We start from the raw sequence: 144,179 nt of genomic DNA, 5'->3' as shown, positions 1-144,179 counted from the left end.
TTTTTGCTGTTACTTTTTTGTTAAAAAAATCATAGCAATTGTAACGTTTTAATCAAACTTCAACTACAATCACAAAAACATAAAACAGTCACTGTTCTGAAATAGGTAATTTTAAGATAATCTGTTGGTATATCAAATTGGTACATAGTGCGATATCTACACAGCTCATCGTCTTAGGCATTCAGTCTTTTTGTGAAATAATAGTCTGTGCTACTTTGATCAGTTTTATTTAGTATTTATTGCTGTACTTTGTACCTAAGCCCGCTTAGTTAGATTTCAGCAGTGGTATCTCATGACTATACCTGCCTTATGAGTACTAACAACGACGAAGCCGGTCCAAGGTTGTCTTAGTTGCTGTAGTCGTGGTCATTTGGTGAAGTTCATTATTAATGTTATGTTAAGTTAATGTTAGGTTTTCCGTCACTCTAACAGCTTGTTAAAGTTTTATTAAAAATACTAACAAAACTTTAATCAATAAAAAGATATAAAAATAAGTTTATACATTTGAGTTCCCTTCAATTTAAAATAAAATTATTTAAAGGTTCTATTTTGAATGATCAAAAAGTATAATTAAGCCACAAGTAGTGGTAAAAATATCGGTAACTAAGTAAAACTATTTAATATATTTTGTTTAAGCTGTTTATTATTTTTCAAAATGTCAAGTTTGTGAGTATACTTACGTGACGTAACTCAGGGTATTTAAAATAGTTTTATATCTAAAATCTACAGAGTATGTATTTTCTCTATTCCGTGCGACTTAATTTAACTTAAAAACGAAAACTTTAACAAAAACCTAAGTCACTCTGATTGAAGACAACAATCGAACCTACTCTGTACGTTCAAAATATTTATTTATTCAATTTTTACTTATTGTTAGACTAATGTTTAAAGTAGAAGCATTTTTAATTTTTAGATAACTTTCAAATAAATAAAAAAGGCTAATACTAACACCATATTGTGACGACAATGCAGACAAAGAAACTTTTGAGAATTTTCAGATATAAACTAAATTGAATATCTTACTTTCCAAGCTAATCTTAGACAATTAGGTAAATCTAATTAAAAAACGTTAACATGTCATATTGAATTTTCTTTTGATATATTTAGTGACTACACCTAATAATGTTTCAATAATTGTTTATTGAAAGACAAAAACAATTTCTCAAACTTTTTTGACATCCTCAGTGAACAAAAAAATCTGTCGGTTATTGAGTAAAGTATGTCGGTTATCGTAAGTAGACCACGTAACATATTGTAATTTCTTATCAAGGGCTTTGTATATAATTAGTCTTATATTGGTTTTTTTAATGAAAAATTAATTCAAATCATAGAAAAAAGGATAAAAAATATGATTTCTTAGGCATTTTAGAAATTTCTGCTACAGAGTAGTGGATAGAGTAAAAGATTAAAAACTTTGGTGATTTGAAAATTTAAGACGGTAATGCTGAAGAAATTTTATATTTTACATACTGAAACTTTTAACGTATTCATAAGTGTTCAAAACTGCATTTTTAATTTTTATGAATTAATTTTTAATATTGTTAAAAAGTTATACAAGTAGAAGAATTAGTACTCACTAATTTCGCTATGAAAACTATCATTTAATAAATGATACAAAATAAGAATAAAATAGTTTAAAGTTTACCAAATCCTTTCTTTTCCTTTATATAAAAAATTTCATTTAAATGCGAGGCAGTACTACCTTACGTCAAAAGAAGTTTAAATAAGAATCTAAAAAAAATTAACAGTTATAACAAAAATTTTAGAATATTAAGTTAATATTCAAACTACTAGTAAAAATTTAAATAGCAAATAAAAGGAAAAACAGCTGTATCAGGTCCATGAAGAATTCAACTATGTTTAAAGAAATTATAAATATAGAATTTTTTTTATTACAACAACCTTCTATGAATAAGCAGTTAGCTAAAACGACATTAAAAACACTTTAAGAAGTTTTGTTATAAATATTAGTTAAAGTTATTTTTATATAGTTATCTGTTTTGTTATCAATGTGTTAAAAATGTATAATGTTTGAATACTAAGTTTTACTTAGTTCATACTTTGTTTATACTTTGTTTTATAACTATTTTAAATTTTTTTGTTAGTATATCGTTTGCTTTTTAATTGGTAAAAAACTAGAGTTTTTAGTTTCTGACATCATTTTACTTATTTACATCAGCCTTTAATTGAACTTATCGAAACAAACTATAAGTTTGTCTTTCATTTTAAAGGCTTTTTAATAGTTTGGTATACCAAAAAAAAAATAAGTCACAATTTTGTTGTAGTAATAATATTGTTAAAATGTAATCGACACATGAACGCATATTTATATATTATATATTAATAATTAACAAAATAATTTTTATGGGTCAAAACGTTATGACAAACTGATTTTTTTTAGATGTAGTTTGCTTTATATAAATTTAAGTGAAAACTATATTATGTGAAAAGTTTTTAAGAGTATTATGAAACACGGTTGCTTAAAAATAAAAAAATGTTATTTTGTGTCAAAATAAATAAATCAAGTTGATTAAAAAGTTATTTACATGATGTTACGAAGATACTTAACATATCTTATAAAATTTTATGTAGAGAATTTTAGAATTGAAATAAAAATACTTTTTTACTAGTAGACAAAAAAATAAAAACACAAACATAGTTTTTATAAGCACTATGTACTAAAAACATCAACAAAAGTAGAGCAAGTATTTTTTAAACAATAAAGTTTAGTCAAACTTGCTATAAAAATAATTTAATAATAATTTTTTTTTCTGTTATAAACTATCAACGATTATTGAAGTCACTTAGATTAACCCAGATATACCCTTTAGATCAAAATCAAAAACTTAAAAAGTTCTGTTTTTGTGTTGAACTCGAACTTTAACTACAAAAGAGTGGAAATAAAATATGTTATAATGAATATTTAACAGTTTAGTTTCGAAATTATTTAGTTTTATTCAAGCTTTTTATTAAAACTTTTAGTGTAACTAAATATACTACGTATAGTTTTAAACTGGAGGTATGTGTTTAACTAATTAATAAAAGAACTTATTTAAACTTAAATTTATTGAAGAATTTTTTAACATTACAGTTGTTTAATTTTTAGTTACTATGTTTTGATTATAAAGTTATGTGAAGAATTGTAAGTTGATTTTTTTGGTTTTGTTTACAAACATCATAAACAGCGTTGTTAATATATTGCCATATTTTTAGGCCTAAAACTCCTTAGTTTATCTTATTCAAAACCCTGCAATGCTTAATGAAAATATATATAAAAATAAATAATAAAATTGTTGTCAAAAACAAGCGATGTTATTAAGAAACTTTTAAACTTGCAGTTTAAGTTTTTGTTGAAGTAGCTTATTTGTAGCTAAGAAAAAAGTTTATTCAACTGATAAGTGAATAATAAAATACGAAGCTTGTTCCAATTTTACCTAAAGTAAATTTTTACACTACAAAAACTTATAATCTGTACATAATCTTATCATTATTTATCATTACCTTATCATTAACTTTTTTTAAAAAACTAAATAAATATAGTTTTTGTAAATTAAATTACGTTAGTTTCGCATATTCTACAAACCAGTTTATACAAAGTTGTTTTTGTTTGTTTGTGCATCTTAACCCTGAAAAAATGTTGAATGAAAATGTATAGAAATAAAAATGATATAAATAAAAGCTATCTTTTTTTATTTGTTTAAATACTTCTTTCAAAAGAACTTATTGTTCTTTACAATTAAAAGACAACGTTAATTTAATTTTACCACTAAAAAAAGTAAAGGATATTTAAATAAAGTTTAAATTTGTTATAGTTATAGACTATGTTTGCTTCCTAAACTATTCTTATATAGTAAAAGCCACAAAGCTTCAACAAACATTTGTTTTGTATATTATAAATATTTGATACTCCATGACTAATTTAATATTTAGAATAGTAGTGTTACTGCAATTTTAAGCGATGGAAATGTAAAAATTGAGCTATTTCATAAGTAACTTAAAATGACTAAAGATGTTTTAGTACTTTTATTAGATCTTTTTGGCTTGATTGAGAATAGTCTTCACAATTTTTTAAATTTTAATGAAAAATATTTCTAATGTTTAGGTAAGATAAACTAAGAAGATGTAAAGTTTTACTTTGTACGTGCATTACAAGAAAATATTCAACTTAATTAATAAGTTTTTACTAAATATTTAGAAAGATGACATGTTAGTACTATTTGTTTAAAAAAATAATTAGCATTCGGTTTCAATTCTTGAATCTTTTATCTATAAACTAGATTAATATTCTACAATATCATATTTATTAATAATAAGTAATGAGGTACCAACAAATCGTAATTTTTATAAAGTTTCATAGTTTTCAATGTTATAAGTTTTAGAAACTGATTTAAATATAAAAATTTGTTAACTTATAGTTCTTTCAAAAAGAATTAATAGTATCATAACTAAATATTGATTGTTATGCTGATGTATCAATGAATAACCTTATAAATAGTATAGAAGTTTGTCAGAAAAAAGTTATACTAGATGTTGTAAAAAAGAAATATAAAACAAAAAGCTGTTAAGTTAGTTGTTTTGAATTAACTTTACTTAACATAAGATGCCTATTAAAGAATAAAATTTAAGTTAAAACAGTTAGCACATAACTGTTTTTTAATTGTTTTGTACTTTTAGTATTACATTGACGTCATGTTAAATTTGCAGCAAAACTCTGTTTTTACTAAAGGTATATTTGTTCACGATATTTTATATATGCCGTGGATAATGTAAGGGAAAATTTAAAGCTACTAAAATGTGGCTTAAAAAATAAAATTTATGACAACACGACCATCAATACCAGTATCAGAGACTGGTTTCGTTTTTGTTAGGACAAGTAAGTCTAAATAAATAACAAACATTTAGGTATAAGCTAAGTAATGTCACTGAGGGACTACTTGAGAAACATGTTGTTTAACGTTTTTTTTACAAGAAATATTTGAAGTAACTTCTGCAAAGCTAAATGTAATTTTTTTAGCCATAAGTTACTTTAAACAACACATAAGTAAAAGTAAAAACTATTTCTTGTCAGCAGTTTTTTTTCTTACAATTGTGTGTCTATAGCTTAAATATCATTTTTGAATGAAACTATTTACAAAGGTATATACATTAAACAAGCAGACAAATACAAGTGACGTCAGTAAGAAACATGATTTAAAAATTGATTTATTTTAAAACTTTTAAACTTAGCTTAAACAAACAGAAATATTAGAAAAAAATTACATATACTGATCATTAAATAAAATTTGACTATTTAAAACATATTTATTTAAAAAAAGCTTTTCACAATGTTAAGCTTAAGTCAAGTTTTATTTAACTCGATAACCGAATGGTTCCTTTGAACACCACGTCTTTAGACCGAACTTTTTAAAAGCCTTTTTTATCGTTCAATAAAAAGAGTAAGTCTAGTTTATATTAATGTTATATATTATCACTTTAACTTTGTTCAATGTTAAAAAAATACTTAAAAAACATTTCGAACTTGCAAAAGGAGTAACTTAAATATTTTTAAAATAAGTACATATGAAAAAATAAATTAATAAATAATTTATAATAAGTTTCAGAATTAAAACTAAACCTTTTAACAACATTACCAACTATTTTTTGAAAAAAGTTTATATAATATGTTTGTTTTGTGAATTTTTTTGATACAGATAGCTATACAATTCACATTGAATAACAAACAATTTAAGTATAAACTGCATAAATGTGGCTCTAAATTTAAAAAAAAAATGAGCCATTTTTCATTTGTTTCAGTTTAGGTTTTGATTTTAGAGTACTTTTGACAATAATAATTACCATCTTAATTAATTTTTTTTATACTTTATTTTTATTTTTTGTTAATTAAGTTTACTGATAGTAAATAGAACTATTTAATTGTTATAATCGAAGATATTAATTTGAAATAAAAGTTATAAAACAAAAAGCATTAAAGTTAGTTGTTTTAAACCATTTTTTCTTACCATTAAAGAAATTAATAATAAAACTGTAGTAAAAAACAGTTAACACGTAACTTTGAACCACTTTTTTTTAAATATTTTTGTAATTTTAGTATTAATTTGACTTGATGTTAGATTTACAGCAAAACTATGTTTCCCTAAAAGCGTACTATTGCACAATAATTTTTTCAATCAGCCGCTAATACCATAGAAAGTTTCAAATCTAAATCGTGGCTAAAAAAATCAACGACAATAAGACCATTAGACGACAGTATTAGAGACAGCCTACGACCCGTTTCGTTCTTATTAGGACTATTAAGTCTTAACTTAAAATAAATATAAAGGTTAGGTTAGTAATATAACTATGGGTATAACTAAAAAAAAAATCATTTTTTTGTATTTCACAAGAAATATTTGAAGTATTTTTGTGAAGCTATGTAAAGCATATTTTAGCCGCAAGTTACTTTAAACAACACTCAAGTATTTGTTTTATTAGTTTTGATAAAAACAGCTTTGTACATTTATTGTTGTAGGTCTGTAATTTCATCATATAATTTGACTGAATATACTTACAAAAGTATAGAATAAATTGGTAGGTAAAGCTAAAAAACGTCAAATTTTTTTTTAATATTAATTAGCATTCTATTTAAGTTATCCTTATTCAATAAAACTTTGAAAAATTTAAAATTTAATTAAATTTTATACTTTACTAATGTTAGATTTTAGCATTTTTAATCTTTTCAGTGCTAAACGAAAATTTAAGTAACATTTTCGAACTTTTAAGTGAGTAACTGCATTATAAAAAATTAGTACATATTAGTATAATAATTTAAACAAACGTTTTCTTATGAAAATCAGTACCAAAACAAAACTAATTAACAAATTTATAAATGATAAAATTGTATAGTTATGTTTTGTGAGTGTTGTTGATATAAATAGCAATATAACTGACATTTAAAACCTGACAATTTTAATATAAACCACATTTATGTGGTAAAAAGACTTAAAAGTAAATGTGACCCTATAGCTTATTTATTTTATTTAATTTAAACATAAAGATTTGTACAAGTTTTTTACCTCAGACCATGATATTAAAGTATTGATAAAATTGTTATGGTGTTTATAAAACTTTGATTTCATGGACTAAACAAATAAAATCAGAAATGAAGTAAGTTACTCAATTAGATCGTGTACTAGTCTTAAAAACGTGTTTAAAAGAATCATTTAATATCAGGCAAGTTATCTTTGTGCTTTAAACTTAAGTATAACATATTTCATAATAATTATGACAAAAATTATATTGAGTTTATTAATTAACAATTGTTTCACGCTAAAGCGATGATCACAAGTTAACAAGCTAACAAGTTGCAATGAACAAACCTTTTTATACTGTTTTCGATGAGTAATTAGTTTATTAGGTAATTAGCCAATAAATTGAATACAATTAGTTTTCAGCAAAATAAATTACCATTGTAATTTAAAAAAAACCATAATTATTTCGTCTAAAATTGTCATTTGTGTCTTTATTTATACTTATAGTGTTCACTTTTAACAATTCATTTTTACAGTTGTTTTAAGATAAAGGACATTTTTTATCCACAAAAATGTGGATTAAATAATATTAGTAATAACATTTATATTATAAATTACAACTAGGTTATCCAACAATTGCATAATTATAACGCGTTACTTTTTAAACATTACAGCTAAATTACTTTTACTACAACATTGCTATTATTGGTTATGTAGTGTTTAAAAGAGAAACGTAAGTCAGATAAACTGGTATTAATAATCTCATTATTAAATCAACAATAATAAAATTTTACCACATTTAAGGGCTAAAAACTTAAAGCTGTACGTTTAAGTAAATTATTGTATTCCTAAATTTGCATACTTATTAAGGTAAATGAACTTGCAGATATAGCTAAATTACATTAATAGGAAAGTATTTAAGACATATTTTGCTTAATTTTTTTGAATATGACAATGAGTGTGTGAAGTAACTTTAATGTAGCTAAATGCGAAGTTCATTAATTAGATATGTAACTTTTAAAATACGAAATTTATTCTAATTTTATTTTCAAGCTCAAATTTTTACAATATAAACTCATAATAAATACTATAACTATAACAAAAAGAAATACTGTAAACTATCTTGCAGCTGTATGAGCAATATTAAGGTAATAATACAAAAACATAACAAGAAAACTCTAAATAAAACCAACAAAACCAAAGAACAAAACGTCACCACTAATACCCCATCCAGCAACTGCCGATCAAAAAACTCATGCCCCTTGGATAACAATTGTTTAAAAAAAAATGTAATTTACAAAAAATAATTACATCTCCAAAGGAAATAAAATATTACATTGGCTCGACTGGAAACAATTTTAAAAAAAGATGGTACAACCACAACAACAGTTTCAAAAATTATAAAGATAACGGGACCGAACTAGCAAAATACATTTGGCATTTGAAACATAAAAAAATCACCTACGACACAAAATGGAGCATCCTTAACCACATTGGGGAAATTAAAAGCATACATAGCATCTGCAAAAGCTGTAAATTAGAAAAAATAGAGATAGCCAATGCTAAGAAAAAAGTCAACTTAAATAAGAGGTACGAACTATTTGCAAACTGTCCACATTTCCAAAAGCTCTGCTTTAAAACTTAAACTAGCACCCGCTGATTAGTAAGTTAAATTATTTGTAATTGTAAAGAGTTTTTATCGCCCATGTAAAAATTGTTTTCTTTTTTATTTACACCAAAACACAATACCAAATCAAAACTTTTGATTACATAATCTTTATTCAATAAGGCAATTTAACAGAAATTTTCTAATTTTGTAGCTAAAGTATATTAATTCAAATTGTGCGCCAATTTAAACAACAAGATAGTTACGTCATAAATCTAACTTAGAAATTTTGATCTTTAAGTTTCAACAGTCAGTTTATAGCATTATCAATTGCAAATGTTGTGTTTAGTATTCTATTTGTTTTTTCTGGCAACTAACTTCAATGAGTCATGTTTTACTGTTTTAACGCACATTTAATTTTTTAATAGCACTATAGTTTTTTTTCTAGTCTATCTTACCAACAAAGTTCTTAAAACCGTAACATAAACTAAAAAAAAATTTACTTAAGTTTAGTATATTTAAGATTTATTTTTGCTTTTAAACCATTAGTTTTTATTTATTTTTGTTTTACTTCCATTTATTTTAGTTCAAAAATTTTTCAGACCTATTTACAACAACTGAAGATCTCCTATATGCAAGTATAGGAGTGAAACATTGTTTTGTTAGTAATAAACTGTTAAAATAATGTTGGATAAATACTACAGTCAATTTAAAAATGTCACTCAGCTTCTGCATAAAAACTAAAGCATTTGGTTCTTGTTAACCAAATAAGATTTTTATCTAAATACTATATACAAATCCAATAGAACAAAAAACATTTTTTTTTGCACTTTAACTCTAAACTTAGTGGCTTAAAAAATTGTCGAATAGAATTATATGTGAATATAAGTTGTCTACTCTTGTTTGTTTAGAATTTATTTAGCATTTAATATTTTTAACTTTTGAAAGACAGAGTTATATTCTCTGAATCACTAAAAAATAGTAAATTGAAGTTAATTAAATGAATTTAACCCATAAACTATAATTGTTTCTTTAAGTATTTTAATATACTGAAATTATAAAGAAACTCTAAAAAAGTACATTACTCAGTACTCAGTAGGTAAAGTTTTAAAATAATCTTTTTTTTCGTATTTGATTTCGATTATGTCACGTTCTACCTAGTTTTTAACATAATTTTATTATATTTAATAATTAAATTTGTTTGTTGTCTAAAGATTTAAAAAAAGTTTAAATTCTTATCATATAAACAATCTCATATAAAATGTTGTAATTTATTTTTATCAAATTAGCTTAAAAAGTTTATAAGTAGAATTACAAAACTTTTCTCTGTTTTAGATTTTTTTTTATCTAAACTTAGTGCTTCATGGATAACTACAATTAATTTTTTAGATTTGTTTTAAAACTTTAATTAAAAGTGACAGACGCGTAAAATTTGAGCTATAACCTAAGTTAATTAAAACGATTAAAGATGTCTTAAAAATTTTAATCAGTCTTTTTGTCTTGATTCACTAGAATCTAATAATTTTTGAATATTTTTTAATTTTTTTTTACTTATAGGTAAGATAAATGAAGATGTAAAGTTTTACACCGTATGTTTATTAAAATCAAATATTCAAACTAAGTTAATAAACTTTTTATAAAACTTTTAGATATATAAAAATATTACAAAGTCAAAAATACATATTCAATTTTTGTTTTTCATTCTTTAGTTATAAGTTAGATTAATTTACTAAATTTCTAACTTATAACTTAACTTATTAAGAGTTAACCACGTAAGAGTATGATGTTAGTTTGTTTTTTAATCTAGTTTTAACTTTGTTAAAACATTTGTTTTTGAATTTTTCTTTAAATAGAAAATTAAGTACATAATAATTAAAATACTTCTGACCTAAATAACATTATCATCACTTGTTTATTATTTTTGATTTATTATTTAATTGAACTTACTGATAATAAAAATAAAACTGAAGTGTTATGCTCGGAAATATCAAAATAAAGCAAATTTTTAAAACAAAAACATTTTGTTTTTATATTTAAATCAATGTTTCTCAAGATAAAATATATATTAAAAGAATAAAATCGCTGCTAAAAACAGTTAGCACATAACTTCATTTCGATGGTTTTGTAGTTTAAATATTACATTGACGTCATGATAAATATGTAGCGAAATCACATTTCTTTAAAAACATATTGCTGCACAAAAGTTTGTTTAATTTACACCTAACATCTTGGAAAGTTTAAAGCTGCAAACAAATTGTTAAAAAAGTAAAATTAACAACTAAATGTTGAATATAACTCTTGTTAAACTTTTGTGCTAGTTTTAAAAAGAATAAAAAATAAACACACTATAGCTATAAAAACTTGTTTTTAAATGCTTAGTTTATTAGCATCAATAACAAATAAAAAACTTTTTTACAGGACTAACAACGACAGTATCTGAGACAACCTACGATCGTTTTCATTCTTGTTAGGACTAATAAGTTTTAACTAAAAATAAATATGCAAGTAATGTCACTAAAAGACTATTTAAATAACATGTAGTATAACTATTTTTTTTATACATTTATAACATTTTTGAGTCATTTTAGTGGAGGTAAAAATATCTTTTTAAATCCACATGTTACTTTAAACAAAACAGTTGGTCTTGTTTAAAACTATATTTGTATTTATTAAATAAAAAGTTATTGTTTCCTCTTTGCTTTGTCTTTAGTTTCAACATATTATTTGATTTTACTAAGGTATTTTAGAACATAAATAATTTTTAATTGGTTTTGGTAAAAAATGCTTGGTTCTCTCGCATGTGGGATGTGGGTCTACAGTTTTAATAGTTTGTTTAAATAAATATATTTACAAAGGTAAACAATAATGTTGCAGGTAAAACTAAGTGACGTCAACAAGAAACAAAATTTTAATAAGCACTCTAATTAAGTTTTGTACTATATCTTACATAAACAAACATATGTACAAAAATAATACATTTACTTTAGATTTATTTAAATTCGGCTATTTACGACGTATCTATTATTAATTTAACTTTTGAAAATTTTATACTTAACTCAAGTTTACACTATAGTAATGTTAGATTTAACCATTTCAACTTTGTTCAATGCTAAACAAAAACACTAGATAAACATTCTAAATTTAATAAATTAGTAATTAAAGTTTAATAAAAATAAATCTATATATGTGTATTAATAAAAAAAGTGTCATTTAATAAAAATTAGTACAAAAATAATTTTTTAATAACTTTACAAATTGTATTCCAAAAATATTTGATATAGTAGAAGTTGTTTTATTTGTAAATACGCTTAATGAAAATAGTTATACTGTTCAGATTTAATAGAATACAAGTTAAAATAAACCACATTTTTGTTGTAAAAATAATTAATAAAAACATAACTTAATAATTTATTTTATTGGCGTTTAAAGTTTAAAAACTAGCTTGTGACATAAAACATATGATCTGAACTAAAATACTTGGTTTTGCGTTTTTACATATTATATTATTTTTTACTTATTTTGTTTTCTATAAACATGAAACTACTTTAGATAACTTCAGGTTGTATAAGATACAGTTTAATTTAACTTTGATTGTTTTCACTTACTATTAATATAAACCTAAAAATACATTTCATTTGCCAAGTTTAGCCTATAAAGATATTTTGAGTTCATAAATCGAATAAATAACTTAACATAACTGTTTCGAAACTCAGACTAAGAATAAGTATAATAAGTAACATAAATGTACTATACCATTTCCAAGACATTTACAAAGTATCTTTATTGAAGTGTCCTTACAAGTCTTTGACCTTTAGTAGTTTAAAATGTTTAAGTGCAGCAATACTTTTTAACAATTTATTCAATATTAATGAGTTTGATTCAATTGCAATTTCAGTGACTTTAAATATTTTAGCTAAAATAATTTGATAACTTTTCTTTGCTTTATATATATTTTGTATTAAAATTTTCATGACGTTATTTAGAAATTCATAATTTTTAAAAACTTAAATTTAACTACTTAATGTCAATTGTTAAAACAAAAAAGGCATAAATAATGTATTGCTTGAAACTTATTTTAGTTTCTTGTTTTGAAATACAATAAATTTTACATTAGTTAATGTTTTTCAGTATCTTTGTTTTGTTTATAGTAAAGGTTAACTAACTTGATTAGTGTTAAAAATGTTGCAACTCCTTGTTTAAAACTTCTGTTAAAATGTATTATTAGTTCATTATAAAAAAACGAAGTCAGTTTTAATGAAGTACTAAGCAAGATGTTGTTTTATACTTAACTGAGATTTTTTTGTGTCTAACTTATTTAACAAACACTAAGAGCAATAATAATTTTGATCATTTATATTGAGCTAATTTTGTAATGCAAGTATAGGCTTTACTGTATAAACTAGGTTGTACTTTATTAATCATTATTTGTAAAATAAAATTACCTTTAAACTACAGATTTCTCAGCTTTAGCTTGATTTTTTAAGTTTTTGCTTTTCAAACTTAAAACAAGATACGTTCTGGATCTCTACTCTACTTTTTATAAATTAATGCAACATTATTGAATTTTAAGTTTTATACTACTATCCATTACAATTTTAATAAATTTGTGATTAGAATTTTTTAAAATCTAATATCTTAAAAACTGTGCAAAAGAAACGTTATTGAACAAGCTAAATCTTTTAATTTGTAGTAATTTTGACTAGAATAAATGCTACCATAACTTATTAACTTTTTTCTTATTTTTTATTTATATTGAATAAACTCACAGATAGTAAATAAAATTAAAAAGAAAATTTATTCTGGTAATGATCAACAATAATAAAAACTAAAAAAAAAATGTTTTAAATGTTTTTTTCTTAACATTAAATTTCTAGCTTTAATAATACATTACCGTCACGTTAAATTCCAATCAAAACCATGTATTAACTCAGATAATTTGTATAATCTGCAGTTGATTATTTTAGGGAATTTTAGAGCTACTAAAATGTAGTGAAAAAAAATGAACTAACGACTAAAGTTGAGTTTAAGTAAAAACTAATATATTTTAATAAAAAATGGATAAAATTTATATACACACTAACTCTATAAATATTTTAAAATATTTTTTTTGCGCATTCAATTAAAAATAATAAACTTTACCACATGACCATCAACAACATCATGTGAGACAACCTACGACCGTTCTGATCAGGAATAATGAGTTTTAAATAATTGATAAGCATGCAAGAAGAAGAAATTAAGAAAAAAGACTTTCCAACAAAGTACGTTAATTTAAAGTTGAGCTTTTTATAATTATCTTTTATTTTCCTATTTACTTCTAAATATATCACAGTATGCTTAATTATTTAGATACTTATATTGCAATTACTACTTGTCTGATTTTTTTTTAGTTGTAAAGTAAATTTAATTTTTTCTTTGAAAAAGATTTAAAACACAAAAAATTGTTAAAAGCAACTGTTTTGAGTTATATCTATGATAATAGAACTTTTTTATTAGTGATTGAACTGATGATTTGTGATAAACAATGTGGTGGAAAAATATGCTATAAAGTTTTTAATAACTTACTCAAATAGTATTTAATGTTGAAGTCCAGGTTACCTTATATACCTTTATTACTTTTGACTACGTAGCCACTAGTTAAGATAACTAATAGGTTCTAGTTAAAATAAAACTGTTGTTAAGAATACTAATTCTTAAAGTTTTGAAAATGTCTTGGAAAAAACGTACCTGTGGTGTGAGAGTTGATAATTGAAAAGGTTCTTTTTTAACCAGATCCTAAGACCAAATACTTTGAGCGTCTTCATGTGGTTGTATAAACTATATCTGATATAAATAGACTCAAAACTTTTTAACTGTTTTAAAGAGTCTAAAATATTTACTTAGTTATTTTTTTTTTAATTTCATTATTTTAAAATGTTATAAAATAATCATATTGAATGTTAAGTATTTTTGACAAAAAACTATTTAAAATATTGAATTGTCAGGCAACTAATTGCATTTTTAAAATTCAAAACAACTTGTAATAAATTAACTAGGAAAAAAAAAAACAGAATCTCATCCAATTTAAATTTAAACAAACATCAAATTTAAACCTAATTCTACTTAAAAACACAATTAAATACTTAAAACTTTCCTCGATACATTTGATGTCATCTGGTTTATTTAACAAACCGCATGTTAAATTTTTAAAATAAAAATTATATATTTATAAATGTTGGTCTCAGTTCTTCCTTGAGTTATTTTCACCACCTAAATGTGGCCTATTTAAAATTAATCTCTATCTTGTACCATAAACGTATAAAAACTTACTTGTTCTAGTTTTATTTTTCGGTAAAGTCACGACAACTTTCATTACAAATTTATTATAAAACATTATTAAGTATGTTTGTATTATGGTCTTTAACATTATTGTTATTTGTATATACATTATGCTTGTACAGATGTGTTTTCATTAGTGATAGTTTTTAATTAAATTATGAAACAAGTCTACAAAAATATATATTCTATAAGAGAATTATTATCTTAATTTAATCTCAAACATTTATGACTCAGTTTACTGTAACATTTTGTTATTAGAATCATTTATGAATTCTTTGATAAAGTACACATTGTTAAAAAAGTTATCAAGCTTTGAAACTTTGTTTTTTTAAACTTTGTATTTTTAATGCAACTGGCTTCAGAGTTTACTTTAGAGAGATTACAAAGTTAAAAAAGTAAAGCTGATAGAGTTAAACAATAAACAATTCTATATTACTTTAAATTGGTAAAAGATTGTTTTAAGATAAATATCACTGTTTTAGCTTGGATAGCTTGACATATGTGCAACTTATACAATTGTGGGAGTCAGATTATAATTATGTTTTAAATATAAATTGTAGACATTTAACAGTTTCGTTTCATCATTTGCGCAAGTTTACATTCTACGCTGGATCCAGGCATTAAAACCTGGGTCACTTAACCTAAAAGACTCATGAGGTAATATCGAAAAAGAAAAGTAATATAAAGTAAATATTTCTGAAAATGAGAAAAGGCGATTTAATGAAAAAAACACACACTAACATAAAAAACCAAGTTAACAAACAAAGTTTTCTACTAATTAACTTATTTACGCTTTTAAGTGAATATCATACGATCCGACTATATAACTCATAACAAATATTAACAGTTTTATTTTTAATAAAAACATTTTGTAAGCTTTCTTAATTAGTTGAGTTCTAAGACATCGCAATCATTTTGTAAATTAATTTTAACTAAATTTTCATAGTTTTGTTACCAGTCTGAAACTTTTAAAGTCTAATTACTAACTTATAATATTTTTTTTTAAGCTTTAAGTTTCTTATTATCATCTTCAAGAAAAGTAGCGCAAATTATTTAAGTAGGAAAATGTTTGGATTTTTATGAAACTAAATCTGTTAAGTAGTATTTTTTTAGATTTAATTAGCAAAGGATTAGACCAAATTAAAAAAATACTACTTAACAGATTTAGTTTCATAAAAGTTCAGACATTATCTTTCTTAAATAAACATATAACATAAGTAAACTTAAATGTTTTTAATTATTACTAATTGCTTTTGTACTTTAATAATCACTTTACGATTATTTGATTACTTGGTTACATAATCAATTAGTAAAATCACATCTCTCATTATATTTGTACTCTACTGATGAGAATTGCTTAAAATAAATACTTTTTTTATTAAAAATGTAAATTTTTAATAACAACACTTTGGTCCGATCAGCCTAAGTACTAAAGATAACTAAGCGAAAGGAAAGTGTTTTTCTAATTTTTTTCAACTCGCCTTCAAGAAAGCAAGGAGAACAAATTCTGGTAAAACGCTTCACCATACCCGTTAAACCCCTAAACTGCTTGACTGGACCAAAAGATGCCGACGGAACATATAATGCTTCTGAATTTAATTTTTCCTTTCGCTTTGTTATCCAGGTAACTTAGTTTCGAAAGTTATAACAAGAGCTAGAAGTTCAACAGCTTTAAAAATGATTGGCCCTTAGAAGTGTCCAAAATACTTAAAACTTCCTTACCTTGGAAATATTTCTGAAAGGTTTTCTAGGAAAATTTCAGAGCAAATAACTCAAGTTTTCAGCTCTGTTCATTTAAGAACAGTTTTGTATACTGATCGACCTCTAAGTGGAATTTACAAAGATGTTTCTCCCACCCATGAAAAAAGTAATATCATCTATAAGTTTAGTTGTCACTGTGGTAGTGACTACGTAGGAAAAACATCTCAAAGGTTTTATGTAAGAATCGATCAACATGTTCCGAAAGTCTTGAAAAAGTGGTTTGATGGCCGTTCTGAGAATCCAACAAAAAAATACTTTTCGGCGACTGGGCAACATTTGTTGGACAATCCTGAGTGTGTTAAAAATTATATCTAGGACAATTTTTCAGTCTTAGTGAGAGCGGAGAACTCTTTTCAATTGCATATTCTGGAAGCCTTATGTATTAAATTTTTAAGGCCCAGTTTATGTAAGCAGAAAAAGTTCGTTTACCAAACTAGACTTTTTAAATCCTTATATTAGTAATTTTAAAGTAATTAGTTTCTTGTTAAATTTTATTTTTAAGTATAGTTTTAATTTAAAATTTATCGCTTCTTTATTTAGATTCTTTAAATCTAACAAGTTTTATTCGTATACCAAATTTGTTTAGCATTAGCACTTATTTAATTTTTAACTTTTGATTATTACGTCATTTTATATCTTAAAACTTTAAACTTCAGTATGATTTTATTTCAATTTGTGTTCAATTCAATTCAGTAAGAAACTATTTCTGATGAGCTTTACTATTAAATTACTTAAATAAATATAAAGAAAATGAAATTTATTCTGTTATACATTTTAAATAAGTTGTAAACCGAAAAAAAGCTGTTCTAATAAAAAATAATAAAGTATTTTTTTTAAAAACTTGCTGCTATGGTGCATAGTAAAATACAAAGCCAATTTAAAAAATTATATTACAACTTTTTGAAAAACTTTATAAATATTTATAACCTCTAAAAAGTTAAAATCATGGTTTTAGTAAATAACAAATCTGAATTAAAGAAGAATGAGAGAATTATTTATGTGAAATTTAACAACATTTAATTTTACAAAGCCATTATCCAGCAGATATACTGACCTGTTGTTACTTTTAGTTTTAGATACTTTTTAAAACTTTTGAGAAAATAAAATCTGCTTTCAACTAAGTTAGTGGTAGTTATTAGTGCTTTATCACTGCAAATTATGGCATATTTTGATTATGTTCTTTTCTTATATTAGTAAATAAAATCGATTAGAATAATTGCTGCTCGCAATCGACATTTTCTAATAAAAAAATATTAGATTTTGTCTTCTAAAAATTTCTTTGTATGGTTATCAAACTAAGTGATTAAATATACAGTTGCCTAAATCTCAGATAGAAGTATGATGATAAACTCCATGGTGATTTTAATCACTAAAGGTAAAACCAAATAGTTTTCCGGTTTTAAAGTTCAACATCATTGTACAAATTGTGTGAAAATTACTTTAATACTCAACTAAATTAGACGATTCAAAAGAAAATTTTCATCGCAATTTTCATCGCAAAACAGTACTGCAAAATAAAAGTTTGGTTTTTTATCAATTGATTTTTAATCACTCAGTGACGTCATTAAGCTTTCTCAGTTAACGCTAGATTTATAAAATTGTACTTTATTATTAAACATTTATCAATTATTGAGTACCAACTTATTAACATCTACAAAATGTCTTATTTTGAAGTCACAGTAATGTGGTTATAAAACCGTTAGATAAAACTAAAAACAAACAGTTTATTGAGCAACAGTTTACTTTTTAGTAATTCTAGTTAACAAAAACAAACGTTGAACTATTTTAAATTTTTTCTTGTGGTACATAATATTAAAAACACTAAAAAACTTGCTAATTAACACTTAAACTAATTATTGTTTTTACAATAAACATAAGTTTTGAAAAAATATTCAACTAATTTAATGAGGTTTTACTTACGTATTATTATCAAATTACATTTAAACTTTACGGTCATTTAATTATATATTATCATAATATGGATGCTAGTTAAATAAACTATTTACGTTTATAAATACAGCTGAGTTAACAACAACTTTATTTTGTTTTAAAACTACTGTATCCTTTTTTACTGTCCTTGTTATTTTGAAAACTGTAATAATTAAAAAAAATAATTTAACTTCAAGTAACTAAATTTTTTAGTTGTATAAATACGTATTTTAATAGTTTTGTACTATTTGTACATATAAATATTTTCAAAACATATTTAAAGTTTTTCTGATTGGTTTTACTTTCTATATATGTTATGCTAAAAATAATTTGTTAAATGCAAATCATCACTTCACAAAATGTTTAGTGAACGTTCATTTAACTTTATTATGAGTCGTGAAACAATAAAAAAAAATTATTAGCTTAATTCTATATCGTTTTGGTTAAGTACGAAAGTCGTATAGGTATTCCTCAGTAAAGGTTATAAAAATAACTTAGTTAGCTTAGGTGACTTTAATTTTTTTAATAGCTTAGTGTAAATTATAATACTTACTTGCGTAAAATGCTAGTACTAAATAAAACAAAAATAAATTGAAAACCTTACTCTTTTGTTAAATATTAAAGCACTAAAAATCAATAATACTTATTTAAAAAAAACTTAGTTAAAAAAACTCAGTTTCACATTAGTCTTTTGGAAATAACCGTGAAAACTTTAATCATTATCAAATTCTAAATTTCAAAATTTCAGACAACTTTCAAGTGATAATTTATTTTTACAAAAGCTTTCTAGAGGCGTCAGTGACTTTTTATAGTTAAAAGGGCAACTTATTTTTTTAATGCCTCTTGACGGCCGTACTGAGTGAAAAATGTTTTTGGAGGCTTATTTTAGAACAGTTACTTAAGTCAGTATTATTAAATAATCTAAAATACACAACCAAAAATACTCATAAAAAAAACATTCATTTTAACAATAACTATTTCTACTTATATAAGTTGTTCTTCAAATAAAAAACAATCAGGTCGCAGTTCAAAAATTTAATAGAAACGTGGGCACAATTGAACTGTCAGGTAAAAATATGCTGATTCAATTATACATATAAATAAGTGTATACATATGTATATAATCAAAGATATTAACACAATATACAAAATTTACAAAGACAACAGTAAATGAATATAAAATACTTTAAAATTTATTTTATTTTAATAAGAGCTTTTTTATATGTCGACAAGACGATATGAATTTGCTCCTCTTATTTTAACAACCTTTCTTTTTTAACGCATACATAAAGGCTGTTAAATCTTTTAAGCACAGTCTACAAACAGGGTTGTTACCATCTGCTATTAAATGTGACCGTTTTATCTTACCTAATTTAATTTAAAATCAATATTTTTGCGCTTAAGGCTGCAAACATACTTCGAAAGCTCAGTCTCATTTTCGTAAACTCCACCTTTAAAAGATTTTTTATAGTTAGCATACCGAAATCTGACCTGAGTGGAGCATAAGCAATTGTAGAACTTCTTTTCAAGGTCAGATTAACTGTTGCCATGTAAATAATGTTCTCTGAACGGCAATTGCCCCCTTTTCAAATCATAGTTACAGCCTCCAACGCAATTACACTGATTTCGATTGAATTACTTATGTTTAAAATCCTATGATTATGTGTCTTAGTTAATCTCTCCTAATTTGCTATACATGAATAACTGATTCGCATATTATGTTTGTTAAAGATTTTTGATAGTAGGTTATTTTGTTGAAATATAATTTGCTTTTTTAGTGTTGATTTTTCAGCATCATAAAAAACATTTTAAAATCAAAGTTTTGTAAACATCATAACAGTTTAAACAATACTTTTGCATCATAGTTCAAACTAACAAATTTGTATAGTTGAACATATAATTAGTCACTGTTAATGACTTATAAATACCTAAACTCTGACATATTTAAAAACAAACGCAAACTTGAGAATTAAAAAAAAAGGTTACATAAAGTATTTAAGCACAACTCTTAAAACTTATAATTACGTTTACTTATAGAAGTTTTAACATAAAATGTTATTTACTTTAAATTTATAAAAATTTTTTTTATATATTTATCAATGACATATGGCTAACAAAATTGCAAATTAAATTAGTTAAAGTCGCTATGATTATTGCAAGTTCATTGTAGTAATTGCTTAGTAATTTCTAAAATATGCTTAATTTTACAATTTAGCATCAATAAAATTAGTATATATATTATGGTTATTTGGTGGAAAAACATCACAAATAACTAGACACACCTAATTTATAGTTGTTTTTTATTATGACTTAAAAATAAAATAAACAACGGTTCCATGCTATTTAGTTATATTAAAAACTTATTATTTAGTAATTGGTAAAATCTGATTAAAAAAAATTAGTTTCCTTTTCAAAGTTACAATTTAGGTTTGTTGTAATATTTTTACCTTCTTTTACTGTAGTATGCTGCTAAGATAAAATTTCATGTAAATATTTAACATTTTGAATTGTTTTATTGTGAATCTAAAACGTGTTTTTTTTGTTTTTGAAACAGATAAATGTCTAAAAATTTTATACTTATTAAAGGCTTACTTAACTTAATAAAATCTCTTTCAGAAATACTTATCATACTTAAAATACTAAAAATGACATGTAATAAACACATTTTAATTTTTATGTTTTAGAATATAAGTGTACCGTTTTTTCCCTCACGTTAAAAATAAAGTTTCTTTATGTGTAAGTCTTATGCTTTTATAAGAAAATTAAACTAAGAAAATACCTTTTATTATAGTTACTATTTGAATAAACTGCAATAATAAAAATGCTAAATGATTTCCGGCAAAACATTCTTATTCAATTATTTCCTTGTCTTAAACATAAATTTTGTATTTTGTTTATTAAGTTCGTTGACTTTATATCTTGTTCTATATGCATTTTGTATACCTACTTTAGCAACTTCGATTTGGATTGTTAACGTGCCATACCAAAAGCCTACGCATACTGTAGCAAACAACTTCCAGCAACAACTTCCAGTTTGGATCAATTTGAACATTTAATCCCGCGCATAAGCCCATACATTCTATAGCATAAACTTATTACTTGTATCTTTCATTTCTTTATTTTAAAATTGCATCTTTTTATCTCGCGCACTCTTTATCCGATTTTAACGAGGAAGTATAAATCCCTACTTTCTGAACCAGTAAAATGTACAAGCAACCATTTGTTACATCACAACTAGAATTGTAAACTCCAAGAAGCCTTTTCAATTAATAAACCTTTCTGATTGTGTATTTTATTTTATTGTATAATAAAGCATATAGATACTTGTTAGTCTATATTTAAACTTATACTGTAAGTAAAATGTTGCAGACCGAGGTAGCAACTAATGATAAAGTTGGCCCCGAAACTACTGCTAATCTGGGTCTTGTCGAAACTGCCAAACCTGTTACAGAGACGATTTCACTTAAAGCTAGACACCCAGGTAGCACGGAGTACATCAAACTAATTATTCATATATACTTACTTGTAACATATCTAAGTTACTCCTTTTAACAGTTCAAAAATTTTTTTTTAATGTCATTTTAAAACTTAAAATAGTTAAAATAATAAAATATAAAATTCTTATAATTAAAACATTTTTGTTAAGCATGTCATTGCTGAAAATTTTATTTAAACTAAATATGATTTAAAGAATCAAAATTTATTAAATGTTCAGTACATACATGTTAGTTTTTTATAATCTTTTTGTTCGTAAAATTTGAAACAACTTTAAAAGAAAATAATATAATGTAAGATCATTTTTCTAGTTGACGTCACTTACATTTACCTACAACTTTTGTAAATAAATTCATTCAAAAATTATATCAAGCTATAGACGCAAGGTTACATACTTTTTTTATTGACAAAAACTAGTTTTTTAAACTTATGTTTTGTTTAAAGTAACTTGCGTCTGAAAAAAAATTCTTTTAGCCTAACAAAAGTTACTTCAATTATATTTTGTAAAAAAACAAAACGTTAAACAACATAATTCTTATGTTGACTTTAAGTGACATTACTAAGTTTTACTTGCATGTTTAATATTTATTCTAGAGATATTTGTCCTAATAAGGATGAAACCAGCCTTAGGTACTGGTGTTGATGGTCGTGTTGTCATTATTTTACTTTTTAAGCCACATTTAAGTGGCTTTAAATTTTCCATCTACCCTAACTGAAGATTGTAAAATTAAGTTTGCAAAATTAAGTTTTTAATAAAAATTGATTTAAGCTGCAAATTTTACATGACGTCAGTATAATACTGAAAGTGCAAAACAATTGAAAAAAAATTACAGCTTTTTGCAAAAATTTTATTCTTAAATAGGTATATTATCAAGTAAAAATAATCTAAAAGAACTAACTTAAATGCTTTAAGTTTTATACTTTTTTAAAAGTTAGCATTAAAAAAATTATTTTTGATAAAAAAACTGTTAATTAAGCATCTAAAACTCACAAAAAAAAATGTTAGTTTTTCTTTGTAAGTTTGAATTTTACTAAAAAATAAAACAAATAACGATGTATTTGTAATAAATAAGTATGTATAAGTATAATAATTAATATAATTTTTTAATGAAAATCATTATCAAAACAAAAAGTTTTAGTTTCATAACAAACTATATTCTAAAAATATTTTGTATAATAAAAGTGCTTTTTTTGTAAGTATTCTTAACAAAAGTAATTATACTGTTAAAGTTTGAAAGTATACAAATAAGAAACCACTTTTGTGGTAAAAATAGCTAATGAAAAACGTGACCAAATAAATCATTAATTATGAATATATTTTAAAATTTCTTTAGTTTTTTGGTTTTCTTTATATATTAAGCTATTTTTAATAGCTTCAGGTTATTTAAGATATAGTTTAGTTTAACTTAAATAACTTCTTTTTTGAACTACACATTGTTATTTATAAAAACTTAAAAATTATTTATGTGCATATTAAGTTTAGTTTATAAAGACATTTAAAATTCTTTAATGAAATAAAAACCATAAGATAACAACTTTAAAACACAGACATAAAAAGTTCAATAAAAACTTTATATTAACTCGCTCTTTTTCGTACGTTTTTTTTCCTAATGAACTTTAAGTCTTATTTTAAAATAGAAAGCAACGTTTATTTCAAGCATAATAAACTTTCTAATGACCTCTGTTTGATAAAGCAACAAATATCAATCACTTACAAAAAATATCATGCCAAAAACGAACAATTAGTAATCATAATTGTAAATTACTACAGACTTGTTAGCTTTTGTAAAAATTATTTCATAATAATAATATATTACACAAGGTTTACTTACTGACCGTTTGTAGACTGACGACTGCAAGTTTTATAGAATGCGACTGATTGACAAGTTTCAATAAGTCTATCAAAAGCATGTAGCTTGATGGATGAAGTTGTATAATGAGCTTTTATGTTAACTCGATCTTGTCTCGAGGCATAAAAAACTTCAAAAGTAGTCAATAAAAATTTAAAACATTTGTACTATCAACTTAATACTCTGTCGTAGGTTGTTGTTGGTAGTGAGGTGAACTTTTTTGTTATTAAAATAAAACTTGTTCTTAATACTCTGTTGATGATGGTTAAATTAAATACTGGGTGTAACTGATCAAAGGAGCGTAGATTACAATCTCGCAATATGTTGACATGTCTTCGATTTTAAGCTCTGAACATTTAGGCTGCGTAAATTTTTGGAATTAACTTTCAACGGTAGATCTAATGCAACTTTAGGCTGCTTAGTTATATCACAAAATCACTTTAATGTGACTATGCCTACTTGAGGAGTTTTAATAAGGACGAAGCAGGTCGTTGGTTGTTTCGGATATTGTTGTTGGTCATGTGGTGAAGTTCATTATTTATTATCAATTAACTTTTGAATAAGTGTTATTTAAAGATGAACTAAAAAAAAGACTCAAATAGTTATTAATGCAAAATTTTGAAAAAAAAAGGTTAAAAATTAACCTTAAAATATTTGTAGAGAGATTACATTTTCTTACAAAACGTGTAAACTTATAATGTAAATAATGATTTAACAATTTAACTATAATTGTAAATTTTTAATTAAGGTTAAAAATTTTAATCACCAAAAAAAAAGCTGTTAACAAAATAAATTGTTAAAAATCTGTTTTTGTGTTTAACATTATATAAAATACAAGTCAATAGTTTAATTATATGATCTTTTATATATGTTTCACACTTTAATAAATAACTTTTTTGTTATTAAAATAAAACTTGTTCTTAATACTCTGTTGATGATGGTTAAATTAAATACTGGGTGTAACTGATCAAAGGAGCGTAGATTACAATCTCGCAATATGTTGACATGTCTTCGATTTTAAGCTCTGAACATTTAGGCTGCGTAAATTTTTGGAATTAACTTTCAACGGTAGATCTAATGCAACTTTAGGCTGCTTAGTTATATCACAAAATCACTTTAATGTGACTATGCCTACTTGAGGAGTTTTAATAAGGACGAAGCAGGTCGTTGGTTGTTTCGGATATTGTTGTTGGTCATGTGGTGAAGTTCATTATTTATTATCAATTAACTTTTGAATAAGTGTTATTTAAAGATGAACTAAAAAAAAGACTCAAATAGTTATTAATGCAAAATTTTGAAAAAAAAAGGTTAAAAATTAACCTTAAAATATTTGTAGAGAGATTACATTTTCTTACAAAACGTGTAAACTTATAATGTAAATAATGATTTAACAATTTAACTATAATTGTAAATTTTTAATTAAGGTTAAAAATTTTAATCACCAAAAAAAAAGCTGTTAACAAAATAAATTGTTAAAAATCTGTTTTTGTATTTAACATTATATAAAATACAAGTCAATAGTTTAATTATATGATCTTTTATATATGTTTCACACTTTAATAAATAAGAATATTTAAAGATTTATAGATAGAAGATTGTATATAACAAACATGAAAAAAATTTAACATAAAATACTTTTTCACTGTAATTTTACAACAATTAAACAATCACTGATGCTATTGCATTTATCACACAAACTTTGACTTTAGTGAGAATAATATATTGTAATGAAATTTATTGAATTTTCTTCATCACGAGCTTCAGTATTTAAAGTCACATGTAGGTGAAAACTATATCTATTGCATTTCATAAAAAGAAATTTTAAATAGTTTTACTTTCGAACATAATTGATTATAACACAATTTTAGATTACAATGAGATATTTTTAAATTTAATATCAGTAACTAACATGTTATTTTCTAATCTATTACTTATAAGTAATTATTATTTAAACAAATATAGCAGCTTGGCTTATTTTTATCATTAAAAATAAGCATAGATTATTTTTCTTTTACAAATATTTTGTTTTCAGAAGCAATTATAACTCTTAAAATAAATAAATAAAAACTAATCATCAGACGTAAGTAAATAAGTATTAAGGATTTAAAAAAATCGCACCATTTACTACACTTCAAGCTAAATTGTCGCTTTATTAGATACAAGTTGTTAAACGTTTTAAGTATACTATTATTTTTTAAGCACAATTTTTTTTTTAATATTGAATTTTATAACAACAATTTTTGTTTATAAAATTGTACATAGAAAATAACTTTGTTAAAAGCTGATTACTATGTTTTTTAATATTTTAAAGTTTTATATTCGTTTTACTTTTTAAGCTTTCTTAAACAATATAGTTTAGATTTAAACGTTTGATAAATTTATAACTTGCTTTGATAAAAAAATGAAACTTAACTTACTCATCATAAAAAGCTTATTTTAAGTTATTTGAAGAAGCATCAAAACTTTAAAAATTCTTTTGACAATGACTACAACATAACTTTGTGCTAATATCAATATATTGGAAAAAACTTTCCTAGAAGTTTATTTACTATGACCTTTTAAGTCACAAACATGTGATAAAAGTAAAAGCTAAAGAAATAGATTTTTAGTTTTAAAATAAGATTAAATTTTTATTTAAAATGTCTGGCTTTAACTTATTTTCTAAAATGAACTTAATGTTCACTGTAAATGCATCATGCCATTATTAAGTAAAATTTTGAAATAACGTGTTTGATGAAAACTTTAATTTAAAAAGTTTTGAAAACGTGATAAAAAGCACAATATTTTTCTGATCAACTTTTGGTAAGTTTCTTAATTAAACTGCTTTAAAGTTTATAATTTTGTTAAAAATTGTATTTGTAACTGATTTATTTAATTATCTTTTTCTTGCAGTTGAAATAGAATACGTTTTCCAATTAATTAATAGTAAAGTATTAATATTTTTAATTTAAATTAATTGATATCCTAAGACTTTATCTATAGTTTATGAAATAATTCAGTATCCCAATATGGTTTGTTGTATAAAATAAAAAAAATGGTTTTATTGTTAAAGTAGATTATTTATTTACATAGTGAGAAATACAAATATTACTCAACAATATCTAACAATCATGGACTCATGGAGATATTTCTTTACTTGCTATAAACAAGCAAAGAAATATCTCCATGAGTCCATGATTGTTAGATATTTCTTTGTTTTGTTAGCATAAGTTGATAAGTTTGTTTTCACTTTTTAAACAAATTTTTTGTATATTTTAAATATATAAAATTTTTAGCAAATCTGCATTTTTTAAATTTGGTTCTTTATTAGCCTTACTTTTAGTCTTTAAACTAACCGACTTTTTCAAATTATAATATATAAGTTAAGCTGATTTATATTTGTAAGTTTACATTAAGCAAATGTGTTCAAACTAAAATAACGTATTATGTTACACTTAATTTTATAAATATCTAAGTATATGATGTTTATTACGTTATAAAGAAGGTATTAGATTTTGTTAATAAATTTGTGTGAATAAACTTAAAAAATCTAATAACTTTTTCTTTTTTGTAAATCTAAATTTAAATAAAAGTTTGATTAAATTTAAGTATAAAAATCTAAACATTAATAAAAACTTAATTTTTTTTTAAAGTAGAGTAAATGTTATTTATCACAGTTATTTGTGGCATTCTAAAAACTTTTGTGGCAAAAACATTTAACTTACATATAGTTGTTCTGTTCAAATTTACTTATGAGTGTACTTTGAGAAAATTAATATTTACATCAATTTAGACAATTCTTTTACTTTAAAATATTTAAAAACACTGTTATTATTAAAATTTTTTATTTTATAGGCGTCATATTGTTTAGTGCAACATTTCAATTGATATTTAAAATGTGAATCTTACAATAAATCAATTAAATCATTTGTTAAGTTACAAAATTCTGGATAATATTCAATAAAATTAATTCTAAAATATTTTAAACTTATAAAAGTTTATTCATCATAAAAATCGTCAAGTTGTTTTAGATTGCTTTATTGTTAGGATTTGTTATAAATATTTAAACACTTAAAACAAACTTAAAAAAAAAATAAAGATTTTACTTGTTAACTCAAGAGTAAATTAATGACTAGATTTTAAAAAGTCAGATCGTGTATTATATACCTAGCAATATAAATTGTTAAAGGTTCAAAAATGCACAACTTAGTTTAATTTTATATAAAACATAATAATTAGTCTGAATGATCAAAATATTTTTGCATACCGTTTAAAGTTTATTACAACAGTTTTGTTAACAAAACTAAACAAAAAAAAATAACTAAACAAAATAAATAGTTTGGTGTAAAACTGATAAGTATGTTGTTTTAATGTAAATAAAGTTTTTTTTTTTGTTTTTATATGCTTAGCAGACAAAATAATTTACTTTTAAATACAAACTGTGTTTATATTTAGTTTTAATTTTAATGTTAATTTTAGTAATTTTTTTAACCTATGTATATTTTACCTTACTTTTGATAAAAACATAATTTAAAGTCGTTAATGAAAAACTTTAAAACTTCATTTGACTGCGTCTCCAACATAATTTTGTGCTAATACTAAAGTTAATTGTGCAGAATATACAAGAAATCTTTTATATGATTGTTTGAAGCCACAAGAATGTGGTAAAAATATAGATGTAGTTCTTATAGAGTATGTCACGAGATCTAGTTTTTATTATCACTATATGTTTATAAAACGTTTACTGGTAATCTAGCGTGACATCATTAAGATAGACTTTAAAAATATTTCTGATTAAATTTTAAATTTAAAAAAAGTTTTTAGAAGCAAACATTTTTTTCATAAGCTTTTGGTATATATATATTAGTTAAACTACTTTTTAAGTTTATAATTAGTCCAAAAGTGTATTTATAAACTAAATAAGATTTTTTTTAACTTACAACCTATTTAAAGTCAAACTTAATGGCTTTATTATTCTTTACATTTATAAAACAAAGTTATTTTCTTTTTATCACTTAAGAATTCAGAAATATTTAATTTAAATTAAAACTAAAATTTGTTATATTTAAAGGCAAAAATTGCTCTCTCACGTAGATTTTGAGCAAAAAAAATTCTAACAAAGTTAATTACTCAGAAGGTAAACTCTTTTAAAATAATATTTTACTTTTGTGTTTGCTTTCTAGTGTTTTAAGTTATACTTAATTATATATTTACTTTATTTATCTTTACTACTTAATTTTAACTTTTTAAAGTTTTAAATTAAGTTCAAATGTTTCTATAAACAAACTTTAAAAACACAACATTGTAAACAGCTACTGTTTTTGGTATATTGTAATTTTTTTTTTAATTTAAACAAATTATAAAAGTTTATATAAAGAATTTAAAAACTTTTTGTTCGCTCGAGTGATATATTTTTGATGCTTTGTGCTACGAACTACGATTTAATTTTTAGATTTGTTATTAAATTGCAATATCATGCGATATAAATGTAAACAATTGAGCTATTTTATAAATAATTTTAAGTGGTTAAATATGTTTCAAAACGTTTATTAAGTCTTATTGCCGTGATTTACTATATTTTGAAGTATTTAAAAAAAAATTACAAAAAGTCATTTATTTTTAGAAAACATAAATGAAGATGCAAAATTTTACATTGTGTGAGTAATGAAAAAAATTTTAACCTAATTTTTTTCACAATACAAAACACATAGAAAAGTAATATATTTATTAGTAAAATGTTTAATAAGTATTCGGTTTCGATTCTTTAACGTGTTATTGATAAGTAAGTTTAACTTTATTTTTTAATATCACTTATTTTATTTTATTTATCATAAGTAAATAACTAGTTTCAGGCGAAATGTTAACTTGTATTTTAATTTAGTTTCATAATTTTTAACGTTTTTAGTTTTATAAGTTGATCTATTGGAAAAGTTGAAACGCTTAAGCATTTTTGACTGCAATTAGTATCATCGTAAGTGAATACATATTTTTATAGTAGATGTTTTAATGAAAAACCATATAGATAGTAAAGCAGTTTAACGAAATTAACATTTTTGAAATTATCAAACATAAAAGTTATGAATCGAAAATATCAGTTTTAGTTTTGAATCTGATTTTCCTAACATAAAATGTCTGCTAAAAGAAAAGTTTTGTAGTTAAAAAGAGATAGCACAAAACTTTGAGCCGTTTTTTACATTTTTAGAATTTTTGATACTACATTGACCAAAAATTCAAGTTAAATTTGCAGCAAAAATTTGTTTTTACTAAAAGAATTTTAGAGCAGAATTTATGTATATTCTAAATTTGATTTTAGATAAAAAATTTAAAGCTATAAAAAATTGGCTGCTAAAAATGTGAAACTTACGACTAAAAGTTAAATTTATTTGTAAAAACTGTTATGTTAGTTTCAAAAGGATAAACTATATACACCTATAAGTTATAAAAATACTTGTTTTTATCTATTATGTTTCGCGCAACTAATAACAAACAATGGACTTTACTTGACGACAGTCGACAAAAGTACCTGAGAGAACCTAGGACCGATTTCTTTTTTTAAGACTAACAAGTTTTAACTAAAATTATAGATCTTAAAGCTAAGTAAAGTCATTACAGGACTGTTTGAGAAACATTTTATTTAACTATTTATATTTTACAATAGTTTTTGAAGTTTTTTTATTGTTGCTAAAAGTAAATTTTTTCAGCGGCAAGTTATTATTAACAAAACAATATTTTTTGTTAAATGGTTTTCGTAAAAACTAGCTTGGTAGTAAAATTAAAAAAAAACATTTATTGTCTTTCTTTCAGCCGTAAGTCTGTAGTTTGAACATGGAAATTAAATTAATATATCTACAAAAGTATACTTTAACTTGCAGGTTAAGCTAAGTGACGACGACAACAATTATGATGTTATATTATATTATTTTGCAAAAAATTTAAAGTTTTTTAGCTTTAAGTTAACATTTACTAAAAAAAAATCATTTTTTAACTTTTAAGTAAACTTGACTTTTTACAAAGTATCTATTTTTATTAAAACATTAAAAAAAATTTTACTCAACAAAATTCAAAATATCAAAATTAATGTTAAATTTCAACACTTTAATTCTGTTCAATGTCAATCAAACATTTTGAATGAATTTTTTTAAACTTTTAAGAGAGTACTTTAAGTACAATAAAAACAAATATTTATAAAAATAATAACTAGAATATAACTTTCTGATAAAAAAAAAGAATAATACAAAACTTTTTAACTAAAAGCCAAATAATTTTCAAACAACAGTTTTTAAAGTTGAAATTATTTGTTTTGTGAGTATTCTTCATATAAATAGTTCTACAATGTCACTTATAACAAACAAGTTGAATAAAGACCACATTTTAGTGGTAAAAAGTATACAAATAAATACGACCTAATTAGTATCAATATGTTTTTTATTTATGCATAAAGACTAGAAACTTGTTTGTGACACAAATTTTATGAGGTCAAAAAATGTTAATTTACGTTTTACATTTAAACACCATTTCCTTGATTTTCTGTAAAAATTAAACTTTTCAAAATAGAAAAAAAAAAGTAGAAAATATAATTTTAAGATTATTGAAAATATATTTTTAGTACAATTTATTTTAAAAAATGCACTACACAATTTGTTGACTTAAAAGTACTACTAAATGATCAACCATATTTAAATATTTTTTATTAAAATCATAACAAAAAAAAAACAATTTAACATTTTCTTCAAAACGCTTTAAGTTTCTTTAGTAAAAAACTTTTTATTAATTTTAACACAAATTTTTGTAAAAACTTTTGTTAAATTTACTACTAAACTTTTTTTTTTTGTTTAAGTTTTAAATGACTTCTAATTATTTTCTTTTAAACAAGCTTCATAACACACAAAAGTGTAAACATCTGCTGTTTTTAGTTATGTCGTAATTTATTTTAATTAGATAATCTTACAAAAATTACACAAGACACACAATTTGAAAAACACTAAATATATTTTGGAAAATTTTTTTCAGTAGAGTACAAAGCTAACAAGTAATAAGATTTTACAAAATTATATAGTAACTAAGTAATCAAGTAATCATAAGAATAATTAAAGACAGAGTCGATTAGTAACAGTTAAAATCAATTAAGTTAACTTATGTTATAGCTAATTTACAGTAAAACTAAACATAATTATAATGAAAACAATCCTTGTAAAGTTTTACGAAAATAAAGAAACAGTATAATCAAAATATTTTTGCTTACATAAAACAGGTTTCCCTTAAAAAGATACAAATGTTTTCTATTTTAATCAAGTCGAAAACATTACTACATTTTTGATAATTTTAAATCTATTTATAATATAACTGTCTGTACAAGTTAAATTACTAACTAAATATTCTGCAAGAGATGAACGATTAGAGGCGTTTAAAATCTTGACCGGTATATCATCTTTCGTATCTGATAAGCAAAAGTCTCTACATTTTTTGATAAATGTTCTTAAATTCTTTTCCTTAGATGTCTTGTCGTTAATCTAATATAACTTGCTGTACAACAGAAGTTGTATTGGTAGATAACTATAATTTTATTTAAGTTTAATATTGGATCCTTACCACCTGGTGTTAATAGTTACTTATAGGTAAAAAAGTTCTAGGGTTTGCTTCATATCTTATTAATTTTTAATTTTCTTTTCTAACATCTCTAAGCTGTTATTATTGGTTGGAACTATTAAAATAATTACAAACTTTTCTGGTCCTACCGTCTTTATTCTATCCAAATTTTTCAGAAGTAAATGAAATGTTTTGTTAACCAACTCTTGTAGGTAGTTTAATTTGTTTAATAGTAACTTGATCTGTTTGACTTCACTTAAAAGTAACTCTGGGGAAAAAATGTTGTGTACACGATGAACAAAAGTTCTAAGTAGATTTACTTTCGTTTTTAAAATACATTTTGATTGAAAATTTAAATAACAACCTGTAAAAGTTTTCTTTCTGTACTCCCAAGTTAAAAATATATTTTCTTTTTGTTCAACTTGTACGTCAAAAAATGCAAGTTCATCATTGTTTTCGTTTTCTATTTTTAAGCTTATAAAATCATCAACGTTATTCAAAATACAAAAACGTTGATGCATAATTTTCTCGCTTTTAACCAAAACAAAACGGTCATCAACATACCTATAGTTATGTTAAAATTTTGATTTAGTTTTTTATTGCAAATTAAAAATTTAGGCTTTAGGTTTACTGAATTAGATTAGATACAAAATACTTTTCTTTATGTAGAGAGATTTTATTGACTATTAAAAAGGAGTAAAGATAATAAAATATTAGATTAATATGTTGATGAAATTAAATAGCTGTAATCAAAAATAAACAATTTATAGTAACAAACTATTTTGACCATAAACGAACTTACTTAATCACGATTTTATTTAAAAAAAGAGTTTTTTTCCTAGTTTTGAAATTTTAAGAAAAATTGGTTGCTTTACTAGTTGTTTTAAAAATTCATCTAAAGTTAGATTTATAATCTATATAGAAATGTTGACTGAAGATATAAAAACGAAAACAAAAATCTCCTAGTTACGTCAAAATACAAATAAATCTCCTAGTTACGTTAAATGGTACAAAAAATGCAACACAATAAAAATATTAAATTTCACTTCAATAACAAATACAACACATGTTTGACTACTTTAATAAGTTGAAAAAAAATATCTCTTAAATATAAAAAGCTGCTAAATCTATTTTTATTATTAAACTTGACTTATAAATTTCTTGTGAAGCGAAGGAATAAAATATAAATAAAGTTTTAATAATTTTATATAACTATATTGAGATATTTAATACTTAAAAGAATAATTCATTTTTATATCTTAAACTTTATGACTTAAAGTGTTTGAATGAAAGGTTATCCTAGTATATGTTATGTTGTTCTAAACGTGTATAAAATAATTAATTATATCAAAATAAAGTTTGTTTAAACAAAGGGAAAAAAATTCTATTACTTATACAAGGCATTTTCGAAGAAAAGTTATAGAATTTAATAAAAGTTTGTATTTAAAAGAAAACTGTTTTCCTACAGCCTTTAAAAGTATTTTATAATTTATTTAATAGATTTTTAAAGCTATAGTTGAACAATTTTAAAACTAGACAAATTTACCAAATTACTTACAGAAAAATTATTTATCAAAATTCAAAAACAGTCCTTTTAATGGTCGATGTTATTGTTAGATACTTACTTAGATAATAACTACAATTTCCAAAAAAAAAACATATAAAAAATTTACATAACTTTTTGTTTTACTTGATTAATTTTCATATCTGTTTCTGCACTGAAGTTTAGTAGTTGGTAAAATAAAAGAAACTAAAATACTGATGCCTAAAAAAAGTCGTATTGTTTTTTTAGTTTGAATTTCTTAATCTTCTAGGTTAGACTAAAACAAAAAAAATTTTAAATTTTTAGTTCATCCAAGGGTGACTTTTATATTTTGAGTTGCACATTAAAAAGCATTATTCATTTGAAATACTTAGTAAAGTAAATTTCATCTATCAAAATAAGGTATAGTTAAAAGTTATATAAAGTTTAGATTATTGTGTTTGCGGCCTTTCCTTAAAACAAAAGCAAATTAACATAAAAATATCATGTCATAAAAAATTGACGAAAATAATTAAAGCAAAGGAAAGTTATTAAGCTTAAACACCCAGAGTTAAAAAAAACATACAGTCTATTTTTAAGAAATTATATTATTTGAATTAAATATTTGGTTTAGAAATAACTACTTGTCTAAACTAGATTGTTACATATTTTTTTATATGTAATCTTAATGAACCTAGAAAAACAAAAAATTATAAAAACTGTGCTCGACTACGACTACAATTTAACATGGTGTTCATATTAATATTAAGTTAATAATAAGTATTAAGTAGTAATATTAAGTTATGAGTTTTTTTAAAAGTGTTTTTAGTATAAATGCTATGAGCCACAAAAATGTGGTTAAATTAGCGCTCTAGTAGTGTAAATGAAAATTCAAATGTTTAGCCTTAATTTATTTTTAAAAGTTAACGCAGTTTTTTATGGTAATACCAAATGACGTCATTGCGTTAAATTTTTAAATAATTTAATTATGATGAAAGTTTTTATTAAAATAAATTAAATAGTTAAATTGAAAAAATTACAAAAACCTCAAACGTTTTCTCACCAATTTTTGGCAGACCTTTTGACTTAGTCACTCCTTAAGTTATTAATCTTTTTCAAAAGTATACTTATAATTCCTTTAACTCATTTTAATTTTTCAGAAATCAAAATAGAATTTAATTTTTAATTAAATGATATTAAATTAATACTAATTATTTGGATTATAAAAAGGTTATGAAGTTAAACAAAACGTCATATGTAGTTTTAACAAGACGTGTAATAATTTTTTTAATGCTTTTTTTATTTGTAGAATTATATTTATTAATAAAGTTTCCAAATCAAAACGATAAATCATGTCATATCGTAAAAGTCACTTGTCATGCTCTTTAATATTATTTTTTGTAAATACAAAACAACAACCTTGTTGTGCATGTAATCTATGTTAAATTTTTTTTTGTATATGTTCGTTTAAGTGTGTGAACATGTTAGAAAATTCTTGTTTTTATTAAATATACTATTTTTCAGCCAAACTTTACGGCTTTAAACTATGCCCAGAAAATGTTCCTATCATCTCGCAGATTAGTATATTTGTATATGTAACTTTACATCAAACACTTGTGATAAAAGTATTCTAAAGGTGAATTACATTTTACTTTGTTTTGTAAAACATTTAGAAATCAAATAGTTTATGTTTTGTTATATATTTAATGTTTAAATCAATTAAAATTTAGTATTGTAAGTTCAATTCGAAAAACAAAAAAAATATAAAGACCTAATCTTATTAATACATTAAAAAGTTTGTTAATCACGTAGCATATAAATACAAATTAAATAGTGGCAGGAAAAAACTAAATTTAAATTTTAGCATTGTACATTTAATTTTGTTAAACTTTACTCAAAATTATATTACAAATACAGTATCCTTAAATGTATGGCATTTTAAACCTTTTTGCATTTTTTTATAATCTGTGAAAGTATAATAACAGACATATTACTAGTATTAAGGACGTCTTATTATTTTGTCCAACATTCTTTAAGTTAAGTTTATCCATAAATGTTTCCTTAAATCATTCAAGCTTTTCTTCAGAATTTTAAGTCATCATCTTGTGGCTAACACTACTTCCAATTACAATCTTAAAATTTTTCAACTTTTTTAAACGTTTGTTTATCATACAAGTCATCGACTTGTTTAAAATTGTTTTACCGTTTAAATAGTTTTGCTACAAATACATAAATACCTTTAACAAACTTTAAATAAATAAGTGTAAATTAGTAAATACTGCTTTTTATTCACTTAACAGTATATCAGATTAGTTTAAAACCAAAACTATTTATCAAATACATACTTATATAAATGTTAATTAATTCTAATTTGAGATATACCTATTTTTACCTTATAGCATTGACGTCAAAAATATTTCTTAATAGTTGCTAAAGACTGTCTATAAAAAAGTTAAGTAAAATTATTTAACAGTAGCGCGTTTTTAGCGTAAGTATTTTGAAATACAAAATTGTGCCTATATATCTATCTAAAACAGGTACTCAGAATACTTTGTTTTTATAAAATTGAAATTTGTTTAAAATTTAATTGACGTTACACTTGTACATTAAAATTTAATTAAGAGTGTTGTCTGTAAATAAATTTATTCTTTTCTTATCACATTATGTGACTTTAAATTTATTGAAGACAAGTCTGTTTAGTTCTAACAAAACTTTGATTCCTGTACTAATAAATAGATTTTAATTTTATATTGTGATAAATACTTTAAGGTACATTTTTAAACTAACAATAAACTGATTTCTTTAAGTTTCTACAACTAAATAACAAATAATGTTTTAATAAAAGTTTAAATTTTAATCTGTACTATAAAGTTATATTAATTTTCTATTAAAAAATGAAAAATAAAAGTTTACTATATTAAATAGTTTCATTATTTTAAACTCGATATTTTTCTTAATTGTCTTCTCTCAATAAAATTAAATTCCATTTAATTATTATTTTTGAAAAAATAATCAAAATAGGTAGGCATAAAACAAAAACTTTTGAAAAATAAGTTATTTTTTATGTAATATACCGGTATGTGTTATATTTACTTTGTCTAAATGTATATTATCAATAATATTGGAGTTTATTTTGCGAAGATGGACTCGGGAATTAAAACCTGAGCCGCTTAAACATTATAAACAAAAAAAAAACGAATTACATACAATAAAAATAAAATAAAACAAATATAACATAGAAAAAAATTGTAAACAAATAGTATGTATAATCAACTATAACTTAGTAAAAAAAACGTGACGTCACGTGCTTTTGACTAACAACTAAAAAGTTTTAGAATTATTTTATTTATTTCTAGTAAACAGCTTAATTAATTTATTTGTTTACTTTTATGACAAGAACTTAAAAGTTATTAACAAAATCATAGTAAAATGTTTTTTAGCGTATTATTTAATTTTCCATTGATCATACGATACAACACGTTAGTAAATTGAAATAATATTAAAAAGAAAACCATGTTCTACTCGAAAATTAAACTAAGTTTTGAAATAAATAAATTGAAAAGGTTTTTTTATTTGCCAATGTTTTTTTTAAGCAAATTTTATTCAAAATTATTTAAAATTAACAAATTTTAAACAAGTTGTTAATACTAATTTTGTTTTCACTTATAATACTTATAAAAAATACTTACTAAATTTCATCCTTATCTTGTTTTCATTTACTTTGCCACAATATCTTTATTAAAATTCTAAATATAAAAATTCTTTTATAATTCTTGTTCGTTGTTTTGATCTAAAAGTTTATATGCTTTTCAGCTGCTTATAGTCTTAATAAACAAATGATCCTAAAAGTTTTAATAATTTATTAATAATTTACATTAAAATTAAATAACTAATTTGAATACTAATCTTATTCGTAAATTGCAAGGTATCAGTTTTATCATTATTAAAAATGATTGCAGTGCTACACTTCTACGATTTTAAAAGATATTTTTTGACATGCTTAAGAGGTAAGTAAAATTTCAAACTAATTTATTTTTGAAAGACTGTTAAACAAAAACTGTATTAATACCAAAAACAAAATTATAAATTACAGGAGGGATATTTTAAACTTTAAAAACCATTTTATAAACCAATAACATAAAAGATGCTTATTCATCCTCCAGTTTCTTTTCTAAAACTTAAAAAGCTGTCGGTGTTTTTGTACTAACACAGTACAGAGTTAAATCATTGTAGCAGCCTTTAATTTTAGGCTAAAATTTAAAAGTAATGGTACATAAATGTACTCTTATTTATATTATTAAGGTTCGAAAGCCAATTATAATACAAATAATTTAATTACTGGTAAAAAATAAAATAACTGAAACTTCTAATGCATGAAAAAAGTTAACCCTTAAAAAAATAAAATTAAAAATTATTTGTTCAGGTTAAAAGATTTAATTTCGTAAACCTTCAAATAAAAAATTTTCTTTTGATAGAAAGTATTGGGTTTTCTATATTATTGTCACATTACTGTGATTTCAAAATTCACTTCATCTGCTCAACACAACTCAGATTAATAATACTTTCTATATAAGATAACTTTATTAAGCTAGCGTCCACTCGGAAAGTTAAATGACATCATTGAATGAAAAAGATTTGATTGATAAAATGTTTTATCAAACTTACATGGTGTGCATTACTGTTATAAATTTTGTTAAAAATTTGGTTGTTAACTATCCACTTATCAAAAACTTATTGGAATAGTAGAATGATTTTTAGCCAAATTGTACAGTTTACTAAAATAAATTTTTTTAGATCGATTTCGAATTTAGTTTTAGTTTAAGATATTTACGCTGAATTTGATTTTTTTATTGAGTCAGATAACATTTATAAAAGCAAAGCTTTAATTTGTTTACAACTCTGTAACTTCATTAATACTTGAATTTTGACCACAAAAAAGTTGTAGTATATTTTTTAGTATAAAAAGCAGTTTTGTTTTTATCAGTGAGGTTTTTGTAAATTTAGTAATCTGTGTATGAGAATCTAAACGTTGTCGGCCTTAGTTTAACATTTACATACACACAAATTAAAAATTATTAATATAACTTTTAAAATTTTTTTCATTCAAGCTACCACTTATGATTGGTCTGAGATAACACTACTTTTATAACAAACTACTATATTTAAAAGATTTATTATTTTACGTCAGATAGAAATGATTAAGATTTTTTTAGTATAAAAGTCATGACAAAATTATTAAAGTTTTCAATACATATGTTAATAAATTTTCTTTATTTTTAAGAACAAAAACATTGCAATAATATTACTTGTTTACTTAATAAAGTTATATACTTTGAAAATGTATAAAAATATTTTGTAAGAAATTGTTTTAATAAAATTTAGTATATACATGTTTTAAAAACTATCGTGATTTTCTTAAAAAATATGCTAACTAGAAATAGTAAATAAAAAACGTATGTTTATTGTTTTTTAGATAAATAAGCAATTAACTAGTATAGGGGCGAATTGAATTTCTGGTTAGTAAATGAAAATAAGTTTGACTTTTAAAAATCCATTTTTAGATGACAACATTTTATATCGTTTGTATTAATGATTTTAAAAAGTTATTAATATCATTTTTAACTCTCAACTTCAAAATTTAACTAAACTTAACTCAAACGAACAAAAAGAAGTTAGTTTATTATTTTTGACTCAACTTTTTGCAATCGCATGCTTTATTTTTAAACAATATTAACCACATGATTGTGAATTTAAAGTTTAGCTTCATTGCTCAGGAAATTTTTACTTTCCTTAAATGTTTAAATTGAATTGGTATATCGCTGTATGAACATGAAGTACATATAATTATTTATGTCTATAAATCAGGGTTTCCCAAACTCATTTACTAAATCGCCCCCTTTTCAGAAATTTGAAAAATAATTGCCCACCATGATTTTACAAAGTAGTTTTTCTCTTGAGTACAAACTTTTGAGCAAAAAAAATTGTGTTCAAAATATAACTTAGTCTAGTACTTCTTATACACGCACTTTTGGATTGTATTCACAGTAGCTTACAGGGCTACAGAAAATAAATTACATTTGTTTTCTTATAAGCTTAGTAAAGTGTATTAAAATACTTAATTATTAAAAAGCCTTGTGTAATCTGTAATAAATCCTGTTTAAATATGAATTGTTTTAAAACTAATGAAACTTTTAGGATAGTGGTTGACAATTTTTGTAATCAGCAACACATATTTACTTAAAATATTTTCTAGTTTCAACTCGTTAAAAAAATGTAATTGCGGACTGCATAAGTTAAAAAAATAAAATATAAGAAAATTAGAAAACTAGAGAAAAATTGTAATTAAATGATTTAGTATTATTGTGATCTAGGAAATACTATTGTGAACTAAAAACCAAATTGAAAGTGTAATTTAAAATATTAAGTATCAGAAAACTAAATTTTGTTTATTCTTCACAAGTAGCTTTCAAGTTACTTAGCGGGTCGCAATTTGACTGGATCTTAACCGTACTTTACCCATCTGAAATCTTAACTTAAACCTGACATTATAATAACCTCCTATATAACGAATTTCGGACATTTAGAAGTTTATACTAAGTAACTTATTTTAGCCGCACAAAATACTATAATTATTTTATAAATAGGCATATTCTAAAATTACTATACCAGAGATTCAAAAACTATAAAAGAATGAACAGTTTATTTTACACATAAAAAAACATACACAGAAAATAACAGATAAAAACAGATAAAAACATAGTTTCTGATCTAGTTTGAGGAAGTTTGACCGACTGGTTGATTATCTCACATGAAAAGTGGTTTCATCAACAGCTTCAGTTAATGCAGTTAAATTATTTATTTCAATGCTAAGATATATTATAAGCATGTTAGTTGTAAAGTTAAAGATTTCATTTTAAACTTTTTAAACTACATGTTTTGTAGTAGAGTACCATTAAATAGTAATTGACTTGTAATAGCCTTTAGGAAACTAAACGTTAATTTTAACTTTTTTTTTTCTTAATGTAAACTCAAAAAAAAAAATCAAATGTTTTACAGTTACTTCTGTGAACAGAAAGTAATCAATTAAAAAATTCTTTTCATTAGGTTAAAGTTTTTTTTGTTACTGTAGTAGTCTTTTTGATGTTTAAATTTATTTTTTCTCTAGTTATTAGCCTAAAATAATTTACCAAAAGAAAAAATTGAAAAACTAAAAGCTAGTGTTGAACTGTTAAAATAATCAACACATTCTAATTGCTAATATATTAAAAACTAAGATAACACAAAATATAATTGTATTAATAGTTTAAAATTCCTTAATGTATAGATTTGTTAACAATAGTAAATCAAGTTAGAAAATAAAATTGAGTTTAAGAACTTTTTTTAATGAAAAATTCGAAGTCTTTTCAAATGGAGACCTCAAATCTATATTCTTTTAAAACCAAAAAAAAAAATTCAAACAAAACTTTTAATGGTTATCTAGATTTTTTTTTTTATTAAACAAGTAATAATAAAAATATGTCAAATAAATTTCTTTCAAACACATACTTTAATGACTATGCTATAAAAATTTTTAATGTAATGTAAAACGACAAATATAAACTACAAAATTAACCAGGTCAAAATAAAACTATTAACAGATTTAAAACATAAACTATTTAATAAATACAGTAGACTTTCGCTTGAGTTCGCACTTAAAACAAAATCAAAAAGTGCAAATTCGAAAATTATTACTATTGTTTTTTACAAAATGAAAAATTTAAATATGTTATATGCAATAACGTTATGAATAAACATGAAATCAACTAAAACATAAAACAAATATTAATTTAAAAAAAGATATATATAAGCTACTGAATATTATGTATTTTTTGTTTTATTAATACTAGTTAGTAATAGACTTTATTTAAGTTAAAAAAACTTTTTTTGGGTAAAAAGAGCGAACTCAGGAGCAAGTCTACAGTAATTAATGTTTATTAGTCATTATGTAAACCTGTTGTAGAATAAATAACTTAATAAAATTTTATTATAAAAAAGACTACTTAAATACAATACAAACCAGTTTAAATAAGAAGTATTTTAAAAGATCGAATAAAATAAAATTAGTTTTCATAAAATAATGTCTGCTACTGGAGTCTACTATAATGTGAAGGATGAGGTTCACAACTGCTTGCAAGTTTTTCTAATCTGATTCTTAATCAGTAAAATAACGCCTCCTTTAAAAATATCAAGATAAGATCTTTTGCTCAAGATGATGATAACTGAATTGAAAACTTTCTCAACAACATAGCTAGTAGGAAAAACTATAAACAACAACCTGAATTCCTCTAAAATGATTGGATACTTTTACCTTAGTTTTTGTTTAGTCCAAAAGCTTTTATATCGTTCTTTGAAAAAATTTACTTTCAGTTTTAGGTCAGTTTGTTAGTCTAAGAAGGTTTCCTATAAGTCGTTTACTTCAAGTAGATCTGTCTCGAAGGGATCCATATTTTTATCTATATCATAGCTTTTTTGTATCAAATCGAAATTTTACTACTTAATATGTTGAAATTGTTAAAAATTGCAGATTTTTTAGTTTTTTATGCCTAAATTGTCAAATTCCAGGTTTTTCCAGGTTTCTAGGTAAATTGGCAACCCTGTTTAGTTTTATTTCTTAGTCTAACTTGGTGACTTTAAAAAAAACAGTTTGAAATATCATGACGTGATAGTTAATAATAGGAAACATAGAATTTTACAAACCATTTATGATCCTAAATAACATATATGTCAGATTATAAAATGGTGATAGGGATTCCGATTGTCTATGATCTATGTAAATGTTAAATAAGAAAATGTGTGAATGAAAATATGTTATTTACTTGAAAGTAGGAGTCATAAGTACTTGACTTTTCTCTCTATATTTTACATAAACAAAATAAACCTTTTTATTTAAGTTTTACCTCAGGGTCAAATATTTTTAAGTAAGAATAAAAGTAAAATTTTTATGACAGCCCAAAATTTTAAAATCGCCCCCTTTTCGCCCCCTTACTAGTTATCGCCCACCCTTTCGCCCCCTTACTAATTATCGCCCCCCAACTTACTAAAATCGCCCCCAGGGGGGCGATATCGCCCACTTTGGGAAACCCTGCTATAAATACATTTGTCTCATAGCAAGCTTGATAACAGTTGTACTAATTGAAATATTTTTACGGTTATGCATATATATTTTAATATTATAACAAGCTAACAAACAGTTCTATACAGTTTATATAAGTTTTCCTTAAAATAGTAAAACGTTTAAGTGTTTAAAGACAATTGTATATCTTTGTGTCAGTTTTTTACCTAACTCAATTATTATTTTTAGTTAGTTAAACATAATTTAAGTTTTTTTTAGAAATAAAAAGGCGGTAAATAAATGAATTTTAGGTACAAAATTTTATCCATAACATATTAACACCATAAATTGTTTTAAATTAAACTGTCAAAATGCTTTAAGTTATGTCATTTTATAATTTTAATAGGTATTAGATGTAGCATAAAAAGTTGTTTTAATACTTATTTGCGATATAAATTTCTTCACTCCAAATACATTTTTTACAGGTAAAACAGTTAAGCATTTAAGGGTGCCACGTGATGAGGTCAAATCAAAACTTTTTATTTTACTAAAAAATACACGAGATAGAAGTTTGTTAACTGTTTTTCAAATTTATATTTTTTGATATTATATATCAAGTTCCAGCAACTTGTAAACAGAAGTCTTTTGACATGCTTAATAGTAAAAAGCAAACTTTTTTTTAAAAATAATCTAATACGAAAGTTACATTGATATCCAAAAAAATAACATAATGGCTACCTTTTTTTCTGGAGTTTTACATTAATTTAAGTAATTTTTAGTCTTTTCATATTAATACAGTACAAAAAAATAAACCATTTAAAGCAGCCTTTAATTTTACAAAAAGTTAAAAGTTTGATTAAGTTTTGAAAATAAATGCTAATAGAATATTATCAAAAACATGGTAAAAACTGAAATAAAATAAGCATATATTTAACACTTTGTTTAAAAATACTAGCGCATGATAAAATTAAAAAGCATTTTAAAGAAAACGTACAATTACTTTTTTTTCGTTTTAATTAAATCGTGTAGTTTTAAACTAATAAGTAGTAAAGTATTTTTCAGTTAGATTGTTTGAATTGTTATATATTTATTTTGTCATATTTCTGTTACTTCAAAGTATGCTGACAAAAGATCAGTTTTACAAACTAATGAGAAAAAAAAACGTTTTCGTAAATGTTATCTTTTTGCAGTTTTATTATTAAGGTTTAGGAACATTTGATTATCAAAACAACCGTTTGTTTACACATTAATATCAAAGTAAATAAAATATTAATGATTATCTAATTAACACGGTTGATTAAGTTTTAAAAACCAATGTTTATATATAACGTCTAAAAGTAGGAAATTAAGTAATTTTATAAAATTTTGTTTTCACAAATACAAAAAAAGTCTTATGTAGTGCACAACTTTTTATATATACTATAACCTATAAAGTGTAACTTTATACTGTTAAGTAGTAAAATAATGTTAACGTAAACTGTTTTGGTACTTTAATAATTTTTTTGTCACATTACTGTAACTTAAATTTTTTTGGTCGTAAAAATACAATATACAAAACGTAGACAATTGTGATTTTGCTTTTCTATTTATTCAGTTTTAACATTTGCTAGTTAGGCTTGATGACATCATGACTTAATGAATTAATAAAATTAAAGAATAAATTTTTCGCTAAACGTGTTCTTATAATTCTTGTAAACACTGATAGGCCGGACACTTTCACTAAGTGGGCCGGATTAGGTTGTTAAACCGTAATTAAGATCTAATACAATTTAAATCAAAAAATTTATCAGTGTTTGCTAATAATTGTATTGCAACTGTTTTATTTTTAATGTACTTAAACTTTTACCATTATTTTACTCAATAATATCTAAAACTAAAATTGATTTTTTTAATTTTTATACGAAATCATTTAGCTTTTCTTAAACAATTAATTGTAATAAAAGTCACTGAAGAACTCATTCTATAAAATAAAAACTATTTCGAAACATTATTTCTTTAGTTTTGATCTTTAACTTTTATCAATAAATGTTTTATAAGTCAAACATAACAGTAAAAACTATTTATTAAACCATATCAAGCAGTTCGTTTAACAAACTTAACTGCAATTTAAAGTTGTTTATTAAATGTAACAAGTTATCTTTTATAAAAGTTTAGTCAGAAAATTATCATAAACATCTTAAAACTTAGTATATATTAGTGTTGAGCTAATGAAAAACCTTTTGTATCAATTAAATAAAAAAGTAGTCATTATTACAGTTTTTAAACAATATTTGACTTAAAAAATAAATAAATAAATCTATTAAATCATACACATTAATGTTAATATTTATTAGATCAAATTAAGGTTTTAAAAACAAAATAGGTAAAAAAAAGTTACCGACCAGAAGTAATTATATAAATATGATTTTCTACATCTATCATTCTTGTAAATTTTGTAAGTAACATTTATTTAAGAATGACATTTGCATTAAATGTCTTTGGATGAATTTGAACTAGTATATGTAAATATTTTTTTACCACAGAGCTGTAAAAGTAACAAAACACTTAACATTGATGCTTCTGTTTTCTGTAAATGATTTTTTATCTAACATTCAATAAAAGTTTCAAAAAAATAAACCACAATGTATTTTATAATCATCTAACAAAACCAACTTCGTTTTTTCTTCTACTTTCATATTGTTTAATATTCTAATATATCAGTTTATTAAACGAAATAAAAAAGCACTCAAAGTAAATTGGTCCTAAGACATGGTGTATGAGAAAACCATTCGTTATCATGTCACATACCAAATGGATAACTTTTAATAGCCTGTTCAGAACATAATAGAACTATGTTTGGTTTTTTTTTTTGTTAGATAAGATATTATAAAAAAGTTTGTTGTTAATTGTTGTAAAAAAATAAGTAGAAAAAATTAATTCTAAGTACAATTAAATTTTCAAAATAAATATATATCAGCCTTTATTATATTCTGTTTAAATCTAACGTGTATTAGAGTAAAATACATCTGTTTGAACTAAATAAAAACATTTTGTATACTTTTTTTTAAATTGTCACTTATATTATATTTCTAATTCATTAATATTTAGTATTAATATTTATTATTCAATAATATTTCTTTACTGAATACTGATTACGGTGTTAGGACTAGCTATGTAGAACGAAAAGATGTTCAAAAATATAATTTATATATTTATGAGTTAATTCACTTTTTTAGTTACTTTTATGCAATTTGTCGTGAGTTTGGCATAAAATAGTTTAGTAACAATTTTTAATATTTTTCAACAATTTCTTTTTTGTAGTTGCTAGTTTAAATATTGTCTTAATTTAAAACTAACTCATTTTATCCCTAAACACTTTTATTTTAAGATTGCTTAAAATAAATATTAAACTGCACATTAAATTATTTTTTTAATTTTCATATATCAATCAACTCTATTGGCTTTCGACTGTTAATATTGGTTTTTACGTGTAAAAATTATTTAACAACACAAATTACTAAAAATGTGTTATATGATAATTGATTTACAAGTTTTAGTTGCTTAAGCAATATGTTTTTCTGACAACAAAGGTTTTAAATGCTAATGATAGTTTGAAAGAGCATTTAAAAATAAAATAGCCACTTAATCTTCATTTCCGTTATACTTTCTTGAGTAAATTTGCTCTCTATAGTTATAAAAGTCACAAAATAATAAACATTTATATTTTTATTGAACTAAGTTTTAAGAAAATATATCAACTAAACAATGATCTCTTTTGTCTGCAAATGTTTTATTTTACCATACCAATTTATAAATTTATTATAGTATCAAATTCTTAATTTTAGCTTTAATACTCGCAACCATATTATGTTGTAATGCATGTAAGTGTTTTTTCAAGGTAGTCTAACTCTTATATAAAAGTTTCAAACTATTACAAATCATATCAATTTATTTTGTTTCATTATTCTAATTAAGTTTAGTTTTATATTGATTTCCTGAACATTTTTGTCAAGTAAATTAAATAAAAGATTGTTTGCTACATAAATTTTTACTATTTCAAGTAATTTTATTTTACGGAGAAAAACCAGTTAAATAGAAGTTAATGTATCATAAAGTATTTTATTATTGATCTTTTATTTCAAACTTCTAAAAGAAAGTAATCCAGTTTAAGACTATTATAAAATTTCTTCAAAACTAGAAAAAAATCTTAATGTTTTTTTTTGTACTTTACCTATCAAAAAAAATGAGAGAACTTTAAAGTAAATTATTGAAACAAAAAACTAACAATTTAAAACAATTAAATTACTTGGCCTAAACACTGTAGAAAATTTCAAATACAATAGATTAAATCTTACTTCATTTACTTAAAGGTGCACCAAAATCATTACTTTTTCTTTTAAAAACAAACACTTGTATAAAAAGTTAATACTAATATTTATAAGAAAAATTTTGTAAAAATACAAATTTATCATTGCAGTTTTTAACACATGTAGTACTTCATGCATATAATAAAATAAAGATTAATATAGGATAATTTATAATTATTTTAGCGTTACAAAATGTCAGTTGATGATAAAGGAGGTAAACCATACAGTTGTTATGTTTGTGACAAAAATTTTAGTATTAAGAGTAGTTTGAAGAGACATCAGGTTACCCATTCTGGTTTGAAGATTTGTCAATGTGATGTTTGAAGAAGATGCTTTGCTGGAAGACAAGATTTAAAACGACATGCTTTAGTTCACACTGATGATAAACCATTTAATTGTGAACAGTGTGGTAAAAGTTTTACACGCAAATATTACTCGAAAAGACATATGTTGATACATTGCGGTAAGAAAAATTTTCAGTGTGAAGTTTGTGAGAAGAAGTTTGCTCGAAAAATTTATGAAAAACAACACATGTTGACTCACACTAAAGAAAAGCCTCATCAATGTGAAGTTTGCAAAAAGAAGTTTTCATTTAAAGGTAACTTAAACAAACATACCAGAATTCATACTGGAGATAGACCATTTGGTTGTGAAGTTTGTGGAAGAAGATTTGCACAAAGTTCAAGTAGAAATAGGCATTTGAAAGTTCATAAACAATGAAAAAGATTCTTCTTTCAAATGCCTTAAAAAGTATCTAATAATGAATATATTGCACAAAGTTTTTTTCTATTTATTAGGAAATTTATAGATTGCTACTTTATATGTTGTTTTTTAAAATGATTTGAAACTTTTATCGTTTAAAAACTAATATATTTTTTCAAAACAAAATGCTACTTTAGTTTAACCTTATATAATATTTTTTATATGGTAGTATCATCTGTTCTTATTTTTAAAGTAAAATTTTAATTATTTAGAACTTATCTAGCTGAGGCAATTTTAGAATTGTTTAGTTTATCTATATATTTTTTACCGTTACTGCTTCTACTGATTATACAAATATGCCTTGCTGGTAAATTTATCAAATCGTTGTACATTTATAGGTGTCTATAAATAGTAAAAGAAAATTTCAATTTGTATTTTTGATTTCGTATTTATTTATAAATTTAATACTTTATTACATTAATATGTATCTAGTATAAAGAAAAGAAACAAGTTGTCATTTCGACAATATAAGACTTACATAAACAGATTTGCAAAAAAAAAAAATCGTTATATCTTATTTTTTTGAAATATATAAATATTGACCAAATTAAGCTATTTTGAAAAGAAATTATATCTCGTAGTGATGTCATGAAATTTTAAAACCAAAATTTTGTTTGATTTAATTCAAAAAGCAGAGTCGAAACTATTCAAGGAAATATTTTTATATAACTTGAAAAAAAATATTTTTAAGTCCACTTATATGCGGTTACTAAATAAAAGTATGTACTTTATTATCGAAAAAATTTAAGAATCAACTGATATGCGTTTAAATAAAATTCATGAAACTAGTAAAATGATAAATTATTTTAATAAATTTTAATCGTCTAAACTTGTGAAGGACAATGACTTTTTATGTCATTTTAACAAAATGCACTTTACGAATGCCTTTAATATGCTTTGCTAATAATATTTAAAAGAAGTTGTAAAAAACGGCTAATTGTTAGATTTAGTTTTATAGAAATCCAAAAATTATCTTCTAATATTATGTTGCTTTTCTTTTAGTGGAGATGGTTAATTATCATAAATATATTAATAAACTTAAAACATAAAACTAAAAGAATTTATTCTGTATAAGTTAGTAATTAGAGTTTAAAACTTTAAGAATGCTGACATAGTTCTAAACTTTTAATTAAATTTAATTATTTGACAAAAAGGAATGTAATTTTTTTAGATATTAGCCAGCTAAGTAAGCTTACCAAAATGTTTTTGTTTAAAAATTATTTTAACGTCTATAACAAGTTAAATAATCTGATCATATAACTTTTATTTCAAAGCGTAAATAAGTTAATTAGTAAAAGTTTAAGCTTTAACTTTGTTTTTCAGATTAGTTTATCATTATTGAGTAAGTCATGATTTTTTATTTTTAACAATATTATTTTTTTTATGTTATTTATCTTTTTCGTTTATATCTAATAAGTCTTTTAGGTTGATTGACCCAGGTTTCAATACCTGTAATACCTGGGTCAATGGTAGGACAGGCAACTTTCAAAAGTTATATAACGAAACTGCTAAAATACCATATTAAACTAAAAAATATATATATATATATTACTCGTGTCAAGATATAGATATAAATTCTGTCTTTAACAACTGTTTAGTTATTCGTGTCAAGTATTTCATCAACGTAGTTATATATTTTTCTTAAAATAGTCTTTTGGCACTCTAAAGTAATTAAAAAGTTGAATATTAAATAATATTTTTAGCTTTACTGTTTTACCTTTGTAATCAAAAATAAATTCAGAAAAATATGAATGAAAAAAAAAACAAATTTATAGAAAAAAGGTTTGAAGTACTGTTGATTTTTTTTAACCATATATTTACTATGTCTAACTTTCATTAACAATTCTATTTTAAAAAGTATTTAGGTAAACTGACTGATAAAATTTTGAGATAAATTTAAGATAATACTTTTCTTAAAGAATATACATTTTACAAGACTTGTTTAAGCTTTTAATTAAGAATTAACCATAAAGAAAATACAGCACTATAAACATAATATATAGGTTGTAAACAAAAAATATTAATAAAACTAAATCTGTGAACAAAATTCAAACTGTAGCATCATAATATTTTATTACGTAAATCTATCAACATACTAGCAAATGGCCGACCATGTTTTTACTGTTTTCTTTATAATAGTTTATTTCAAATTAGTTATTATAAGTTTTTTTACATGCTGTTAAAACTAATACCATAATGTTATACGACCAGAAATAAATACACAACAAACTGCCTAATGCAAGCTATCTTTAGATAATTTGAATTATCAATTAGTAGCTTTTAATAAACGATAGCAAAAAAACAAACTAATAACCAAATTTAGAACAGAAGTGCACAATATGATTTGGTTATTTTTTAAACATTTTCAATAAAATAAATATCAATCGTTCAATGACGTCATTCAGCTTCCCAAGCTAGTTTTATAAAAATCAATCTTTATAAAAATTCTTTGATTAGAATTTAGATGATGAAACGAATTAATGTATATCTTATCAAGTTTAAAGCTTTAGAAGGGAAGAAAAAAAAAAATTAAAACGAAATCAGTTTACTTAATTATTTTTTATTATATGTAGCAATAATATATATCTATGTAATAACGATAAATAAAATTTTATATAAAGTGAAGATCTTTTTTGTTATTTTTTGAGTAAAAAGCTGTTTACTCAATTTTTCAATACGTTTTTTCTGCAGTGTATTGAAACTTATAATTTAAAGTTGTCTGAAAACAATCAAAATTAATATACAGTGCAACTTTGTTTAAATAATATGTCCAAATTAGTATTAAAAGTGTTTGTATAAGTGGATAATCAATAAACAAACATTTAGCAAAATTTACAACAGTAGTTCACAATGCAGCTTTATTTAAAAAACCTTCATGTTTTAAATATTTTTTAAAATAGTTTTTAGTTTATCACTTAATTACGTCATTCAGCTTACACGTAAACGCTAGCATTTTAGAATTTTATTTATATAGAAATCACTTCTGTATATTTAACTAACTAAGTTGAATTGCTAGTTTGCAGCAAATTTTGAAGTCACAGTAATGTGAAAAATTAAAGCAAAAATGAAATAAAACCGAACACTTAATCTTTACAACTTTTACTATTCAATAGATTTCAAAATTAAAAGTTTTAATCTATGAGGATTGTTAAAAGGAAGTATTTAAAAACAGCTTATTCTAAATACATTATATGTTTTATTTAGTGGTGTAACGGACCCGGATCCGGACTTTTTTTTCAAATTAGGATCCAGATAGTTTTTTCAAATTAGAATCCGTCAGGAATCGTATCCGGATTTTTTTTTTCAATTGAAGATCCGGCCGGATCCTGACCTGTCCGGTACATCACTAGTTTTAATGTTTCAAGATATATACATACCAATACTTTTCATTATCCGTTCGATTATAGAAAAATAATACCGTTTTAAATGAAAACCAACTTTGTAGTTTAAACTTAAACTCATATTTACAACATAATCCATAATAGTTAGTTAACTAAAAACTAAATTTAAGTTGTTTCAGTATAGCTGTTTACTGTTTTTTTTTTTGTATACTTAATGCTTCCGTTATGAAACGAGTACTTTTATGCAATTTGTCGCGAGTTTGACATAACGTATTCCAATTACAATTTATTCTTTTTACTACTTTATAGTTCAAAACCAGCTTATCTCAACTATAAAAACTATTTATAATATAAAATATCTAAACAAATGTTTAACCTTTTTATTTAAAGTGTACCTTAAAGTTTTTAAGTTATAGATTAATACCAGCTTTAAACTTTTGTTGTGCCTGTTTATAGGGGTCATAATATTTGGTGTGCAACAATATGATGCCTGGTCTTTATATTTATAATGTTATAGCCATTATAAATAGCAACATAAAAAAATTAATTTGAAACCCGAAAAAATAGTTCAGTCAATAATAAGTGTTGCTTTTCTAACATAATCTACCAAGCAAAAGTAAATAATCTGAAACGGATCGTAAATTATAAACAGGATCAACCAAAAAAAATTAAAAGTTTAATATTATGAGAACAAAGCTTCTTTTCCTAAAGCTGGTAAAAATAAACCGAAAAATAATACAGAATTAACAAGCAAATTAAGTAATCAAACGAAAAGCATATTTTATACTATGTTAAAAGAATTTTTATTGTGTGTGTGAAAAAAATTACAAACCATATCAGAACATCTAATGCAACTTCAAAAGACTCCTTAGAATAAAAAATGTATAAATAAAAAATAACGACTTATTTTTCGATGTCCGCATTACTTAGACGATTTTTTACAATGTTAATACTTAACAAATATATCTACAGTTCTAAAGGCGTTGTGTTTTACCTATCCTGAGTTTAAAATATTTTATTTTTATATTATTTTTAAGATTATTAAATAGTTATTTCTTATTTCAGTGGTTTATAAGTGATTTCTTTTACTTTATTTATAGCACTTAGAACTTTTACAACTTTGTTAATTTCTTTTAAAGTTATATGTTCATGCTTAATATAGTTTCAAGTTTTTAGATAAAGGCATTTTTGTTTCAAAGCCATTTTTGTAATAATTAGTAATACAATTCTTATCTTAACTATGATAAATAAAATTTTAAATAAAGTACTATAAAATTTGTGTTATTGTACTTTCAAAAATTCTGACTCACTTTGTTTATCTTTATTTTTAGTTTCTATACAATAACCTAGTTAGTCAACTCATAATAATTGTAACTTATACAGTATGTTTTTCAATATGTTTTTTATATATGGAAAAGTAATTTGTTATTAGTTTTTGAAAAGGTTTAAAAATCTATATGAATAATTCTAAAGCGTTAAAAAAGTAGCCTAATTTTTTAGTTGTTATTACCGTTAGAAATACTTTGTTTTAGCACCATATAATTTTAAGCGTCATAAAATAACAAACAATCTTATTAAATTAATAAAAGTTTTATGTTACTACAATAATTTTTTTGTTTTGCTTAGATTTATTTTACCAAATGATTATCGTAGTTGTTGTTGACAAAAAATTTAATATTTTCGTTATAATATGCATTATTATATTATTTTTAAGGGATTTGTAGGACGGTAAGTTTTTTTGAGTTAGTCTAACTATTTGATTAAATATTTAAATAATTTATTTAACTAGTTACTGAAATCATTATACGTATTTTATTTAGTATACTAACATTTTGATAAAGATAGAAATAAAATTTAATTTAGAATTAAAGTTTAATAAAAGATTATTTGAATCAAAACTTTACTAATAACTTTATTAACATAATTCTGTTTAAAATAGATAAGTTTGTCATTAATTGTTTTGTTTTTACATTGTTTACATAAATAACATTCTATAATTTTAAAATAAAACAATTAAATTTTACAACTGTTGTAAAAATTAAAACTGAAGTTTTAAATACAATAAATATCTTATTTCTTTGTGTATTAGCTGCATTAATAATATTTAATTTTTTATAAGTCTTAAATAGCCTTTATATTATTTATTTTTTGATGATTTTGGATTATTCAGTGTTAGCTATTCAAAGAAAATGTCAGATGATGACAAAAATAATGTTTGTATAACTTGTGAAAAATATTTTAAATCAATGTCAGCATTGGTTATGCATGAAAGAGTTCATTCTGGTGAAAAACCCTACTGTTGTAATGTTTGCAACAAGAGTTTTACACAGAAAAGTAACTTGAATACACATCAACTTACTCATTCTGGTATAAGGATTTATTAATGGGATGTTTGTAAAATATGTTTTGCACGAAGATCTATTTTAAAACAACAACATTGTTGCATTTTGATTGAAAGAACGAAGCAAAAGTGTTTATATGTTGTTATGTATGTTTAAATATGAAATAAATTAGATACTTTGTGTTTTTTTAAACGTTGGTTTTTCTTTATATTTTAGTTTTTATAGAAATTAAATAACAGTGTTTTATAAAAAACAACTTTTTTTTTGATATTAAAACACTAAAAAGCGTTAAATTAAATTTAATCTTACACTATTATATAGAATTTTTTTGTGATATCAATAAATGTTATAGTATAGTTTGTGACTTAAAGCATATGACGTCAATTAAATTTGTTTAATTTTACATTTTTTGTTAAGGCTTTAGATGTAGCTAGTTATACTACGTATGTTTGTAACTTTTATGTCATGTTATTAATTAGATGTGAGATATTACAAACTACCCTAACTAAATCTTTATTTGAAAATATGTTTAAGTTTCACAGTTATTTAGTTCTTAGTTACGAAATTTTTATTATAGCATATGTTACTAACGTGAGAATCATAGGTTAATAATATTAATTTTATTATAATATATTAATATACAGAACTTAAAATATTTCCAATTTTTCGGTTAAACATTTAATGGTACACTTATTTAAATCTTGCAATCCTGATTAAATATATCTACAAATACAAGTGATAAGTTTGTAGGTTAATCTAAAAGAGGTCACAAAAAGACTTTAGAGAAACAAGTTGCCTAAACGTTGCTTTTTGTTTTGACAACTTATATTTAAAATAAATTTGGTCTATTGGACTGATGTCTATTGGACTGATGTCTATTGGACTGATGAGTCCTAATAAGGACGAAACCGGTGTCAGTCTACCGAAACTTGTGGTCTGATGATCGAATTGGCATGATCAACCCTTTTGTTAAATTTAAGCTTGTCTCACGGCAAACGAAAGTCCGGACTTGTTCTGCAGACTTTTTTCCGATTTTGTGAATTTGGTCTAGCTAAAATAAAATTTTTTATGTCGCCAGTTACTTTAAACAAAAGAAAAGTAGTTGTTTTTTCGTTAAAAAAAAAAAACTAGTTTTGTAGTTTGTTAAAGAAATTTGTTTGCTTTTTTTTTATCTGTGGCTCTTTGAATTGAATTTAGTATTTTAGTTTATACATACAATACATTTTAATTTTTAATGTTAGGCATTTTACTTAATTAACTTTGAGAAATTGATTTCAGCATTATAAATTTACTACTCAACATAAAAAGGTTTAAAATTACATCGTTTTACTATAATTACTATTTCTCATTAAAAATTCAAATCGAATTATTAATAAAACTTCTATTATTAACTTCAAATCTGTTATATTTTGTATACTAGCAGTAAAATACTATTTGAAGGCACAGAATTAAAATCTTAAACGTCTTTTTGTTTTCAAAATAAAAGACTATTTACATTTTAAAAACACCTAAAAATTTATACTTTTACTTTACAAGACAACATACTGAAATTTCTGATATTTTTGTGTTAAATATATAAATTTATTTACCTATACATTAAAATTTACATAGCATTTTAGCAAAACCGTATATTTTTATACTTTTGTTTCAAAATTAGAGTTTTATTATAAAATTTTAACTTATTATTTCTATCTTTTATATTATTTTTTTTTATATTGTAGTTAAACATAGAAAAAAAGTTTTAAATATACTTTATTGCCAAAACGATAAAGAAAAATAAACACCACAAATTGTAAAAAGTAACAATTTTCAGTTTTAAAATAATACAAAATTAAGCATAAAACTATTTGTAATTTTATGGTTTTGTGGTAAAGATTAGCTAAGCACCTATTGAGACTACCTCAAACTATTGCATAACGACCCGTATTTATTTTATAATAGTCTTTTTAAATTCAAAAACATTGAATGCCTTTCATTAAAGTTATAAAAGTGTTTGTTACATAAAACATTATTGTTTTATTATTGAAAATGTTAGTAATTAAATAATGAATAAATCTAATGTAATACAGAAAAAATAACTTAATTGCGGTTAAGTTATATTTATACTAAATGACTTCTTAGTATTTGACTAACATATTATCTAGCTTTTAATTATTTTTTATCAAATTAAAGTTTTGCAATCTTAAGCTTTACGTGTAAATACGTATTTTAAAAATTCTGTCTTTTACTGAGCAAGACGTTAAAATGTATCCGTGGTGTGCGGATAAAGATTTTCCGTGCACCAGGTCCAAGAACGACTATTTTTAGCGTTTTTTTTTAATATTAATTAATGGTATAATAGTGTACCATGCATAGCTTAATAAGTTAGACTGATGAGTATGGTTATTGATAAGCAGTGATAGTAAATTTAACTAATTATTACTTATTTAGTTTTTAAAACACATTCTTCATGATTAATCAAAATTATTAACTACAATTTAAATAATGAGCTTAAAAGATATACCTAAAAGTCTTAAGGCTTCAATGAAAAGTTTAAAACAGTTTTTAACTTAATGAAATTTTTTCCTTATTTTAGGCGTAAATATATTGCAAAAAGATATGTTTTTAAAAACTTTGCTTCAACGAACGGTTTTATTCTAAATAAAGTATTGAACAAAAGACTATACAAAATGAGTAAACATTTTCAACGAAACATACTTTGAAAAAAGTTAAAGTTTTTTTTAAGATTTTTAGTAGATTGTCATATAGCCATATTGTAGCTAAAAATACTCTTCATCTAAAAGCATTACTTTTGAATGAAATAGGTTTGTATGGTTTTCTAAATATTAATTGAGATTCGTTAGATAAAATAATATGATGCCACTACTATAAATCATAAAATTATTTATAATTATATGAAAAATATATATCAGATTTCTTTGTCTTAGATAATCTACATTTTAGACATTTTTATGCATACTTACATTTGTTTAACTTGAAACAAGTTCAGTTAAATTTTTTATCGAAAGTTGACAAGTAAGAAAAGTATCTATTTGTTAGTTGTAAAATTGTTTAGTACAATAACTGTTACTTTTGATATTATGAAAATAAAAGTACTAAAGTGTTTTATTGAAGATTAAACTTAAATTTATATTAAAACACTTTTTGTTATTTACTTAAATAAAACTTAAAAATTTATTTTATTTATAGTTTTAACTTAAATGCTACAAAAAAATAGTAGCGCAATAAAGGAAGTAAATTTGAATTTAATTATTTGATTGAAGTAAAGCGACACTTTTTTACCTTAAAATACAGAAAACCCACAAGAGTTGAGTAAGTTATTTTATAATTTTAAGTACTATTAGTAATAGCAATCACTTTTGATAGCTTCAAACAGTTTATCGGCAACAATAATTAAGTAAAGATTATAAAATGTTTTAGCTTACCCGTGTTTTAAACAAAATGAATGCAGCGTTTAGTGAATAAAATATCTTTAAACAGACTTTATTTAATTTTTTAAAGTTGGTTTCACATTATTATGTATGACAAAATTCTACAGTGAAGCAATTTGAAACAAGTCGAAATTTGTATTATAACTAGATTTTTAAAGTATTTAAAGACTGTATATTTATTTAAATTAGCCACATGGTTATAGCTTAAAATTCTGGTTACGAGAACTTAAATTAATTTATTAAATTATGTTGTATATTTTGTTTAAATTAAACATAAAGATTGTTGGAAAAAATATTGTCCCTAACATAAGTAGTATATTTTTAATTGTACTTAACAAACGATAAAACAAAGTAGAATTCTTTTAAAGTAAAAGTTAAGTAAATTCTTGTTTAAGTATTTAATCAAGATTCTATTTGAATAAGATTTATTTAAGCACTGACGAGGTCTTTAACCGAAACTTAGTTTGCAAAATAAATTTTTGAAAGAATAAATATATTACTTCTCCTTCAGCAGTTGAGATCTCTCTATTTGTTTTCTTAAAACCAAAACATATACTATGTTTAAATATATTTAGTTTAACGCACATCTTAAAGAAACGCTTAACAAAGTTTATTATATGCAAGTTTAAATCAACTTGTGTTTACCACTCTTCAATAAGTCTTAGTATGCTACAAAAAACTGGTATTATTAAATTTATTTATGTGTTTATAAGATTAAATCTTCATATATATTTTTTTATGAACTGCACTTAAATTTTTAAATTGATTTTGTTTTGAATTTAAAATGCGTTAAAAAAATATTATAAGATTTCTAAAGTTTACTTCGATATTTTAAAAAACAAAATCTAATACCTTAAGTTTTAATATTTTAATCACAAGTTCTTAATGTAAATTTACAATTTTAAATTGGCTAAGCTGCAAGTTGATACCAATATAGTGTCATCGTAGTCCAAAGCCATGAAGTTTGGCTAGTAATTACTAACATAAAGTTTTAAACACTTTGTTCTTACAGTTTCATTTAAACTATTTTATTTTATTTTTAGGTCAAAAAACTTAGCAAATTCTTTTTTAGAGATATTTGAATACTTTCGAAATCATCACTCTTTAAAAGTATTTCTGTTTGTTTTGTCCATAAAAAGTTGTTTGCTTAGATGTCTTTCAAAACTATCATACTAGGTAGACCATTGTTCTAATTCCATTTTATTATAAAACTATAATTTAATTGACATACAGATAGATTACTGTGATTTTATATTCTTTCTTATCTAACCTGTACTCAAATATCAAAACTAACATGAACCAAATTTGATGGAAAGGATTTATTGATAGTTAATGTGTAAATAAAACTATATTTATTTAATATTTTTATAGAAAGTTGATAATAAATTTCAAAACGATTATATACATATTATAAGTTTATAGTGTAAAAAGTAAATAAAAAAAATGAAACAAGCTTCATATTTTATAAATCTTTTATACAGACAGTATGTTTAATAAAATCTTAGTGACTTTGCATAGTTTTACCGACAAATTTATTAACTAGTTTTGTATATTTTGAATACTGTAAAAATTAAAGGTTTTGGTTAATATATTTATTAAAGTTTTTAATCCACGAATATGACAGTATTTTTAATAATATTGTATATGATGTTTGTAAATACAAACAATATAATTTACTTACGTTTCTTCACATAATTCTTCAATCAAAACATTGTAACTAAAAATTAAATAACCGTAATGTTTGAGTTTTTTTTTTAAATTAAGTTTAAATAAGTCACTTTTTTTATTATTTACAAACATACGTTAAGTTAAGTACTATACGTAGTTTATTTAGTTACACTGAAAAAGTCTTAACTAAAAAACTTGAATTAAACTAAATTACTTTAAGACTAAGCTGTTTTATATTCTATGTCATATGCTTAATTGCCATATTTTTGTGACTAAAATTCGATTTCAAACAAAAACAGAACTTTTTAAGTTTTCTAATTTAAATATTTGAGAGGGTAAATATAATTTACTTCAGTTATCGTTGACATTTTAAATAGAACAAATACAATTTATTTGTAAATTGTTTCTATGTTAAGCCTATCTAAACTCCGATGCTTGAAAAACATTTGTTTTTAAACTATAACGATAATATGTTTTCAATTGTTTGTAAAAGACGTAACATGTATCATTCAAGTGTTTTAGAATCTATATTTATAAAAACTAATAAGACAAGTTTATGCAAACAAATAATTATTTATAACTCTAATTTTTTAAATTATTGTAAATTTGCTTCTAAGTTTTGTTTTTATTGTTTAGTTTTATTTTAAAGAAAGTTTAAATAAGTCTGTTTTCTCTTATTAAAAATGATACTTTGAATTTTTTTTTAGTAAAATAGCATCTACTTTTAGTATTTCGAAATATTCTTTTATGCATAGTATTAGCATTATGTACCATACCTAATAAATAAACATATTATCTTTAAGTTTTACGCTGTATACGTTTTTAACTTAATGATTGTGCTTAAATTTTTGTACAAGTATGAAAACTATTTAGACTTTTCAAATAAAGTACTATCTGAACTTGTTGGATGATATTAAACTTTTATTTAAAATTTTAACTTCCAAAGGGTTGGAATTTGAGTGGGTAACACTCATAAAACATTTACATACTCCTTGTTTTTATTCATTTTACAATATATCTAAAAATTAGCAAACAGAAAAGATTTACTTGTACTTTTTATCATTTTTAATTAGTGCTTTTAAACCAACTTACTTATATCTTACAACTTACCTTCAATTAAAAAATAATACCCTTTCTTTCTAAGTTATAAAAAATACCTTTAGTTAAATAAAAATATAGTTTAATTTTATTTTGTTTTACATAACTTATAAATCAATTGTGTTGAAGGTCTATAACGTATTACTTTTATAAAAACATTTAAAATTTCTCTAGAAACATTGTAAATCTGTACTTTTAATTAGTTTTAAAACCGTTTTGTTTATAAATAATATTATAATTATCTAAAAACACCTTACTAAAAAAAATTTAAACTTTTAGTTTTATGTGCTCTGAGTATATATTTTTAAGTATGTAAATCGAGCCTGAATATATAGTTCTGTATATAAAAGTAACTTAAGAGTTAAAAAAAGTTTAACATTAGTGTAACTTTAAATATGTTAATTTCCATGTAGTTACATTAAATAACAAAAAACGCATTAGAATATAAAGATAAATACACTTTATACGTAGCCTATATAAAAGTAGATACAAATAATCATAGTAACTGTCTGTGAAAAGTTTTTTAATTTGTTTTAGCTTCAAGTTTAAACCAGTATAAAATGTATAGTTAAATTTTTTAACTATTATAGTTCATTTATTGTTAAAATTTTAAATAATAAAATTTTTGTTAAGATATTAAAGTGTATAAAACTTTTTGTTTTAGTTAATACAGTTTAATTAAATTTATAAATTTAAGCTTGTTTGCTTTGCTGAATGTGTAAAAATTATTCTGCTTAACAAACTTTTAAACAATAAGATAATAAAACGGTATAGTATAAAAATCAAAAAGCAAATTTTTATATTTCAACTCAGTAATAAGTTGAAAATACAGACCGACAGCTAAAAGAAAAAAAAATATTTTACACACTAGAAAAATATTTGTTTACCAAAGCTAATGAACGTTTACCAATTTTTAGTTTAAAGTAACTAGTGAAATAAAAAACTATATTTTAGCTTCTAAATTTGCTTCAAAAACGAATTGTAAAAATCAAAATGTTTAATAACAAATTTCTCAAGTTATCTCTTAATGACATCATTTAGATTTACCAACAAATTTATCATATATATTTGTAATTATATTTTTTATTATAATTACTAGACATTAGACTGTGTTTGCATAAAAAAATTTAATACCACAAATGTGGCAATAACCTAAATTTTTGTTTATGATGTGTTAACAATGAAATCAATATTATTGACTTATCAAGCTCACGTAAACAACATAACCTATAGTTAATTTTTATTACTAAACTTAAACAATTGTAATGTTTTAAAGTATTTTCTCAATAAGAATATATTTAGGGTAAACTATAGTATTTTAACCATTTTCGACTTATTATAAACACGACAAAAAAGTTATAGACATTGATGTCCTGAGTTACACTTTAAAAGTGAAAAAAAAAAAATTAAACTAAAATTATTAAAAAGAAAGATACTGTTTTAAATGCTGAAAAGTTTATGTTGCCACATTTTTGTGTTTAAATTTCAAGTTCAAAATCAGACGCAGAAATTTTTAATTTTTATAAAATATATATTTAAGAGCGTTAAAATTCTTTCAGGGTAAATCTAAATGACATCTTAATAACAGAATAAATATAACTAGTTAAAAAGTTATTTTTATGGTAAATTAAAATAAGCTGTTCTGTACAATTAATATTTTAATACTAGTTTTGTTAATCTTATAATTTAGTGTTAACGTACAACAGAACTTTAAAAAAAAATTTGGAAAATTATGCAAAAAGTAAAGACTTTATTTAGAGATTAACACATAAACATTTTTTTTTTAATTTCAAATTTGCACACAACCAAAATTTAATTTAAATAAGTTTTCTACCTATATTAAAAAAGGATAAACAAAGTTATAAAGTTAGTTGTTAATTTTTACAGAAAATTTATTAGTATGTGACTACTGTTTGCGGGACAATATAATTTTATGAATTTCTTAGCAATAATTTATGAGGTTTAATGTTGTTTATAATGTTGTTTTTAAGATGTATAAATAAACATTGCTATATCGATGATTTAAGTATTCTCTATATAACAAGCTGTAACAATATTTAACCCTAATATATTTTTGTATTTAGTTTTAGCTTTATTAACTTAGATTTAGTTTAAATTAAACTTATTAGTAAATATAGGTTATAATTTAAGTTTTTATCAATTTTTAATAAATTTACTGATTTTCATTTAATTTTAGTTAAATAAAGTTTTTATTTTTTTAAGGACGATTCTTCTAAAATACTTTAATGTACAAAGTATTAATAAAATAAAAAGCTGTTATAAAATTAACAAAGTTTGATCAGTTTAATTTAGTTTTGTAGGATCATGTTACAAAGTACAGTATTCAAATCTGTTCTTATCAGTCTAACCTGTATAGAAAAGACTACAACTGTTTTAAACCAAAATTTCTATCAATGTTTTGACTATTAGTTAATCTAGGCAAAACTAAAACTTGTACAGCTGAAATAATTTTTCTAATTCAAATTTTAGTGGCAGTTAGTTTACGAATAGCCTATGCAAAGTATTACTTTGACTAAAAATTTAAAATTTATTGTAGCTAGATAAATATATACTTTTTAATTTCAAATACATAATGTTTCAATTTAAAAATTACTACTTTTTGCAGTTTGTCCTGAGTTTTTAATAAATTTTTAAATAACAATTTGTATAAATTTCTAAACAATTTTGTTCAACCATTTGTCATCTATGTATACTTTAATTTTTTTTTTAAATTTTATATAAGCTTTATATTAGTATCTACTGTATATTAAGTTCAGATAAACGCTAGTATTCTGCCTTTTTTAGATTCAATCAGACAGCTTTTGATGATTTGACATATAAATATTTGACTAAAAAACACATCGTTTTAAAACTGTATTTTTGTATTATACCAATGTAAGTTTTAGTTATCTTTTTTTTTTAATTTCTTATTAAATTCAAGTCATCTTAAATAAATTTCACGTGTTTCTTACTTTCTAAGTTTAGATGCTAAAAAATAGTTTCTTTCAAATAACTAAACTAGTGTTTGATGTTTTAAAAGGCTCTTTAAAAATCCATAATCAGTTAATTAATTACCGTTTATACAAATACTTGAATAAGTTTGTACTAAAACATATAATAGAAAAAATTAACAAACAATGATATTTTAAATAAAACTAATTTTGTAGTATTACACTTTTTTTGTTAATTTTTTCCTATACCATGTTAAAATAATTAATTACCGTTTATACAAATACTTGAGTAAGTTTGTACTCAAACATATAATATAAAAAATTAACAAACAATGATATTTTAATTAAAACCAATTTTGTAGTATTACAGTATTTCATTTTTTCTATATCATGTTAAAATATCGGTTGCTTTTGGTATCAGATAGAGTGTTATAACAACAATACTAACAACAATATCATGTGAAGCAATTTGTAAGTCTTTTTATTTTGGTCTAAAAACTTTATAAAATGTTATAATTATTTAAAAAACTAGTATTTTCTGCTTTGTGCTCAGTTTTTATTCTACTGGACGAAAATGGAACTTATTTTTGTTATCAAATTCAATATTTTATTTAGTTTAAGTAGTCATAACTATAATATGTTGAATTGATATGTGGATAAGTAACTGTTTTTAGGTAATTATTATATTTAATGTTTTCAGAACTTATTAAACTAATTTCATTAATCATTTTACATGCATTTGTTAATATAATAAACATTTTGAAAAAGATAAAAATAGAACAGTAATTTTTTTATATAAAGTTTGATAAAATATTATTTGAAACAAAACTTTACAAATAACTATATTTGAATATTTGAATTATATGTTGTTGAGTGTGTCATAAAGGGAGTTTGATTTTATCTTGATAACCTAAATACTTTTCTAAAATAATAAAATGAAACAATCAAGTTTATAACTGTTGTATAAAAAGTACAACTTTTTTTTTTGTTTCATAATTGACTTGTTAAAATGATTCGTATAAAGAAAAAAAATATTATACAGAAAAGTATGTAAACGAAAGTTTTAAGCAAATCAGTTTGCTAAAGTAATAAAAAAACTTTAAATGTAATAATTATAAATTTTTCAGTTTTAGGTACAATAAAAATACTCAATTTTTTGTATGTTTGAAGTAGTCTTTAGATAATTTAATTTTTAAAAGACTTAGGATTATTTACCGTAAGTAATACAAGAAAAATGTCTACCGATAATAAAAAGCATGTTTGTGTAACTTGTGGGAAATGTTATAAGTTCAAATCAGCATTAGTTTTTCATGAAAGAATTCATAGTGGAGTAAAACCTTACAGTTGTGAACTTTGTAACAAGAGTTTTTCACGGAAAAGTAATTTGAAAACACATCAGCTTACTCATTCTGGTTTAAAGATTTATCAATGTGATGTTTGCAAACGATGCTTTTCGAGAAGAAGTACATTAAAACGCCATGTAATAGTTCATACTGTTAACAAACCATTTAAATGTGAACAGTGTGATAAACGTTTTACCCTGAAAACAAGCTTGACAAGACACATGTTGACACATAGTAGTAGAAAAGAATTTCAGTGTGATGTCTGTCGGAAAAAGTTTGCTCGTAAATTTGTCCTAAAACAGCACATGTTGACTCACACCGAAGAAAAGCCTCATGAATGTGATTTTTGCGAAAAGAAGTTTTCACTCAAACATCATTTAAGCAATCACTTACGTACTCACACTGGAGATAGACCATTTGGATGTGATGTTTGTGGAAGAAGATTTACACAAAAATCAACTTTAGTTTGTCATGTTAGAATTCATACAGGAGAAAAACCATTTGGATGTGATGTTTGTGGAAGAAGATTTACTAAAGGCTCAAGTAGAAATATTCATTTGAAAACTCATAAGCAACGACAATAGTTTTTATAATTCGAATGAAAACAATCAATATTGTAAGAAATCTTTTTGTTTGTTCGAAAGTTTATTAATTACTACTTTATATACACTTGTGGATTACCATATGATATATATTGGCTAAGCTTAGATTTATATGTTAACTATAGTTTTTTTTTTGTTTTAAGTGTTTGCAAAGCTAAACTATTTTAATAAAACAAAATACTATCTTAATTTAGCTAAATATAACTTTTCGTTTTAATAGTTTCATTTATTACAATTGAACTTTTATGAAAATTATTAAAGCTTCAAATGCGGTATTCTTATCGTTAAAAAATGCTATACATTTTTCAAGTCCAGTTCGAACTAACTATAAATATTATTTGATAGCCTCGCTATTAAATCTATCAAATTGTTTTACATGTATAAATAGTATAAACTATCTTAAGTTTGTGTTTTATTGTTCATATTGTTTTACTTGTATAAATAGTATAAATTATCTTAGGTATGTTTTTCTTTTATATACGACAACTTGATAGTCTTTATGTTATTCCTTTTGAAGTTAAAAATATAAATTTATAATCATAGAAAATAATTCGTGTTTATATTGCTAGATATAATAGGGTAAAAATAACTAAATTAAATTTTTAAATATTCATTGTCGGACTGCTTTTACTGTTTTTATTAAAAAAGACACAAAAATGTTGTAACCTATTTTAGGGAAAAATATTTTTAATCTATTAATTAACATAAGTTAAAAAGTTCTTCGCAAGCCATATTTCACATGATAACTGATAATTACAAACAAAATAAAAACAAATAAATGTATAGTACGACTCGATAACTGAGAGGTTCCTCAGTACACAAGGCTCTAACGCAAAGAATGTCGTTCAATAAACATTGTATAACAGCAATCGTCTAACACACTACATAAAATAGGCAGCGTATTTTAGTAACACACATAAGAAAATACTAGACTAAATTAAATATTAAATGTAATGAATTCACTTTTTAAGCATTGTAAATTTTTAACTAAAATCGTTGCGACTGAGTCGCAGTTTAGTGATCTCAGTACAATTTGATGAAAATAATTTAATTTAGTTAAAATGATTAAAAAAAAAGCTTCAAATGAACTAATAAAAAAATATTATGAAACTTTTATGTTAACTTAAATTATACCGAATTGCTATGTAAAAACAAAAACTCAAGTATCTCTAAATGTAATAAAAAAATATTACGTTAATGATATTTCTAAATTAAATTGTTAGCTTGCTTATTAAGCATTGTTTTATTAACAAAACAACGGGGGTCAGAAACAGTGAGCTGCAGTTTGCCGGCCTCAGTACAATTGGATGAGAAGAACTCAATTAATATTAAAATCTCTGTTGAAGCTTCCATAAAACGTGTTAGAAAACTTTATATTAAGTTAAAGTATGCCGCATCGCTATGAAAAACAAAAGCTTAAACATCTTCAGTATTTTATTTCATTTTTAATCAGTTTTTATAACTCGAAGCTTGTCTGAGATATGACTGCAGTTAAAGGCTTAAAAAAAATATTGTAGTTTTTTTTTTTGTTGAGTTGTTTTTTCCAAAATACTACATTTGTTTTTAAGTTTCTGTCTAAGATTAAAAGTATTAACTAACTATTAAACGATAAAAACGCGTTAAAAATTCGTTCTAAGATTCTGTTATTTGATAAAATAAATTTTCCACTCATCTTTCACGGATGAGTTTAATTGTCATGTTGAGAAAAGTATTTTCTGTTTCGATGTTAGTTAATTTCAATAATGGTGTTAAAATAACAAGCATTCAAAAAATATAGCAATTAAATATCTTCAGAATTTTTTTTAACTTTATCATCTCAAGTCATTTTTGCAATTTTATCAAAGGATTTAGGTTTATACCAACCTAGCTAGAGACATCACATACAGAACTTTAGTTAATTATAGTTTACATTAACATAACTTTGATTAACAAAATTATAAACAATTAGTATTTTGATACTAGTTTTTTTAATCTTATATTTAAATGTATACACACAACATAAACTTTTAAAAAAATTCTGAATTATGCAATGAGTAAAGACATTTTTTATTAAAAAATTGTTTATTTAATAATTAAGTAATAATTATCTTTATTTTTAATTTAAAATTTTGCCCACAATCAAAGTTTAACTCAAATATTGTACTACCTAACTTTTGAATACCAATTTAAAGAGAAACACATTCTAAGTTTAAAATTTAATCGCAGTCGAAGTTTAGACTTTTCATCAGTCATTATCAACAAAATAATGTCCAAATAACGAAAAATTAGTGTTAAACAACTAAGTATACAAAAATTGAAGTAATACAATATATAAACAGATATAAATTAAAATTATAAGCTACAATAAAATAACATGTTACATAAATATATACACATTGTTAAACAAATATGTATCTAACTAATGAAAAGTTCTTAGTGTATGGGTAATACCCAGCTTAGTTAATTGTCTATTTAAAATTGGATTTTAGCATTTAGTTAGCAGAGGTTTAGAGATTAGATGTCATAATTATTTACCAAACTAGTCCTTTTATTTATTTCACATATTTTATTTCACTTAAATTGACTAATTTTTGTCAATGAAACATTTCGAAAAAGGTTGACAAAAGTTCAATATTTTTTGAATGAATTAAATAAAAGTTGTCTTGAAATTTTACTTATCTACTATATATATTTCAGTATATACTACAATACTCCAATTGAGTAAATTTAAATGCTTTAGCAACTTTATTACCCAGTTAATAAGTTAAATAAAGTTCTTTGGTAATAGAAGAAAACAATGCTGTTTTTAAAATAAGTGTAAAACGTAATCATTATTTTTTTGATTGATTAAAGTAAGTTGAAAGTAGTAAAAAATTATTCACTGTAGAAATAATAACTTAAAAAAAAGCCCAAAGCAGTTTAATTAATATTGTACTAATTTAAAAATGTAGTAGTTAACTATTACTTCGAGTATTAGCTGTATAGTAATTTATATAATTTAAGTAGCCTTTGTAGCGTTTATATTTATCACTTAATTTTACCAGGTTTATGACTATTAAGCATTTGTTATACAATGAATTTGCAAGGTAATCATAAAAGACAAATTTGTGTAACTTGTGGAAAAGATTTTACATCGAAGTCATCATTGGTTATGCATAAAAGAATTCATACTGGTGAAAAACCTTACAGTTGTGATGTTTGTGATAAAAGTTTTACACAAAAAGGTACTTTGACACGACATCAACTTACTCAGTCTGATTTGAAGATCTATCAATGTGATGTTTGTAAAAAATGTTTTGCACGAAGATGTCATTTAAAACTCCATGCAACAATTCACATTGATGATAAACCATTTAAATGTGAACAGTGTGGTAAGTGTTTTAATCGTAAAACCAACTTGAAAACACGTTTGTTGCTTCATAGTGGTAGGAAAGATTTTCAGTGTGAAATTTGTGAGATGAAGTTTAAGCAAAAGAATAATCTGAATCAACACATGTTGACTCATACTAAAGAAAACCCTCATGAATGTGAAGTTTGCAAGAAAAGGTTTTTACTCAAAAACCATTTAAACACTCATATTAGAATTCATACTGGAGATAGACCATTTGGATATGATGTTTGTGGAAGAAGATTCACACAAAGTTCACATAGAGACAGTCATTTGAGAATTCATTAACAATGAAAAAGTGCTTAATTTTAATGACTTGATAAATATCTAACAAGAAAAATATTGTAAAAAGTTTGTTACTAATTCGAAAACTTAAAATTGCTTTTTTATATAATTTTTGTGAGAAGATATATAAATTATATTGCCTAAGTTTTAATTAATATCTTGATTCGGTTTTTACGTTTGCAAAACTAAAACATTTTAGTAAAACAAAATGCTCTCTTATTTAATTTTATACAATACTTTGTTCAATATTTACATCAGTATGTTTTTATCTTCTAAGTAACTTTGAATTATTAAGAACTTATTTAGTGTTTATATGCGGTATGTTAGAGACATACAAGTTATTTATATATTTATTTTAAGAAGTGCAGCAAAAACTCAAATTAAGATTATTTTAAACGCTTTTCTGGCCAATTTTTAAAAAATTTTTGCACAAGTGTAAATTTAAATAAAAAATATAAAACGTAAAATTTGTATTTTTACTTGTATAACTGTATGCTAAATTGAGAATTTTTTAGTATTCTTTTTTTAAATGTAAAATATAAAATCTAGATCGTATTTTAATAGAGTAAATCAATTCCTAAGTTACATTTTAAAAAAACATTCTTCTAGATTTCTTCTATTAACAAATTTTGTTTTAAATATTTCAAGACAAAAAATATATTTTACTTTATTTAAGGATGTAAGTCCTATTATTTTAATTATTATAAGTAATGTTAAAAATCGTCATTGCAAATGCTAAAATACTTATTTTGTTTAGATTTTAGTTAAATTATTTTATTACAGTTGATAAGTCAGAATACTTTAATTGCTTTTTGCAATGAAAAGTTAGCTTGTTGTTGTCAGATAGTTATCACACATAATTGACACAAAATTATCAAACAACTTACGGAATCTAAACTAAAAGAATGATAAATATTATTTTGAATAAATCATTGTGAGTAAAAATAACACCAACCATCTATTATAACATTTACCTATGCAACCTCGAAAAAATACATATCATAAAATAAATCCATTAAAAATAAAAAAACGACTTATTTTTTAATGTCCGCATTACCAAGATGATTTTTAAATGGTTTAAACTTTACAAAAACATTCAATGCTCTAAAAGCGTTGTGATTTAACCAAAGTAAGTATTAAACATCTATTTTGGATTATTAGAAAATTATTTCTTATTTTGGTGGTTTTATTAGTGATAGTTTATACTGAGATATACCTTATATGTAATGCAGTTTTAGTTTTTCTACATTGTTATGATTTTTAACCAAAGAAGTATGATCATGTTTAATATACCTTATAGTTTATAAAAGTATGATATTTTTGTAAAAAGCCATTTTTGTAATAAACAAACTAAAGTTCTGAGCTTAACCGTGTAAGTTTTTAATTAATATAAGTAATAAGTTTTTAATTAATATACGATAAATTTTAGGTTATCTAATTTTCAAAAAATCTAACTAACCTTTATATATACATATATAACCTAATTACCCATCATATAATAACTAAAACTTAAAAAAACATGTTTTGCTATATCTTTTTCATATGATTTAACTATATTTTCAGTAGTTTTTGCATAGTTTGTCAACTTAGTATTTCCGTTACAGAATTGTTGATTGATGATACATTTAGTGGTAAAATTAAAAACTTTTTGATTCTGAATAATTTTTTTATGTTTATAAAAAGTACCATAAACACTTAGTTGTTATTAGAGATAAAAATACCTTCGTAAGTTCTTGCAATAGAATTTTAAGCGTTATAAAATAACAAACAATCATATTCAAATAATATAGGTTTTATGTTACTACATTTGCAAAAGATTTTTTCGTTCTGCTTAATTTTTGATTTACTAAGCGAAAATATTTTGTTTTCAAATTCAATATTTTAGTTTTAGTATTTATAACTGTAATATGTTTATTGGATATGTAGATAAGCCTTATAAAGTAACCGTTATATTTATGTTATAAGAACTTATTAAACTAATGACATTTATCTTTTTACATACTTTTCTTAGTATAATAAACATTTTGAAAAAAGTAAAAGTAGAACAGTATTTATTTTTAATTTAATAAAATATTATTTGCAACAAAACTTTACTAATATGTAACTATGTTTAAATATTTTAGTTAGATATATAGTTTATCATATTGGGATTTCGATTTTATGGTGAAATGCTCATTAATGTTCTAAAACAATAGATTAAAACTAATAAATTTTATAACTAATGTAAAATACTTTCAGATTTTTTTCGTTTCATAATTGACTTGTTTGAATTAATCGTAAGAAGAAAAAAAATTGTTTTATCGAAAAGTATATAAACATAAGTTATGAGCAAAGTAGTTTTATAAAATATTATAATAATAGTAAAATGCAATAATATTTTTCTTGATTTAAGCTGCATTAACAATATTTAATTTTATATAAGTTTAAAGTACTCTTTAGATAATTTACTTTTACAAGTTTTAGGATTATTTAGCATTATATATATAAAGAAAATGTCAACTGATGATAAAAAGCATATTTGTGTAACTTGTGGTGAATTTTTTAAATACAAATCAGAATTGGTTAGACATGAAAGTGTTCATAGTGGAGAAAAACCATACAGTTGTGATAAATGTGACAATAGTTTTTGACGGAAAAGTAATTTGAAAACACATCAACTTACTCATTCTTGTTTGAAGATTTACCAATGTGATTGTTGCAAAAGATGCTTTTCACAAAGAAGTACATTAAAACGTCATGCCATAGTTCACACTGATGATAAACCGTTCAAATGTAAACAGTGTCAAAAGTGTTTTACTCAAATGTATAGCTTGAATACACACATGTAAATACATAGTGGTGAGAAAAACTTTCAGTGTAAAGTTTGTCAGAAAAAGTTTGCTCTTAAATTTCTCCTAGAACAGCACATGTTGACGCATACTAATGATAAGTCTTACGAATGTGAATTCTGCAAGAAGAAGTTTTTACTGAAAGGTAATTTAAACGCTCACTTAAGAATTCACCATGATGATAGACCATTTGGATGTGATGTTTGTTGTAGAATATTTACACTAAAATCAACTTTAGCTTGTCATATTAGAATTCATACAGGAGAAAGACCATTTGGATGTGATGTATTTGGAAAAAAATTTATTAAAAGCTCAAGTAGAAATACTCATTTGAAAATTCAAAAACAATAGTAGTAGATGTTATAGTTAAAAATGTTTATAACAATATTGTGTAAAAGTTTGTTGTCTGTTCAAAAATTTATAAATTAAAACTTTTTATATTATTTTGTCATATAATATATGATATGGACTAAGCTTGAATTAAATATTTATGTTTACTAGGGTTTTTTAAATTTTAAAATTTGCAAAGCTTAAATATTTTAAAAAAACGAAATGCTTCTTAATTTAGCTTAATATATACCTTATTTTTATTAGTTTCATTTATTTCTATTTATAAGTAAAATTAAGCTTGTTTCGAACTATTTTAGCCTTCATCTACGATATTTCCACATACATTTAAGATCTTTATATGTTTTTTTAGGTACAGATCAAACTAATTATATATATCGTTAAATGCTTTTTTGGTCAATTCATAATTTTTTTTACATGTATAAATAGCATAAATTATTTTAAATTTTATTTTATTCTTTTATTTATTACAAATTCAGGTGGGTAATAAATAAACTAATCGATAAATATATTGATAACTTTTACGTTATTCCGTTTTATGTTAAAAATATAAACTTTAATTATAGAATAGTAATTAGTACTAATTATTGCATTATATAATAAATAAATCTATTAGTAAAACCAAACTTTTTATAGAATTAAATATTTTTACGGAAAACTGTATAATCTATTTAAAGATGATAGTATTTATCTTTAATTTTTATTTTGTTTAAAATTGAATTCAAAGACTTTTTTTCTACACAGCTGTAAATGCTTGTTGGAATAAAAAGTAACTTTGCTTTGCCAGTTAACAGCGCGAAAGTTCTTTTTAATTATTTTAAATCATGTTTTGATACAATATCATTTTTTTGGAAGTCGTTTTCGGGCCATAGCTTTTATGAAAACTTATATTTCTAATAAATAACATCAAACGAGTTAAATAAACTCACACACAAAAAAAAACTATCATGTAAGTTTAAGTAACAAACTCGCTTATTAAGCATTGTTGATTTTTACCTTAAAACGGCACGGGTCAAAAACGACTGGTCTTGGTAGAACTTGACTAAAATTATTGATGAAATAGCTGTAATTGATAGTGCCAACATGAAAAAATAATTCATGAAAGTTTTTTATTAAATTAAAGTAACCCTTACTGCAATGTAAATACAAAACACTTTATTTGCTTTTTTTTTTTTTTTTTTTTTTAAGAAAACGTTCTACATTGTCAAGTAAAGATAAAAATAACTTCTTTGTAATAAATATAAAAACATATTGTGAAAAACTAGTGGTATATTAAAAAATTATCAATGAAGAATAATACTTTCTAGAAACTTTTATTGATAGTACTAGGATTATTTTTTTACAAATTCTCATTGCAGATTATGAAGACTATTTGACTGCAAAATGCTTTTAGTAAAAATATAGTTTTGCTGCAAATTAAATATGACGTCAACTTAATGATAAAACTAAAAACAATTTAAAAAAGTTGTACTAAGTCATGTGCTAATTGTTTTCAACTACAATTTTATTATTCTAACAATCATCTTATGTTAAGATAAAACTATTTAAAACAAAAACGTTTTTTTTTGTTTCATAACTTTTGTTCTACATTTATTTCTTTTCTGTCTAATTTTTTCTGAATATTTTTTTTACCATCTGTAAGCTTATTGAATAAAATATCTAATTAAAAAAAGTTGTTAAGATATGATAGCATTTATTTTAGTCATAAATATTTTGAATTAAAATATTTATCAGTAACGTTTATTAAGCAACTCTTAGCAAGTTTTATATCATTAAGCACTTCTTAACTTTCTAAGATTTGGAAACAATTCGTATCACAAATTTATATGAAATTGATTATGAATTTTTTTAATTAAATAACGTTGGAATGATTTATATAGAGTAGAAATATACCAATTTTTTTTCTTAAAAGAATATTAAAAGTAAACTAAACATGAGTGATTTATGGTTTTAGAAAAATGTCCTTTATAAATAACGATTTATAAAAATTAATCATATTTTTTACAGATTAATCAGTAAAACCTATAGTTATCTCACAAAGCTAGCTCAATATAAGTGTTATAATAGTTATAATGCTATTAATGTTTTTACGAAAAGATTAGAACAAAATAAGTTATTTACAGAATAAAAGTAAAACAACAATTTGCACAGCAGTTAATTGAAATTGACTTCTTATATCTATGCTAAACTAATAACACACTTTTACAGAAGTTTTAAATATACAAGTACTAAACGGAATTTAAAAAAGATTAACAGTAATCAAAGTAAGTAAGAATACACTATAAACAAAAAATAAATAACTTTTGTAACTAGTGTATTTTTTTTTTTTATTTCAGCACAAGTAAAGCGTAATAAATTATCAAAAATACTTTGCAAAAACAGAAAAAAAAAGGTTAATTAATTCCAAAATTGATAATAAGTGGTTGATTTGTTAATTCTAAAAGTTTTAGATACAGATTTATATACATTTTAAGTCTTGTGACGTCATGAATATTTTAACACAAAATATTGTTTCTTTAAAAATTATAGTAAACAAAAAAATGAGAAGAATTATTAGATACGTAGAGTGTAATATTTAGAGTTGTTGACTTGTGGAAATCAAAATCGTGTAAAAAATAAGTAAGTATTAAGTATGTTAGACAGGCAATTTTAGAATAATTATATTTTTTAACGCTTTAATAAAAAGTAACATAAAATAAGAAAAAAATATGTTTTAGTGAAAGTATTTTGAGTCACTGGCTTGTGGATATCAAAAGAAAACATTAAATATAATAACAGAAATAATAAAGATGTAATTGAGACATTCGATTAAACCAAACTTATGAAAAGTGAATGAGAGAAATATGTGTTTTGCTGCGTTTTAACATTTAAACTACTTGAGAAGAAATATTTGTTAGGACATTTTAACAAATTTTTTTTTATAAATACTTTATTTAGACCTTTTGGTATGTTATATTTTGGTTTAATGCTTAGCTAATATAACTTAAATAAATAAAAAAACTTTTAGTTAACAAATTTTGTTTTGAGAAATCCAAACATTATATTACTTAGATAAGTTACGCAGCTTTTCGTAAACATAGTAATAAAAAATTTAAAATCTTCAAAATAAAAACACTTATTATAAGGTAGAATTAGAGTTAAAAATTTTCAGAATACTGAGCAAATAAAAGCTTTTCAATAAATAATTTTTAGAAAATTGAATGTGATGTCTTATAGATTAACAAATTAAGTAAGCTTATCAAGATTTATTCAACAAAAAACGTTGTTAGTATTTTCATTGAGTTATATATTTGATCTAATATTATATTACTTTAAATCGTAAATAAGTTGATTAGTATAAGTTTTATGTGTTAACTTTGTATTATATGTTAATCTACAATTTTTTCTTATATTTTACTTTTTACTAGTGATGTACCGGACCCAGATCCGGACTTTCTTTTCAAATTAAGATCCGGCCGGACCCGGATCCGGAGAGTTTTTTCAAATTAGAATCCGGCCGGAAAAGGATTCGGATTTTTTTTTAAATTAGGATCCGGCCTGAACCGGGTTCACAATTTTTTTTCAAATTAGGATCTGGCCGGAACCAGATCAGGATCTTTTTTTCATATCAAGATCCGGCCGGATCAGGATATCATACAAAAGTTGCAGTATCCGGCCGGATCCGGACCCGGATAGTGAGTTCGGTAAATCAGTAGTTATACGACTCTTAGTTTTTAATTTTTAGTACGATTGCTATTATAAACAGACATTATGTTTTATTGATATTTATTAAAGATTAGCTTGAGTCAGAATGAGGTTTTTAAAAACTGATAAAAAAAATTAATATTAAGTAGAACAGCAAGCCACAAGGTTGACAATTTTTGGTAATATTTACAATTAACAATCTGAAATCAAGTTCTTGAACAAAATTAAATAGAAAATCACAAAATATTGAAAACTGGATCAGCTAAATTTCTTTCAAAATTTAAAAGAAAACTAGCTAGAGTTTTTAAAAAAAACTTAACTAGCCTGAGGCAGCTTAAGATTTTCTAAAATTCCCAAAACTTTCAAACTAGCAGGGTTGCCACTATTTAAGTCAAAAAAAACTAGCTAGAGTGAGTATAAACTAGCCTGAGTCAGAATGAAGTTTTTAAAAACAGAAAAAATTACTTTAATCATATAATCAGTGGAACAGCTAGCCATAAGGTTGACAATATGTTAGTAAAGTTTTTAATTTTACAACATAGGTAAAGAGTTGCATTTCTGAAACTTTATTTCATAGTTTAAATGTAAACAAATGTAAATTAGTCACGTGTACAAAATGAGCCAATCACGGTAGGTGTTTAAACTTAACTGACGAAAATAACTTTTTTAGTTTACACAGAGTTTGTTTGTGTAAATAGACTATTATGTATGCTCTTTTTTACTAACTAGATCCGAATCGGCCGGATCTCTGTTAGGATTCGGCCGGAACCGGATCCATACCTTTTTTTCATATCAAGATCCGGCCGGACCCGGATATCAGACAAAAATGGCAATATCGAGCCGGATGCGGACCTAGATAGTGAGTCCGGTACATCACTACTTTTTACATGTTTTCATTTTGTTTTTTACCTTATGAATTTTTTAGGTTAATCCAGGTTTTAAAGCCTGTATTTAGCGTAGAACAGTAAACTTAAATAATGATATAACGAAACTGCTAAAACTATTTATATCTAAAACATAAAAAAATCTGATGCAGACAATTTTGTAAATTATTGGTGCAAGTATAAATATCTTTAAGTTGTTTTTAGTTTATTTTTTTAATTTTTACACTTTAAATAATCAATTCACTAAAAATGATTAAAATATTTTATTATATAAGTTACAATATATCGATATATTTTACATGTGACTGTTTTAAAAATGTTTTTTTTCTTAAACGTTTACAATAATTTTTAAATTGTTTTTTACGTCATGTGAGTTTTTAATGATTGCAGATTCGTTGTTCTACATACCAGGTCCTTCGACGAAAACAATTAAGAATTAATTTTACTTGTGATCAAAAATGTAAACTTTTGTTACTGTTTATATATTCATAGTTTGGAATTATTGAATCATCATAATACTAATTTGTAAAAACAACTTTTTACTAATGGTCTTTCAGTTTTAAAACAAAAAAATATGTAAATTTACGTTTGAAAACACATATATTTCCTTAATTGACTGCATTATGTTTAGATTTTAAATTAAAAAACCTATGTTGACAATATAAAATGCATACTATATAATTAATTTGTTTATTCAAACAGCTTGAGTGTCAAATTAAAATTGTTTTGCTTTGAAAAATTTATTTTACTCAACAAATTTTAAAACATTTAGAGAGTAAAATGTTCTAATGCAGAGATAAAAAGGAACATTTTTTATATAAATTTAATTAATAAATTAAAGTTACAAAGATTTTAGTTAAGGCTAAATATAAAACTAAGTATTTGTTTGTAAACAAACAAATAGTTATTTACCAAACGTAATAAACATTTACCAATATTTTGTTTTAAGTAACTGCCAACTAAAAAAGACTTTATTTTAACGACCTTAAATTTACTTCAAATACAAGTTGTAAAAACCATAAATTAAATATTATGTTTCTTAGATAATATCTTAATGACGTCGCTTAGCTTCACCTCGAAAATATCAGTTATATTCGTAAATATGTTGAATTTAAACTACAGGAATTCAAATCTAGTACTACAAAAAATTTTGAGCCCACATATAGGGTATTAAGATGAAATACTATATCTAAGTCTAGATAATAGTAAATTTCAGTCTTTGTTACATACAAATTTGTAGATTAATTTTGTTAACAACTATGTATCTAATATTGAGTAATTGGATTGGTTTGTAAAGTTTATCAACTAATTGATTTAATTATAAGATAAATTATAAACTAAAAAAAATCTCAAGTGTTCCTTACGAAGTGTGACAAAACATCAACATGTTTATTGTTAATTGTCTAAAACATATATAAAATTTATAAAGGAGTTAAACTAGAGTAGAATACAAGATATATTGGTTGAAAACAAAGATTGCTAACCTTAGTAACCGTTTTTTTTTCAATAATTTGATTACAAACAAATAGGATTTTTTAATGCATCTGTAACATCTTTTTAATAAAGTTTTATGACGAAAAAAAACACGATATTGATTTATGAAAAAAAGCCTTCCTTTTTTTTTAGATAGGTAACATTTGACATAATACTATATAAATAGGTATGAGTATTGAAAATCGAATTTTCAATCAGCTACATTGTTGTTGCTGTGGAACTATTGACTACAGAATATAAAAATTAGTTTGTTTATACTTAATCTCAAATAATTATATACAGGATGATATTACACAACATCACAATAGCATCGTATATAACTTTTTTTTTCGTTATTCGCTATGAACTTTTCCTGAGCAAAACATGTTTTAGCAAAATAGATCCAAATTATTTTGCGAATTAAAGTTACATTGTTGCAATCAAATCTTCAAAGTTAAGTATAATACTTAATAATTAAAACAATTGAAACTTATTTTATTTATAAACTAGAATAGTAAGTTAAAGTTACAGAAAAAAAATATTTACAAACCACAAAAATAGTTCTTAATTAAAATTAATAAACAGTTACCAATGTATTTTTTAAAGTAACTTGCGAAATAAAAAATATTTGTTTTGGCTACACTAAATTTACTTCAAATACAAGTTGTCAAAATCAAAAAGTCAAACAACATATTTCTCAAATTTTTTCTTAGTGATATCATTTAGATTAACCTACAAATTTATCATTTGTATTTGTAAATATATTTAACTCGAGTTGCAAGTAACCAGTTTGTATATGCATAGAAAATTTTAAGACCACAAATGTGGCAAGTATTTATTTTTGTTGTTTGTGAAATGTTATTAATACAACAATTATTATAACATATTAACTTCGCGACAACAACATAACCTATAATTTAATATTGTAACAAAAAATAAATAACTGTAACTTCTAAATGGATTCTTCAATATTAGTTTAGTTATGTTATGTTTAATTTATTTATATCTAATTAAGAACACGACATAAAAATTACAAAAATACGTAGTATATTTAGTTTCACATAAAGTCTTAACTAAAATAAAAAAATTAAACAAAATGACTAAAATGTTTTATGTAGTTAAAAAATTATAGTGCCACTTTTTTGTGTTTAAAATTAAAGTTTTAAGTATATTTGTTGAAATGCCATATATTTTAAAACCTTTTTTTTGATGCAGAGTTATAAAATAAGTTCAACAAAATCAAGTATATATTAACTTTCGTTTGCCACTATTCAATAAGTTTTGATATGCTACAAAAAACTGTGATTAACAATTGTGAATGTGTTTATAAGAATAAGTCTTAATTAATGTTTTTTTTTTCGAATTTAAGTTTCACTTTAAAAACATCTATTCTAAATACATAGCAAAATATATTTATTTGTTTTCTTAATATTGTTTACGGAATCTTCAAAGTAAAGCGTAATACCTACATTATAACATTTTTCTCACAAGTGTTTAATGTAAACTTACAAATAAAAATAAGCTAAGCTTTGAGGTAATTGAACAAAACAGCAAGGGAAATTTAAAGTCATAAAATTTGGCTGATTAAGAATTCATTTCATCTGTTAAAATAAGGACTAATGAAAATATCACCATGAACATATTTGATACTTTGAATTATTACTAACTAAAAAAACAAATTTATAGTAACAATAAAAAAAAAACTTAAAATACAATTCGTATTTCAATATTTTAACCTTTTTTATGAAAAATAAAAATAAAATATAAAATAAACTTATAGGCAATATTTTTATGTAAGAATGGTACATAAAGCTTAAAGCCTTAAAGTGCGGCTGATAAAAATTTTTATTTATAAAACATAATTTTGCTAACATGTTCATGCACTTAACATATACAGATTGTTTTTTAACATACTTTACGTACACAATCTGCTTATTGATTAATATTTACCTGCTTAAAAAACATTACAAGTGAAGATACCATAAATACTTTTGTTTTTATGAATTACAATTATAATAATAAAGTAAAGTTTCGCAAATAATAAAAACATAAATTTCTAGCATTACAAATTGTGTTAAAACTACATATAAAGTTTTCAAATAGTTTTTGCTTTGTTGTATTTAAAGTAACTTTCGGCTAAAACTTACTTTAGGCTTCACAAAAGTTACATAAAACATTTCTTCTGACAAAAATTTTCTAACGTAGGTAAAACATTTTACTTTGTAAAATCCGTAAATAATTTTAAATTTAAAATTTAAATTAATTAAAAAGTGTAAGATTAATTATAAAAAAAAAACATTAACGAAGACTAATATTATGAACATAATATTAAAAAGTTGGTGAATCATAGCTTTTTGAAGCATAATAAAATTAATTGAGTAGTAACAAACAAAACTTAATTTTAACTTATAAATATATAATTTTGTTGAACTTTACTTCTATTTGTGCAATTAGAATGAACATTTTTAATCATTAACATTGTTTTATAGTCTCTGAAAATATAATAACATATATCATAATTATATTAGGGACGTCATGCTGTTTTGTCCAACAATCTTTAATTTATATTTTAATGATAAATACAGTTTATTTCACAAAATTATTTTCTTCAGAATTTTAAGTCATAACCTTGTGGCTGTTACTACCTCCAAACACAGTTTAGAAAAAGTTTATTGACCATACAAGTCATCGACTTGATTTAAATAGGTTTACTGTTGAAAAAGTTTTATGTAGACCGAAAAAACTTTCTAGTTGGAACTCAAAAAACGAGTGTAGACTACATTCTTACACTATGCGGACGTTCAGCTGTGAATGATTTAAATATGTCAATTATTTCAAATACACCAACAAATGGTTGCTTCATTGCTGTGTATTTAAACCTTACTTAGTTAGTTTTATGTAGTAGTTTTTTCGCGACTGTGCCTTTGTGGTTAGTCTTAATGAAGACGGAAAAGGTCGTAGGTTGTCTCGGATGCTATTTTGTTGGTTGTATAACAAAGTTCATTATTTCTCATCAATAAAATTTAAATTAGTTAAAATTGTTTTTAAACCAAGGTAATATTCAAAAAATTAATAATAGAATATTTACAAAAAAAAATTAAATATTAACCTTAAAAAATCTAAAGAAAGATTAAATGCTTTTTTAAACCTTATTAATTTACAATGAAAAAAATTATATAATGATCTAACTTTAATTGTATATTTAAAATGAAGGTTTAACTTTTTAAACATTAAAAATATTTCCGTAAGTAAAAAATACGTTTATATATAACAATAAGTGAAAAGTTTTACTATTTTACATTGTAATAGAAAATAAGTTTAAGTTTCTATTAAATGTTTGATTGATGTTTTTGACACTCTAGTTAAAATATTTAAAAACTAAGAAACAGAAAGAATTTATGTAATAAAAATTAGAAAAAATAAACAATTTCACACAAAACACTTTTGCATGATAATCTAACAATATAAAGACAGTCACTGATGCTATTATCTTTATCATGCAAACTTTTGTTTTTGTAAGATGATAATTTCTAGAGTAAATTTTAAAACTTGTTCTTATTGTAGCTCCAATATTCAAAGTCACATGTAAGTGGCTAATATAATTAAAAAAAAAAACAAAACTCTAAATATTTATACTACCAAAAATAATAAATACTAACAAGATTTTTTAATTAGAGAAAAACATTTCTTTAAATAATTTTAGCTAGATACATATAAAATTATGATTATAAATTATAATTAAAGTAGGTATAACATTCTGTTTATTTTTATTATAAAAAATAGATTTAAAGTAATTTTTAATTCAATATAAAAAATAAAATATTTAATACTTCAGTATAAAAGCTAACTCTTAAAACAAACAAGTAAAAATAAAACAATTAGATGTATTTTAAAATAAAAAAAAAGTCATATCATGTACTATATGTCAAGCAATATAAATTGTTATAAACGTTCTAAAATACATTATTTTGATTTTAAATCAAAATTTGGTTTAATTAATTAAAAAAAATATTTAGTCTGAATGTTGCAAAAATAGATCAGCATATCATTATAAATTTATCACAAGCACTTTAGTAAATAAAATTGTATATAATAAATAATTTAATTTAAACGTGATTATTACGGTGTTTTAAAATATTTTTAAATCTTAAATTCAAATATTAATGTTTGTTATTTTATGACTTTTATAACTCTAGAGGACAAGTTTACTAGAAAAAGTTCTAACGAAAGAAAAATTAAGTGACTATTGTACTTTTAAATGCATTTGCAAAGTACCAATTAGCATCAAAAAGCTTTAAAAAAAAATTTTTTTCAAACATCGCATTGATAAATCTTTGAACCAGAATGAGTAAGCTGATGTGTTTTCAAATTACTCTTCTGAGTAAAACTCTTGTCACAAACTTCACAACTGTAGGGTTTCTCTCCTGAATGAACTCTTTTGTGAACAATTAATTCTGATATCAACTTAAAAAAGTTTCCACAAGTTACACAAGCATACTTTTTGTCATCGTTTGAGATTACGTAATGCTTAAAAGTCCTAAAAATATTACATTTGTTGTATATTACATGCATAAAGTTATAAGTGTGGAAAAACTTTAAATGTAAAATCGTATTTTTTCGTAAAAAAATTGTATTATCAATTTAGTATTGGTATTAAGAAAAAAAGATATGATATTGGTGAAGTTCAAAATAATAGTATTAAGATTTAGTTCATTGCATTTAATAACTTTAACAATATTTAGCCGAATTGCTTCTACAATTGAAGTTGTGATTTTTAAATTTCTTCTAATTATTCAACCATAAATAATAACAGTTTACTTGAATTATTTAAATGAAAAAGGATAATACCTAAATAAAAATTTACTTTAAACTTTAAAGAATGTTTTAATATATTATAAGCTGCGTTAATATTTTTTTGAAATTAAATAACTTTGTTTAAATGATCAAAGTAAAATAATTTGTGACACACGTTGTTATGTCTTTTTGTAGAAATTAAACTTTAAACTTTGAAAACAAATTCAAATAACTATTTTATTGTAGTTCACTTAAAAAAATTAAGTGAAATACTTTTATTTTTAAAAAATGTTCACAAAACAAAGTAAACTATACTTATACAAAATATGATAACATACTAGTTTAATAAATTTTTAAGATATTTAATAGGTTATTTAGAATACAGTGCTTATTCACTTATCCGGACTCCACTTATCCGTACAGATCGGTCAGAAGAAAATTCAAAGAAATTATTTTATAGTAAACACAAACTTCATTCAAAAAGTTTTACAAATTTTTAAATTCCATGAGTTTTCTGCTTAAAAACGTAGAAAGTTTATAAAGCAAACGTCTATTATTTCTTGTTTTAGTAAAACTTCCAATAAAAGCTAGTTTGTTAGGAGTAATAAGTTTCTGTAAAATTGACTTTAAAATTAGTCAATGTTTCCCGTTTTCTTTCTGTCTGTGTTTTTAATTAAAAAAAAATATTTAATCAGATAATTTTAAATAACTTTTTGTTTTTAAAGATATATTTTATTTAAATTTTCTCTTAATAAAAGATGATATTTTTTTTCAAATTAATAGTTAGGGCAGGTTAATTGCAAATGATGAATTTTAATTGCTTGACCCTTAAAAAACGTAAATAGTTGTAGAGGGTTAGTAAGTCTGAAATTTTTTTACCATAAAAAATTAATTAAACCTAAAGTTAAGCTTTTATTATTTGTCATCTTATTATATATTACTCACAATTAATATATATTTTTTCACCATTACACTTCTATTATGCACTGCATTATATGCAGCAGTTATATTATATGAAAAAAATGATTTTTAGTAGTTATCCGAATTTTTAGTTATTCGGACATGTTTACAGAAAAATCTTGCCCAACGTGTCCGGATTAGTGAATAAGAACTGTATCTTAAAAAACTTACATATAAACATATATATTACATATAGTATAGTTCTGAGTATTTTAACTAAAGTTATGAATTCGATAGCTAAATTAAGTTATATATTTGTATCAAAAAACTTTAGCAGAAAAAATTGATTATCGTTTGATTAGCATGTACCTTAAAACTTAATTAAATTCAAACTTTCAAAACTTAATTGAATGTTTGTAATTTTATAATTTTTATTATGACAAGAGAACAAATTTACTAGAAAAATTCCTAACGGAAAGAAAAATTAAGTGACTATGGTGTTTTTAAATGCAACTGCAAACTATCAATTTGGATCAAAAAGCCTTAGCTTTTTATTAATTTTTTTTATTTTTAATAACTAAATTTTGCATATTAATTATTATAAAATATATTTATAGCTAGTTGTATTATTAAATAATTTTTACACGTAAAAATCATTTAGAAATTTTAATAGTCAAAGGCTAATACTATCAATTGTTTTATAATTCAAAAAAATAATTCAGCTTTAACGTAAATTTATATTATTTACTTCAAGCATTAACAAAATAAAACTATTTAGAGATAACAAAAGCTGGTTTTAAAGTTATGAAAATATTTAAAGTAACAAATATAAATGAAAGTTAAATAATTTTTAACTAAAACATTATGTTTTGTATTGTAAAAAAATAAACAACTAATATTAAAATACATATATCATTTTTAAATAACTTATTTTTCTAGATAGTGAGTCGTATAAACAAGATCAGTACTCAGTTAAGTTTGAATTATAAATTTAGTTTAAGTTACAAATTTTTTTAAATAAAACGTTTACAATTTACTCATTTTCTTCAAAAAGTTGTATTTTTATACATTACAGGTTAGATTAAAACAGTGTTTCATTTTAAAAATTAAATGTAGGAGTAGTTGGTTCTGATTAATTGTTTACAACTATTCCTAAAGAATTTTTTTTTAAATACTTTATCTAACATAAAAAAATTTAATAGTGGTTCTAGTATGTCATGGTCAAGACGTTAGAAGTACAACACAGTCCATGTAACAATTATTTTAATCGATTTTATTTATTAATATAGGAAAAGTACATAATCAAAATATGACAAAGTTTTCAGTGATAAAGCACTAATAACTACCGCTCACTTAGTTTAAAGCACGATTTATTTTCTTAAAAGTTTTTAAAAGTATCTAAAACTAAAAGTAACAACAGGTCCGTATATCTGCTGATTAATGACTTTAAAAAATAAAGTATTGTTAAATTTCACATAAATAAATTTCCCATTCTTCTTTAATTCAGATTTGTTATTTACTAAAACCATGACTTTAACTTTATAGAGTTTATAAATATTTAAAAAGTTTTCTAAAGGTTCTAATATGTTTTTTTAAATTAGCTTTGTATTGTACTATGCACTATTGCAGCAAGTTTTTTAAAAATTTCTTTATTATTTTTTATAATTAATTTAAAGATGTTAAATTAACTTTCTGATGTAATCTTTAGGCTGATTGGAACTAAGTGTTGTTATTAAAAATTAACAGTTTCAATAAAAAAAGATATATTTGAAGCAATTCTCATCAGTAGAGTACAAATCTATTGAGAGATAAGATTTTACTAATTGATAATGTAACCAAGTAATCAAATAATCATAAAGTGATCAAGAGATTATTAAAGTATAAAAGCGATTAGTAATAATTTAAAACATTTAAGTTTACTTAATTAAGTTTACTAAATTAAAATAAAAACAAATTTTTACTCAAAATTTTTACATAAAAAACTTAATAATTTAAAATTAAGATTGAATATAAAGTAAGTTTTGAATTTTAGTTAAGTTTTATATCAATATAACAAAAATAACTATAATAAAAGCTGTATGTAGTTTTCTTTTTTCTTCTAGTAAATTTTTAAAGTAAATTTTGCATAAGCAAAAATGTAGTTAATAAAGTGAGCTTAAAGTTAAGATGCATTTTAACGTAGTTTATTTTTGTGTAGCTTAAACATCAAATGTTTCTTAGTGATCTGTGCAGTACCCTTCTTTGCGCTTTAAATTTCTAAAATAGAACTCAGAAAAGCAAACTAATTTATATGATTTTCTGAATTAAAACTGTATAGTTTAAAACAATATGTTTACACATTTTATTTGTCAACGAAAGTTTTATCATTTGAAATTTAAACTTAACTTAAACACTTGGTTAAAACGTTTAACTAGATTCATACTTAATTTATTAAATAGTTAAAAAATGTTATAAGCAGTATGACTAGTTTAGTTTTGACCACAAGTAAACTTTTTATTTGTGTTTTCAAAAATTAATGCTTTTAAGTTTTTAGAAAATCTTTTTAATGACATGTGTTGCTTTAGATTAATGATGTACCGACTCACTATCCAGATCTGGATCCGGCCGGATATTGCCATTTTTGTCTGATAAACGGATCTTTATATGAGAAAAAAGATCCGGATCTGGCTCCGGCCGGATCTTGATTATAAAAAAAGTTCCGGATCCTGTTCCGAATGCGGTTCCGGCAGATCCTAACAGACATCCGGTCGATTCGGATCTAGTTTGTAAACATCAGCATACAGAAAAGTTTTTTTTTAAAAACAATTCCTGTGTAAATTAAAAAGAGTCATTTTCGTCAGTCAAAATTAAACACCTACCGTCATTGGCTCATTTGTACAAATAACTACTTTTCATTTGTTTACAGTTATACTATGAAACTAACATTTCAGAAATGCAACCCTTCACCGATGTTGTAAAATTAAAAACGTTACTACCAAATTGTTAAGTGTACCACAATCAGTCCACAACTATACTACCAAATTTTCAACCTTTACTAGCTGTTCTACTGATTATTAGATTAAAGTTATTTTTTTTAGTTTTTAAAAACCTCATTCTGACTCAGGCTAGTTTATACTCACTCTAGCTAGTTTTTTGTGACTTAAACAGTGGCAACACTGTTAGTTTATATTTTTTTGTGAATTTTCAAAAATTTTAGGCTGCCTCAGGCTAGTTTAGCTTTTTTATAAAATCTTAGTCTAGTTTTAAGATTTTGTGAAAAACCAAGGCTAGTTTTCTTTTAGATTTTTAATGAGTTTGAGCTGATCCAGTTTTCAGTATTTTGTGATTTTCTAGTTAATTTTGTTCAAGAACTTGATTTCAGATTGTTAATTGTAAATATTATCTAATTTGTTCACTATCATGTACTGTAAATGTATAAAAGCTTAATAGTTCGAGTTTAATTTTCGGTAAAATCACAACAGCTTTCAGTAAAACTTATTATAAACCATCATTAAGATTGTATTTTGTGTAATTTTTAATACTAGTGTTATTTGTACATACATTATGCTTGTAGAGATGTGTTTTCATTAGTTAGTTTTTAATTAAAAGTTTTTAAAAATGTACAAAAATATATATTTCATAAGTAAAATTATTATCTTAAATTGATATCAAACATTTATGACTCAATTTATCTTAATATTTTTTATTAAAATTCTTAATGAACGTCAGATAAAGTAAATATATTGTTAAAATAGTTATCATTTTAAACTTTGTTTACTTAAATTTTGTTTTTTCATGCAAATGGCTTTATAGTTTATTTTTGATTACGAAGTTAAAACACTAAAGCTGACTAAGTTAAAACAGTATATACTTTTTTATTATTTTAATATGCTTAAAAATTGTTTTAAGATAAATATAAAGCCACACTGTTTTAGCTTAGATAGGTGGACACGTACAACTTAAACAGTTGTGGAAGTAAGATTAAAATTGCGTTTGAATATAAATGGTAGACATTTAACAGTTTCTTTATATCATTTGCGCAAGTTTACAGGCATTAACATTTGGGTCACTTTACCTAAAAGACTCATGAGGAAAAAACGAAAAAGAAAAGTAATATCAAGTAAATACTTTTAAAAATGAGAAAAGGCGATTTAATTAAAAAAATACACACTAACATAAAAAACCAAGTTAACAAATAAAGCTTATACTAATTAACTTATTTACGCTTCGAAGTAAATATTATACGATCCGACTATATAATTCATAACAAATATTAACAGTTTTATTTTTAATAAAAACACTTTTGTAAGCTTTCTTAATTGGTTAAGTTCGAAGACATCGCAATCCTTTTTGTAAATTAAATTTAACTAAATTTTTATAGTTTTGTTACCAGTCTGAAACTTTTAAAGTCTAATTACTAACTTATAATAATTTCTTTTTTTACTTTTAAGTTTCTTATTATCATCTTCAAAAAAGTAGCGCAAATTGTTTAAGTAGGATAATGTCTGGATTTTTATAGAAATAAATCTGTTAATTAGTATTTTTTTAATCTAATAATTTTAGATATAATTACAAAGGATTAAACCAATATATAATATTTCAAAAAATCTAAATAATTCGTAAAGTCTATTTTGTAAAAATGTCTTAGCAAGTCTTTGTCCTTTAGTAGTTAAGAGAACATAAATCCAGCAAAATGTTTTATTAATTTTTGTTTTAATTTCCTTTTAATGAGTTTGGTTCAATAGCATGTCTCTGTTACTTTTTTTTTATTTCTGTTATTTAAGTTTATATTTTTTTATTGGCCACATGCATGTCAGTGACTTAAAATATTCACCCGAGTAAAGTGATACTTATTTTCGTGTGAATTTTGATTTATGTTTTAAAATAAATATTATTTTATACTAAAAGTTTCATGACGTCTTTTAGAGGTTTAAAAGTTTTCTTAAAATAACATAATTTAACCACTTTTTATCAATTGTTAAAATAAGAAAAGCTGAAATTATTTTTTTTTTAATCTTATTTCGACAGTTTACTTCGCTTTATTTGTACTAAAGTACAAATTTTACATTAGTTAATGTTTTTAAGGTATCGTCTGTTTTGTTTATAGTACAGTTTAACTAATTTTGATTAATGTTAAAAAATTGTGTCAATTACTTGTAGTACTTACATATTTCAAGTTTTTGCAGAAATGTATTATTAGTCTAGCATAGAGAAACGAAGTCAGTGTTAATTAATTACAGTGAAAATTGTTGTATTATACTTAAATAAACTTTTTTACCGATCTTTACTTAAAAACATTAGTAGCATTAATAGTTTTAAGCATTTATATTGAGCTATCTTTGTGAAATAAGCTTCAATATTAACAATTAATAATTATAAAACACACTTATCATTAAACTATAGATCTCTCAGCTTTAGTTTACCTTTGATATTCAAACTTGATGAAAAGAAAGTTGCGTGATAATTGTACTCTATACAAGTCATTGAAACCTTATTTTACTTTAAAATTGAATGAAAGGTTTATTCTAAATTGTAGTACAAGTTGTTTACAAATCAAAAGTTAAGTACTGCTTAAGGTGGTTTACTTAAAAAACTAATTTTTTTAAACCTATTTTGAAGGAAAAAAAAGCAAAAATTTTCGTTATGAAAAAACAACATAAAGCATTCTTAATTTTTTTCTAGTTTTTTAGTTTTAGTTTATCTAAATTTAATACAGTATGACAAATAAACAAACTAACATTTTTTTATTACTACTTAGATGTTTATTTTATTATTAAGCATAAAAAAATTTAAACGCAGAGTTTTTCAGCCAAATATTGCTTACTTAACTGGCAGTGCAATCCTAAGAAATGCGTACTTGAGCGGCAAATTAAGAAGAAAAAAAAATTGTGAACCGCTTTTAAAAAATGTCAAGACACGCCCCTGTTTTAAACCACTATATTTAGTTTTCATCGTATTTTAACAACAGTGCTTTTTAATAACAAACATATTTACGAAATTAAAATCTAATTAAAGTTAAGTTGAAATTAAGTTACATTAATCTTGTAATCTTGTGATATAATACTTCACTGCCAACTTTTGTTTACCTCAAGAAATATATTTAAATAAAAAATACAAGTTGATCTTAATTAGCAGTTGCAGATTTACTACCAAAAATTGCTGGTTGGATTAAAAAAAAGTCTTCACAGACATACTTAACAATAAGTCTTACTAAGCACTACTGTTGATTGAATGCTAAATTAAGAACACACTCCAAAATGTCTACCAATGAAAACTCTTACTTGTTATGAATAAATTGTTTTCGAGCGAAAAAAAAACTCCACAATAGCTACAGTTTCTATAGATTTTTGTTAAACCATACGTTGCCCACTACTAGTCTGAATTATAAGACTTAATAATACTAAAATAGATAGCAAAAAGTTTTTAAATGTTTTATAATTTGCATAATTACTTTTTAATGGAAAAATCTAGTTTCTTGTAAAATGTTGGCACACGTTTTAATTTTACACTGTTATATAAAAAAGCTTAAGCTGGTTATAGTTCTGAAAGAGCCTCATTATTTCTTAATGACATACGCGAATGGATAAATTCTTCATCTGGTGTACCAAATTTTAAAGTTAACATCTGAAAATAAGAATGTCAGTTCTATTTTCCATGCAGTATATGTTATTGTCAGGGATATTTAAAGTTTATATTACAACAGTTTGTGTTGATTTCATTCTCTTTTGGAGTCCTTTACGTTTTCAAAAAGTATCTTGAGGTCCATCATAAAAGTCTGAAGCTTCGGCGAGCCAAATGTAATAAGTCTTATACATAACTGACTATATTGTTATTAATAGGGTATTCTGATTTAAAAAAAAACTTACACTAAAAAGGAGTTTGTAATTTGTCTTACTCCCAAATAACAAAGATCTAGACATCACGTTAACATCGCAATTTTTTCTCAGTTTAGTCATGTTATACTTGAAAGTTTTATTCAATCATTTTAGAAAGGTTATAATAGATGAGTAGAAAATTTTATAGTTTAGTTTTTTGGTCGGAAAATTCGTTTAATGGGCCCATCTCTAGTCTGTACTAACCATACACAATCACAACAAATCAAATAAGTCTTATATTGTAATTGTTAAATTAGCTTAAAGAGACTATAAAAGTAAAGCAATAATTTTCGGGTTGGGTTTCTGATTTAACCAAAAAAGTTATAATTTAACTGAGGCTATCTTTGTAAAGAAGCTTTAATAATAGTTACATCTTGCTTATTTTATCTAACAATATAATTTTTTTTTTAGTGAAATGAACTTATACTTAAATCAACTAACATCTTGCTTATATTATAAAAATTAATACTTTATAATACTTTTTATGTTTTAAAAATTTAAACAAATCATAGAAACAGACTGTTTACTTATATATATTATATCTTATATACATATATAAAAGATTACAGCACAATGTAAGTTATAGGTATAAACAATTTAGTTGTTTAACTTGTGATTAATAACTTAATTTATTACAAACTCTTTCTATATACAAAATTTAAGAAAAAAAGTTGGAACAATAGTGCTTAACATTAATAAAATTTGTTTAAATTAATCAAAAAATATTCAAAATAAAAGTTGATTAAAAATTAGATATACGTTGTTGAAAGTTTTGTTAGTTATTTCTTAACTTAACGTTTCAATTATGTTCATTTTTATTAAATTTATCGAATTTATCGACAATTTTTTATAGTTGTTATTTTAAACATTCTTTTAATCGAAAACAGTTTTTTATGTCAACTACAAATGCTTTTTTTATAATAAAAATAAATCTCATACTTGTATCTAATGTTTATTGAAAGTATATTTTCTTGTTCTTATAGCAATAGTTAATTTCAATTGTAGTTACTTTTATTTGTAAATACTATACTTATTTTACAGTAAAAATTACTATAAATGTATTTCAAATTTATATTAATTAGTAGATTTAGATTCTTAAACAGTAAACTGTTTTAAAAACCTAGGCTAGTTTATAGTTTTAAAGCTGTAAAAATACCATAATATCTTAGTTTTTATTACCGTTAGTAGATATACTTTAATTTTTTTTTACTCTTAGTTTACAAGAGTCATAAATTAACAAACAATTATATTTAGATTAAAATAAGTTTTTCTTCAGATATGTTGTTGTACTAATTTAAAAGTAGCTTTTTAATCTGCTAACTTTATGTTTTACAATACCAGAAAATAAGCTAATATTGGTATCGAATTTAATATTGTAATTACAATACTTATAACTATTTTATTTTTAAGGGTTGTTTTTAAGTTTTTTAATGTAGTCTAACGCAGTATTGGAAAATTATAAAATAAATAGGTTTTCATCTTTAAGAATTATATACATTTCGTTTAAGAACAGTTGACCTTAATTCTAAGGTTTTTATTCTGAAAAAACGAAAAAAAAAACTTTTTTTTTGTGTAATTAAACTTTGGAATATTTGACATTTGAAACCTTTTTACTATATATCTTTTACTATATACAAAATTACTTTGAAAATGTTTTATTGAATTTGTAACATAGTACTTTACTATTGATCAAATGATCACTTAAATAAAGTTTTTTAATAAAAAGCCAACAATACTGTTTTTATAAATGATAAAAAAATATCCAAAATTCAATTTTTGTCCTTTTTAAGTAATTTTATTTGTGTTTAAGATATTATAATAGACTTTTAAAGCAAAAAAAAGAAACCATGTAAAATAACTTTAATTAAGAAGTGATGACAAAATCAACTTAATTAATACTGTAAATACTTTAAATAATGTGTTTGTTTAAATATTAAGTTTAAATTTTTGCTGCATTAATAATGTAAAATTTTCTGAATGATTTAAGTTGCCTTAATAGTATTGATTTTAATAGTAACTATTACCAGGTTTAGCATTCCAGTTTAGAATTGGTACTTTTTATTACTACTACAATGAGTTTGCATATTTGTGTGACTTGTGGAAAATGTCTTACGTCTAAGTCCACACTACTTAGACACAATAGAACTCATACTGGAAAAAAACCTTTTAATTGTTATACTTGTGATAAAAGATTTTCACAAAAAGGTAATTTGACAAGACATCAACTTACTCATTCTGGTTTAAAGATCTTTCAATGTGATGTTTGCAAAAGATGTTTTGCACGAAGATTTACTTTGAAACAGCATGCTATAGTTCACACTGATGATAAACCTTTCAAATGTGAACAATGTGATAAAAGTTTTACTGTAAAGTCAAGCTTGAATACACACATGTTGACACATAGTGGTAAGAAAGATTTTCAGTGTGAAGTTTGTGAGAAGAAGTTTACTCTAAATCATCATCTGAAACGCCACATGTTGATTCACACTAAAGAAAAGCCTTTTAAATGTAATATTTGCAAGAAGAAGTTTTCACAAAGATCAAGTTTAAACGGTCATATAAGAATTCATACTGGGGATAGACCTTTTGGATGTGATGTTTGTCATAGACGATTTTCAGCTAGATCAAGTAGAAACAGACATCTAAGAATTCATAAACAATGAGGAATATAATGACTTAAAACTTATCTAATAATGAGTATATTGTTTAAAAGTTTGTTACATATTTAAAATATCATAAATTGTAGTTTATATATTATTTTGTGAGCTGGTATATGGTTTATATTGGCTAATTTTGAATAAATATATAAATTAACTTAGTTTTTAATATATTTATGTACACAAAACTAAAACATTTTCTAAAACATACTAGTTTACTTATTTAACTTAGAATATTTTTTTGAATAGGTTTGTATTAGATAAAATTGAACTTGTTTAGAAATTATTTATCAGCGGTACTTTTAAGTCCCAAAATTTTACATATTTATAAATTTGCTATTAAACTACTGCTTTATAAATAAACAATAATATGCCTTCTTAGTCAACTTACTAAACTATTGTACAAGTAAAGGTGTGAATAAATAGTATAAAATAACTTCAGTTCGTATTCTTTCTATATATATATATATTAAAATCTAATATTTTTATTATCTTTATTCCATTTAAATGGTCAACGTAAACTCATTACATATAGAAAACAATTTAGTACCTTGTATATTTGAACAAATCTAAAAATAAATTGAATTAGTTCTAAAATTGCAATAGCAAGCTGAAACTAAATCTTAACAAAACCAAAGGTCTTTTGTCGATTTTATTGTTTTGATTAGAAGCGCGAAAATTATGGATAAATTTTTTAATATTTTGAATAATGCTAATGATTTGATAAAATAGAAAAAGAAAACGATGATAAACTTGCATTTGTGGACGTACAAGTTAAACGAAAAGAAAATAGATTTTCAACTTTGGTATACAGGAAGAAAACTTTTACAGCATGTTATTTAAACTTTCAATTAAAGTTTAGTTTAAAAAGGAAAACTAACCTAGTTAGAACTTTGTGCCATCGTGTTTATTCCCCAGAGTTATTACTAGTTACTACTAAGTGAAGTCAAACAGATCAAGTTACTCTTAAACAAAAACGTTTACCCACAAAAGTTATTTAACAAAATAGTAAATTTACTTTTGAAAAATTTGGATCGAATAAAGACGATAGGACCGAAAATATGTGTAGTTACTTTGTAATGAATAGTTTGACTTTTATGTGAGGTTTTTAAACTAAAAAATATTTATTCACTTTATTTTATTAAGAAAACTATATAAACTGTATGTATTTAAACATTACCCAGTTATTTCATTATTGGTCAAATAAATACAAGAACATTTTTAATTATAAAATTATCTAAATAATAACTTATATCATATTTATAAGTCTTAGAGCCCCTAAAATTCAAACTATTATGAAATAACTAAATGAAAATACTAGAATATTTTTTTAACCAAAGAGATCAAAATTGTGCTAGTTCTTGTGAAAGTTTCCAGTTTGAATTATTAATGATTAATGATTATTAAAAAAGTTGCAATACACAACCCAAAAAATAGTGCTAAATAGATTTGAAATGGAAACTTTTGCAAATTCTAACATGTAAATAATATTTTACACAAATATATATACCTACTGGCTGCCTTGCTTATCGTGAATTGTTGCTTTGTTTTGTTCTACTTTTGATGATGTTGTTTTTATATGGGAGCAGAAACAAATTATAAAGTATTTGAAACTGATTATACTTTCAATGACCATTTTCTGGCCTAAAAGTATTCAATTAGTTTTATGTATTTAATGATTAATTCTGTCCTCATTTTAAGGTGTTTTGTTTTTTATTTTCTAATGTAATATATGTTACTTCAATTATTGGGCCGCAAATTCTAAAAACACTTTTTAGTCGATTAACAATTTTCTTTTTTTTTGCTATTTTACGTCTTGCTTTGATGATTTCGATTGATACAAGTTTTTAATAAATCTATTGCAAAAATGTATTACAAGTTGTTCAATTATTATATGTATAAAAGCTGTAATAATGTTCTGTAAATTAAATAAAAAAATTAAATATAAATTATATTATCATTATTATTAAAATATAGCTTAAAGCGTGCATTACATCTAACTGAAACAATTTTATGAGTTGGTACCACTAAAATAGTTATAAAAGTTCAATATAATTTCCTGGAATCAATTAAGTAAAAGTTCTACAAAAAATAATAATTCCTAATACATGGATAGCTTTCAAAGTATATTACTTAAAAAGTAGAAATGTAATATATAATGTAACACTGGCAGGGTTGCCACTCGGTCAGGAAATCAGGAAAAGTCAGGAAAAAATTGGGGGTTTTGAAAAAAGTCAGGAAATCTGATTAAAAAAAAAAAAAAATCAGATTTAATCAGATTAAATTTACAAAATTCCTTGTTTTCCAAAGCCTTCAAATGGTAAAAATTAATTAAAGGTCCTTTAAAGTCAGAAAAAAATTCCAAAATTTTCCTAGAAATTTACAAAAATATTTAATTTTATTTCCAATGCCTTCATCTGGTATAAATTAGTAAAATATCCTTTATAAAACTGCAAAAATTTTCTATTAACATATTGAACAAGTACCCTACTTGAACAAGAAGATTTTGTAAGCTTTTTAGTATTGATGATCTGTAGCAAGGACACTTCCATAGTGAAACTGTGATATATAAACAAAAGTTTATCTAGCATAATTTTAGAATCAAAGTGTTTTTTGTTTAAGTAAATAATTGAGTTCTTTATAACTAAGCAGTTAGTTTAGTATTTTATGTAACAAGTTAATGTGTACACTAAACCGGTATGCAGACCTAATGAAGGAAACCATATCTTCATTAGACGAAGAGGTTGAAGTGCTTATAAAAAAACGAAGAAAATAAGTTTTAGTACATACATTAAAAAAAACAGTATTTGATTAAGATCTTAATTATTTTAATTGTAAAAGTTCCTTATATGTCGGTTGTTTTTTCTAGATACATTTATGCTAGGAAATGCTAAAAAATTGTGTCTTTTTTCAGACAAGCTGTGTTTATAAGGTAATTTGCATGTACAAGTATTTTGCTGATAGAGCTGTTTATTACAAACATCAATCATACACAGATGGTTTAAGTGAGGTACTGGAAGTTTGATGATAGAATTCAGCAAAAAACTGTTGTTTTTAACCTGTATTGAAATTAGATTGAAAGCTTAATATAGTTTTAAGTGTTAGGTTATGTATTTTAGAATAAGTTTAGTTTAAGAGTTTGATTTAGCAAAGTCAGGAAAATTTTTGTAAAAAGTCAGGAAAAGTCAGGAAATTTTTCTCAGCTTGAACAGTGGCAACCATGCACTGGTGACAGTTTTTGGCTCTGGAATAAATGGTTGTTCACAGTTTCAGAATTGGTATCGCTATGTTTTAATTTTTATCCATTTACTAATTTATCAAACTCCTTAATAACTTCATTTGTACAAATTTCAATTTATAATTAGTTAATTTAAAATTTTAATTATTGATTTATAATTTAATGAAATTTGCATAAAATTAAATGCTTCTAAGTTGATCTTAATTAGCAGTTGCAGGTTTACTACCAAAAATTGCTGGTTGGATTAAAAAAAAGTCTTCACAGACATACTTAACAATAAGTCTTACTAAGCACTACTGTTGATTGAATACTAAATTAAGAACACACTCCAAAATGTCTACCAATGGAAAACTCTTCCTTGTTATGAATAAATTGTTTTCGAGCGAAAAAAAAATTTCCACAATAGCTACAGTTTCTATAGATTTCTGTTGAACCATACGTTGCCCACTACTAGTCTGAATTATAAGACTTAATAATACTAAAATAGATAGCAAAAAGTTTTTAAATGTTTTATAATTTGCATAATTACTTTTTAATGGAAAAATCTAGTTTCTTGTAAAATGTTGGCACACGTTTTAATTTTACACTGTTATATAAAAAAGCTTAAGCTGGTTATAGTTCTAAAAGAGCCTCATTATTTCTTTATGACATACGCGAATGGATAAATTCTTCATCTGGTGTACCAAATTTTAAAGTTAACATCTGAAAATAAGAATGTCAGTTCTATTTTCCATGCAGTATATGTTATTGTCAGTGAAATTAAAAGTTTATATTACAAAAGTCATTGGGCTATATTTATTTCATTCTCTTTTGGAGTCCTTTACCAAAAAGTATCTTGAGGTTTATCATAAAAGTCTGAAGCTTCGGCGAGCTAAATGTAACAGGACTTTTACATAACTGACCATATTGTTATTTAATTGCGTTTTCTGATTTAAAAAAAAAACTTACACTAAAAAGGAGTTTGTAATTTGTCTTACTCCCAAATAACAAAGATCAAGACATCACGTTAACATCGCATTTTTTCTCAGTTTAGTCATGTTATACTTGAAAGTTTTATAAAATCATTTCAGAAAAGTTATAATAGATGAGTAGAAAATTTTATAGTTTAGTTTTTGGTCAGAAAATTCGTTTAATGGGCCCATCTCTAGTCTATACTAACCATACACAATCACAACAAATCAAATAAGTCTTATATTGTAATTGTTAAATTAGCTTAAAGAGACTATAAAAGTAAAGCAATAATTTTCGGGTTGGGTTTCTGATTTAACCAAAAAAGTTATAATTTAACTGAGGCTATCTTTGTAAAGGAGCTTTAATAATAGTTACATCTTGCTTTTTTTATCTAACAGTATAATTTTTTTTTTAGTGAAATGAACTTATACTTAAATCAACTAACATCTTGCTTATATTAAAAAAATGATTACTTTATAATACTTTTTATGTTTTAAAAATTTAAACAAATAATAGAAACAGACTGTTTACTTATATATATATATATATATATCTTATATATATATATAAAAGATTACAGCACAATGTAAGTTATAGGTATAAACAATTTAGTTGTTTAACTTGTGATTAATAACTTAATTTATTACAAACTCTTTCTATATACAAAATTTAAGAAAAAAAGTTGGAACAATATTGCTTAACTTTAATAAAATTTGTTTAAATTAATCAAAAAATATTCAAAATAAAAGTTGATTAAAAATTAGATATACGTTGTTGAAAGTTATGTTAGTTATTTCTTAACTTAACGTTTCAGTTATGTTCATTTTTATTAAATTTATCCAATTTATCGACAATTTTTTATAGTTGTTATTTTAAATATTTTTTTAATCGAAAACAGTTTTTTATGTCATCTACAAATGCTTTTTTTATAATAAAAATAAATCTCATACTTGTACCTATTGTTTATTGAAAGTATATTTTCTTGTTCTTATAGCAATAGTTAGTGTCAATTGTAGTTACTTTTTTTTTTAAATATAATACTTATTTTACAGTACAAATTACTATAAATGTATTTCAAATTTATATTAATTAGTAGATTTAGATTCTTAAACAGTAAACTGTTTTAAAATCCTAGGCTAATTTATAGTTTTAAAGCTGTAAAAATACCATAATATCTTAGTTTTTATTACCGTTAGTAGATATACTTTAATTTTTTTGTACTCTTAGTTTACAAGAGTCATAAATTAACAAACAATTATATTTAGATTAAAATAAGTTTTTCTTCAGATATGTTGTTGTACTAATTTAAAAGTAGCTTTTTAATCTGCTAACTTTATGTTTTACAATACCAGAAAATAAGCTAATATTGGTATCGAATTTAATATTGTAATTAAAATACTTATAACTATTTTATTTTTAAGGGTTGTTTTTAAGTTTTTTAATGTAGTCTAACGCAGTATTGGAAAATTACAAAATAAATAGGCTTTCATCTCTAAGAATTATATACGTTTCGTTTAAGAACAGTTGACCTTTGTTCTAAGGTTTTTATTCTGAAAAAACGAAAAAAAAAACTATTTTTTTTGTTTAATTAAACTTTGAAATATTTGACACAAAACCTTTTTACTATATATCTTTTAATATATACAAAATTACTTTGAAAATGTTTTATTGAACTTGTAACATAGTACTTTACTATTGATTAAATGATCACTTAAATTAAGTTTTTTAATAAAAGCCAACAATGCAGTTTTTATAAATGATAAAACAATATCCAAAATTTAATTTTTGTCCTTTTTAAGTATTTTTATTTTTGTTTAAGATATTGTAATAGACTTTTGAAGCAAAAAAAAACCATGTAAAATAACTTTAATTAAGTAGTAATGACAAAATCAACTTAATTAATACTATAAATACTTTAAATAATGTGTTTGTTTAAATATTAAGTTAAAATTTAAGCTGCATTAATAAAGTAAAATTTTCTGTATGATTTAAGTAGCCTTAATAGTATTCATTTTAATAGTAACTATTACCAGGTTTAGCATTCCAGTTTAGAATTAAAACTTTTTATTACTACTACAATGAGTTTGCATATTTGTGTGACTTGTGGAAAATGTTTTACGTCTAAGTCCACATTACTTAGTCACAATAGAACCCATACTGGAAAAAAACCTTTTAATTGTTATATTTGTGATAAAAAATTTTCACAAAAAGGTATTTTGAAAACACATCAACTTACTCATTCTGGTTTGAAGATTTATGAATGTGATGTTTGCAAAAGATGTTTTTCGTAAAAAGAGGTAATTTGAAACAGCATGCTATAGTTCACACTGATGATAAACCTTTTAAATGTGAACAGTGTGAAAAAAGCTTTACTCTACAAAGTAGTTTGACAAGGCACATGTTGATTCATAGTGGTAAGAAAGATTTTCAATGTGAAGTTTGTGAGAAGAAGTTTACTCTAAATCATCATCTGAAAAGCCACATGTTGACTCACACTAAAGAAAAGCCTTTTAAATGTAATATTTGCAAGAAGAAATTTTCTCACAAAAGTAACCTAAATGTTCATAATAGAATTCATACTGGAGATAGACCATTTGCGTGTGATGTTTGTGGAAGAAGATTTATACAAAATTCAAACAGGAATCAACATTTGAAAACTCATAAACAGTGATAAATGTTTATACAACAAAAAAAAAATTTTAATGACTAAACTTTCAAGTGTTAAAAAATTGTGTAAAGTTTGTATTTTTTTGAAAGATTTATAAATTGACATTATAAGGATTTTTTTATGAAATGAATTTTTACTTAAGTTAACTAGATTCTTGTATATATATTAACTCATAAGATTTTTAAATTTTTATGTGTGAAAAAATGAAGTTACTCATTAAATCAGATCGTTGATTTTATCTAATTTTGAATAATATTTTTGTAAAAAACTAATTTTACTAACATATTTCTTTTAAGTTTAACAAACCTATCTAAAACTTGTTAAGTTTCTATTCTGAAATGACTATACTTAGATGTCAGCTACTTTGGGTTTAAAACAAAAATTGAGCCAATTAAGCAGAAATAAATCTATCTTGGATTTCATACAATCCTGATAAATAACAGTACAGTTTTAACTTTTTCTAATCAACTTTAAAATGCGTTACATTTTCGCTTGTCAAAATTTTCTTTATAATTTATGAAACTTAAGTCCGTTCTATTGATAAAACTTCAATTGAGAAAACTAACTTAAAATTTTTCATGCAGTCTAACTAGAGTGAATTTCTTAGCTAAATATTATTTTCACACTATAGTTTGAAAACTACATGTTTTTTTAATGTTGTTTAAGTCATGCTGGTGTGTCAGAAACAAACAAATTATAAAACAACAAAAACTACTCGAACAACTTTTCAACATAAAAATATAAAATTACGAACTAAAGGTATAAACAAAAACATCTAAAAACTGTAAATATTATTATTATTAATTATTATTATTATATTATTTATTATTAAATTTATTTAAAACTACTTCTTGTACTTGTAAAATCAAATTCTCATAAAAGTTTTTTGTTTAGTATTTTCGGATGTTTTATTGACATTGGAATATAAAACAAAGTCAACTTTTTACGAGTTTTTAATAATGTTTTAATTAGTTTTAGATTCTTATGTAATATTAACGGCTGTTTCAATGATTTAAATTTGTATCACAATTATATAAAAGCACATAAATTCAGCAACACTTATGAAAAACAGCTTAGTTGTGAACAACTATTTTTAACAAAACTAATTTAATAAATAGTTTTGTTTGACGCCCTTTAACAATAGAAATGAAATAGAATGAAGTTTTAATCAGCTTTTTATCATGTAAAAAGCATTTTTTAATTGTATGTTTACACAAATTTAAGTAGCACAGAATACGAGCACAAATGCTTATTACATTTAAAATCAAAACAAGCAAGTTGTTTGTAATAAAATCTAGGCACTAATGTTTTAAAGATTCTTTGGATCTGAAAACGGCTGCTTGTTCATTTTGAAAATCTTAAGTTTAATTTGAAACAGAAACTTTTTAATAGACAGGAATAGCAGATTATAATTGTACAAATTAAATTAAATCAATAAAAAATTATGTATAACTAAAAGATTTCTCCGAATCTAAATTGAAAAGCCTAAGAAATATTTATCGAAACAGACATATTTTAAATACTTCTACGTTTTTTACTAAAAATCTGATAATTCATACAACGCTAGTTTTATAATAATGTACTTATATAGAAAAAGTTTTCTTTTTAATGAATAATTTTGTTGAATTTTCAATTGGTTATAACTTCTGAAGTCAATAAAAAGTATAAAATAAGACACCAAAAACATTTTATATAAACATTTTATTACTGTAAAATAATATTAAACTACATTTTTTAGTCAAAACATAGAGAAGCATTGTAGTTGTATAATTATACATTTTTTTTTAAATTTTATTTTATTTAGTAATATACACGAAATTTTATAAAGTATTATTAAAGTTCTTTTCAATTCTTAATGTCTAATAACTATTAGCTATAATAGCCATTTAAGGCTTAGTTTCATATATTTTCTAAAATCATGATGTGATAAGATTAGACAAGTGCCAATAAACTGCACAAAGCAAGCTATGATTAGATAAATTAATTTTTCAATTAATAGACAAATCATAGTTAATAAATAGACTAATAACAAACTTTAGCGCATAATTGCAAAATTAAATTTTGTTTTTAATATTTTGAAATAATTTTACATTATTCACTAAATAACCTCATTCAGTTTTCCCAGCTCATGCTAGTTTTAAGAATTTTTAATTACATAAATAAAATATTTTTGTTAATTATGCAAAGATTAAATGTAAATCACGTTCAAGTTTTAATTCAATAATGTAATAATAAAAAAAGTAATGTAAAACAATGAAAACAGTTTACTAAGATATATGTATTCTATGTAACAACAATACATAAAATGATATAAAATATGCTTAAAGATTTTTTAGTTTAAATCAGTTTTTATATGTTTCTATTTACATTGTTTTTTTAAGGCAATCATTATTTTTAATGAGTTTATGTTCAAGTTATATTGAATTTTGTTATGAGTAATGTTTAAAAAACAAACTTTTTAATAACAAAATTGTAAGTTGTTATAATAAAAAAGTACTGAAAATTAGGTGAAATTTCTGAAAATAACTGAGTTAAGATTTTTTTTATATCAAATTTAACTTTGTTTTCTTTTTAATAGAGTTAAATATTTCTAAATTTACTAAACTACATAGCAAGACAAAAGTCTTTTTTTTTGAACTGATTGAAAAATGATTTGATAAACAAATTAAAAATAGCACAAATGGTAACTTCATTTAAAAGCATGTTGTATAACTAGCTTTCTAGATAATAAAACAGCTGTTTTCTTAGAACTTGTGAGCTCTAGAAAAAGCTATTAGTCTCTGGATAATTTCAAAACTTTCAGTTGAATCTGTCTTACCTTTAATAATAAAAAAAGCAGAACATAGTTTTAAGACTTAAACTAGATGGCTTATATAAAAGTTTTGTATAATTTATATTTATCTGAAAACCTAATTTAATCTTAGAAAAAATATTTAAGTCGACGTATTTTAAACTTCTTATATGAAAATTTATTTTTACTAGTTTAAATGCATTCAACTTGTCTTCTAACATTAAAACAAATCAAAAATTCCATTGTTTTGTAATGTTATAAAGTATCTTGCATTAAAATTATATTTTCTAATATGATAACAAAAGCAAATGTAATTCTTATGTTTTTTTTTGTAAAGATTACTATCAGAAAAAATTGGTATAGATATATTTAACATATATTTTATATTGTAAGTTCTAGATGCTTAAGCAATTTTTTTTTACAAAATCAAGACTTTTGATGCTAGTTTTAGTTTTAAAAAGATTTTAAAAATACCATGATTAATTAGTTTTAACTACCGTTTATACAAATAATTGCGTAACTTTGTGCTATAAGTTTATTAAAATGAAAAAATCAAGCAATCATAACTCAACTAAAACTTTAATGAATTGAATAATATTAATAATGTTAATATGTTTATTTACTTTTATTTAATAAATCTCTTTATTTAACATTAAGATGAGCAGAATTTTGAGTTATAATAAATTAAAAATGATAAAATTATTATTATTATTATTATTATTATTATTATTATTATTATTATTATTATTATTATTATTATTATTATTATTATTATTATTATTATTATTATTATTATTATTATTATTATTATTATTATTATTATTATTATTATTATTATTATTATTATTATTATTATTATTATTATTATTATTATTATTATTATTATTATTATTATTATTATTATTATTATTATTATTATTATTATTATTATTATTATTATTATTATTATTATTATTATTATTATTATTATTATTATTATTATTATTATTATTATTATTATTATTATTATTATTATTATTATTATTATTATTATTATTATTATTATTATTATTATTATTATTATTATTATTATTATTATTATTATTATTATTATTATTATTATTATTATTATTATTATTATTATTATTATTATTATTATTATTATTATTATTATTATTATTATCATTATTATCATTATTATTATTATCATTATCATTATTATTATTATTATTATTATTATTATCATTATCATTATTATTATTATTATTATTATTATCATTATCATTATTATTATTATTATTATTATTATTATCATTATCATTATTATTATTATTATTATTATTATTATTATTATTATTATTATTATTATTATTATTATTATTATTATTATTATTATTATTATTATTATTATTATTATTATTATTATTATTATTATTATTATTATTATTATTATTATTATTATTATTATTATTATTATTATTATTATTATTATTATTATTATTATTATTATTATTATTATTATTATTATTATTATTATTATTATTATTATTATTATTATTATTATTATTATTATTATTATTATTATTATTATTATTATTATTATTATTATTATTATTATTATTATTATTATTATTATTATTATTATTATTATTATTATTATTATTATTATTATTATTATTATTATTATTATTATTATTATTATTATTGTTATTGTTATTGTTATTGTTATTGTTATTATTATTATTATTATTATTATTATTATTATTATTATTATTATTATTATTATTATTATTATTATTATTATTATTATTATTATTATTATTATTATTATTATTATTATTATTATTATTATTATTATTATTATTATTATTATTATTATTATTATTATTATTATTATTATTATTATTATTATTATTATTATTATTATTATTATTATTATTATTATTATTATTATTATTATTATTATTATTATTATTATTATTATTATTATTATTATTATTATTATTATTATTATTATTATTATTATTATTATTATTATTATTATTATTATTATTATTATTATTATTATTATTATTATTATTATTATTATTATTATTATTATTATTATTATTATTATTATTATTATTATTATTATTATTATTATTATTATTATTATTATTATTATTATTATTTTATTATTATTATTATTATTATTATTATTATTATTATTATTATTATTATTATTATTATTATTATTATTATTATTATTATTATTATTATTATTATTATTATTATTATTATTATTATTATTATTATTATTATTATTATTATTATTATTATTAATATATCAAAATATTTTCTTCAATCTGCGTGGTTTTCAAAACTTTTCAAATATAAGCTTTTGTTCAATCTGCGTTTAAGTATACGATTTTTTTTTGATATCAAATTCAGTATTGTTGATTTAATACTAATAACTATTCTTTGTTAAAAGATTTCTTGTAAATCTTTAAACATATGTAAATTCATGATTAATAAATTAATTCTTTTGACAAAACTAAAACATTTAAAAACGTTGTGTCAAATGAAGTTAATAAAAAGATTATTTAAACCAAAACCTTAAACTAAATATAGTTTAGTATTTCAGATAAATATAGTTGAGTGTCTCATAAACTGTTTTAGTTTTTTAGGTTAGTCAGTCAAATAAATTCTATAATAAAACGAAACAGTTCAGTTTTAATAAACTGTTTAAAACGTTTTTACTGGTAAAAAATAACAATTATTGTTTTACATTTAAATTATTTGAGCAAATTATAAGTATTAAAAATTTATATGCTATAGAAAAGTAATTTGAACAAATGTAATGATCAATGCAATTTGTTTTAATACTTTACTAACTTTAAAATGAGTTTTATTTTATCTTATTACTTCTAGTGTTAGCTGCATTTACAATACTCAATATTTTATGTATTCTAAGTAATGTTAGTAGTAATAAAAATTATTAAACTTTTTTACAAGGTTTATTATTATTAAGCATTTGTTTCACAATGAATTTGCAAGGTGAATATAAAACACATGTTTGTGTAACTTGTGGAAAATATTTTACATCGAAATCAGCATTAGTTAAACATAAAAGAAGTCATACTGATGAAAAACCTTATAGTTGTGATGTTTGTGATAAAAGTTTTGCATGGAAAAGTAATTTGAAAACACATCAACTTACTCATTCTGGTTTGAAGATTTATCAATGTGATGTTTGCAAAAGATGTTTTGCTAGAAGACAAGATTTAAAAATACATGCAGTAGTTCACACTGATTATAAACCGTTTAAATGTGAACAGTGTGATAAAAGTTTTACACAAAAATCTAGCTTAATAAGACACATGTTGATACATAGTGGTAAAAAAGATTTTCAATGTGAAGTCTGTAAAAAATTGTTTGCTCGAAAAAGTCATTTAAAACGACACATGTTGACTCACACTAAAGAAAAACCTCATGAATGTAAATTATGTTTGAAGAAATTTTCACAAAAATCAAATTTAAACGCTCACATTAGAATTCACACTGGAGATAGACCTTTTGGATGTGATGTTTGTGGAAGAAGATTTACAACGAGTTCAAATAGGAAGAAACATTTGCATACTCATAATCAGTGATAAAAGTTCTTATTTCCAATGAATTAAAAATTATCTAATAATATATATATTGTATAAAATTTTGTTACTTATTCAACTATTCATAATTTGCTATTTTATAAATCATTTTGTGAGCATGTATATTATTTATATTAGCTAAGTTTAAATTAATATGTTAACTAGGTTTTTTAAGCAAGACTAAATAGCTTAACAAAACAAAACGCTTTCTTTAACTTCTTAACTTTGTATAGAACTTTCTTAAGTACTTTATCTGTTTTTTGTTTTATTTTTTAAGTAAAATTGAATTTATTTATTTTATTTAGTCTTATTCTGAGATACTATTAGAGTCGTTTAAATGTTACGTGTATTGCTTAACTAATTATAGCTTATAGAAGTTATACAAATACATGCTTTGCTGGTAAATTGATCAAATTATTTATGTAAAAATGTCAATAAATAGTCTAAAACAACTACGTATTTTTACTTTTTTAATATTAAGTTAGTTTGTAAAAAGCTAAACCAAACTTTTAATTTATTTTGTAGCGCTGCTATTATAATTTTCTATTTAAAATAATTTCAAGAAAAAAGTGTTTTAATAAATTTGATGGTATTAGCAGTGATCTTTAAATTACTATAAACATTAAGTAAATTCTATTGTTAATTTTTTACTTTGTTTAAAGTAAAATTTAAAGACTAGTTTTTAACATAGCTTAAGTCAGTGGTCGGCACGCCAATTTGAATCCGTGAACCCTAAATCACAAAATTAAAATTTGGTGCACCCCAATTTCTGCTGAATATTCCACCAATGCGTCGCTGATTTGTTTAAAATTTGTAGCGCTAAAAAGCATAAATTTTTTTTTAATTTTTTTAATTATTACAAAACCAGGGACAAAATGATGCGATAACATTAAAAAAGCAAACATATTGTTAATAAAAAATCTAAAACAACTCTTATACTTTAAACTTAGATGTATTAAGTTAACTTGAAAATAACTAATTTAAGTGATAAACAGTTGGTTTTTAATAATTTTATTAGTGTTTTTATAAACCACTAAGTATTAATAACTTTTTTAATAATTACCTATTAAAAACCAAATTTACGTAAATTTTAAAATAAACAATTAAAATAAACTTACTTTTGGGTAAAATAATAAAAAATAATCAATAGTGATTAGATTTTTATTTTAAAACTCTAAAATAAGAAGAAAACCTATAAACGTTATAACTTAATCAGTTTCAACAAAAACAATGGTATTTAGTACATTTTGTATATAAGATAAACAATAAAACGTCGTTTAAACGTCATATATAGATTAATTTTTTGTATGTAAATATCAAAATATTATTAATAGATGTTTTGATGAGAAGTTAATAGAAAAACTAGGTATAAATAAATTTAACGTTTAAAGAGACAAGAATACACTTTAAAAACATTTTGAATTCTACTATGAGTATTAAGTATATGGTCAAAACAGGTTTACCAAAGGAATTAAATCAAGGTTCGTACATTCAAAAACTTTATTTTAAATTCTTATTGGTTGATAACCCGTTAAGTAATGAATTTTATTAATTGTTTGTACTTTTAAAAAATACTTTTCATTTGTATTTAAGCTGTTTTCATTGAAAACACTAAGAAGAAACAAAACTTTAAACAAAAAGTAACACAAAACGCTTAAAAAACATCTTGATTCGAGATTTTTATCACATATAAACAAAAAATAGTAAAAAAAAATTCAAGCAGGTTTTTAGTATAAACTTACAGTAATTTTTTTTTTTGGCGAAAATAAACATAAAAGTATAGTTCAAAAACTTTTAAAGCTATTGAAAAACAAAACTCTAAAAATAATTAAGAACTAGTATAAAGGAGTAAATTTTATGAGATCCATATAAATTAGACATAAAATGAGTGTAAGGGATAGGCGAAGGATTCAAAACAGGTTTACTAATTGTAGGTTAAAATATTAAGCTTATACTTAGGCATAACAGTTTAAATTGAAGTAACTATTACTTTTATTTAGTTTAAGTAAGTCAATTATCTTGTTTGTTTTATGTATTAACTTGTTGTGTGTATTACGTATAATTTTTGTTTTGTTGTTTTGTATTTTTTTAAATATTATGTATTATACTTAATTAGATATAATGATTAAATTAATTTAAATATTAATTAGGTTGTTTTGTTATGTTAACAAAACAGGTAAATAATTAACTATGTTATCATACTTTTATTGAGTTAGTATTTATGAATAAATTTCAATGCAAAAACTTTTGAAAAATTGTTAAAATTTTTACATTAATAAACGCAAAATGTGCTGCTCTACTACAGGCAATGGACGAGCGGTTAAAACAGTGTATTTTTGCTCAGAAACACCTGTGTTAGGGTTCAAAGCCCACCACTTCCATATTTTTAATTATTTATATAATTATGTAAGTAACCACATATAATTATAAAAAATAAATAAAAAGCCAATTATTGATTATCTATTACATTCAAAAAGTATCTTTAAGAAGTACGCATCCGTGTAAGATAAGGATAAGTTTAAGAGCATAGGGGGTTAAAACACTTTTTTCAGAATGTGATCTTATTTTATATAGTTTTTACTGAGCTACAAGATACTATTTACAAATTTTAAAAAATCAAAACAATTTTTGAGATATAGCCGGTCAAAGTCGGAAGCAAGAATAGGTTCTTTATGGGAGGCACAACTAAAACAGCAAATAACTAGAAATCACTAAGAATATATCTTCTCCTAGGTTTTTTGAGATAACTACCTCAAATTTTTAGGAAATGTTCCTTGCAATGTTTACAAAAGTCTTTTGCAAAATAAAAATAAAAATTTTACAACAAAAAAACAAAAAAAAAAGTTTTATTTTTTATATATATTTTTTTAACAATTTTAATAATTCCTTGTACCAGTATTTTTAAATATTGCAAGGAACATTTCCTAAAAATTTGTGATAGTAATTTCAAAAATGCTAGGAGATATATCTTTAGTCAATTCTAGTTATTTGCTGTTTTACTTGTGCCTCCCATATGGAACCTATTGTTGCCTCCGAATTTGACCGGCTATATCTCAAAATTTATTTCGAATTTTTAAAGTCTGTAAAAAGTAACTTGTAGCTTATTAAATACTATACAAAACAAAATCACATTGCGAAAAAAGTGTTTTAACCCCCCTATGCCCCTAAATTTATTTTTACAGGGGGGATACACTTTTTCTTAATGAATAACTGACCTTTAACTAACCTTTAACTAATATTTATTTCTAAAAAATGTGTTTTAACCCCCCTATGCCCCTAAGTTTATTCTTACCTTACACGGATGCATACTTCTTAAAGATACTTTTTGAATGTAATAGATGAATATTTAAAAAAAATTTGTGCGTACCTTACACGGATGCGTACTTCTTAAAGATACCCTTTAAATATAAAACATATATGTTATAAAAATTTAGTGAGTATCTTACATGGATGTAATCCCCTGGCCTCAATTGTAATTTCCTTTTGCTTATTTAATGGAAGAATCATAGTTATATAAATAAACAAAAACATGGAAGTGATTGGCTTTTAACCCCCTATACCCTTAAAAAAGTTCTTGTGGCAAGTTAGATATCTGTTGTTCAAACAATGTTTAGATCCAAAACAAAGTTATAAAAACAATCAGAGGCCTAAGTTACCCTGTGAACTTTATTTTATACATTTAACCTGAACTTAATTAAAACTAACTATAACTGTAAATATTATAAGCTAATACTTCAAGAAATAATAAAACTAAATCCTAATATATACTTGTTTGTCACTCTTTGAGTCATAAAATCTTCTGTGAGTAACCTTAACCTTCCCGGAGTTTTTTTCAAATCTTTTTGTAAACTATTAAAAAAATTTCCTGAGGTTTTCTTAAAAATCTTCAAACTGCTTTGAATTTCCCAGAGTTTAAAAAAACTAAAAATTTCGTGAGTTTCCCTGAGATTTTCTATTATTTGAAATTTCTCTGAGCTCATTAGTGTGTGGCAATCCTATATATATTTTATTACATAAAAGCCAATCTGAATTTGATAATTATCTAGTATGATGTTGCACCAATATCAAACTGAAGTTATATTGTATTTGATGTATTCTTAACTATAATTTTTGGCTAAAAATTTATATTTATAAGTACATAAATTGAGTTATATATCATAAATTAATAAAACTTAAATATATAATTGCTTTTATTAAAAATTATAAAGCATTTAAATCATTTCAATTTTTTATATTGATTATGATAATGTAAAACATAATCAATCGAATACTTTAGTTTGTCCTAAATAAATTTTATTCTCACTATGTATTTAAATCTTGTTTAAAACAAAGTATATTCCAGGCTAAAAATAGTTAGAATAAAACATTGATTTTTAGCTTAAAATAATGGTTAGAAAGACATTAAATTCAATATAATTTCAGCTTGACATTGGTGCAACTTCATCCTAGGTAATTAATGTGAATTTTTAAACCAAAACAATGAACCCCACCAATCATAACCTTATATTAGCAGTAAAAATAAAGGTTATGGTTAACTTTAAGTGAGCACCAATATCAAACTGAAAATATAATACATTCAATGTCTTATTTAACCATAATTTTAGGTTAGTAAAAACAATTCTTTGTTTAAAAAAAGTTATATAAATACATAGAAAGAACTAAATTAATATATTATAAACTAAAGTATTTAATCAATCTTATTTTACAATATCATAATCAATATTATTTATTGTATTGGTATGAGCACTTTATATAGTAAAATAAAAGCAATTAAACATATAAGTTTATTAGTTTATGATATATAAGTTTAATTTTACTCATGTATATATAAAAGATAAATTTTTAGCCTAAAATTATAAGCAAATATAACATCAAACTTATTCTAATTACAGCTTGATATTGGTGCTCACCTAAAGTTAACCATAACCAAAATAAATAATCGAAATTAAATTATTTTTTAATTATTTTTTCTCATCTTACAGATGTATTACAGTTAAATTGTATACAAATTTCTGAAACTAGTAAGGTTTAATATTTGAGAACAGACTTTTGAATTTTTAAATAAATCTTTTGCTAACTTGTAACAACTTGTGGCTCCAAAATATGATAAGTAGCATCAAAATTTACGGTTGGGTAGTTTTATCTCTATGAATAGATCAGCCAATCAGCGACACATGTGTAGAATATTCAGCCCCCCCAATTTCCATTTTTTAGCGCCGCTAGTGTTGAAGAATATGTAAATACTTTAAATCGATTTTTTTACTAATAATTCGGGAACACCCAATTAATTTTTACAAGATAACTTAAAATTGTTCACTTTACCCTATCCATTTTAATAAACTTATATCGGTGATCTAATTTTTACAACAATATTTTACTTGTACCACCCAGGTCTAAAATACTAACTAGATTAATTTAATACATTGCCACAATCCCAATTAACAATCAGCAGTCTTGGTACTTTTTATTGCATGGTAAATTTAATTATTTAGTTAACTCTACTTAATGATTTTTTAATAATCGATTACTATATGTGTTTGACAGATGTATTGCCACGAAAAAATTAAGGAAACAAAAATTACACCAAAAAGTAACCACAAAAAAGACATGAAAATATTATCCTAGCTAAATCCGTTTTGTTGATCTGGAACTGTATGTGTTGGTCTTGTTGCTTGCACGAATCTGATCAAACCTAAAATTAAGGTTTTAAAGTTAATGCTTAGTAATAATTCAGGTCTTAATGAGGTTTATTGAAAAAATTGCTCAAAAATTATTTTTGGATGAAGGACCTGGATACACAAAAAGACCTCTCGGTCATCGAGTTGCATAAGTAGTTTGAGTGTGTGAAAATTTTATCAAAAAACTAATGTCATACTTTAATCAAATTTATAATGAGCTAAAAAATTATAAAAAAACTTAACAGTTAAAATCAAACTCTAAAACAAAAACTTTTTAAAATGAGACTATTAAAATTTAAAACATCAACTATTTTTTATGAACAAAAATATCAATAAAAAAAAAATTATATAATAGTATCTAACATCATACACACATAAAATCTATATTGAACTTTACGTTAAAAGGTAAAGTTTTAACATGAAATGATTTTAAGTTTAAAATTTATCAATAATTTAATCTTTTACATGTCTTAAAAAAAAAATTATAAATATTTAAATTTTAAAAAGTATGTTTAAGAATTTGGACTCTACTATTCAACTTATTAAAATAAGTAAGAATAAAAATGAGCTATAACATAAAGAAAATAAAATTACAATGTTCAAAAAAAAAGCAAAACAAAGCTGTTACTAATAAAAACAAGTAATTTTTTAAACTAAATAAAATGTTTATGATTTCAAAAAAAAACAAGTAAATTAATGAAAATTAATTAAATTTACATATTAATAATTAGATTTTTCTCAAGAGTTATTAAGCACCTATAAAAATGAATAAATAATTTTTGTAAAATTTTACACTTTAATCAATATTAGTAGAATTGACTTTTAATTTTTTTTAGTGTAATATAAGAGACTAAAATACCAAGAGACCTATTATTCTAAAACTATCTTACCATAATGAGCTGTTTATTGGAACTGCTACTGGGTTGTGGTTTAACTTGTCAAGTAAGTTCTTCAATTGAGGTATAATGTCTCAGCATAAGTATCTTTTAAAAAGTTACTTTGCCAAAGTTTTCCAACCTTTAAAATAGCATAAGAGTTATCCAAAGTAGTTTGAGTGTGTGAAAATTTTATCAAAAAACTAATGTCATTACTGACTTCTAATCTAGTTTAATCATTATTAAAAAAAAACTTTATAGCTTTAAAAAAATTGTGCTGATTTAACTTACAAAACTTTTTATATCTATAAAAAATATAAATAATCATCTCAAGTAAAACATTTGGTTTAAGATAAGTATTATACAGTAAATTTGATACCTTACTGTAAATATTTAAAATTATTTTTGTGTTATATTTTTTTTAGCTTAGTTTAATAAGAGTTATATTTAAAGTCAGAGTTATAGTAAGTAAAAGTTGTAAAATGCAAGAAAAAACTCAAAAAGACAATCAATAATTCGCTAAGTAAAGAATTTAATTATATTAAGACCAGAGTTGCTTCTCTTTGAAACAAAAAACATTTTTTATTATGTCAAACGTTTAAAGTAGATACTGTTGAATAAGCTTGACAGGATTGTAATCCTTTGGGTTAAAACTGATTTGACAGATCAAGACTGTCCTGAATGACTTTAAACTGAACTGTAGTCATCTAAGTTTTTTTCATTTTTTTATTTTCAAAGGCAAGAAAAACATATATCTTCAGCAAAAAATACTAAAAGTTACAAAATAATTTAATGGGACTATATTAACTATATCTCATTCAAAATGTAGGAAAAAAATGCCTGAAATCTTAAAACTATACTGAGATAAAAAAAACTATCTTGAGTCAGCCTGGGTTTAAAAAACAAATTCAAAATTTTCTAAGTTATCTTATGTCATACTGAGATTTTCAAAATTTTTAAATCATCCAGGATTATTCTGATTGTGTGGCAAACTTTTTGATAACATGAAATATCAAATTTATAACAAACATACATTTTTAAACTATAGTTTTAAGGTAAAAAGGGTTGTTAATCAAAAATCAAAACCAAGCTCAAGCTCAGGAAAAGCATTCTAACCTAAAATGGGTATTTTTTTAAATCCTTACTAGTCTGAGTTTTGATAAAGTATCATAATACCTTTAAACTGTCTATATTTTTGCATTTACATAATAAAAATACTGAAAAAGATATCAATTAACAGTAAGTTTTCTTTCAAAATATTCAAATTAAGTAAAACAACTGAGGAACTGTACATCATTTTAAAACATTTAAAAAAAAACTATTTTCAAATAAGCACAACTAAAACAGAAAAAAAATAGCTTAACATTTCACAAATAATAAATTTTTGGTTTTTAATATAAAACTATAAGTTATTTTTAAATTCTAAACAAAATTGTTTAGTCTTTTTTTAAATTTTTGGTAGGCATAAAGAAAGATTTACATCTTAAAAACACATACTATAACTCTTCTAACAAAATTATTAAATTACTGCTTAGTATAATTCATAAATTTAAGATCAAGTATTAGCACTGTTGTTACTCTTTGAGTTAAAAAATTATCCTGACTCTTAAACTTTGAAATTTTTATAAAACATCATATATAAATATTCAATATAAATAAAGTTTAAAAAACAACTCAGGTTATTCATCAAAATTGGAATTAAAAAAAAAAAATTTGAAACTACAACAAAGAAATTTCATTTAATGAAATAGAAAATATTGGAACAAGATTCAAAAAACAAATTATCCTGAGAATTGTAAAATATTTATACTGTCCTGAGTTGCACTAAGTGTAGGACTCTGTAATAGTTACAATAAAACTAGCCTTGGTCATTTTTAGTTTAATAAAGAAAAGAGAAAACCAAAGCTCAAAAGTAGCAGTATACTTAAATTAATATTTTGATAAATGACTAAATAAATTTTTTATATTTCAAAAATAAAAATCATACATACATTCAAAGATTCTACACAAGTCCAAAACTAGACTAACTTTTGCAAGAAAAATAACATGCTTAATAAGACTTTATTTCTAATAAAAAAAAACATTTAGGCTGAGTGTGTGGCAACCTTGAATCATACAACAGATACAACATATTTTGTTAAACCAACAGATCAAAATAGCTAGTAAATAAAATAATTAAGAGAATAATTTTTTTAACTTTTAAAGTCAATAAATTAAGTAACAAGTAGTTTAATAAAAAGCATACCTAGCTAGCCTGAGTTTAAGAAAAAAAAAGAAAAGTTCTAGCCATCTTGAGATTTTCATAAACTTTTATAAAATTTAAACTATCCTCAGTGTGTGGCAACTCAATGTCAATTTAGCCTATATTTTCTTTTAAACTTTATATGTACTATTCAATTATGGATAGGTTAATTAATTAATTAATAAAATAAATTCAAAGGTATGATATTTACTTAACTTGTGTTATTCAAAACTTAAATCTGTTACTTAAAACTTGTTCATTACTACTTTTATGAATCTATTTAGAAATTTTTTTTAATATACTTTAACTGTTTTTATCTTTTTTAAGTATTTTTATTGAACATAAATTCTTTAATTTTCCTTTAAGTATAAAAATATTATAATTATCATGTGAATATTTTTAAAGGAATTATTGTTTAGTTTTTAAAGTAGGTAGTATTAATAATTTATAAAAGAAACTTTCTTCACTAAGCAAAATACTGTAATCTACTAATACTGTAAGTAAAAAGAAAAATACTAACCTTTTAATATATTCATGATCTTAGCTGGATGAAAGCTTCCTCCACATCAGCCAACTGATTTCACAAGATCTTCGAGTTTTCTCTCTATTCTTTCAGATGCAAACTGCTTCCTCAATGTTGATATAAAGAATGTTATGTGATTTTCAATACCAAAATAGATCATGAGAGTAAAATGGCCAATAAATTAAAAGCTAAACTAAACACCAGGGCTAGATTTAACTTAAATATTTAAGTATGTCGCTTAAACTAAATAAATATAATAATGTAATCTCAAAATTCTGTGCACCCCTAAATGACTTTCGTGTACCCTAAAAGTTTCGTGCACCCCAAAATAAATTTCGTGTACACTAGTGTGCACCAGTGTACACCGTGCCGACCACTGGCTTAAGTATTGAACGCTTAAATTGCTTGTTGCATAAAAATTAAGATTGTGCAAGTTCTTAACAGAGCAAATGTTTGTCGCTTAATTTAAGTTATTAAAAATTAAGCTAATTTTTTGTGAAACTTCTTAGAGGGATTAAATGAGATTTTTTTACTTCGAATATATAAATATATATATATTAATTGAGTTATGAAATGTTTTATATAAGCTGATACAACAGACAGACTAGGGATTCTAGCGACAGCCTGCTACAGTAAACGTGATAATGAAGAATACACATTTATATTGTTCTCTTGTTTAAAAAAAAAAATTTTTTTAATAAGATTTGATTTTATAAATGTTTCTAATTTACATTCTAAGTAGTTAAGTCTTATTTGTTTTATACATTCTTAAAGTATACTCCAGTTAGATTGATTCGTGTATTAAGTTTCGACTACATTTAAAGTAGTTTCTAAAGTATGATGCTATTTATTATTTATTAGTGATCGCAATTGTTCTTTGATACAACATGTTAATTCATTGTCATGCCTAGTATTATATAAAGTAGCCCTAAGTATCATTGTTTAGTATAAGTTAGTTTATTATTAAAGGTACCTACATCCTTAGGTTACAACTAGACAAAAGTATTCTAATTTTTAGATAATTTTGAACCAAATTAAGCTTTAAAGTTCACTTATGTTTTAGTTTAGGAAAAAACATAACATAATTAAATGAACAATAATAAGATAAATAAAAGTTAATAAAAATTCCGACAAAGAGTAAGTGTTTGGGTAACAGTGATTAAAAAGAGAGAATTAAATATACCAAGAAAAAAAATTTCAAAATAAAATTTTGGAACGGATCTGATCGGGTGGAACTTGATTCGAGATTGAATTGTGCGGATGGGAATTGATCGGATGGTGTTTTTTAACCTTTGTAAAATATCAGTGATAGTTAACAAATTTTTATACTTCATAATGAAAAGCCAGAAAAAGTGTATACAAAACTGTTAAATAACTTACAACAGTTTTGATCACAAATTTCTTTATCTTTTTGAAAATTTAAAGTTGTTTAATTTATGTCTTTTACTAAAACCATAACAGTTTTTAAGTATTACAAATATTAATAGTTATTGAGTAAACAAAATTATTTTTTGAAAGTTTCATAATTTTAAAAAATAAACTCTAAGTTTTAGGTAATTATTAAGTATTTTTTATACTTTTTTTAACAGAAATCTTTTAAGCGAAGTTATATAACTATACCTTTAAGCTAAGAATATACTTAGTAAACAGCGCTAATTTTACAAACTAACAACAATATTGAGCTTATTACGTTGTTAAAATGAATATCCTGCAATTAATTTTTAAGTTTTTAACGCTATTGTTGTATTAGTATGTTAGATGTTTTTGGTAACACTAGGTAGACTATTTAAATAAAAACTACCTTTTTATAGTCTTTATCAAAAAACTGAAAGTTTCTCAACTTTATTCACGAAAGATCCTGCTTTAACTATTATTTTTTATTTAATTTTAGGAATTATGCTTTTATTAATCGTGTTTATTGATTTAAGAACTCAAAAATGTTTATTGAGACTATTTATTAAATACAATAATAAACTTGAAAAAAAAATGTTATAAAAAAAAGATTTCATATTTTTTGAAAATCAAGCAACACTATTACAGTAAATCATTTATCATACTTAAAACTGTGAGAAAACAGTTAAGTTTTAAAAATGAATTTATAACTTATAAGATGTAACGTTAAAAGGCGTTAAATCCTGAAGATCCTGATAAGCTAAGCTTATCGGAATATATACCACAAATGTTTTTGTGTCAAAAGTTTATTCCGACTAACGGCGTTTCACTGCTCTCATATAAATTTAAGAACAAATCTACAGAGTCTATAAAACATTAACAAACATTAGAAAATAAGCATGTATAACTATGTATAGTATTTATGTGAGTAGTAACTGTAAACAAACTAGATCTTAATGACTAGATCTTAATGGTTCTTTTTTTGTTAACACCTATTTTAGAGTATAAACATAAAACTATTTTAAAGGTCTAAACTAACAAACGTTTTAAATTTATCAGTTTTTAGGAAAAAAGCAACACTTTATGAAACCGAAGTAGAAATGAAATCGAAATCTAATTTTACTTATTTATAAATGTTGTTTTGTTGTAACTTGTTTAGGAATAATTTTTCATTGTTTACTGTTATGAACATATTTTGCTTTTTCAAAAACAAAACTTATTAATTTTTTATTTTGGCTAATAGCTGGTTTCTTATTTTTTAAGAGGGCTAGGTAGTAACTACATACATAAAATTGGTTTTTCAGGCTATAAAATTGATGTAAGTCTTATACAGGCCTTTTATGTATATCTAAAAGTGATTATAATTTAAAACATGTAAAAGCAAAAACTGACTTAAACTGCAGCCTGCAAAAACTTTAAACGCCCTCGAGGCTCAATCACCTATTCTTTTCGATATCTTTTCTAGAGGTTAGATAAGAGAAGAATGACTGTAGCCCAGGATTAAAACAACATGGAACTACTTCAAACAAAGTCTGCTAAAGCTTTCCTCTCTCTTTTCGAAATAGCACAAACAGGCTGTCTATGTAACTTTTTATTCTTAAGTAAGTGCTTGAGTTTGAGTAAAAAATTATTATTATATTTCATTAATAAGATTTACTTTTTGTAGTAAATACTTAGCTGAAAAATGTTTTAAGCTCAAAGTTTATAGTTTTGCAGTATAAGAAACTCGTCTAAAAAAAGCTTTAGTAAAAGTTATTTCAAAATACTCGTTAATTTTTCGTTTTAAGTACGTCGTCAAAATTAAGACTTGTTTATAACTTTAATTATTAGTTTATTTTTATACTTAATTTTTAGCTAATTTCCAAAGACTAGTCGAAGACTTTAGAAACACAGATGAACACCCTAGATTAAGAAAAATGTTCTTTTTACTTTTTGTTTTAAAATAACTAGCTTGTAAAATTGATAGTTTTAAATTGTTTAAAGTGTTTTATTTTCTTATTAGACAATATAAGTTATAAATATTGCTTAAACACTTAAACTTAAATAGTATATAATAAAAGTATTAAATGTATTTATATATGTGTACAATTCCTTTGATACTAATTGCAATCTATTACTTTTATAATTTTTTTACATAACATTTTAAATTCAAACTAGTTAGAATGCTTAATAAAAGTAAACTAGAATCTAATACAGTTAAAGAACAAAAGGTAGTACAGATATTTTTTATTTATCTATACAAATTATTGGTAATATTGATTTAAAGTTAAAATATAAATGAGACCAAGTTTTATTAGGCATATAAATGAAAACGAGTTAAGTATCTGTATAGAAGTAGTCAAAGCTGTTAAAACACTAGTTTGTTATTATCAGTTTTGTTTTATTGTACCTTTTTTAAAAAACATTAACAAGTAATTATTAACAAAAAAAAAACTGTTCTGTAACTTTCATTTTTAATAAAAGTAATCAAGAGAAAAATTAAAACAAATAAGACAAGAAGTATAAAGAATAAATAAGTACTTAACTAAAATGTACAAAAAGTACACAAAAACAGATGAAAATTTAGAAATCATTGCAGATCCTAGTTGCTAGTTATCGGCAGGCTCGTAACATCTAGTAAAACTTTTAGGAACTCTTCTTTTGACAACTCCAGATTCTCCTATTTGAATCACAAGAAACATTGCTGAAAAAATACGTCGGTTTTACGAGTTGAATTTTTACTAGTTATACTCGATTTGTAGTAGAAAAAGTTTATTTAAATTACTTAATTACACTTTGTTCTACTTAATTCTTTACTCTAGCTAGATCACATATCAACAAAGTGCGGCTTGCAAAGCAAAAATATGCGGCCCGCGATATATTTTTTAGTAAATTTATACTTTGAAAAATCATTATAAATAAAAGTTTTTTATCTTAAACTTTACTTAAAACTAAAAATAGACTTAAAATATGTACTTTTAAAAACCTGGAAGAAATTTGGAAACCTGGAAAATTTTTATTTATTAAAACAAAATTATCTTTTAACCGAAAATTGAATTTATGTTAGTTCTTGTGAAAGTTTCCAGTTTGAATGATTATTAAAAAAGTTGCAATACACAACCCAAAAAATAGTGCTAAATAGATTTGAAATGGAAACTTTTACAAATTCTAACATGTAAATAATATTTTACACAAATATATATACCTACTGGCTGCCTTGCTTATCGTGAATTGTTGCTTTGTTTTGTTATATTTTGATGATGTTGTTTTTATATGGGATCAGAAATAGATTATCAAGTATTTAAAACTGATTTGATACTTTCAATGACCATTTTTCGGTCAATAAAGTAGTTGATGTTATCTATTTAATGATTAATTCTGTTCTCATTTTAAGGTGTTATGTTTTCTTTTTCTAATGTAATATATGTTACTTCAATTATTGGGCCGCATTTCTGAAAACACTTTTATAGTCGATTAACAATTTTTTCTTTCTTTTTTTGCTATTTTACGTCTTGCTTTGATGATTTCGATTGATACAAGTTTTTAATAAATCTATTGCAAAAATGTATTACAAGTTGTTCAATTATTATATGTATAAAAGCTGTAATAATGTTCTGTAAATTAAATAAAAAAATTAAATATAAATTATATTATCATTATTATTAAAATATAGCTTAAAGCGTGCATTACATCTAACTGAAACATTTTTATGAGTTGGTACCACTAAAATAGTTATAAAAGTTCAATATACTTTTCCTGGAATCAATTAAGTAAAAGTTCTACAAAAAATAATGATTCCTAATACATGGATAGCTTTTAAAGTATATTACTTAAAAAGTAGAAATGTAATATATAATGTAACACTGGTGACAGTTTTTGGCTCTAGAATAAATGGTTGTTCACAGTTTCAGAATTGGTATCGCTATGTTTTAATTTTTATCCATTTACTAATTTATCAAACTCCTTAATAACTTCATTTGTACAAATTTCAATTTATAATTAGTTAATTTAAAATTTTAATTTATAATCTTAATGAAATTTGCATAAAATTAAATCCTTCTAAGTTGATCTTAATTAGCAGTTGCAGATTTACTACCAAAAATTGCTGGTTGGATTAAAAAAGTCTTCACAGACATATTTAACAATAAGTCTTACTAAGCACTACTGTTGATTGAATACTAAATTAAGAACACACTCCAAAATGTCTACCAATGGAAAACTCTTACTTGTTATGAACAAATTGTTTTCGAGCGAAAAAAAAAACTCCACAATAGCTACAGTTTCTATAGATTTCTGTTGAACCATACGTTGCCCACTACTAGTCTGAATTATAAGACTTAATAATACTAAAATAGATAGCAAAAAGTTTTTAAATGTTTTATAATTTGCATAATTACTTTTTAATGGAAAAATCTAGTTTCTTGTAAAATGTTGGCACACGTTTTAATTTTACACTGTTACATAAAAAAGCTTAAGCTGGTTATAGTTCTAAAAGAGCCTCATTATTTCTTTATGACATACGCGAATGGATAAATTCTTCATCTGGTGTACCAAATTTTAAAGTTAACATCTGAAAATAAGAATGTCAGTTCTATTTTCCATGCAGTATATGTTATTGTCAGGGATATTTAAAGTTTATATTACAACAGTCTGTGTTGATTTCATTCTCTTTTGGAGTCCTTTACGTTTTCAAAAAGTATCTTGAGGTCCATCATAAAAGTCTGAAGCTTCGGCGAGCCAAATGTAATAAGTCTTATACATAACTGACCATATTGTTATTTAATAGGGTTTTCTGATTAAAAAAAATAAACTTACACTAAAAAGGAGTTTGTAATTTGTCTTACTCCCAAATAACAAGGATCTAGACATCACGTTAACATCGCATTTTTTCTCAGTTTAGTCATGTTATACTTGAAAGTTTTATTCAATCATTTCAGAAAAGTTATAATAGATGAGTAGAAAATTTTATAGTTTAGTTTTTTGGTCGGAAAATTCGTTTAATGGGCCCATCTCTAGTCTATACTAACCATACACAATCACAACAAATCAAATAAGTCTTTTACTGTAATTGTTAAATTAGCTAAAATAGGTTATAAAAGCATTAATTCTAGGGCTGGGTTTCTGATTCACCCAAAAGAGTTATAATTTAACCTAAACTTTCTTTGTAAAGGAGCTTTAATAATAATTACATCTTGCTTATTTTATTTATTAATACAAATATTATTTTAGTGAAATGAACTTTTACTTTAATTGACTAACATCTTGCTTATATTTAACATGAATTCTTTATAAGTTTTTATGCTTGAAAAATTTAAATAAATCATTGAAACAGACTGTTTACTTATATATAGATCTTATATGTATAAAAAAGATTACAGCACAATGTAAGTTATAGGTATAAACAATTTAGTTGTTTAACTTGTGATTAATAACTTAATATATTACAAACTCTTTCTATATACAAAATTTAAGAAAAAAAGTTGCAACAATATTGCTTAACTTTAATAAAATTTGTTTGAATTAATCAAAAAATATTCAAAATAAAATTTGATTAAAAATTAGATATACGTTGTTGAAAGTTATGTTAACTATTTTTTAATTTAACGTTTCAGTTATGTTCATTTTTATTAAATTTATCGTCTGAAATTTTTTTATAGTTGTTATTTTAAGCATTCTTTTTATCGAAAACAGTTTTTTATGTCATCTACAAATGCTTTTTTTTATATTGGAAATAAATCTCATACTTGTATCTATTGTTTATTGAAAGTATATTTTTTTGTTCTTATAGCAATAGTTAGTGTCGAATTGTAGTTACTTTTGTTTGTATATATAATAATTATTTTACAGTACAGATTAATATAAATGTATTTCAAGTTTATATTAATTAGTAGATTTAGATTCTTAAACAGTAAATTGTTTTAAAAACCTAGGCTAATTTATAGTTTTAAAGCTGTAAAAATACCATAATCACTTAGTTTTTATTACCATTAGTAGATATACTTTATATTTTTTGTACTCTTAATTTACAAGAGTCATAAATTAACAAACAATTATATTTAGATTAAAATAAGTTTTTCTTCAGATATGTTGTTGTTGTACTAATTTAAAAATAGCTTTTTAATCTGCTAACTTTATGTTTTACAATACCAGAAAATAAGCTAATATTAGTATCGAATTTAATATTGTAATTGCAATACTTATAACTATTTAATTTTAAGGGTTTTTTTTAAGTTTTTTAATGTATTCTAACTACAGTATTGGATAAATTATAAAACAAATAGGCTTTCATCTTTAAGAATTATATACATTTAGTTTAAGAACAGTTGACCTTTATTCTAAGGTTTTTATTCTGAAAAAACGAAGAAAAAACATTTTTTTTTGTGTAATGAAACTTTGAAATATTTGACACAAAACCTTTTTACTATATATCTTTTAAGATATACAAAATTACTTTGAAAATATTTTATTGAATTTGTAACATAGTACTTTACTATTGATCAAATGATCACTTAAATAAAGTTTTTTAATAAAAAGCCAACAATGCAGTTTTTATAAATGAAAGAACAATATCCAAAGCTCAACTTTTATTCTCTTTAAGTATTTTTTATTTGTGTTTAAGATATTGTAATAGATTTTTAAAGCAAAAAAAAAACCATATAAAATAGTTTTAGTTAAGTAGTAATGACAAAATCAACTTAATTAATACTATAAATACTTTAAATAATGTGTTTGTATAAATATTAAGTTTAAATTTAAGCTGCATTAATAAAGTAAAATTTTCTGTATGATTTAAGTAGCCTTAATAGTATTGATTTTAATAGTAATTATTACCAGCAGGTTTAGCATTCCAGTTTAGAATTGGTACTTTTTATTAATACTACAATGAGTTTGCATATTTGTGTGACTTGTGGAAAATATTTTACGTCAAAGTCAACGTTACTTAGTCACAATAGAACTCATTCTGGAAAAAAACCTTTTAATTGTTATATTTGTGATAAAAGTTTTTCACAAAAAGGTATTTTGAAAACACATCAGCTTACTCATTCTGGTTTGAGGATCTATCAATGCGATGTTTGCAAAAGATGCTTTTCACAAAGAGGTAATTTGAAACAGCATGCAATAGTTCACACTGATGAAAAACCTTTTGAATGTGAACAGTGTGAAAAAAGCTTTACTCTACAAAGTAGTTTGACAAGGCACATGTTGATTCATAGTGGTAAGAAAGATTTTCAATGTGAAGTTTGTGAGAAGAAGTTTACTCTAAATCATCATCTGAAAAGCCACATGTTGACTCACACTAAAGAAAAGCCTTTTAAATGTGATATTTGCAAGAAGAAATTTTCTCACAAAAGTAACTTAAATGTTCATAATAGAATTCATACTGGAGATAGACCATTTGCGTGTGATGTTTGTGGAAGAAGATTTATACAAAATTCAAATAGGAATCAACATTTGAAAACTCATAAATAGTGATAAATGTTTATACTATAAAAAAAAAATTAATGACTAAACTTTCAAGTGTTAAAAAAATTGTGTAAAGTTTGTATTTTTTTGAAAGATTTATAAATTGACATTATAAGGATTTTTTTATGAAATGAATTTTTACTTAAGTTGACTAGACTCTTGTATATATATTAACTCATAAGATTTTTAAATTTTTATGTGTCAAAATATGAAGTTATTCATTAAGTCAGATCGTTGATTTTATCTAATTTTGAATAATATTTTTGTAAAAAACTAATTTTACTAGCATATTTCTTTTAAGTTTAACAAACTTATCTAAAACTTATAAAGTCTCTATTCTGAATTGACTATATTTAGATGTCTGCTACTTTGGGTTTTAAACAAAAATTGAGCCAACTAACAGGAATAAATCTATCTTGAATGCCATACAATTATGATCAATAACAGTACAGTTTTAAGTTTTTCTAATCAACTTTAAAATGCGTTACATTTTCGCTCGTCAACCTTTTCTTTATAATTTATGAAACTTAAGTCCGTTCTATTGATAAAACTTCAATTAAGAAAACTTACTTGAAATTTTTCATTCAGTCTAACTAGAGTGAATTTCTTAGCTAAATATTATTTTTACACTATAGTTTGAAAACTACATGTTTTTTTAATGTTGTTTAAGTCATGCTGGTGTGTCAAACAAACAAATTATAAAACAACAAAAACTACTCGAACAACTTTTCAACATAAAAATATCAAATTACGAATTAAGGTATAAACAAAAACATCTAAGAACTGTAAATGTTATTATTTAAAACTACTTCTTGTACTTATAAAATCAAATTGTCATAAAAGTTTTCTGTTTAGTATTTTCAGATGTTTTATTGACATTGGCATTTAAAACATGGTCAACTTTTTATAAGTTTTTATTATTGTTTTATTTAGTTTTAGATTCTTATGTAATATTAACGGCTGTTTCAATGATTTAAATTTGTATCACAAATATATAAAAGCACATAAATTCAGCAACGCTATGAAAAACAGCTTAGTTGAGAAAAAATATTTTTAATTAACTTATTTGATAAATAGCTTTGTTTGACGCCTTTCAACAATAGAACTGAAATTGAATAAAATTCTAATCAGCTTTTTATCATGTAAAAAGCATTTTTTAATTATATGTTTACACAAATTTAAGTAGCCTAGAATACCAGCACAAATGCTTATTACATTTAAAAGAAAGACAATCAAGTATTTCTAAATTACTTTCAGGCATTAATGTTTTAAAGATTTTTTGGATCTGAAAACGGCTGCTTGTTCATTTAAAAAATCTGAAATTTAATTTGAAACAGATACTAGTTAATAGATAGGAATAGCAGATTGTAATCGTACAAATTAGATCAGTTAAAAAATCTTTTATAACTAAAATTATTTCTCCAAACCTATATTGAAAAGCCTAAGAAATATTTATTAAAGCAGACATATTTTAAATAATTCTACGTTTTTTACTAAAAATCTGATAATTCATTTTTAACTATTTACAATAATTTATATGTTTAAAAAGTTAGTAGATATTCTAGAGATATTATTATAAAATAAAAACTTCTATGTTTATATCGTTTTGTAATGTTTTGTTGTAAATTTCATCGTAATTTATGACAAAGACTTCATTAATATATTTTTACAATATAACACGTTCTACAAAATTTTTTCATATCAACTTAAACAAATTTCAAAAAAGTTGAAATCTATTTTTTAATGCTTTAATCCAGTGGTCGGCACGCTAATTCGAATCTGAGAACCCTAAATCACAAAATTAAAATTATGTGCACCCCAATTTACATTCTTTAGCGCCTCTAGTGTTTAAAGATATGTAAACACTTTTAATCGTTTTTTACTAATAATTCGGCAACCCCCATTTAATTTTTACGCGCTAACTATAAATTAACCAGTTTATCTTATCCATTTTAATAAACTTTAAGTATCAATTTTATTTCATTTTATTTTAACAGCAATATTTTACTTGTATCACTCAGGTCTAAAATACTAACTAGGTTAATTTTTCATGATTTAAAACTAGACTTAGTTATCCTTAGAGAGCTAAATATATGACAGCCCTGATGATATTGACCCTTTCTGTACTTTAATTTTATTATAGGTAAAACATAATTGATTTTTTTTTTTGGCCAAACTATTTTTTGTTCAAATATCAGTTGAATAAGCTGATTAATATAGTGATTCTTAATGTAGCAAAACGCTTTTAAACAATAAGAGTTAATAAAATTAAACATTAATAGAATACTAACCGTTTTATTCTGTTTTTGAGAATCTATGAGATTTGCTCACTTCAGTTTTTCTTTTGGTGGCCAAGGTTGAAGAAGTTTTACATTATGTAACAAAATAGAACTAGGAGAGTACAAAAAAGTCGTTTTATTAAAAAAAAAACGGTCAATAAGATATCAAGGTTGAATATGTCTTAAATGTAGAAAAATTAAAAAAAAATTTAACTTAGTTTCTGGGAAAAATAAAATTATGTACCCCAAAATAAGTTTCATGCACCCTAAAAGTGTAGTGAACCCTAAAAAATATTTCATGTACACTAGTGTGCACCAGTGTACACCGTGCCGACCCCTGCTTTAATCAATAGAATGTAGTGCGTAAATAGATATGATTAACACTTTTTTCTTTTACTCTACTAAAATTTATATGGCAGTATAATTCTTTCGGAGTAATTTCAATCAAATTAAATTATAAAATATAAACTAATTAGTACAAATGAAGATTTTTTTAATCAAAATTTTTTTAAATGTATGGGTTCAGTTTTAATTTTAAAAACAGTTTTTAGGTTAAGTTTAAATGTTTTGAGATAAGCTTACAAAGTAAAAAGTTTTTTTAATGATCAATATTAAAACATTTTATAAATAACATATTTCTGGATAAGCTTAAAGAAGACTGCAGTCTTTTTGAAATGAGAAAAATAACCTCGTAGACGTAAAGCATTGATGCATGAAATATATTGACATTGTAAATACAAATTAGAAAATATCATAATGGAAACACAAAATATATTAGATCGAGTTATTAGATCGAGATACATTGTACTAATTTAAAATTTGTAAATAAATAAAATTTTGATTAAATAATTAGCACGTTAATAGTTTATATACTAAATCTTTGCAATTTATATGTAATGACGAAACCAGCCTTGGGTTCTATGGTAAAGTACTTGTCTCATATGGTGCAAAATCGTGCTTTTAAAATGTTAGGAAACTTCACGGCATTTACATAGGTTCAGTTCTTTAAAGCTTTAAATATTAGGCATTAAAATAGATGAATTATTGCTACTTTTTTATAATCTATTTATTTATTTTCTTGGTTAAACAGAAATTGTTTTATTTTAGATACTTACTATATTTAGTATACACGTTTACCAAAATATATAAAGATATTGATAGCCACATGTTAGTGGCTTAAAATAATTCCGTTTGATAACAAAAGTATTTGTTATTCTTACATTTTATTTACAATTTTATCGTAAGTAATATTTTGTGCGGAAAATATTTTGACGTAACCTAGAGATTTATTTTAATTTAAATAACTTCAGCAACCAACTCTCAATTAAAATTTATTAACTTTAAAATCTTGAAACAATTTTATTTCATCAAAACAAAAAAAATGGGAAAACTCTTATATTTTCGAAAAAAAAAACGTTTAATATGCAAGTTAGTTTTTTTACGTCAAAAATAGTTAGAGATCTAAAATTATTTTTGAACAAAACGTTTTAAATCAATTTATGTGTGCTTAAGTATTTTTTATTTTGCTAATTTATACAGTTGAGTTTAACTCATGGTTATTTGTAATAAAGTTTTTATTTACTATTAAAATTTTCTTAACATTTATATTTAGATATAATACAAAGTGATTCACTGTATAACTTGTGGACTGTAGCTTGATGTATATTACGTTTAATTTATTTGTTGAAGTATTTCCATCAAATGTTTTTAGTTAAATATTAAAGCATATTTTTTAAAACTGATTCGAACTTACATAAACTTATTGAACACTTAAATAACAGTTTTTGTAAATTAAATCTTAATAAATTTATAGCTCTTCACTTATACACACAAAAATTCAGTTAGCTTAGTATACGTTTATTACTAAAAGGGAAAAATTAACTATAATAAATATTTTATTAGAATATTTGTTACTTTCAAGCATAAAGTATTAGTATCAAAAGCTTAAAATTTGGCATACAATTTGCAAACTAACAGTGACTATTTAGGCATTTTGTAGGGGCTTCAAAGTTTCTAAAAGTAGACTGTTTTATTTTTAATACTCATTTCCAAATATATATAGTTTGATTCAACTTTAAAGAGTAAAACTGAACTATATCACGAAGGAGACTAAAGAACTAAAAAAATTCTGATAAAAGAGCAAATTAATTTTGATTTATAACCAAATAATTTATTAAAAAAAAGCGTTAATTTTACCTTTATATCTTTGAATTTTTGTTTAACTTCTTTTTGGTTACTAAAGTAAATTTAACTTCAAAGTTTAAAGCTTGGAGATAAGTTCTCAACCAAAACTTTTTTATTTAGTTATAAGTTTTGTTCATATCCAGACGATACATCATTCTAACTTTTTTTAAGAATCCATTCTTAATTTTAAGTCGCTACTTAATTTACATTATAAGTTGATATTTTTTTCGGATTTAAAGTAAAATAACTGATATTTTTATTTATTTATTAAGTGGATGTATTAATATTATTAAGTATTAGTATTTTAATTTGCACATTTATTATTATACTTATAGAATTAAATGAAAATAAAAGTTTGTAAACTAAAAACATTTTATTGATAAAACTTTAATTTCGACGGTCAATTTTTAAAGTAAAACAAAAGTTTTTAACAAAAGTTTTAAACAGAAATGCGTTTTATAATAAAAGTTAAGAAAAAATCATTGACTCTCATATTGAAAACCAAAGCAACAACACAATTAAATAACTAATAATTTTTAATTCTATTAACAATTCAAAATAAGTTTACTTTGTTTTTCATAAACTAATGTTTTTTGTTGCGTATACAAAATTTTTCACTTTAGTTTAGTGTTTTTACTTCTTATTACTTTTATATACAGCTTGTAAAATTTTCTAATAAATTGTTTAAACTCTTAATGACGTAATGTAGTAATAACCAAGAACTACTGTTATTGTATAAAACTACTGAACATTGATCAATCTGAAAACTTGAATGATTTTTTTATTTGTATGCTATAATAAATAGCAACATATGTTAATTGATATTTTTTAGGATAAAAACACAAACTTAATACTTTTTGTTAAAAGTTGTTTTATTCTTATATTATTTAGAACACTTAAATTTAAATGTTTAAACTTTAGTATAATTAGCAAAAGCTAATAAATTTAAAGCCTTTATACAAAAGAAGTATAAACAATTACTACAACTTTGACATACAACAACTACTTAATTAAAAGCCAATAAACTATTACTAATGAATTTTTTTTATAAAGCTAATCGCATCTAAAAAGCAAAAAAATAATTAACAGACGAGTAGATTTTGTCAAAAACTAAATTGTGCGTGAAGTTTAATAAGTTATTTATTTACAAAAAAAATCTACTCTTTATTGAAATTTGAAAAATTAAAAGCAATAAAGCAATCTCACTACAGAATTATTAACACTTTAAGTATTTAATTTTTAGAAAGTTAAACTTTTTTCTGCTAATTACTGAATAAAACTGATTAATTAAACAATATTAATATTTAAGCAAGTTTTTGTTTACTTTGTAAAAACATAGTTAGAATATTTTAAATCTTGACTGTATAACTATGGGTGAACAAATAAATATTTAAATCATACATAATCTACGGAGATTCTGTAAATATATGTGTCACTGTGTCATGTAACTTAAATCACGCTCTAAAATTTAAAGCGGAATTGTTCCTATTATAGGTAGCATTTAAAGCTTTTAAAGTTTAAAGCTAACACTATGCCTTGTTTTAGTTTTAAAGTCAGAAAACATTTAATTAAGTATTTAAGTAAATTTAATTACAATTCAATACAATTTTCAGCAAGTTTATTAAAAGCATAAACTTTTACTCTAAGTTTAAAATAAGAACAAAATCTGCATTTAGAGAAAAAAATTGTTTTAACTGAACTTTTGAGTTTAAGATTCAACTTATATCAACATATTTACTGTTTTTTATAAAAATCCGAAGTAAAACAAAGATATTTAGGACGAATTGCATAATATCATTGCAATATTTAAAGCAAACTTTAAATCAATTATAACTACATATTTATTAAGTCTTATTCATTTAAATACTAGCTAAATTTTTTGTTTAGATTCTGTAAAAATATAGAAATAGGATATTAAATCAGTTTTCTTTTTCTAAAATGATATTTTCATATTAAAAAAAAAAAAAACAAATCAGTTATATTTTTGTCCTTTAAATATTTTTTATAAAATATTGTATATAATTGTATTAACTGAATATAACGAACTAAGTTTAACAAATACAGTTTTTCATATAGTGTTCACCATATATCAGTGACTTTTGAAAACACCATACTTATCTTATAATCAACAACTGCTTCCTTACGTATTCGAAGTAGTTAAATACAAAATTCAAATAAGTCGTTTACCTTAAGTATAAACTATTATTTACAATAATAAACACGTAAGTATTTATTATTTTACTTATAACCTTACTCTCTATAAAAACCGAGCTTAAAAAAATTTATGGGTCATTTTTATGCATTTTTTATATTATGAACCACCTTTTCATATTTAAAAAAATGTTAGTTTTTGAAAATAGTTTTTGCGTCTTAAACAGTTTGCACTCTTTAGAAAATTTAGTAATTAATAAAGTAAATAAAATTAATACCTATTTATCCTGTAGATAAGCTAAATTAAATTTTTTAACACATTTTTATGCTCGAACACTTTAACAAAATACCTTATTAGATTTACCCTTCGCGGGCCGCAGTTAGCCGACCATTTGATCAAAAAAAAAATTAAATACTAAAGTGAATGAAATATTATTGTCTGTGTAAAAAATAACACCAAACATATTAAAAAATGTTTCGTAAGCAAAAACTCGTTATATAGAAATATAAAATCAATGAATAAGACAAATGACTCAATATTCAATGTCCGCTTTACTTAGACGATTTTTAATAGATAAACAATTTTTAAGTATATTTAAAGGTCTAAAAGCGTTGTGTTTTATCCACTCTAAGTACTGAAAAATTTTAATTCGATATTATTTTTATGACTATCAGATAATTTTTTCTTATTCTGGTGGTTTTATTAGTGATACCTTGTCCTGTATTTTTAGTATTTAGAACTTTTTCTACCTGCTTAGTTCTAACAGAAGTCATATGTTCACACTTCATATACCATTTAGCTTTTAGAAATAGGCCTTATCTTATTTAAAGCCATATTTGTTTCAAATAGTAATACAGTTATAAGCTTAACAATATTAACTACGTTTTAAATAACATACAACAAAGTTTGTGTTATTAAGTTTTAAAACATTTTTACTGAAATTTATTTATGTTTATTTTTAGCTTCTGTACAGTAACCTAATCAACCATCATATAGTAATTAAAACTTACATAACATGTCTTTCTATATTTTTTCATTTTTTAAATTATATTTTTAGTAATCTTGAATAGTTTGTTAGTTCAGTATTTTTTGTTACATAATTGTAGTTTGATATTCCTTTTGCGGTTAAAATTGAAATTAAAAAACTATCTAATTCTGAAAAGGTATTTTTAAACTTTTAAATAAGTACCATAATCACTTAGTTGTTATTAGAGTTAAAAATACTCTAGTATAGTTGTGCTCTAGAAATATAAGCATCATAAAATATCAAATAATCATATTCAAACTAAAAGAATTTATAAAATTACAATTATTATTTTCTTTTTTTTGCTAAATTTTTCTTTCACCAAACGATGACTGAAGTTCAATTTAATATCAAGTTCAACTTTTAGCTATAGTATTCATAATTTATGTAGAAGGGATATGTAGGTAAGTCTTTTTGAGATAGTATAACTTTTGTAATAAATGTTTTGAGAATTAATTCAATCTATGTCCTTAATAATGTTACATATTTTGGTTAGTGTAATAAAACTTTTGAAAAGGAAAAACTAAATAGTATTTTAATACAATTAAAAAGAAATTGTTTGAAACAAAACTTTACTAATAAATATTTGTAAGTATATGTGTCGTAAAGTAATTTTGTTTTTATGTTGATAAGTTTAATAACATTCTATAATAAAACATTTAAACAATAAAATGTTCTGCATGTTGTGAATATTAAAACAAAATTTTCAATACAATAAATGGTTTACTACTTTGAGTATTAGTTTCATAAACAATATTTTTGTTTTAAGTAGTCTTTATTTAGATTTAGGATTATTTGATTGATAATAAAATGAAAATATCAGTTGGTGATAAAAAGTACGTTTGTGTAACTTGCGGAAAACTTTTTAAGTTAAAATCAGCATTACTTGTTCACAAAAGAATTCATTCAGGAGAAAAACCTTACAGTTGTGATGTTTGTGATAAGAGATTTACACAAAAAGGTAGTTTAAAATCACATAAACTTACTCATTCTGGTTTGAAAATCTATCAATGCGATGTTTGTAAAAGATGTTTTCCACAAAGAAGTACACTAAAAAAACATACAATAGTTCACACTGATGAAAAACCATTTAAATGTGAAAAATGTGACAAATGCTTTACTCAGAAGGGTAACTTGAAAAGACACATATTGATACATAGTGGTAGAAAAGATTTCCAGTGTAAAGTTTGTGAGAAAAACTTTGCTCAAAAATTTGTCCTTAAACAACACATGTTGACTCACACTAAAGAAAAGCCTCATAATTGTGAAATTTGCAAGAAGAAGTTTTCTCAGAAATCAGGTTTAAACCGTCATGTCAGAATTCACACTGGAGATAGACCATTTGGATGTAATGTTTGTGGTAGAAGATTTACACAAAGTTCAACTAGGAACAATCATTTGAAAGTTCATAAACAATGAAAATTTATTTGAAACAAAAATAATTATTTCTGGAGACCGATTTTTCTAGTAATAAAAACAGTATCTTGAGTAACGATCCTAATGTTTTTAAAAGATTTATAAATTAAAATTTTGTCAAATATTTTTTGTTAAATGACCTTATACATAGATTGACTAACAACATTTTACTAATAAATTGAATCATGAGTACTTTAATTGTTTTTGTCTGAAAAATAAAGTCCTTTATTGAAACAAATCGTTTAATTTCCTAAAATATATATTTTTTTTAAATAGATAGTTATTATCGCATTATATGTCTTATATATACGCTGTATAAAAATAAATTAGACTTCAAGTTTTTTCAATGTTTAATTTTTTTAAACCTATTAAATTCTGAGATTATTGATTTATAGAAAAAAGAGAGATTTGTTTGTGTAAATGTTTAGGCTTCGAAATTTTAACTGAAATGTTTTACATGAATATAGATTTTGGTTAAAATTTTAATCGTTTTTAATAAAAGTATTTACTAGTTTTAAAGTAAATGTGTTTTAATATTGAACGAATGTTTGTTTTACAAGTGATCTTCAAATAAATCTTTAATTTAAAATATTTATGAAAAAATTTTTAGTTTATCGTGCAAATTTATAAAGAATTATTCCAACTGATTAAATTGCGAAACATATTTATAATATAAGCGAGTTCAAAACTAAAGAATATTAATTTAATTTACAAAATAATAATGGATGGAATAAGGATTCATATTCTAAACAGTTTTTACGCAAGCAATTAAAATAGTAAACAATTTTGAAATTGGGGTTAACAAACACATTGAATAATGCTTTTAATATATCTTATATGTAAAAACACGTGAAATTTTGGAATTTTCAAAGATTAAGAATTGGTTTTAATTGTTTTAATTTAGCAGTTAAATATTAATTCAGGCAGCTTAGCTTTATACTAATAATTTGTTACTAAATTTTAAATATGTTATAAAACTCTATGTTGTACAGTGCTCAATATAAAGAGCCTAATAATTAAAATATATTTTGTTTAATAATTGTCAACTTAGCTTTAATTACTAGATTTAATCAAAATATGTTAAGAAAATTTTCAAGTTTTCGTTTTACTATTCCCTAAAATGCACAAAACTCAAAGTTTTTAAACTAAAATAAATAAAAAGGGACTTGCATAATCCTTTTTTTTTTAAATTTCACTCTACAAATGAATTTTTTTAGAATAAGAAAAGTTTAAAGTTTATGATTTAATTATAAAAAAATTACTAAACCTAATACTTATCCCTGGTATGATAGCGTCACAAAAAATGGCCGTTGTTAGAAGATTGTTTGTTTTAAATTATTGAATTTTATTTTTATTATGACATCTTAGGCGGGAGAGTGAATAAAACTGATGACAACAACATTAAGAAATTCATTTTAAATAAAAAGTCATTTTTATTTTACAAAAAAATCTACAAAGTTAAAAGTACTCGTTACATTGCCTAAAGTACTTTCTAAAAATTTCTTTTTTAACATAATTGCCTACTTAAGACGATTTTTTTTTAAATACTTTAGGCAATGTAACGAGTGCTTATAACTTTGTAGATTTTTTTTGTAAAATGAAAAAGACTTTTTATTTTAAACGATTTTGAAAAAGACAAAAAATCACGAAGAACAACACACGACCAAGAGAAGATTTGAGATACTTAAAACTAAAACATACTAACAAACTAATATGTATTAGTTATGAAATTTAATATGCAGTTTGGCGCCTTGAAGACAACAGCTTGTAATAGCTACAAGTTTGTAATTTAAAATATCCCAACAGTACAGAAACGTATTGTTCATAAACTTACTTACATTTTATTTCTATATAATATGCAACTGTTTATGTGAAAACTTCATGACGTCATTAGTAATCCAAGCGATTAACTCTCATTTAACATTTCACATAAGAAAGAAAGGATATTATTTTTATTTTCGATTTTGTTATTTATTAATTGAACCTATTTTTTAATTCTTAGGTGATTGCAACTAAAAGTTGTTTTGACTTCTTTTTTTTTTGAGTACATTTTTATAACTAGAGATGTTTATCATCAAAAAATAATAAACTTGTTTAAGAGCAGCTCTGCATGCTTTAGTAAAGTTATTATATATGTATGAATAAATCATTTTATTTTAATTTAAAGCTTACGTTTAATATTTAGCAGCCATATCAATACAAGTTTAAAACATTCATAAGCAAAGCAATAAAACGCTTTTAACAAAATCTTATATAATCTAATTTTTTCTCAAGGTTTTTAATTTTTCGTTTTTTAAAATGATGTTATAATTTTAAAATTTTTAAGCCCATGAAAGAAAAAATATACTTTATATGCTTGTTTTTAAATAAACAAAAAAAAAGTTACAAAATAAGCAAAATCTCTCAGAATTTCTATTTATGTAACTTTATATATCACATTAAAATATTTTTATTTTTTTTTTAATCAAAACTAACATCAACTGTAAAACTCCGAATGACGTCATTTGTATTTTCCTTCAAACTTTGAACAAATATCTTAAAATAAATAAAAGTAAAGTATTCCGATTAGGGTAATTAAATTATTACGAATTTTTACAATGTGAATATTATAGTATTATAATTTTTTAATAATTTTTATTTAGTATCATTTTTTTAATTATATAGAAAAACTTTTTTTCTTTTTCTTTTAAATATAATAACTAAAAGTTTTTAATTTTCAACTTATGGTTTATATTAAACAAACTTTGAGTTTTAAAACAAATTCAATCATAAAATTTCAGCCTATTTTTTGGTATTTACGTTTATGAGAACAATTATGATTTAAACTTGCTAGGTGTCAGTGTAACTTGTAATTAAAAAAATAGTTTTATTTGATATTTTCTCATGATTTTGATCGGTTTTATTTATATTACAGCTGACTTTTATAGTACCTTTGTTAAAAGAAATGCAAAAACTAATAAAAAACTTTGACAATTTTATCAATTTAATAAAAATGTTCACTTATGTCTATGGAAATTGCTACCTTAGTAAACCAACTGAAAAAGTTAACGTTTTTTTAGATGTTAGCTTAATAGTTTACAATGTCTGTCAGTATTGTTTTTAAAAACGACATTTTCCGTAAGTTAAATTTAAAGTATCTAACGATTCACTTTAGATAAATACTATTTTTAACATGAAAATTATTTTAACTACCTACTAGGTTTTTTATGACACTACCTACATTTTTAATATTAATATTAGTAAGAAATAAATAAAGTTATTATCGTCAACTTTCATTTTAATTTTAATTTTGTTGACTATTTGATTTTTTGTTAATGCGTGGTTAAAAATTATCAAAAATAAATAGTAAAAAAATACTACTACAGCATTTTTTTGTTACGAAGTTAGAAGGATAGCCTTTAAACACTTTTTAAATTTAATTTAAACTTTTAAACTTAAACGGTTATTATATAATGTAAAGTTTGTTAATTTATATCTAAAGTAACTATATATATTTAAAATGAAAATTTCAATCAGTAAAAGACTTTTTTATTGACTAAATATATATTATTATTTCGTAAAAAAGTTTAGCCACGACCTCTTATGCTTTCAAAATGCTAATATAAAAGTTTTGTTTTTATTACAAGTGCAAAAAATTATATAAAGTTTTTACAGCCTATTAGCTGCATATACTACATTAATAATAAATTTTTTAATTATTTTATGGAGTTAAAATGTTGTGCATATACGTTAAAGTTTTTCACTTCAATTCGCTAAATACCGATTTTTACTGAATTTCATTAACTTTATATTTCTTCATTAATAAATTTGTTTAAATATTAATAAATGAATGGAAATTTATATAATTATTTTTGGATAAATAAACAATATAAGACACTGATACTCGGGTATTTTATCAAACAATTAAAATTTTGAATCAGAAAAATCAATCATATACTTTACTTTTTCTGTAATGTTAACAAGCTTAACAATAAAATTTTTTGTATTGAATTGAACTTATTTTAATACTTTTTGAAGTTATTTTATAAATGTTGTTATACTTTTTCGTTACTAGTAGAAGTAACGTAATGCTTAAATTCTTAAGCAACTCTTATAAAGTAATTCTTAGGTAACACTAAAATTAGACTAAGTTTTCAACTTATCTATGAAACTGTTTTAAAGCGTTCGTAAACTTGAGTAAAGTTTTAATAAATATGTTTATTAGATAAAAGGCTAAATTACATTATATATAAACTTTAAGCAGTTCCCTTTTTTATTTGTTTTATTTAAAAACTATGAGAACTGTCCATTTTATGGAATAGTAAAGCGAAAACTTGATGATTTTGTTAACATATTTTTGTAAAATCTAGTAACTAGTGCTTTAGTTGACAATAGTAAAATAAAATTATTTTTTATTATTAAGCTTTTTACATTGAGCACTGTACTTCATAGAGTTTTATAAAATATGTAAAATTTAGTAACAAATTATTATTATATAGTTAAGCTGCCTGGATTAATATTCAACCTCTAAATTAAAACAATTAAAACCAATTCTTAATCTTTAAAAATTCAAAAATTTCAGTTGTTTTTACATATAAGATATATTAAAAACATTATTCAAAGTGTTTGTGAACCAAAATTTAAAAGTGATTACTTTTTTAATTTCTTGCGCAAAAATTGTTTAGAGTGGGGAACTTAATTCCAACTATTAGTATTTTGTAAATTAAACTAATATTCTTTTGTTTTGTACTACTCTATCATAAACATGTTTCGCATTTAGTCAGTTAGGAATAGTTCTATATAATTTTATAAGTATTTTAAACAAAGGATGTATTTTAAGTTCACTTGAGAAACTAAAGATTTGTTCAAATGTTAAAACACACTTATTTTAAAACCAGAAAGTACTTTTATAAAAACGATAAAAACTTAGACACAACTCTATATTCAGATAAGACATTTCAGTTGAATTAGCATAACCTAAACATTTACACAAACAAATCTCTTTTCATTTTACAACTCAATAATTTCAGAACTAAATAAGTTAAAAAAATAAAACTGTACAAACACTCAAAGTCTAATTTGTTTTTATACAGCGCATATATAAGAAATCTTATGCGATAACAACTATCTATTTTGAAAAAAATATTTAGAAAATTTAAAGGTCTGTTTCAATAAAGGACTCAATTTTAAACACATAAAAAACAAATAAAGTACTCATGATTCAACTTTTTAGTAAGATGATGTTAGACAATTTGAGTGTAAGGTCATTTCACAAAAAATAAATTACGTAATTTTAATTTATAAAAGTTTCAAAAACATTGAAATCGTCATACAAAACCAATTTTTTATTGCTAGAAAAATCGGTCTCCAGAAATAAGGTTTTTTGTTATAAAAAAATTTTCTACTGTTTATGAACTTTCAAATGGTTATTCTTATTGGAACTTTGTGTAAATCTTCTTCCACAAACATTACATCCAAATGGTCTATCTCCAGTGTGAATTCTTGAGTGACGGTTTAGACTTGATTTCCGAGAAAATTTCTTCTTGCAAATTTCACATTCATGAGGCTTTTCTTTAGTGTGAGTTACCATGTGTAGTTTTAAATTAAAATTCAGAGCAAACTTCTTCTGACAAACATCACACTGAAAATTTTTCTTACCACTATGTAGTAACATGTGTTTTGTCAAATTATGTTTTAGAGTAAAACTTTTACCACACTTTTCGCATTTAAATGGCCTATAATCAGTGTGAACTAATTTATGCTGATTTAAATTACTTCTTCGAGCAAAGCATCTTTTGCAAACATCACATTGATAAATCTTCAAACCAGAATGAGTAAGTTGATGTGATTTCAAATGACTTTTCGATGCAAAACTTTTATCACAAACGTCACAACTATAAGGTTTTTCATCTGTATGAGTTCTTTCTAGCATAACCAATTCTGACTTTGATGTAAAATATTTCCCACAAGTTACACAATTATGTCTTTTTTGATCGCTTTGCAAATTTATTGTAAAACAAATGCTTAATAATCATAAACCTCGTAAAAATTGTTAATAACTTATTACTACCAAAGCTATTCAAAATATATAGTAAATGAATGTTTTTTATTCAGCTATACTCAAAGTAATATTTAAGTATATAATTTCGAAATTAAAACAGTATTTAAGCTAAATACTTTGATGTCTAATTTTAATTATTTATCTTTTAAGAATATATAAATTTTTTCCACATACTGTTAGTTTAAATAAATTAAGTACAAAATAAACATTAAAACAAATATGTACATTTTTCAATTTCAACGATAGTTTTTAGTAACTATAATAAGTTCATTATTTTCTTTTATTATCAAAAAAGTTTATTCAACTGGTTAAGAGTAAAAATAATTTTTGAAATATTTGAATATAATCAACTGAAATGTTTTGGTAAAGTTTTGTTGTTTAATTGTAGATAGTAAATATGGTTTACTTTAAAAGTTTACTTATTTGACTTCACCCAAATAAATTGTTAAGTCCGTCTTACTGTTCTGAAATTTGAAATTCGTAAAATCTAATTATATTAAAAAATTAAAAGTACTAGTTTGAGAAACTAGTAAACCATCTAATAAAATTGTTACACTATTTTAATTTGATGCTTTTAAGTTCTTTAACATGATATAGTTATTAGTATTATAACTACATATATAACTATTAGTATATTACTGAGTTTGATACCAAAAGCAATCTATAGTAACATGGTAAATAAAAATTATCAAAAAAAATTATAGTGTAGTACCACTAAACTAGTTTTAATAAAAATATGATACTTGGTCATTTTTTACTTTTATATATTTAAGTACAAAATTACTAAGTATTTGTATAAACAACTGTGAAAACTAAGTGATTATGGTGTTTCTTAAACCTTTTGAAACTAAATGTTAGCATCAATTAACTTATTTCTTAATTTTAAACCGTTTAAGCATCTAAAACTTATAAAACAAGCTATATATTGAACTAAACTTAAACTGGCATTGGAATTAGAACGAGAAATAAGTTTAATTTAAAAAGCTTATTTGTCAATTTTTTATACGTCAAATTATGCAAGATGTTTCATTTTAATATTAAAGTCAGAATATCTGCATACCATTCATTTTAATATACAGTATATAATAAAAAAAATTAATAAAAAAAAATTGTCGAATAAAAAGTATATAGAGAAAACATTACTTATTTGTAAGTTAACATAATGTTTAAACAAATAACTAAAAAACCAAAATTGTTTAGAAATTTAAACAAATTGTTATTACAAAATTTTGTGTCAAAGTGTATTGACCAACTCACGACGAACTGCACAAAAGTAATATTTTCATAATTAAAGTTTTATGTGCATTAAATTGAAAAGTGAACAATTATCTGGCAATTATTTAACTTTTTAGGCAACTTAATACTTTATTTTAGGCAGTCGTAGACTTATAGTCAGTAAAGTTCAAATTATACATTTTACTTTTGCTATACATGTTTTAGTTTTGATTACCAACAGACTAACTATTACTAAAAATATTCATAATTATTTTTGTTAGAATCAGTAATAGTATTTCCTCATACAGGTTAAATCAGAACAAATAAAAAAGAAAAAAATTCAAATGTATTTTTTTTGAAATGTAATGAAATTTAAATTAAATTTTAACTTAAATATGTAAATACAATCAGCCACAATGGTATACCTAGTATAATAGTTAACAACGAAATTTAAATAGTTTTTTGTTAACATTAAAATAAAATAAATATTCTTTTAAGTATTGATTGCTGTTAACAAAAAGTATTGAATTATGTTCATGTTGAACAATACATTTTATTATTTTACCAAGCTGAACAAAAAATATTTTATGCACATAAAAGTTGTATGGAACTTTAAGATACGAAGCAACTACAGAATATCAATTACTGCAAATTTACTTTGTAAGTATCATATTTATACAAGAAAAACTTTATAATTAAGTGCATTTATAATTAATTACACTTTTTTTATTAATTTAAATTTTATATCTATACAAAAACATTAGTCTTTGTTATTTAGTTCTTTATTTATACACACCTTGAAGAGTTCACATCAAAGTGTCAAACTTAAAGTTTTAAAAAAACAGTGGCCAAAATTTTTATAGAAATTTAAGTTGTACACATTTCAGTAATAATCTCAGTCAGTAATTAGGTGTATAAAATATGAGACTTTCTAAACAACTATACATACACACATCTCTTTTCGGTCATAAGAAGTTGAAGGTTTTCTGAATAAGGAGATATACTTACTTTTAAATAAACTAATTTAAACTAATTTCATCTCATTATGCTTTTTATTCATTTAAATAAACGCTTGTAGTGTTGTAAACACTTTTTAAAATGTAAAACTTGATTTAAATTTGTACTCAAAAAGAAAATTGTGCAGCAAAAATAAATTCAAAATTATTTTAACTACTTACAGTCTAAATATGTTATTTAAACACATAAATTTTCACTTATTAATGAACTTTTTCTTTTGCAAACAAGAATTGTTTTTAATGCACTTCTTTGTAACTATTTTCAGACATTGTTTTTTTAGCTTTCATTTCGTTAAAAATCAGTGTAGTGTGATTAACTTAATTTAATAAATTGCCTTTAGACAAAGGGTGGCTTTGGATAATTACTTGTACCTTAATTATAAACTTTAAATTAGTTTGAAATATTCTATGACGAACACAGAACAGCCGTTTTTGTGATTTCTGCAAGATATTATATCCTTCTTACTTTTTTATTAGTTGACAGAATAAACTTAAAATGACCTAAATTTACAGTTTTTGTTACATATTGAAAATAATGTAAACTCTATATTTGATAATTTTGTAGTGCAAATACGTTAAAAGTATTTTGAATATTTTGTCAAGTTTGAATACTTTATGCTCTATAAAGGTATAATCTATGAAGAAAAATAAAATTTTTCATTTACCACATTAACCGCTTGAAATTAGCTTTGGGAAGATGTTAATAAAACAAATTTAATATTTAAAATAAAACATGTATTACAAAGTTACTGGAAATGTTTACTAGTATTATAGCAACCTTGTTAGATTAAATTATAATAAAAAAAATTAAAATATTTTCATAAAGCATAGTCTTTAAGGTGGTTTATTAAAATAAACTCTTTCGTAATTCCAAGTGTTATACGAAACTTGCACTTTTAACATTATCTGTTTATTTATTATTATAGATATTCAATTAACATACTATGCATAAATTATTTAGTGGTATTTTTTTTCTTATATTCTACAACGATTTGTTTGGCTATTGACCTATTAAAGATTAAACCCCATAAAAAAATATTTTTGTCATACATATTTTAAAAATTAAATGAAATAGTTTAGTTGATTCGCTGCTCAGATTAATAACAGTTAAAGTGAATATAATTCGCATTGAAACAACATAGTACACAATTTGTTAAAAAATCAAAAGAAAAGTTCAAACTAAATTAAATTTGATAACTTTGATAGTTACTTTTCATCAACATTTGTTAGTCATAAGCTTTTTAAAAGTTTTAAATCTAAAGCTAATACCTTAATGGATAGCAATTAAATTAATTTTTAAGCGTATTTAATAAACTGTACAAGTGACAAAAGTTACAACTCGGAAACAAGGAAAAATACTTTTTGTTCGATAGTTAGATAACTTACAAACGATTAAAAACTAACTTTTTAATTAAATATATTTAAAATATACATTATTCAAAACCTAGAAAGCATTAAACTAAAAAGTATATATTTTCAGTTATACTGAATAATGCCAGAGCTTGTTAGCGAAAGTATCAAAACGAACTTCTGTTTTTGTCTCTTTAGAAACACTATTTTCAAACATTAGTTTGTTAACACATAAAATTATTACCAATTTATAAAACAAAATATTTGTAATCTGTTGCGCGGCGTGGTGGCTTAGTAGTCTTAACAACTGACTGATAATCAGAAGGTTGTAAGATTAAAACAAACCCGTTGAGTGGCGTATACCTTGATTCATTGAACTTCATCTACAGCTTGATAATTTGTAAGCCCTAGACCGGGCAATTTTTTCTTTTTAATTTACTCAATAAGTCAGTATTCTTAAACGCAATGTACTAACTAAAAATACACTATATTTAATTCTTGCCAAATTCTACTTTAAAAAAAAATTGAATTTTTTGGTTTTTAAATAAGTCTAAAACGTGATTTAGTTAAAACAACATTACCGTTTTACTTTGTTAATATTACAAGATAATACTTCATAAATCTAAAAATCATAAATCGAAAATCTTTATTTTGTTTTAATACCTTATATGGTACAATTTAATTTCTATGTTTGTGTTTGATAATTTCTCAAAATTTTGCAATGTTACAAAGTCAAGTTGAGCTATTTATTAAAAACAATTCAGTTTACTAACTAAAATTAAGGCATTTTTTACGGATTTCAAAACTGTTTAATATGTTTTAATGACTTAGTTTTTAAATATAGTTAAAAGATTTATTTACAACAAACTTATTTACAACAAAAAATAAAAACTTAACATTTTTATGATAAGAAATAGTTAACTAAAAAACACTTTTTTATTATGTAAAAGTTAATTTTAATGATTAAAAAAGAAATACAATACTTAGGTTAA

General features: G+C 23.0%; 4 protein-coding genes across 4 annotated transcripts; all 4 read left to right on the top strand.

Annotated features, from left to right (window-relative positions):
* Nucleotides 1-47,682: 47,682 nt before the first annotated feature.
* On the top strand, nt 47,683-53,977 carry LOC145832071 (uncharacterized). Its single transcript, XM_082939432.1, has 3 exons — nt 47,683-47,724; nt 47,971-48,169; nt 53,847-53,977. The coding sequence occupies exons 1-3, from the start codon at nt 47,683-47,685 to the stop codon at nt 53,975-53,977; spliced, it is 372 nt and encodes a 123-aa protein (XP_082795558.1).
* A 10,340-nt stretch (nt 53,978-64,317) lies between these two features.
* On the top strand, nt 64,318-68,683 carry LOC145832070 (uncharacterized). The gene is made up of 2 exons (XM_082939431.1): nt 64,318-65,009; nt 68,431-68,683. The coding sequence occupies exons 1-2, from the start codon at nt 64,318-64,320 to the stop codon at nt 68,681-68,683; spliced, it is 945 nt and encodes a 314-aa protein (XP_082795557.1).
* A 23,834-nt stretch (nt 68,684-92,517) lies between these two features.
* LOC145832069 (uncharacterized) lies at nt 92,518-93,108 on the top strand. Its single transcript, XM_082939430.1, has one exon. The coding sequence runs from the start codon at nt 92,518-92,520 to the stop codon at nt 93,106-93,108; it is 591 nt and encodes a 196-aa protein (XP_082795556.1).
* A 6,461-nt stretch (nt 93,109-99,569) lies between these two features.
* LOC145832068 (uncharacterized) lies at nt 99,570-133,569 on the top strand. The gene is made up of 4 exons (XM_082939429.1): nt 99,570-99,958; nt 105,740-106,357; nt 124,001-124,491; nt 133,037-133,569. The coding sequence occupies exons 1-4, from the start codon at nt 99,570-99,572 to the stop codon at nt 133,567-133,569; spliced, it is 2,031 nt and encodes a 676-aa protein (XP_082795555.1).
* Nucleotides 133,570-144,179: the final 10,610 nt, after the last annotated feature.

The sequence above is a fragment of the Thalia democratica genome, chromosome 3, assembly GCF_965202585.1.
Source record: "Thalia democratica chromosome 3, ktThaDemo2.hap1.1, whole genome shotgun sequence".
NCBI lineage: Eukaryota > Metazoa > Chordata > Thaliacea > Salpida > Salpidae > Thalia > Thalia democratica.
This window is presented reverse-complemented; position numbering and strand designations above follow the sequence as displayed.

Coding starts and splice junctions, on each gene's coding strand:
- LOC145832071 (XM_082939432.1), top strand. CDS start 47,683: ATGTCAGTTGATGATAAAGGAGGTAAACCATACAGTTGTTAT. Junction 47,725..47,970: donor GTAAACCATACAGTTGTTAT/GTTTGTGACAAA, acceptor AAAAATTTTCAG/TGTGAAGTTTGTGAGAAGAA. Junction 48,170..53,846: donor TGGAAGAAGATTTGCACAAA/GTTCAAGTAGAA, acceptor AATCAATGTCAG/CATTGGTTATGCATGAAAGA.
- LOC145832070 (XM_082939431.1), top strand. CDS start 64,318: ATGTCTACCGATAATAAAAAGCATGTTTGTGTAACTTGTGGGAAATGT. Junction 65,010..68,430: donor ACTCATAAGCAACGACAATA/GTTTTTATAATT, acceptor GTTGCTTCATAG/TGGTAGGAAAGATTTTCAGT.
- LOC145832069 (XM_082939430.1), top strand. CDS start 92,518: ATGAGTTTGCATATTTGTGTGACTTGTGGAAAATGTCTTACGTCTAAG.
- LOC145832068 (XM_082939429.1), top strand. CDS start 99,570: ATGTTTTTCGTAAAAAGAGGTAATTTGAAACAGCATGCTATAGTTCAC. Junction 99,959..105,739: donor CATTTGAAAACTCATAAACA/GTGATAAATGTT, acceptor ATTATTATTAAG/CATTTGTTTCACAATGAATT. Junction 106,358..124,000: donor CATTTGCATACTCATAATCA/GTGATAAAAGTT, acceptor TAGTCACAATAG/AACTCATTCTGGAAAAAAAC.